Below are 144,179 nucleotides of genomic sequence, written 5' to 3'. Positions count from 1 at the left end.
GACTCTTTCCTAAAATAAAATTACAACTCAAATAAGAAATACCTAAACAATAAAATTCTAAATAAGTAACTAGAATACACATTAATTAAAAATACTCCTAACTCTATAAATTTCAAGGTGATTAGGATTTCTTCAATTTCTTACTATACATTATTCTCGCTACTTACTACTTAGGTAACAGGTTGCCTATTTATTTAGAATTAATGGTGGTGATTTTTTATTGATGCCGTAATTTTTAATTACGGCATCATAGAATGATCCTTTTTTTAATTCAAATATTTATTCACAAGCTAACTACTTATCAGCCTATGGTGTTATTTTATTTTATTTTTTTTGGGTCTAGGTTGATAATTGAGTATTATGCATTTGTTTGAGAATAAGTTTTCAATTTTTTTAAAGATAATATTTTCTATTTTTAAGTAGTGTGTATTATATACATTGAGACAAGTCTAACCAAATTTGGAACCTTCCATTTTCTCCATCAAAATTGTGACGTACATATTACCTCTAAATAGTATTGGCTTTGTATTGCACAATCTGATATAATATTTTAAAAATTGTATTTAGTGATATAAAAAGAAGGGATCAGGCTACGGTACCACAGTGGTACCGTGCCACATCCTTTGTCTTTTATGGCTCCAATATTGTAAATTTTCATGTAATCCCCTTTTACTCGTTTTTATTTAAACTTTAATTCATAAATATTAAGTTAATATCTATTACATCCACATGGACATTTTAGTTAGCACCTTATACTATTTATTATTTACAAATTCTTATTATATATTGCACTTATATCACAATACCCCCTCTGTGAACCGAAATACCCATGCCAAACCCACAAACCCGACCCGGATGCTATTTCCATTTCCGGCCACTTCACCGGCCAAGGTTGGTACCGATCGGAAGATCGTGCGATGCCGGTCATCTCCATGCCAATCTTGTCGCCGAAAAGCGTTCGGAAAGCTGCCGATTGAAGCCGTGAAAAGCCGCGGAACCGCCGCTTCAATTCGCCGTGATTTCTTCGATTTCCGGTGATGCTATCACTTGAGTTTTGCTCCCCACGATTCCCTCTGTATTTTCCGACCAATCACAACCACCGGGGGGAGCCGATTTGCCGTTGATCGGTCATTGAAGGATTCACGGCTTTGGGAGCTCGATCCGGCGCCATCACCACGCGTGAACGGTCACCACCACCACCGTTGGACTCAGCTCGGCCAAAAGTGTCTAACTCGAGTTTCCCGTCTCCGTCAGTTGAAATCCGGTCACCGTTGGTCGGCATGGGTATTTCGGTAAAGTTCACATGGATGCAGTTGAAATTAATTTAATATTTGTAAAGTAAAGTTTAAATAAAAAAGAGTGAAAGGGATTGTATGACAATTTGCCACAAAAGACAAAAGGGTGTGGCACGGTGCCACTGTGGTACTGCAGGCTGATCCAAAAAGAAGTATTTGTTCATTAAATTTTACGTAAATTGAATGACCATCGTCATAAAATTTGTCTTCAAAAGCTCAAAAAATGAAAAAATCTGCGTAGAAGAAACGATAATGTGAACGTCTAGTACCCAGCCACGTAATGGATTTCTTATCTTCATGGTAATCCAAAATCTTCCAAGTCCAGAGAGTCTGCGCACGTGCTTTATTCTTCTTCACATAGCTACTTAAGAATGATTCAATGAACACACATCATCCTCAAAAGCCAGGTGTCACATATAACCCATGACATTGCGGGTCATCCAAGTATCTCGATCGAATCTTCTAATCTTATAATTTCATGTAACCTTCCATTTTCTCCATCAAAGCCGCTACTGTTGTCTTTGAAATTTTTGTTTTTTTTCCTTTTTTCTCTTCTGTATCTACTTCCTAGAAATCACCTCGATTTTATACTAATTAAATAACACCAAAAGGTTAGTTAATCCAACTTCCCTTTCCGTACCCTTTATAAACCCTAACACCCTTAGTTAGATTTTTACAATCAAGTCTCATTTTATTTAATTCTATCATCAACTTATATTCGTTATATGTGATATGGATGTTCTGGGTGTTCAACAAATGAAGATAAGAAAGCATAATAATTATTACAAAAGATGCAAGAAGGATGTCAAAGTTGTGTACATATCAAGCCCTGTGAAGTTCAAGACTTGTGCATCAAAATTCAGAGCTCTTGTGCAAGAACTGACCGGCAAAGACTCCGACGCCGATGCCGCTGCTCACCGGTTCTCCGACACAAATGGTGCTGATGATCAAAACTCTCCCAAGGTTGTTGTTGATCAAGGTCTTGCTTGTGCAGTATCAGGAGATGATCATCAGCTGGGAGATTTGAGGAGCTCTCCCTCAATGGAGGACCAATTTGATGATTTATTTATGCCTCATAGGGAAGGCAGTTTCTTGGGGATGTTTACATCAAATCTTTTTCATCACGATTTTAATTTTCAACAAGATCTAGCACTTTAATTAAGCTTTGATTATTCAGTGTAAATCTTGAATGAGCTAGCCCTTCGGTTTTCCGAGAGTTTCTCAGTTAATTTGAATCATCGTCATGTCGTTATTATTGTAGTTAATAGAGCTTGCTATAAATATAAATATGTTCAACATCTAGTCTTTCATACACACACAGAGATATATATTTTTATATGTATTTGTATATATTAATTTTTTCTTACCATCAATTTGGGGAGTTCACCTAATCATGAATTCGGAGTTTTATTTTAAAATACTTGTATTACAAAAATTTTAAATACCATGAAATCATACGAGTTTATGTGTGAAGTCGTGTATGTTATATTGGAATGTATTCATTTTTTATGAGTATCAATCTTCTAAAGCCGGTCTGGAATTGATTTTAGAAAGTTCAAAAGTAATTTTGAAAAGTTAAAATCTAATTTTGGTGTTTGGTAAATTTTTTTAGAAATTATTTTTAACAAAATCACCCATAATATAACAGATTTAAAAAAACAGGGAATGAATAGTTTTTAAAAATTCGATTTTAAGAATCAATTTTGTACTGAATAAAATTTCATACATCCTTATATATTATAAAAATATAAAATTATCCTTATTAATTAAGAAATAAAATCATTAACTCTAAAAATATTATTATTATTATTATTACTAATTCATTGAGATAACAAAATAAAAAAATAAAATTATAATATAAATTATTTATCTAAATTATCAATTATTATATACAAACAATAAAAATATTATACATACATGTCATAAATGTGTAAATAAATTTTATTCAACATTATGCCGTATTCAGTCATTTACATTCCTATAATAATTTAACATAAGATTTACTTAATACATATAACTGCTTTTAAAACTTACAGTATTTTTAAATAATAAATTTTATCAAATGTTTAATTGATTCTCTTCATAATTGATTATTTCTACAACACAGTTAGTAGTAACTATTTTAAAAACTATAGTATTATCAACCTGCCCCTAAGTTCTCACTAGTAGTAATTATTTTAAAAACTATAGTATCATCAAATTGGCCCTCACTAGCTATTTCCATTTTCTCTAAGAATTTATGGATAATTGTTTTTTCTTTCAAGATTACACTTTTCTTTCATTTGTGTTTTGGTGTTAGATAACTTAATTACTGCAACTAAGGTAGGGTTTATTTCTTGGTGAAATCTAAATGAGCTTGAATTTTTTTGAAGTGTGAATGGGACTGAATATGAATATTTAAATGACATGTTTGTTTTTTTATTTTTTAATATATGAATATAAGCAGCATCTTATTTATTTTTATAAATAAAATAAATCTTAAAAATAGTTATTTGACATTTATATCTTTGTAAATCAAAACAAAAAAGGGATTAAGTTTTATAGTTTAGAAAATAAGTATATTTTATATGGATATTTATTTAATATAATATTTTCTTCTCATTTAGACATTATTCCATTCAAATAAAAGTCACAAAAATTTACTTTTTCTATTAAGATGCAAATGTATGAAAATATGACATAAGTTATTAAAAACAAACAAGCAAATTTTTAAAAAGATCTAATTGAGCAGAACAGACACCATGATTTGTGGTGATTGTTTCAGTATGCTAGAAATGTGGTTACAAATTCTGAACTGCCTTTATTTGTGCTGACATTGTGGGGTATTTGGGAAGCTTGAAATAGATGCTTATATGAGAGAGTTAAAATAAAGCCATTACATGTAGTTGCCCGAGTTGAAGGTATGTTTGAATCTCTTGATTCTGTGCAATCTGTTGGTGGAAGTTTTGAACAATCTAATGATGTTTTATCTACTGAGAAGTGGGAGGTGCCTCCAGTAGGTTGGTATAAACTAAATGTGAATGCAGCAGTAGATAACGAAAATGGAAAGGTGGGTTATGGTGCTGTAATTTGTAATAGTAGTGGTCAGGTTATGGCTGTGGGGGTTGATCAAGGTGTCTTTTCCGATGATGTTGATATAGTCGAGGCTGATGTTCTTCGCTTCGGCATCCGACTTGTCAGTGAGACTAGTTTGTCTCCATTGATGGTGGAGTCGGATTCATTGTGGGTTATTCAATTTATCTCAGGCAAATGTCATACAAGTACAGAGTTATTTTGGATTATTTCAGAGATTCAGATGCTAATTTCAGAGCGGGAAAATTTCCAACTCCGGCATATTCGTAGATGTTGTAACCATGTGGCTGATGTATTAGCGAAATATGCGCTTCAGTGTTCTAAAATCTTAGTATGGTTGGAGGATTATCCAAATTTTTTAAAATGTTATTTTTAAATTGATTTCTGAAATAAAATACAAGTATTTATTTAAAAAAAATCTAAAATTAATAAACTTTCAAACTTAATATGTTCCTTAACATTTAGCAGTCAGAACTTTATTATGTGGTCAGTAGTTGAACTTTTAGTTGCTTTAATAGTTTTGGTTAGTGGGCCCATTAATTACCCATAGTTAATTTTTGGTTGAAATGGTGTAAAATGGATACGGAGGAACTAATCAGGAAGTGTAGTGCCCTTACATTAGGAGAATGAGGAGAAGGGAAGTGGTCTTTTGAAGAAAAGATGATGTCAAAAAGGGAAACAATCATAGTTGGATGCTTCATGAGAAAGATGCTGATAAACCGTGTAGTGAACATAGAAGGGTTAAAATTAGCATTGAACTGACCATGAAAGACTATGCGAGAAGTGAAAATTGAAGGCTTGTTAATAATATTTTCCAGTTTAGATTTGCAGCCAAAAAAGATAAGAATAGAATCTTAGCTGGAGACCCTTGGCATTTTAACAGATCCTTCATTGTAGTTACTGAATTAGTGGGCATTGGAGATATTACTAAACAGCTCTTTACACATGTTTTTTTCTAGGTACATTTGTGAAGCATACTTATGAAAGTATGGATAAAGAGATACTTGCAGGTGAGTGCGCGGGGAAGATAGTTAGGATTAGAATACCAACGGGTATAAAAAAATCCTTGATAAAAATATTAGAGTTGGAGTAAAAAGAAGAAGGAATGGAGAAAATCCTAGTCCTGGTTCTTTATGAGAGATTACCAGATTTATGCTTCTATTGTGGATATATTAGACACTAGTACAAGGAGTGTGTTAAATACACATATTAATCTAATAAGGGAATGGTGTACGGACCATGGGTAAAAGCCACAACTAATGAGAAGATGAAACATAGTTGAGGACATCATCGATAATTTAAGGGAAAAACAAGTAAAAAAGATGCAAACTAGCTAAACAAGCAAGTTAATTAGAAAGAAAATATGCAAACCTATGCAAAGATGATGGGTTAAGAAGACAAGTCGACCTAGCTCCAATCTCAAAGGGATACGGGTGCACAATTAATGCAAGATGCTGACAGGGGGCAAATGAACAGTAATTCAGAGTAGGAGGGGATAAGTGGTGCTACAAAGATACCTAGGAAAAAGGGAGTAGAAGCAGGAAAGCAAAAAAAAAAAGAAAAAAAGAAAAAAAAGAAGGAAATTAAGAAAAGAAAATGCCCCAAAAAGAGTTAGAACATGTGGGACGAAAGAAAATGGGAGGGAAGTTGAAAAAAAAATACAAATAAACCAAATAGGTCTTAGAAGTCAAATAGAGGAAATTGTTAAAATAAATCTAGCGGATTTAAAGGCTGGAGGTGGTAATGGGCTAGGAGTCACCAAGGTTAAGCCCAAGAGGAAAACGTGAAAAATGCAAGCTAGAACAATTGCAAAAACTATAACTTGCAATAATGGGCCAATAATAAAGAAAAGACCTAAGGAAGATGTTGGTAATGCAAGCCTAGAGGCTAAAAGAAAAAGGAATTGCAGCTTGATAACTCACATAGATACCATGTCTCCAAAAGCAGAGGCCATGGTAAACTGGGAATTATGTAGTGACGATGTAGAGAGCTTTTTAAATTTTAGGGATGAACTAAACATTCCTTTAAATTAAAGAAATTCTCCAAGTGCATGAGCCTTAAATTTCATTTTCTTATGAAACAAAACTGATGGATTTGCAGATGCGATACAAAAGTAAAAAATTGAGAATATATTTTTATTTGGCAGTTGATAGGGATGGATTGAGGGCCGGGGGTTGGCAATGTTATGGAGCTCAGATGTTGTGGTAGATAGAAAGTCTTTTAGCAAACACCACATTGATGTAGTGGTTCATAAGGGCAATGGAAGCTGTTGAAGGTGTACTGGCATCTATGGGCATCTAGAAGCAGGACAAAAACAACATACGTGGACATTAATGAGGAGGTTAACTAGCTTATCATCTATGCCTTGGATTTGTTTTGGTGACTTTAATGAAATTATGCATGTAAATGAGAAAACTAAAGGTAATGATAGACGCTTATCTATGGTGAATGCTTTTAGAGAGGTTGTTAAAGATTGTGGTTTAACTGATTTGGGATGTACAGGATACCCCATTACATGGTCTAACAACAGATATGGGTCAAGTTTGATAAAAGAAAGATTAGACGTGTTCTTGTGTAATTGAGAGTGGGGGAGTGCTTTCCAGTAGTTTGCAACAGAAAATCTTCCAACATGGTCATCGAATCACAATCCAATGCTGATGGAAATTGAAGAACGAGGCAGAGGACCAAGATAAACATAACGAACATTCCCAAGAGTTCACTACAAAGATGTGTGGAGTTCGTATGACAGATGTAGGGAGATTGTTAAACATGAATGGATAGATCCAAGTATATGTGAAAATGAGAATCCAGTTCAAATGTTCTCCAAAAAAGCTAAAGCCTCACTGATTGAGTTGAAAACATGGAGTAAGAATGAGTTTGGAGGAAGAAAAGAAGAAATTAGAACAATTAGTCAATGAACTGAAATCCATTAAAGAGAGACATGAACATTGTGTCATAAGGGAGGATATTAAAAGGGTTGAAAGTCAAATTCATGAATTGCTGCTTAATAAAGAAATCTATTAGTGACAAAGATCAAAGGCAGAGTGGCTAAAAAAAGGGGATAAGAACACCAAGTTTTTCTATTCAAAAGTTTGTGCAAGAAAGAAGAGAATAAAATTGTGGGAATTGTTGATCAAACAATAAGTGGATTGAAGAAGATGATGAGGTGGGTAGAGTTTTTTGCAAGTATTTTGACAACTTATTCACCTCCACAAATCCCTCTCGAGAATATTTAGAGGCAGCCTTGCAAAATTTGTTAATAAAGGTTTCTAAAAAAACCAAAATGCTTAACTGGATCAACTAGTTACAGATGAAGAAGTTCTATCAGCTTTAGGACAAATCGGACCAAGAAAATCACCTAGCCTGAATGGATTACCAGTTGTTTTCGTTTAGAAACACTGGACAACAGTTAAACAAGGAGTCACAACAACTTGTTTGCATATTCTCAATGAAGGAGTTTATATGAACCCTATCAATCACACTTATATTGCTTTGATTCCAAAGATTACTAAGAAGTCTATGCAATGTAATTTATAGAAGTATAGCTAAAACAACAGCTAATACGCTTAAACAAGTTTTGTATCATATAATATCCCCTACTGGGAGTGCTTTTATCCTAAATAGGCTAATTACAGACAACATCATTATAGGGCATGAGTGCCTTCATAAGATTAGGCATAATACGGGTAAAAAGAATGTTAGGTGGCTTTTAAACTTTATATCAGCAAGGTGTATGGCAGAGTAGAATAGAGTTTCCTTCAAAACACCATACACAAGTTAGGCTTCTTCAAAGTGGATTAATCTAATGATGAGGGGTATTTTTATTGCATCTTTTTCAGTTTTGATTAATAGAGCAGTTAAGGGTCTTATTTTACCTCAAAAGAGCCTTAGACAAGGCTGCCCTTAATCCTTTTACCTTTTTTAATTATATGTACAGAAGCTTTTTAAATCTTTTAACTGAGGCTAAAGCAAACCAGAGCATTCATGTATTGAGATTCAATGGGAGCTGACAATCACACACCTCCTATTTGCTGATGACAACCTAATTTTCACAAAGGCTTTGACAAGAGATTGTACAAACCTGAAAGCTATTTTTGATTATTATGGTAGCACATCTAGCCAGATCTTTAATTATGAGAAGTCGTCCATGTTCTTTTTAGCCAATATGAATACTGGTCATATTTCCACCATTAAGAATATTTTCCAATTGAATGTTGTGGATCGGCATGAAAGATATCTTGGCTTGCTATCTATGGTGGGTAAGAAAAAGAGGAGTTTCTTCAATGACACAAAGTTGAAAATTCTAAGTAAGATGTCTAGCTGGCAAAGCAAATGTTTCTTAAGTAGAGGGTGAGAGATCCTTATTAAAATAGTGGCTGAGACTCTGTCTGCTTTTGTTATGAGTGTATTCAAGATTCCAATTTAATTGAGTGAAAACATTCAAAAAGCTGTTGCTAGATTTTGATGTGGTTTCAAAAGAGATCAAAAATCAATCAATTAGGCTAAGTAGGAAATGATTTTTCAAGCAAAAGGGAGATGAAGGCTAAACTTTCGAGACGTGTCCTGTTTCAACTAAGTTCTAGTGGCAAAATAAGGCTGGAGAATACTTCAATTTCTGGATTCCTTTGTGTTAAAAATTTTGAAGGCTAGGCACTTTAGAGATTTAGATTTTCTAAATGCTAAAATTGGCTACAAACTATCTTATACATAGCAAAGTATATGTGGGGAAGGCAAGTCATTCTTAAGTGAAGCATATGGAAGATCGGCAATGGAGAAACATTTAAGATATACAAGAGTAGCTAGATTAACATGCTTAAAACTTTCAGAATAATATCCTCACCAATATTGCTAGTTAATTTTATAGTAGTTTTTTTGATTGATAGGGACAACAAATAAAAAGGTGAGGAGATAAGGTTGCATTTCAAGCCAGAAAATGCAAAGATGATCCTAAAAATTCCAATTTCAAGAACCGCACGAGTTAATCAGATTATATGTCGCTATGATTAATTGGGAAACTACTTAGTAAATAGCGGTTATCAAGTAGCCTTATAGTTAAAATCTCCAGATTCCTTTTGCGGCTTATAGAACTCTCAAACATTATAAAATGTGATCCAGAAGCTTGGCTTACCAGAAAAAATGAAGATTCTTATGTGGCATTAAAGAATTTCATGGCCACAACTATTAATTTATGAAAGAAAAAAATTCTCCAAGATCCATGGTGTCAAAGATGTGGAAAACAAGAAGAATCAGTTAATCATGCCCTTTTCAGTTGCAAGAAATCAAATGGGATATGGAGGCTAACATCATTTGGCAAAGATGCTTATACCCTTGCTTCACAGGATTTGTTGAATGGATTACAACAGTTAGCAGAGAAAATAACCAAGGCTGAAATGGAGTTGGTAGTTGTATTATGTTGGATAGCTTGGTACGCAAGGAATATTCAGCTTTTTGAAAATATGAGTGAAAATTCCCAATTGTCAGTGGCTATTGCAGAAGCCATGGTGGAGTCATACAGAAGAACTAAAATGCCTCCTATGCAGTAAAGTCTAAGATAGGCAGCAGAAAATCTAGTGAAATAGAGCCCCCCCACCCGAAGGATGGACCAAAATCAATATTGATGCAACGTTGGGAGTAGAACAGGCGATTATTAGGCAGGGAATTATGATTTGAAACTCAAATGGGAATGTTGTAGTAGCTGGAATGAAGAGATCAATTTTCAGTGGTAAAGTTCCATTTACAGAGGCTAAAGTAGACCTTTGTGAAATACAAGTTGCAGAGTCCATTGGGTACAATTCAGTGATAGTGGGAACCAATTCATAAGAGGTAGCTGATTTATGCTTTAATAGAAAAGGCAATAAAAAAGAAAATTTTTGGATGATTTTTTAAATTCAATAGGTTATGAGTAGGTTGGTAAATGTAAAGATTCAGTACACAAAAAAAGTTTGTAATTCTTTAGCTCATTCAATAGTTAAATTAACTCTAAACAAATTAGAGCCTGATGTAAGACTGGGACAATATCCAACTGAGCTTATGTATTTGTTTTCTAACTTAAATGATTGAAAGACATACTTTCTCTAAATAAAATGATAAGAAACGATTGATCCTCATTAAATGATCTAAGCATTAATGGATCGGTAAGGATAAAAGCATAATTAAAACGAGGAAGAGATTGCTCAAGAATGTCCTATTACTATTATGGTAGTTTTTACTTTTTGGATTGGGGAGATGATCTTGGGATTACGAGTGTGGATTGAGAAAGGGAGCAATGTGTTTATTTAGATTGGAATGAGAGCATGAATTGTCAACTAAAATCTCAATTATGTATTTACTTTATCTTGGATTAGGAGTGAGTTGTTATAAATTATAGTTTTGCGCTTATGTAAAGAGTATGTAACTTTTAATTAGAAAATGAATAGGAAAATATATTTGTACAATAACCTATTTATTTTATTTTCAATTTTAATTATATAAAATAATAATAATAGTAATTAATATTTTTCATAATATAAATTAAAATTTTTATGAATTTTATTTTAATTATTTATGACTAAAATTATTGATAATGTTCATCTATAAGTTTTTAGATTGATTTAGGGCATTTTTTTTTAAATTAAAGGAGTGGGAGCGAGTCTTCTACGTCCCCCATGAGAGTGAGAATTCCATTCTTCACACCAAAAGTGGATAGGATCTACGGAGTGGGATCCCTTACCCTTAAATAAGCATCTAAACACAAGAGAAGGAGGACTCCATATTGGATTTTTAATCTAGCATTGTTGGATCCTTAATCCAACATTAGACTTATATGTGAATAATTATGTGTTGTAGACTGTCATATAGGGTTAAGTCCAATTAAAAGTAATCTATTAAGGTTTTTGGTAGTTTGGGCATTAATGTATCTAATAGGGTGTGAGCCTTTAATGTGTAGAGATTTACAGGGTAATTTCGATTTTTATGATGGGTTGAAATAGAAATACCTAAAGACAATAGGAAAAAATTAAGTGGTCGTGATTCCAAGGTCGTGCGTATCTTTCTATTCTTTTTGACATCCCATCATCAGAGAGAGAGTATAAAGAAAATCAATTAGGAGAACATGTAGATCTAAAAAGCCAACCACATGACTCTAGATAGCAATTAATCACTATGGATTCAAGTACACTTTTGCATATTTTGTTATTGATTCTTGATGATATAACATGGATATTTCTAGATCATAGGTGATGGTTTTCATTAAAAGATTTCTTATTTTAACAAGTGATATCAGAATATCTTCATGTTGAATAATTGAGAATTGAATTTATTTTTCGATTATTGACTAAATTTTTAGGTTTTCTTGAATATGGTATCATTAAATTTGAGAAGAATTGACACGACTCAAAAATGTTATTGCTCCCAAGTATAAGAGTGTATAGTTATAATATAACCTGGTGAGTTCAGGGTCAAACTACATGGAATTTAAAATCTAGTAGTCAATTTAAAATAAAGAAAATTAATTGCGGGAAAAGAAATTACTAGGAATCAATTTAAAAATGCACTAAGGTTACAGGATCCACTCTCAGTATTCAAACCATAATTTTAATATTTTGCCTCACTTTTACCAGTTAATTATTATATTATTTAATTCTCAATTAACTATGTGTGTGGTTAAATATGGAATCAAGTCCCTAATGTGCCACACTATATTAATGTGTCGACATTATATCAAAATACCATACAGATCCAAAAAAATTTATAAATTAACATGACATAAAAATAACTTGAAAAGAATAAAATAAACTTAAAACTCACTTGAGAAAGTAATTAACTTAATAACTTGAAATTTTGAGCTTCACCCTTCACCTCAGCTTAGTAAAATTAACCACTCATATTGAAAAAAAACAAAACACTTTTTTTATTTGACAAACTTTTAAAATATATTATAAGGAAATTGATTACACAACAAAAGAAGAAAAAGAAGGAAAAGAAACAAGTCCTCAGCTTTACTCTCTCGGTCTCTCTTCTCAGTTTAACTCTCCTTTTGGCTCTCCCCGGCTTCAGCTCATTTGCCTCCTTTTTATAGGCAACGAATGCCTTTAACTTCATTTATTTTACTATTTATTTATTATTGTTATTATTGTTATTATTTATATTATCACTTTTTAAAAGGTGTGATTTGAGCATTGTTGCTCTTTTATTCTTTATTTTTTTATTTTTTAATATTTATTTATTACATTTCCTAAATGATGCATTCTAAATTGCTCCAGTAGTCCTTCTTTATTCATGCTTTCAATTCCATTTTCATCTTTATTTCTAAAAAATATTTACAAGATGAAAATTAACATATTGCGAATTAATTTAACATAAAAATGTATTTGGGGAGTATTAAAATAATTTAGAAATAATGAGCGCATTAATTGACACAATAAGTGAAAAACTAATAATTTTATCCTTATTAAATATACACTTTTTAGTGTCAATCACACCCGCAACCAGCTTATTGCTAGGCCCTAGTAATTTAAGCGATTAAAATTTAGCGCAATTTCAAAACCGAATTGATCTTTTTTTTGAAAATTGTGTTTACTTCTTCTATCAGATTAATGACAACAATCAAATAAAAATATAAACATTATGTTCAGCCTAAAGAAATTCACACCCACATAAATCAGTTAAGTAAAATCATATAAAATGATCAATTATCTGAGCTAGGGGTGGGTAATTTCGGATTCGGATCAGATTTCGGATAATTCGGATTGAAAAATTCGGATCGGATGAAAATTTCGAATTACTTGAATTCGAATCGGATCGAATGAGTTTAGATTTTGGATTATATTTCGGATTTGGATTATATTTTGGATTCGGATTGAAATCGGATTTGGACATTTTTAACGATTCTCACAAAAAATTTATGAACTATATAATTAATGAAAACTTACTAACCATTTAAAAAAAAAAGAAAACCAAAACAAGTTGACAAATGACAATGTATTATTTCCTTGACAATATGGCATTGACATATACCAAGAAAACAAGCCGATACAAAGTTTCCATTCACAAAAATAAAAAATATAAACCATTAAAATGAAAACATTTAAATAATCAAATCTAATAATCTATAATCAACGGCCCATTTATATTCTCATATGCATTCATTTTGTGCAAACACTCCCATTTAATTTAATTAGTAATCCTCTTACAAGCTAGGTGCATAAACATTACTCCAAGTCTAAGCCTCCAAATAAGCAACACAAAATAAACATTGCTCCAACTCTCCAAAGTCCAAATGAATAACACAAAATAAACTTTGCTCCAACTCCAAGTCTCCAAGTAAACAACACAAAATAAACATTACTCCAAGTCTCCAAACAAACAACACAAAATAAACAATCAAAGCCTCCAAATAAATAAACAACACAAAATCACAAAATAAATATTATCATTATATCATCCAACAATAAAGTAAACCAAAATAAAAATTATCATCCAAAAACATTTAGTCATTTAGCTTATTTTTTTAATTTTTAGTTTACAATGCAAATCCGATCGGATGATTCGGATTGATCCGAATCCGATCCGATCCGAACCAAATCCGATCGGATGATTCGGATTGATCCGAATCCGATCCGATCCGAACCAAATCCGATCGGATCGCACAAATTTCATCCAATCGGATTTGCCTTCAAATCTGAATCCGATCCGAATTAGTTCAGATCGGATCGAATCGGATCGGATCGGATCAGATTTATCCGAATCCAATCCGATGCCCACCCCTAATCTGAGCTACATTAATCAAGCCACTTTTAAGACTGATATGTCAAACCCCAAAGTTTCACAGTCAAGAGTGACTTTCTCAAAAGAAAGTATACCTCAGAAAAACTGTCACTCTATAAAGTGGTAGATTGAGAAAATAGTAAAATAATGTTACATGCTCTCACCAAGATGAAAGAATAATGCCCACAACTTAGAAATAAAATGATCTCAAGTCCAAGGAATTACTAGCAAAATTTATTTTTATTTTTATGCATCACCACATTTTTTAGTCCATATTACCAGTTTTTACTTCTAACTATAGTTCCTAAAATCGAGAAGGACTTTCATTAGAACGTAATGTAGACTAGGGTCATCGCTAACAAAAAAAAGGTAATAGGAAAAACAAAAATATATGTTTGAAAAATATGGGACTTTTTTGGAGATTACAAGGTGCTTGAAATTTTTTTTTCGTTTCTGCTTTTTTTTAATTTATTAATTAATTTATATATACATATCCTCCTTTTGTTTTTTTTTTTCCAAAGCACCATTATTAGGGATACATAATCATCCCTATTTTCCAACATAATTGGGTTGTGAAAAACATAAAACATAAGGTGAAGCTGTATAGGTTACCAAAGAAAAAGTTTCTTTTTTAATATATAGGATCAAATGGGTTAACTATGGATACTTTATAATAGGTTGGCTAGAAAGACTCAAACGGATCAAAGATAGTATTCTGTCATATTTTAGGATTCTACATAATCTTTCATATCCACTAGTTTAATGGACTTTCAGATGCAGCTGCACAAACTTTTTTTTTTTTTTTGCTTTAAAGAAAATATAGAGATCTTGTACAATAAATTGCGAAGCTGTATAAGTAAACATGGTTACTCTCTAAGGATAATAGGCTCAAAAACTCACTTGGACTTTTCAAAACAAGTACATTCCTCTAAATGACTTAATCAATTTCACTCATCAAATTTCTCAATTTATATTTCAACATGTAATAGGAAAAACATAGTGTAACATAACTCATGGCCAAAGATATTACAAATACCAAAATTTGAAAATCATCATGTTATCTAATGTTAAAAGATCACACTGAAAAATAAAACTCTTTTTTTTTTTTAAAGAAGACACTAAAAAAATTGGGACTGATTGTAGAAACTTAAAGGAGATGATGAAGAGAAAAAGAGAGAAAAAAAAGAAATAAGAAGTTAGACTTTTGTTTTTAAGAAACAAAACATTAAAATTAAAAAGATGCATTTCTAGAGACACTACATTATATAGTCTGCCATTTTCGACTCAAATTTTTATCCAAAGTTAGTCTTTACAATAAAAATTAGTAAAAACATCAATATGACTAAGACATTCCACAATTGTCAACTATTCCCTCCCCCCAACCTGAAGGAGACATTGTCCTCAATGTCTTAGAATAAAGGAGTAGAGTTTAGAAGATATCACTTGGTCACAGTTAGAAAATATTTACAAATAGAGAGTTAAATCTAATTTACACTTTTTATGAGAGTTACTGACATTGTCATCAGTTGCCCAATCCAACACCAAAGTTATGAGATCTGGTTCTGATTTGTAAGCTTGTAAAAGATCAAGTAACTCGTTAGGAGTAGGAGCACAAATAAAGAGTTTTTTCGCTGAGGGTGGAATGAAATAATTTTTAATTGCATGATTAAGAAATGTTATTAAGCCATCATAAAAATTATTAACATTTTAACAAACTGATGAGTGTTTTATGAATATTCAAATGGGTCCAAGAAGCAAATGTAATTAGTTCCTCTAAAGTTGCAAGATCTCCTGGCAAGAAAATGAAAGTGTCAGCATGATTTAATATTTCAGATATTCTTTCTTGCATACCTGAGACAACTAACTCTTTTCCAATTGGTGGGTCTGGTAGACATCTTAAAGGTTTTATAGCTTTTGGGATAATGCCTAGCACTTGGTTTCCTCGAACGAAAGTAGCTTTAGAGACAAGCTTTGATAACCATCGGTCACCTCTTCCATGTACAAGATGTAGTTTTCTCTCTGTTATAGTAGCACAACCAAGATCTATGGCTGCCTGAACGAACTCCTTATACTTTCCATAACGAAATGCAGAAAGCACACAAATATTCTTAAGTTGTTTGCTTGAAGATCTATGGCTACCATTAGAACAATTCTAAAAAGAAACAATTTGTAAGTGCTTGAAAATGAGCTTCTATTTAAGGATCTTGGCGACAGACGCAATGATGCACATCTGTAAATGGTATAGTGTGTTTGTCAAATGACGTGTGAAGCTTTTGGCTCAATAATTCAAAGGCAAACAATGAAAAGAAAAAGCAAATAGTGATTAGATATAAAATCACACAAAAGACAAAAATATAACAATAATGCAAAAGATAAAATAAAAACATATTTACTGATAGTTGTAATTGTAGCTCACATCTTCCTATGGTTTTATGTCCAATAACGGCTTGAACGCCCTCTATGAGTCGAGGATAGGCTTTCCATCCAGTTTTCTTATAAACTGGCAAACATGATCTTTTAGAGTCAGATTCCCAAGACTAAACTGTTCACTTTCCTTTCGGAATAGCTTCCATAAATTATGAATTTCACGTTGAACATATCCGCTCGGATGCGTTTTAAGAGATCGTAAGATATCATCCAACGATTCTTTACTATATTATCCTTAACGAATTTGATTTTGTCTTCACGATTTACAGAAACCATTCCTAAAGTTTTACAATGTGGTTTGTTGCAAGCAAGTCTTACATAGTGAGTATATTAAGAGCCAAGTCGCTTAGCTTTTCTTTTTTTAGCAAACATACTTTTACCGAAACCAGACATGTAGGAAACAAATGGATCAGAAAACTCACCTGCCAGTCAGATCTTTACTTTAATTAACCAGCGAATGTCAGTAGGAATCCCATTGTTCATTAACAAATGCAGTCGTTCACAACGAACTTTGTAAATCTTCCTTAGAGCATTTTGAGGGAGAGAAAGAAAATATTGATGTAATTTTTGTTGTATTTCTTCCATGCTTGACTTCGAGGTTTTAGTTATTGTGGGAAATTGAGAATACCGACATAAAAAGTCACGAAGTACTGTTATCCACTATTTATACGGGAGAGTGAATCAAAACAAAATGAATCAAATCTGAAAAATCAAATCAAAAATGAAGAAAAACAAAAAAAAACACACATACACACACACAAGGAATCTAACTCGCCTTCGTCATTTTATTGAATTTACCTCCAATTTCAATTGCAGTTCATAAATACCATCTTCTATTTCTTTAAGTTATCTTTCTAGAACTTTAACCTAGGATACTAACTCTGGTGGTTGCAATTCATAAATAGGATGTGATTTACAAAATCGCAGCAATTTTCTCGGGTGAAATTTTACATGTAAAAGTTCTTTAAGATGTTTGATAATGATACTTCTCATGGAGGTACTCATAACAAGTATAAAAAATTGGTGAGCTAAAGCACAACTGTTAAACAACACACTTAAATAAGAGATAACGTAATGCACTTCATTCAAGACATAGGGAAAAGACAAAAAAAATCAAACAATTCAAACGATGAAGTAAAAGGAAAACAAATTCACAAAAAGTTAAAAAGAAAGGCTTAATTAAGATTTGGTGGGTCACTCAAATTGATTTCGGTGTTTGCTTCACGTGGTTGGTTTTCCAGATATGATTTCAATCTTTGACCATTAACTTTAAATGTGACACCATCCTTTAAATTCTCAATTTCTACGGCTCCTTATGGATACACATTGTTTTACAACAAATGGACCATTCCACTTTGACTTTAACTTCCCTGGAAATAAATGAAGACGAGAATTATAAAGCAACACTTTTTGACCAATTTCAAATGTTTTCCGAAAAGTTCTTTTGTCATGAAAAACTTTAGTTTTTTCCTTAATAATTATGAAATTCTCATATGCATCATTCATTAATTCCTCAAGTTCATTCAATTGCAATTTACGCACATTACTGGCATCATTAAGATTTGAATTAAAAGATTTAATGGCCCAAAATTATTTATGTTCAAGTTCAACCGATAAGTGGCAAGATTTTCCATAACAAGCTGATAGGGTGACATTTCTAAAAATGTTTTAAAAGCAGTATGATATGCCCAAAGTGCATCAGTTAGTCGAAGAGACCAATATTTACGGTTTGTATTAACTATCTTTTCTAAAATTTATTTTATCTCTTTATTTGATAATTCAACTTGACCACTTGTTTGAGGGTGATAAGGGGTAACAACTTTATGTGTAATTTCATATTTCTTCATTAAGGACTCAAATGACTTATTACAAAAATGCTTACCTCCATCACTGATAATAGTTCGAGGTAATGCAAATCTGCTCAAAAGATTTTCTTTTAAAAAGTGGATCACAATCTTGTGATCATTATGCTGACAAATAATCACCTCGATCAATTTTGAAACATAATCAATAGCAACCAAAATGTATACAAATCTAAATTATGATGGAAAAGGGCCCATAAAACCAATTCCCCAACAATTAAATATTTCAATGACAAGGATGAGGTTTAAAGGCATCATGTTTCGCTTTGAAACAGACCCTACCATTTGACAATTCTTACACACTTTGCAGAATGCATATGAATCTTTAAATAATGTAGGCCAATAAAATCCATACTATAATATTTTTGCAGCTGTCATTTTTGAAGAAAAATGGCCACCGCATGCTTCAGAATGAAAAAATGGAATGACCTTACTTGCCTCATCGTCTGGTATGCATCTTCGAAAAATTTGATCAGAGCAGTACTTAAACAGGTATGGATCATCCCAGTAAAAGTTTCTCACTTCTGTTAAGAATTTCTTTTTGTATTGGGAACTCCACTCATATGGCATTTCATCTGTTGCAAGATAATTAACAATATTAGCATACCAAGACATTTTGTTTATAGAAAACAAAAATTCATCAGGGAAAGAATCATTGATGGGTGTTGTTTCAATTGAAGACTCATTTGTAAGTCTTGAAAGATGATTTGCAACAATATTTTCGGCACCCTTTTAATCCTTGATTGTTAAGTTAAATTCTTGAAGTAGCAAAATCCATCGTATCAACCTTAGTTTGGCATTTTGTTTCGACATTAAATATCTCACAACAACATGATCAGAATAAACAATAGTAGATGAACCAATTAAATACAAACGAAATTTATTCAATGCAAATATTACAGTAAGTAGTTCTTTCTCAGTTGTAGTGTAATTTATTTGAGTACTATTCAAAGTTCTACTTGCATAATAGATGACAAAGGGTTTTCCTTCCTTTCTTTGTCCCAAAATAGTATCAACGACATAATTACTAGCATCACACATTAGCTCAAAAGATAAAGACCAATCAGGGGGTTGCGTTATCGGGGCTGATGTCAAAAGATTAGTTATTTTTTAAAAAGTTTGTTGACAATCTTTAGTCCATTCAAAATGTGTATATTTTATTAAGAGGTTACAAAGTGATCTAGATATGATAATAAAATCTTTTATAAACCTCCTCTAAAATCCTATATGTCCTAAAAAGGAACAGACTTCTCTAATTGTCTTTGGTGACAGTAATTTTGAAATGACTTCAACTTTGGCTTTGTCAACTTCAATTTCTTTTGAAGACACAACATGGCCCAAGAAAATTTCATAAGTGGTCATGAAATAACATTTTTTCCAATTTAAAACTAGTCATTTTTCTTTGCACATTCCCAAAACTCTTTCTAGATTATCAAGAAATGTATCAAAAGAATTACCAAATAAAGTTAAATCATCCATAAAAACCTCTAGACACCTTTCAACCATGTCACTATAAATACTTAACATGCATATTTGAAATGTTGCAGGAGCATTACAAAGTCCAAAAGGCATTCTCCTAAATGCAAATGTTCCAAATGGGCATGTGAATATAGTTTTTTCTTGGTCTTCTAAGGCTATAGAAATTTGATAATAGCCATAGTAGCCATCAAGAAAGTAGTAGTAAGGGTGTCCAACTACTCTTTCGAGAATTTGGTTTAGAAATGAAAGGGGGAAATGAACTTTTTTAGTGGCATCATTTAATTTTCTGTAATTAATGCACATGCGCCAACTAGATGGAACTCGTGTTGGGATTGGTTCACCTTTTTTATTTTTTTACAACGGTTATTCCAAATTTCTTTGGTACTATTTGTGTTGGACTTACCCATTTACTATCAGAGATATGATAGATAATTCATACATCTAGTAGTTTAAGGACCTTATTCTTTACCATTTCTTTCATATGAAGGTTTAGTCTTCTTTGTGATTGATGGGTTATTTTGGCATTTTCCTCTAATTGTATTCGGTATGTGCAGATTAAAGGATTAATGCCTTTTATTTCTTTTAAGGTCTAACCAAATGCAGTTTTATGCCTTTTTAGTACAGACAACAACTTACCTTCTTGATCATGCGTGAGTTGGGAAGAAATTACCACCGGATATGTCTGCTGCTCTCCAAGATAAGCATATTTTAATTCTTCCGCTAAGGGCTTTAATTCGAGCTCTGGTGCTTCCTCTTCATTTGGTTCTTCAAGTTGTACCGTATCTTCAAAGTTTGATTGGTTATCGTCACCTATAGGTACCTGTATAGAATCAAGTGTAGGGTATATGTTAGTAGTATCACAATCTAATTCCTTTCCTGATTCAAAAGAACCAGCAAAACAAATTTCCACAGAGTTTGTAAAATTCTTATCTTGAATGTGTTCCTCAATAATTGGCTCGATGAGATCAATCTCCTCATTCTCATTATCATCATTTTCTTGGTGGTTATGTTGTTTACAAATATTGAGCACATTGAGTTCCAATGTCATGTTGCCGAAAGATAAATTCATTGCTCCATTTTTGCAATTAATCAAAGCATTAGCAATAGCTAAAAATGGTTGACCCAATATAACATGAATGAGTTTGTATTGATTAGCAATTGGTTCCGTTTTCAAAATAATAAAATCCACAGGGTATATGAATTTATCAACTCGGACTAATACATTTTCAATTATTCCTTTAGGAACCTTAATCGATCTATCAGCAAGTAAAAAAGTGGTAAAAGTTAGTTTTAACTCACCGAGATTGAGTTGTTAGTACACTGAGTAAGGAAGCAAATTAATACTGGCACCAAGATCAAGTAAAACATGTCCAATTTTATGATCCCCAATAATGCAAGAAATAGTTGGACAACCAGGATCCTTGTATTTCAAAGCATTATTAGTTTAGAGAATTAAACTTACTTGTTCTGCTAGAAAACTCTCTTTTGCACCTTATGTTTCCTTTTCACCGTGCATAGATCTTTAAAAAATTTAGCATAAGAAGGCACCTGTTTAATGACATCCAGCAGAGGAATGTTGTCCTTTACTTGTATAAAAACTTCATAAATTTCTATATTGTGGTTTGATTTTTTTGGCTTGATTAGTGCTTGAGGAAATAGGGGTACAGGAGGAGAGTTAGTTATTTCTTCATGGTTTAAAAGTTTGACAAAATCTTCCTTATTCTCTGAAATTGTACCTTTATTACTTTCACGAGGGTCCAGGATATGTTTTTCGTCAACTTTACCACCACGAAGAGTTATAACCGATTTGACTTGGCTTAGATTTTGGTTTCCTGAATTTCCCATTTGAGGATGTTGTTGACTCTTGGGGTTTGGTCAGGTTGGGCATGAAACTTTCCTTTTTCATGCATAGTGAGAGCAGATGTAACTTTGAAGACAGTTTCTGTCAAATTGGTTAAGGTTTGCATCGTTGGGTTATTGATCAACTCTTGTTTTTCAATAAACGAATGCAATGTGTTTTCAAGAGTTTTTCTTGGTAGTGGGACTTATGGTGGGTAACTCTAGGGGTTTTGAAAATTTTGACGTGGAGGAATTGGTTGTGAAGGTTATGCATGATTATCATTTCTCCAATTAAAATTTGGGTGGTTTCTCCAACCAGAGTTGTAAGTTTAGGAGTATGGATTGAGACTTAGCCTTTTGAAATTGCCAATGACATTTACTTGTTCATGCAAACTTTCTCTCAGAGCTAGCAAGATTGACAGTCTTGCGTAGAATGGTCAGTAGAATCGCAAACATAACATGAAATATTTTGAACGAACTTTACATGATCATTCTTTTTCAACTCTAATGCTTCGACTTTTCTAGCTAAGGATCCAAATTTGGCTTGAATGTCATGGTCTTCCCTAAGGTTGTGCATGCCTCCACTAGATGGAGATGACTGAGGTTTACTTGATGACTGATAAGACCCAACTGTATCCCAGTGTTGTGCATTCTCTACTATATAGTCAAGATAATCAAATGCATCTTCAGGACTTTTATCCTTAAACTCACCATTACACATCATTTCAATGACTTGTCTACTTTGGGATGTTAATTCCCCGTAGAAATAAGACACTAATCTCCATCTTTTAAAACCGTGGTGTGGGCAAATATTAAGTCGTTCTTTAAATCTATTCCAATATTGGTAGATGATTTCTCCTGGTTTTTTAGTGAAGATGGTGATTTTTTTTTTGAAAGAATTTGTTCTGTGGGGTGGGAAGAATGTTTTCAAAAATTGTGCTTGCATTTTATCCCAAGTTCTGATAGATCCTGACCTAAGATTTTGTAGCCAAGCTTTAACTTTATCCTTTAGTGAGAAAGGAAAAAACTTAAGCCTGATTATATTCATGCTATAATTTTGATCAATACATGTGTTACAGACTTCCTCAATTCCCTTAAATGCAAATATGGATTTTCAAACTCAAAACCATGAAAAATAGGAAGAAGTTGAATGATACCAAGTTTGAAATTAAGACGTGATACATCAGGAGGAAAAACTATGCATGATGGTAACCCTGTTCTGGTAGGATGCATGAAGTCTCTAAGGGTCTTAGGCTATTCATGAAGATTTTGCAAGGCTTGGTTATCTTCGTGCTCTGAAAATTTTGCAGCTCCTATGTCAACCATATCTAAGGGTGGTGAAAGTGATCTCCTAATTAATCTGCCACTATTTGTACGAGACCAACGACACATGCAATGCTAATGATGTGTGCTAAACTAATGATGCATAAAACACTAAATGTAAATTATAGAAATAAAGATAAGCAGTAAATTAAATAAGCAAAAATGCGAAATAAAAATAAACAAACTGAAAATAAATAAAATAAATAAATTAGGCGGTGAAACCAGCCATAAAAACAAAGTAATTAAAGGAAACAATTAACAAAATATTAAGAGGTATTTTAGAACCAGCCATAAAATAAAGAAAATAATTTAGGCTGTATTTTAAAATCAGTCATATAATAAAACATAAAATTAAATAAATTAATGTATGAGAATAAATAAACTGAAATTAAAATGTTAGGCGGTAGAACCGACCATATAAAAATAAATTAATTAATTAACAAAATTTTAAAAACAATCAGGTGTTTGAACAAACCATTTAAAATAAATGTGAAAAGTAAATTGCAGAAATTTAAAGAAAAAATTCAGTTTGAGGATTGATTTGCAAAAATTTCGGGGCTAAAATGAAGTTTCCCATAACTTTTATGGATAATGTTAAAATTCAAAGAAATGAGGGGTGCTAATTGAAGTTTTTCAAAAAGAAAATAAAATAGAATGACGAAAAGATAGTAATGACAAAATATAATATAATATAATAAAAATAAAAATAAAGTAAAGACAAATTCACACCAAATTTAGAAAATTCTCTGGTAACGGCGCCAAAAATTTGACGCGACTCAAAAATGTTATTACTCTCAAGTATAAGAGTGTCTAGTTATAATATATTTCGGTGAGTCCGAGGTCGAACCACATGAAATTTAAAATCTAGTAGTCAATTTAAAATAAAGAAAATTAATTGCGGGAAAAGAAATTACTAGGAATCAATTTAAAAATGTGATAAGGTACAAGATCCACACTCAGTATTCAAACTATAATTTTAATACTTTCTCATTTTTATATTTTACCTCACTTTTACCAGTTAATTATTATATCATTTAATTTTCAACTATGTGTGTGGATAAATATGAAATCAATTACATAATGTGCCACGCTATATTAATGTGTCGAGATTATATCAAAATTACAGATCCAAAAAAATTTATTAATTAACATGATATAAAAATATCGAAAAAGAATAAAATAAACTTAAAACTCACTTGAAAAAGCAATTAACTTAATAACTTGAAACTTTGAGCTTCACCCTTCACCTCAACGTAGTAAAATTAGCCACTCATATTGAAAGAAAACAAAACACTCTTTTTATTTTACAAACTTTTGAAATATATTACAAGGAAATTGATTACACAACAAAAGAATAAAAAGAAAGAAAAGAAACAATTCCTCAGCTTTACTCTCTTGTTCGCTCTTCTCGGCTCAACTCTCTTCACTACTCGCTTCCCCCGCTCCCTGCATCTTCTTGCATTTTATAGGCAAGGAATGTATTATCTTTATTTATTTTATTATTATTATTATTGTTAGTATTATATATGTACATTGAAGGGTGTGATGGTCAGGTGGCCAAGATAGCCACTTGACCATCACGAGCAACAATGTTGTTCATTTTTAAAAATATTTATTTATTGCATCTCTTCAATTATGTATTCTAAATTGCTTCAGCAGTCCTTTTTTGTTCACGTTTTCAATTTCAATTTCTTATTTATTCCTGAAAAATATTTACAAAATAAAAATTAACATATTACGAATTAATTTAACATAAAAATATGTTTGGGGAGTATTAAGATAATTTAAGAATAATGAGAGTATTAATCGACACAATAAGTGAAAAACTAATAATTTCATACTTTTTAGTGTCAATTAGAACTCTAAATTTTCGATGAGGAGCGCATCTGAAAAATTGACTTAATAATAAGATTCCTTTAATCAATAAAGAGAATTGTCCCTCCAATCAAGATTGCAGCAAGAAACATATATTAGGATTTGAACATGAATAACTGATTAAATAAAAATACTTAAAAATTATTTAGTCTTTGGAAGCTCTTCAGGCACATTTATTACAAAAAGATCCAATATAGATTTATTAGAAAGAATATTGACTTCCTTTTTTAAGATAGAGTTAACAAGTGTTTTAACATTTTTAAAAGAAGACCTTGAGCTCTTGGTATATTAATTTCCTTCTTCAATAAAATTATATGTATCCGGCAACAAATTCTAAGTTAAATTTTAATAAAAAATAATCTTCATTCTAACAAATTGTATTCTTTCCATAAAAATTAAGACTCCATTATTTTGTAGGCTACCAACTCTTGGAATACTATTTGATTCTAACAAATCATACTCTTTCTATAACTCCATGATTTTGTATGCTGGAATATTACTTGAATTAATTGTCTTCTTTGTAAATTTTATTTAGTATATAATGTTAAAACTGAATTTTTGTTGGGATTCGGTTCGAACCATTAATCGATTGCTCTCATCGGATCCAGGTCAAATTCAATTTAAACAACTAAATTTATTTTTTTTTAAGGGGAGAATCGGTGATGTTTGGGGCAAAATGTATTGCCGAGATGATTTGGAAAGTGAGCTGTGGCAATTTAGGAGGTAAGCTGAAGTGATTTGGGAGGTGATTGTAGTGTTCTAAGTTTGGAATATTGTGGCGAGCTAGTGGAGTTCGCGGGTGTTAATTTAGAGAGTTTCGAGAATAGCTCTAAAAAGCTTATCCAATTAGGTCTATAGAGCTTGTAAGATAACTCATATAAACTCATAGATGAAATATGATTGGGGCATCAAAACCATCGTAATAAGTAGAAAATAAGCATAAATAAAAAAGAACTTAAAGATTTTGTGGTTCGGCGTTTTGGCCTGCATACACAAGAGTAGCTCATCTCCAATCCACTATATAAATGAAGTATTACATTATTTACTCTACAGTATCAACAAAACCTTATTCAATGTTGTTTATAATGAGTAAAAACATGAAGAAAATGTGGGTTTTATGGAGATTAGAGGGTTTTATAAGAGAAGAATAATGAAGAAACTTATTTGAAAGACAAAGTGGCTAAGATCTTCCATGGAAGTACAAAAATGGAGAGAGAAGAAGATGAGGCAACCTCTCAAGAAATTAGATCAGAAAAAATGCCCAGAGTAGGATAGAGCAAAAGGAGAGAAGGTTAGAGCTAGAGATCCCCTCAAAATTGAACATGTGAGCTTATATAAGAGTGCTCATGAGGATATTTTAGTAATCTTGGATACGTGGTGCTCAATTAATGGGTAGTCTTCTTCAGGTGAGACTATTTGAGTAATTTATCTTGTGGTCTCTTCATAATGACACAGATGAGCTTAAGAGATAAGGAAACCTCTAGCACCTTTTTGCCTCCACAACTGGGCACATGGCTACCTCTTAGCCTTGTGGTCTTGCTGCTTTTCAGATGATAGCAAAGGATAGCTAATGTAGTCCCCTCCTATATCTTTGCTCAAAGAATTTTTATTTCCATTAACTCCTTATTCTCAACCAGGAAAAAATATTTTATTCTTTCTCATTATGGCATGCACTGTATAAGTTCTGGCTCTAACTACCAAAATTTAGGTTCCAATAATCCCCCTTAATATCAGGCATTTTGCCGAAACTATCATTTTTTTGTGGAGCTTATTTCTCACTTTCCTGTGAGCTATCTTGCTGTCCTAGTCAAACAAAATGTCTTCCCTTGCTTGACTTTTTATTACCAAGTGTCACTGAGTTATTGGCGTATGTCAGCATTCAGATTTCCCCAAACAAGATACCTCATATTTCTTTGTGTTGAAAGAATTAAAGCACAAGAAACTCAAAGAGAAAATTTTGCATGGGTGACACATGCGAGTTGCTACTGAGTCACCCTTTTGATCACTCGTGAATTTTTGAGTTATTATGAAGTGTGCAACTAAACTTTCTTCTATGTCTAGTGATTTCCATTCTGAGTTGTACTCAACTCTGGTGATGATAGTTAAGCTGCACTAAGCTAGCTTTGGTGATATTGATACTTGAGCTATACTTAACTCTTGCAATTTCAATACCGGAGCTTATTTCCCAATTTCCTATAAGCTATCCTGTTGTCCTAGTCAAACAAAATGTTTTCACTTGGTTGACTTTTTCTTGCCATGAGTCACTAAGCATCCATATTTCATCCCCAAACATATAATATTAAAATAATTCGTGTTAGAAACCTATAAATTTACGATCATTAAAACCAAGCCTTTAATATATTAGCAAATTCTTTTGGCACTTTTGCTAAAGAATTTATTAATATATTTATTCATCATTTTAAGTTGATATGTTTGGTTTTGCTTGAAGTCCATGCCTATTTTACTTTTGTATGCTATTACCATGCAAAAGTGATAAGTGCATATTTTTCATATATTTTGCTATTAATTTCTCTATCTTTTTCTTGTTTTGGTCTTAAATATTCTAGTTATTTTAGTTAATTTTTAATTTAGTAAATTATATTTTATTGTGTTAATTTTTATCTTAGTTTTATTTATTTTGTTATTTTAGGTATATTCTGGAATTAAAGAGAAATTAAATCGGAGCATTCAAGAAAAAAATTTGATTGAAGATTGAGAGACATGGAACTAAAATTAATGTTGCGCATGGAGCTAAAATTAGAAAATGGAAGTCAAAAAGGAAGCCAAGCCAATTAACAAGCCAAGCCATCACATGAAAGCAAAATTGGAAAATAAAGATTGCAAACCAAAAGTGGCCACGTGAAAGGAAAGAGAATAAAGCCTTTTGGCTTTAGGAAATCATTATTGGCTTATTAATTGAAGCACGAGGTGGCGGTTTTGAGCTTGGAATTTAATTCTCTCCGGGCAAGGATTTAAAAAAAGCCACAATTGAAGCATTATAAATAGGATCAAGCGGAAGCAATAGAGAAAAAAGAGAATTCGAGTAGCAAGAGACTTTGGGAATGCAGACGCAATTCGGGCAGAGGAAAATCAGCAGCTGGAATTAAGTTAAAGCAAAGGCAGCCGCTTGAATTAATCTCCATGACTAGTTTTATCAATTCTCTTATTCCTAATTCAATTATGTTAGGCTAGATTTTTATTTGGTTGAGGATGAATTCAAAACCCTAAACATGCTATGCAATTAAATTTAAATTTTATCATTCAATTTATTTAATTGAGATTGTTTATGTTCTTCTATAATTAATGTTCATGGTTTATTCTTGTTTTTTTGAGTAGCCAATTAGATAGGACTTGAATAAATTTTATTGCTAGATTAAAATTCTTGATCCGTAATTGTCTTGATATTTTAATCATTAGTAGCAGGTTAGAATTAGTGATTTCAATTGGAAATATAACCTAGGTTAAATAATCTGAACTTGTGTGTTTATTGCCTAGATCAACCTAATATCTTTCTTTGTTTAAATGCTTCCAATATCTTAAATTTAAAGAGCTTGTTTTAAATTATTTAATGGTTAGAGATTAGGTGAAGAGCTTGTTTTGCCTAACAACACATTAAGAAAAGATTGAGACTAACAGAGCTTATTGTTGTCTACGGTTGATAGTTTCAATATAAATTGATAATAGAATTGATATATTATGTGCATGTTTGGTGGTGGCGAATGATCCTTTAACCAAAGTTTTCATCATTATTATTTCTTTCTCATTTAATTAGAGTTTTTATTAAATTCTTATTCGTAGTTTTAATTTCTTTACTTCTTACTATTTAGATAAAAATTCATAAACCCCCTTTTTATTTATAATTGGCATTTTCTTTAGTTAGATTAATTTATATTATTATTACTCTTATTATTACTACTATTATTTTATTTCAAATCTTGCTTTAGAGTTAATAATAAATATAACTAGCATACTCTCTGTGGGATCGATCCTTACTCGCTCTGTACTAATTATTTATATTAGTGGTAAGGTTTTAAATTTGGTGCACCTTAACGACACTACCAAAAAGTTATTCTCTTCATTGTATATATTCACCAACACTCTAAGGTAAAATAAAAAGAAAGGCAGAAAATTACCACAAGCCATTGTAAATGTAATGAAAATAAGTTTTTAATTTAAGGGAATTCACATAAAATAATAGCAAATAAAAAAATCCATAATTAAGACTAAAGTCAACAACGCTATAAAATCAATTGACATGCAAGTTTAAGATCAGACACTTGAATTGTTTATTAATTGGAGAGGCCAAATCGGAGTGGGAGGGCAAAACAGTGTAAGTGGAAGAATATAAGAGATCAATGACAATGGTAAGTAGTCTTATAATTAGCATAATCTTTAGGATGGAGTTATAATAAGAGTCAACTATTTTCTTTCTTTTTTTTTCCCAATATGTTTGTTACTTGGCTTTTGTTTTGAGTTGTTATGGGTGAAAGAATAACTAATATGATTTAGTTATTTATTTCACTATTTTAATTATGTCAAAATAACAAACTATTGTAAGAATTATTGAAAAGTAATACTTTACTATGTTAACCATTAAAAAATAAAAGTACACTATTAATAGTCTAGTATTTTTCAGTCAGTTATTTTAGTTTACCCATTAATTAACTTGTAATACCAATATTCCCTTATTGTATAACTTCAAAAAAATACAAAAACATAAATGAGTAATGCTAGGCATCCCAACATCTACGTCTTGATTAAAATTTTAACTGAAGTGATATTCATCTATTAGATAATAGTTAAGTAATTTTTTAAAATATGAAATTCACCATCTAATAGATGGGTGATACATAGCATTGACACTTAAATGTTGAGATTCCTAACATTGTTGAGAGAGAAACAATTGATAATATTCAAAACAACCCCAAAATTTGAAAGTTTGACAAATAAAACCTGAAAATAATTACAATATATTCCAAAGTTTTTAAATTTGACGATGAAGTCCATTGCCCATATTCCATCGCCTTGATTGACATGCTAATTTTATCTCTTTTTTTGCAGTGTTAGTAGGTGTTTTTGGTACTAAGGACTATATATTTGGAGACATGCTTAACAAACTTAACAAATTAATTGAAATAATCTTCTTAGAAGCATTTTAATAAACACCTAATGTGACATATTTTTAAAAACCTAATTTTAAGAAAAGTTCAAATTTTCGTGCCCAATACATATCATAATTTCTTATCTATAATATATATAATCCATCAAAAATCATTTAAACAATAATTAAAAAACAATTCTGATCAAATTTGTGAAGTAAATTGTGTGTGAGCAAACCAGTAACTTGAAGTGAAGCCAAGAAAAATTGATTTTCAAAACCGATATAGAAGCCGCCATTAGGAAGTCTCACCATTAAAGAAATTGGCTGGCAATGTGGACAATGCCATGATAATAGATGGGGGAGATGTGCTCAATGCAAAATAGATGCGGTTGAGGTAGATGATACTTGTGCTTGTAGATTTGATTATGGATGGTTAGGTTTAAGAATAATTTGGTCCAAAATGGGTGAGTGCAACTATTATGGAAAGAAAATTTATTATATACCTAATTTTGATAATGAATTCATGAAAGTGGCTAGATAAATAAATTTCCCAAGCTTCAGGGTACAGGGACACTAACTAGTAGCACAAAAATTTTTATTTCTGAACAACTAATGACTCTAACACTTGGCATCTGTTTTCTCAAGCCCTAACCCTTAAAGAAAGAAAAATAAAAACAAATGTAACCACACCGTCTACTAATGATTTTTTCCTAAATTTTATGCATTCCGTTTATATATATGAATCTAATATCTAATGAAGACGAGATTTTTTTTTGGTACTTATTTCAAGTTAAACAACAATACACATAACAAATACAACTGATAACAAATTTTTGTTAGCAAACAATTGAAGAGTTAAAAAAAATCATAAGTAAAGTAAAAAAGCATACAAGTGAAAGGAACAAAAATAGTGGATATAGGGGTTGATCTTTGAATAAGAAAAATGAAGATTAAAGAATGGGGCATCATTATGGCATCATGAATAGTTTTTAAAAAGGTTATTTTTGTCATTGGTGGAAATGACTAGAAATTCTTAATAGTTTTAAAAATATTAAATTTAAAGGTTACTGGAGGGATGCCTTTATATTAAGGGCAATCATCCACCGATCTCTTTTTTGTGCTTTTTCAAAAATACATATTCTTTTTGCTGAATTTACATTTTCTTACACCAATCGACTTCGGTCTGCATCCTGTTAATAGATTTCATAAAATATTTGTCAAATGAAGTTTTTTCCCAAATATAAAATTATTGTTTTGCCCTAGATAAATGCCTTTTTTAATTAATTCCAATTATTTTCCCAAGTTCTGATATGACACCATGTAAAACCTGCAAAACTTCTATTTCAATCCTTGAGCCTTGAACAACAAAAGCAAGATAACTTTTTTTTTTCGTTCTTTTTAAAAGAAATCAAGGAGATCATTAATAAAAGGATTTAAATTTAACCAAAATTTCTAATGTCCAAAAACAAAACATTAATAGATGTCCAAAAATAAAAAGAAAGGGGAACAAAAGGAGAAGCATAATCTCTACAAGAAAAACGAGATGGATAGATAGGGCAATCAATCTCCACCACAATAATGCCTATCGAAGTGACTGGCCATAAAAGTGCCAGCACCACACTCAGTATTATGGCACTCCTTTCTCAACGTCTGCACTTTCCCTAAATCATAAACCTTGTAAAACTGCAACACAGCCAACTTCACTTCTACTTCTTGCGTTTGATCTTCTTGGGCTTGGTGTATGCCTTCTTTTTTCTCTTCTTCGCCCTGCCACGAAGCTAAAGCACTAGGTGCAAAGTCCATTCTTTTTAGATGTTGTAGTCAACCAAGGTTGTAAGGTATTTAAAATTTAATTTTTCTATTTCTTTTGGGCAATGTGATTATGGTTTTCATATATGAGATTTATTTAACCTTTACATATATTGATGATTTTTTGGATTATGTTGAGAAAATTAAACGATTCTCTAAGAAACATGTTGATCTAGAAGACCAACCACAAGACTCTAAAGAGTAATTTAGTGTTGTGGATTCAGATACGCTTCCGCATAATTTGTTATTGATTCTTGGTGATACAATATAAATGTTCCTAGATTATAGGTGATGGTTTTCACCAAAAGAATTTTTTATTGGCATTGATCAAGGTCTCATTCCTGACTTTGGAAAACCCCGTATACAAGAAGTTGTTCTAGAAGAAAAAACTCTACTACCTCAAGAACCTATGCCATTAAGGAGATCCGTTAGAGAAAAAAGAAGTGTAATGCCATATGACTACATTGTATTTTTCTGAGAACATGAAATAGACATTTAAGTGATGGAAAATGATTCGATTAATTTCCGTCGAAGCCATGGAAAGTTCTAACTCTCAAAAGTGGATTAATACAAATAGATATTTAAGATTAAGAAGGATTTAAAAGGTAATGTAAAGAGGTACAAGACGCATTTTGTCGCAAAGGGCTTTACACAAAAAGAAGGTATTGATTATAAAAAGACTTTCTCAGATTTTTTTAGGATCATAATAGCATTGGTGGTGCATTTCAATCTTGAGTTACATTAGATGAACGTGAAGACATTGTTTCTCAATGTTGATATTGATAAAACGATCTACATGGTGCAGGCAAAAAACTTTGTATCACGAGACCCAAAGAATATAGTTGTAAACTTAATAAATCCATCTATTAGCTCAAGCAAGCATCTTAATAATGGTATTTTAAGCTTCATCAAGTGATCATCTCATTTGGTTTCAAGATAAATTTAGCTAATGATTGTATATATCATAAGTTCTGTGGCAGCAAGTATACGTTTTTGGTTTTATATGTCGATGACATTTTGCTTACCAGCAACGATATAGGCTTATTGCATGATAACAAGAGATTTCTAGCTAAGAATTTTAAGACGAAAGACCTTGGTACGAGCCTCTTTTGTATTAAGCATAAAGATAGACCGAGATCGCTCTTTAGGTATTCTTGAATTATTACAAAAGAATTATATCAAAACGGTTCTCATGAGATATGACATGCAAGATTGCAAACGAAGTGATACCCTTGTGGCTAAAAAAGACATGTTTAGTCTCAATTAGTGCCTGAAGAATAATTTTGAGAAAAAATAAATATAAATAAAAAAGATTCCTTATGTGTCAACAGTAGGAAGTCTTATGTATGCTCAGATTTGTACACGATTGGATATTGCGTATGCTACTAGAATGTTGGCAGATATTAAGTAATCTAGGCAAATGGGTCTTACGATACTTACAGAGAATAAAAAGACTACATGCTTATATATCGGAGGGTGGATCAGCTTGAGATCTTGTGTTTACTAACTCTGATTTTACTAAATGCAAAGATAGTATGAAATCCACTTCAAGCTACATCTATCTGTTAGCTCAGTGTGTTGTCTCTTGGAAGAGTGTTAAACAGTCTCTAATAACCTCTTCTACGATGGTAATAGAGTTCATAACATGTTATGACACATCCAATCATGGAATATGGCTACAGAATTTTGTCACGGGGCTGCATATAGTAGATGATGTTGATTGACCACTCAATTTATTTTGTGATAATTAGATAGCAGTGTTGTATTCTAATAACAATAGGAGCTCGACGAAGTCGAAGTATATAGATATCAAGTTCCTAGTTGTTAAAGAAAGAGTTCAGAGTGGACAATTGTATATAGAGCATATCGTCATAGGCTCCATGATTGCGGATTCGCTTACTGAAGGATTGTTATCCAAGATGTTTCATGAGCACATTGCTGGTATATATGTCGTGTCATTAAAGGATATTTAGTTTTAGTGAGAGTTTGTGACTTTAGATGCTCTTATGTTACAGACATTTTAAGTTATTTTAGTTTATGGATATTTCGAGATATTTTCTGCAGAAATAAAGTTTTGGTTTATTTACATTCTGATTTTTGGTAAGATTTAAGGTGAACCAGTTGGAAATAGGTATGTTAAGATCACATTACATGAAATTTCCATGCTACACATCCACATCTTAATGCATGTCATTCAGTTGTATTGGCATAGTGACCATCGATGGATCGAATTACAATAGCTGTAATGAAGGCCGCTTTGATCCTATGTTGGTATGATTTGATGGACAAGATTGATTATAGATACATTTCGGTAATGACAATAAGGTTACGCTTATATGGATATTTTTTTTGCAAAGTATAATTATAAGGTTACACTTAAAGCCTAAGTGAGAGATTGTTGGATTTTTTTTTAATCTAGCATTGTTGCATCCTTAATCTAACGCTGGGCTTGTGTGTGAATAATTATGTGTTGCAGACTGTCATATAAGGTTAAGCCCAATTAAAAGTGATCTATCAAGATTTTCTGTAATTTAAGCTTTAATGCATTTGATAGGGTGTGGGTCTTTAATATGTAAAGACTTAAAGATTAATTTTTGTTTCTATGATGGGTTGAAATAGGAATACCTAAAGGCAATAATAAAAGTTATCTATATAAGTGGTCATAGTCCGCAAGTCATACATCTATTTTTATTTTTTCTAACATCCTATCATCAGAGAGAGAGCGCAGAGAAAATTAAAGGATTCTCTAAAAAAACGTATTGATCTAAAAGGCCAACCACAAGACTCTAGAGAGTAATTTAGTGTTATAGATTCAAGTACACTTTCGTATAATTCGTTGTTGATTTTTGGTGATATAACATGAATGTTCCTGAATTATAGGTAACAATTTTACTAAAGGAATTTCTTGTTCTAACATACAAATGTTCAGTGGGTGTATGGCACGTTAATGAGGGTGCCGGTTGTTGGCTATTATAGTGTCGATTGTTGGCTACTTTTTTGCTTTACTTCACTTGTTAGTTGTTTAATTTAAGGTTTTGAGTTTTCGTTCCTTTTTTTAATTTATAAGTAAAAAAGCTAGGCTTGCATAGGCCTTTAACTAGGCCCAATCTATGCGGGTTTTTTTAATTTTTGATCCCATGTCCAAGACTTTACCGTGCGGGCTGCACTTAAAGGCTCCGAGCCTAAGCCGACTTTTATGCCAACCATATATATATTTCTATTATTTACACTTAGAATATATTTTATATTATTTAAACTTGGATATTAAACCATAGTTGATTATTATGAAATTTTTTACATTATTATTGGTACAATCAAATTTTAATTGCATAATAAATTATTTATTGTGGATTAAATAGATTTTATGTTGTTTCCAAAAAAATAGATTAATAGTGAATAAATATTTTTTTACATATTTAAATTATTTATTATATATTAAATGGATATTATGTTGTTTCTAAAAAAATTGTACTAAAATGTTTTTACAAATTATTACCCTTACATGATCACCAATTTTAATAATCAAATTAGTTCAATTGACCCAAATATAAAAATTTGAAGCAAGTTAAAATTATACGTCAAATTTTGAAATCTTTTACCTTTGTTTTTCAGAAAACAATAGGCACATCATTTTTAAAAAATAAAGAAAAAAAAGAAAAAAAATAGGCAATATAACTAATATTGCTAAAAAAAAGTGTCAAAAATAAGATCAAGGTACAATCTAGGGTTTCTTGAACTTACATATAGTTAAAAATGTCCAAATATTAGTTGAAAAATCTCACGTAAATGGGGGGGGGGGGGGGCGACATTCAAATCAATTGTTTAACATTTACTTTCTCGGACTTAAATGACCAACTGAATAAAATTGCTTAAAAAGCATATGGCTAATACACAAACTAACTCTTACTAAAGCAATACATGTTACTATCTTAAGTCTTACATGTGTCTTGATCAGAATTCATAAGCCTACTCATGCTCATGCGAACTACAAGTTATACAACTGAACATCTAATAAACAAGTGAGATTATTTTTTAATTGGTATGATCAATATTATAGCGTAGAGATCAATCTCAAAAATACATGTAAAGTGAGTATAAAGTACTATTATTTTGTTTAAGACAATTTAAATGTTTAATATTGAGATGATGTAGTTTAAAATCTACACATGGAAAAAAAATTGTAAATATGAAATAAAAATTAATAATAAATAGTAAAAATAACTTTTAAATAATAATTTTCATAAAATTAATAAAGATGTATATATTTTTATCATAAGCATAACGTCAAAACAATTTAATTTTTAAATTATAGTAATTAATATTTACTAAATAATATTATACATTTTAAGTTGTAATTATCTAACTTCAGTACTAATATCCATTATATTGTGAGCACTGAACATGTAGTAAGATTTACGACTCTTTGTAAAAAAAAAATTAAACTTATAAATTAATCAAATAATTTATTTGATGTACTATTGTAGCTCATCGCAAGAAGGGCACGATCGCCCACTCTATCACTATCAGTGCTCTTTGTTTGCTACTCTCAACAAACGGGTATGTGAATTGTGTTAAGTACCGAGTCATGAGTGCACGCAGCAGCCAAACCAAAACCGAAAGAAAAGCAAAGAAAGAAAAGACAGGCAAAACAAAAACATAACAAACAAACAAACAGGTAAAAGGCAAAGTCATCTCACTCTCTCTCTCTCTCTCTCGGCTCTCTCTCTCTCCCAAAACCCTTAAAAATATAATTAAAAACGGCGAGCTACTCTTTGAAATTCAATCTCTCATGCTCATGGATCTACCAGAGATCTTCTCCTAAATCTAATCTCCCCCGATTTGACAATCTTCTCGACGCCAAATACTGAAAATATATTAAAATAGAAAAATGAAAATGAAAGTTCCGTGCTGTTCCGTTTGCCAGACGAGGTACAACGAGAAAGAGCGCGTCCCTCTCCTTCTCCAATGCGGCCACGGATTTTGCAAAGAGTGTCTTTCTAGAATGTTCTCGGCTTCCACGGACACCACGCTCTCTTGCCCCAGATGTCGCCACGTGTCCGTGGTGGGTAATTCCGTCACCGCCCTCCGCAAGAACTTCGCTGTCCTCGCTTTAATCCTCTCGGCAAACAACACCAACCAACATCACAACAGCAACAGCAACCATTTCGACAGCGACGTCACCGACGATGATGACGACGACGAAGACGACGAGGTCGACGAGTACGAGAATATTAATAATAATAACAACAGTAATATTTATGATGAGGACGGTGATGTTGGTGGCAGATTTGGGCGTGGGACCCACGTGTCCAGTTCCGGTGTCGGTGTGTGTGGCCCGGTGATTGAAGTTGGTGTCCACCACGATGTGAAATTAGTGAAGAAATTAGGGGAAGGGAGGAGGGCGGGGGTGGAAGTGTGGGGGGCGTGGATCGGGGGAGGTCAAGGGAGGTGCAGGCACAGCGTGGCTGTTAAGAAAGTGATGATTGCTGAGGAAATGGAGCCTGATTGGTTGAGTGGTCAGCTTGATAATCTGAGGCGGGCGTCTATGTGGTGTAGAAACGTGTGTACATTTCATGGAGTTTTGCGGATGGATAGCTGTTTGGGGCTTGTTATGGATCGCTGTTATGGTTCTGTTCAGTTGGCAATGCAGCGAAATGAGGGAAGATTGACTTTGGAGCAAATCTTAAGGTTTTGTTTCACTTTCTTGATTGATTGATTTATTCTATGTGGAATATTATTATGTTGGGCTGCGTGATGATTCTTTATCAACTGATTATGTATGATAGGGTTTAGGATTAGAAACTGTATGGATTAGAGTGAAAAGGTTATTTGAATTTGTTATATGGTTGTATTATGAATGATCGTAATGGTTGCTTACTTTTTGATTTCTATAATTTAAAATTTTATTTTGGACGTTTCTTCCACCTGTGATTTCAAAATACAGTGAAAGAACCAAGTTAAGAACTCATTTGTTTCCTTAGAAGTAATCATTTGACAAGGCCACTAATGAACTTGTTAGTTGACAACATTGTTGTTCGAGTCCTTATCCTTCTGCATTAATATATGCTTTGTTACAAGAAGGATCAACCTGTTAAATATAACCATTTGGTGAGGGTACAAGTAGATCTTTGATCTTGAGTGGTTTTGGTATGGTGAATTTTGATATAATACAAATTTACCTAGGCAGGTTGTTGATGTTTCATCAAATGAGTTTGGAGCACTTGGTTTTTGGGATATTATTATGTATTATTCTCTCTTTTTTTTTAAAATTCCATCTTTAAAAATTGGTTTCCGGAAAGCTAAATATTTTTATGGTGAATGCTTTCACATCCCATTGTCATGGTGCTAGATGGAGCTAAATTGTTGGCCAAAAAGAGAGAGAGAGAGAGAGCATTTTCAGGAAAAATAATGTTACACTTCCCAAAGTAGTATCAGAACTTTTTTCACACAGGTGAGGTTGCATTCATTTATTGCATGGTGGGGAAGAGTAGTAAGTGATTTTACAAATTATGAAATTGACCATCTAATGATGAATGCCACCTTAGTGCTTGGGATGGTAATATTAGTGTGGAACTTGGGAAATGTATTATTACTCTTCTAAGAATGCTTAGTATTTTGAGATAAATTACTGAAAAGTGTTCCTTTTACCATAGTGATATCAGCAAGGGGTAATATTGGAATGAGGGGCCTCTTTGTTTTTTCAGTTTTCACATGGAAAAATGTTACGGAACAGAATTAGGACATTCTGTTATAGGAAGAGTATGTCTGTTTCAGAGTAACAAAAGCCAATCGAGGCAAGGAAATCAAATTGATCTAATACACATAATAAATCAGTTATCTTTGATCATTCAAACTTTTCTCAAACTCTTTGAAATTAATAAAAAATCTTCTAGACTCTTCTAATATTTTAAAAGCTTTTTCTTTTTTGTTTATCTTGTCCTCCTTTAATCTCCTCTTTTATAGGAGAGAGAAGGATTTCTGCTAACTAGAACTTAAAAAATTTCATGCATGTGAGAAAACAGGTGGAGTAATCAGCCATATCATTTAATACATAAGCGTAATATCTTAAGAATATTCTGTATGTTTAGAATGTGGAAAGAGATAAATTTGAATTTTTTTTTTGATAATCCATCTAATTTTAAGTTTTAAGTTTTTTTAGTGCCAAAACTAAATTTGATCTTTTATGATCTTGACTATTTTATTTTTAACTCTCATAATTGTCAATACAAGGTAATAATACATTATACTCCTTTCCTCTTTTGCATGGAAAATATTTATTTTTTGTGGAAGTAGCTATGAAATTCCTTCATTGGAATCATTGAAGATCTATTCTAGTTACATTTACCTAATCATTTTAGTGATTTTAAGCTTATAGTGGTCCATGGTTGTAGATTGTGGCTGGCTATAATTCTCCTTTCTTGCATTCATTCAGAGATTTTAAAAATATTTCATTCACTGAAGATTTTGTACTGTTGGGCGATAGATATTTCCTTGGATGTATCTTCTTTCTTTCTTTTTTCTTTCTTCTTTTACATGTCTGTATGTAGAAAAATTCGGAGTTAAGAATTAAAGCAGGCAGAGTTCCTTCTATTTTGCAGATTAAAAACTTTTCTAAACTAACTATTGTCATTGATAATTAGAAATGTGGAATTTAGTTAGCTTCTTAATGTTAACATTACCGTACTGTCATCTTACATGATGGTTTCATTATCAAATTTTGGCTGGCTTTGACTTTTGTCATGACATAGCAAGGTTTTCCACTTGCAGATATGGGGCAGACATTGCACGAGGTGTTGTTGAACTACATGCTGCAGGTGTTGTTTGTATGAACATAAAACCATCCAATCTTCTTTTAGATGCCAGTGGTCGAGCTGTGGTTTCTGATTATGGACTTGCTGCAATTTTAAAGAAACCTGCCTGCCGGAAAGCTCGCCCCGAGTGTGATTCTTCAAGAATCCATTCATGCATGGACTGTACAATGCTAAGTCCAAACTACACTGCTCCTGAGGCATGGGAGCCAGTAAAGAAGTCTTTGAATTTGTTTTGGGATGATGCAATAGGTATATCTCCAGAATCAGATGCCTGGAGTTTTGGTTGTACATTGGTGGAGATGTGCACTGGTTCCATCCCGTATGTGGAGTAACTTATCATCCGTTATAAAGTTTTTCCCTGTTCTTTTTCAACTTTTCCCTTTGTGCTATGATTTGATTGTGATACGTGTTTGCATACTTTGGTCAGGTGGGCTGGTTTAAGTGCGGAGGAGATTTATCGGGCTGTTGTAAAAAATCGAAAACTGCCACCACAATATGCAAGTATAGTAGGTGTAGGGATCCCTAGGGAATTATGGAAGATGATTGGTGAATGTCTGCAGTTCAAGGCATCAAAAAGACCAACTTTTAGTGCAATGTTAGCAACATTCCTCCGCCATTTGCAAGAGCTTCCACGCAGTCCTCCTGCAAGTCCTGATACGTAAGAACTTGAAAGTTTTAATTGCACCCATTTCTTCCATTCAATTGCAATGTTTTATTTGTTCACTATTTAGGCACTGGGTCTTTCTCTGAGTTGTGACACAACTTGGAACTCTGTGGACATGTTTCTGCTTTTATGTGCGTGTATTGTCGGTTTGAGTCTCTGAGTGAAAATCAATGTTAGTAAATCATTTGACTCCATTTTTAATTTATGGCTGATACAGTGGCTTTACCAAATTTTCCACATCAAATGAGACAGAGCCATCTCCAGCTTCTGATGTGGAGGTTTTTCAGGATAATCCCAACAATCTACATCAACTTGTCTCAGAAGGGGATGTCAGTGGAGTTAGGTTAGTCCGCTTATTGTAGACTTGCTTGTTTTCTGTGTGCAACTATAGGCTTTCCATGTTCTTTACCCTTTTTTTCTTTGATTGTGCAGAGATCTGCTTTCAAAGAATGCGTCTGGAAACTACAGCAGCTCAATTTCTTCACTTTTAAAAGCACAAAATGCTGATGGCCAAACTGCCCTTCACTTGGCTTGTAGACGTGGTAGTGCTGAACTGGTTGAGGCTATATTGGAGTACTCTCAGGAAAACGTTGATGTTTTGGACAAAGATGGGGATCCTCCACTTGTTTTTGCTTTAGCAGCTGGATCCCCAGAATGTGTTCGTGCTCTCATCAGAAGAGGTGCTAATGTCATATCTAGATTGAGAGAAGGCTTTGGTCCATCCGTTGCTCATGTCTGTGCATACCATGGCCAACCTGATTGCATGCGTGTAGGTCTTCAATTGCTTTTTTTTTTCCCCTTAATGTTAATTGTTTTTTCAAGTTTTATAGGTTTAACACATTTAATCTTCAGGAGTTGCTATTGGCTGGTGCTGATCCCAACGCAGTGGATGATGAGGGTGAATCCGTACTCCATAGAGCTGTTGCCAAGAAATATACAGATTGTGCTATTGTTATACTGGAAAATGGGGGATGTAGATCAATGGCTATTTTAAATTCAAAAGAGTTGACGTGAGTAGTTACATATATATTTCTTTTTGTTCCCACTTCAACAAGCTCATTGTCTTTATTATATATATGTGAGAAACATTTTAGATGAAAAATGGAATTCAAAGATGTCAACTAGAAGTTCAGTCATTACTTTTCATTAGGGTAGTGATGCCAGAAAGTGACAAAGCTCATAGTTTTCTTCATTTTTTCCCCTCTATTGGTGATAGAAAGTGAAAAAGCTCATAGTTTTCTTCATTTTTCTCTCAATTTTCATTTCTTATCCTCTCCTTACCTTTTGAGTGGGGGCAGGGCAGCAGGCGGTGTTGATTTGTGGTTAGGATGAAAGAAATCTGTGGGAAAAACTGGAGCCAATGTTAGAACTGGCTCGTTTCACTTGGCAACAGCTATTGCTTAATTTATGAAGAATTTCTCATTCTTATTTTCTTTGGATAGCATGGACATACATTATATAGAGGTGGATTGTGATTGTGACCTAGAAAGTAGAAATTAAATGATTCCCGACTTAGCAGAATGGACCTTTTTCTTTTTGTTAAATCACCTTCCTTGAAGTTTCAGACAACATCGGACTCACTTGAGAAAGTTCAAGGTGAAATTCATGTTAGGCAGCTTGGTATAAATAACTTGGTAAATGACAGACTTGTTTTGTTTGTCAGAAGAATGAACACTGTATTTATTCCATTGATTTGTAATTGTGGCTGGGTTTAAGCTTTTGTTTTATGGTTGGTTATAGTCTCAACATAGCAAACCTTATTTATGGGCTATTTTTGCACTGGTCTGGTGCATTCATACCATGCTGATATGTGATGTGTGCAAAAAAGCTCAGTGATGCATGTTACACCTTGTTGCCAATGAATCTTGCTGTGCTGGTATGTAAATGTTTTTGTTTTTCTCTTTGTACTCTTTTTCTTTGCTTTTTCTGGCATTGGATTCCAACCTATATTCAACTCTACTCTTCCTTAAACTGCTTATCTATATTATTATCTTTACAAGCCCTTAATCTGTACTTCCTAATATTTTTGTATGAAATCAAATATAGCCACCAGCAGAGACATTCTTGAGTATTCATCAGTTTATTAGTAGCTTAAATTTTCAGATATCTAAGATTACCAAAATCTCTCCTCGGACATCACTGTTTTTATCATGAAGATGCAAATTACAGTGCCTTATCTTGGAAGAGAAAGATGGGTTTTGTGTCCTGTTTTATTGTAGTAAACTTATTTTTGTAATGCTCAATGGAAATTTTACCTTGGATGGGAACACGGTTGTCACAACAAAAAAGTTAAATCAATCAGCAATAAATTCTTTTGATTTGAACAACTTTAGGTAACTATTTACTTGGAATGAAATTAGTACCTTTTTTCTATGCTGGCCATGGTAATCAATTCCTTGGCTGAGGTGAAGGATTCCAGCCTCTTCGGAAGAGAAAGGTGATCTATGGTTCAATGGAACTTTCTCATGGAAATTTATATGTTTTTAATGAGGGAAAAGACTTCTATTAATGATAGTATGTGGTTTATGACACATGCTAACTAATAAGTTAGAAGTTATGTCTTTAGTCTTAGCATGCATCATATTTCTCATTAGTCCTGGTTGGGGGAGATGAAATGAGAAAATGCTTGTAGTTTTAGATTTTTAAGCTTATTAAACCTTGAAAGTCTCTGTTGAGAAACTTCAATATATAAGTCTCTTGTTTCATTTGCTGAGAGGAGTTAAACCATGATAATCGGAAGATTTCACTGAAGGCAATAGGCTTTTGGTATCTGTTTAATGAACAAAACCACTAAAACTAGAGTTGGATTCTGCATAATGCCTAACTGTACCATTGGTATCTGTTTGTGGTGTGATCAGGAAGACTTTTAAAAAAAAAAAAATTTGGATTTAAAGGGAAAAGGATTTGTGAACCGTTTTGGGGATAAGTTAGTGGAAATTGGAAAGAGGAAAATTAAGTTGGAATGGAAAGGTTTTGGGATAAGTTTATAAAAGAGTGTAAATGAAAAAGGAAGAGAGTTTTGCTGCTCGGGTTCTATACGCTGAATAGCAAGAAATTAGAAAAATGAAGAGAACTTCATTGTTAAATGCACAGGCTTTTATAGACTGTATTATTTCTAGTGTTTCCATGCTGTTCCAACCTTGTCATCAAATAAAATCTAGACGCTACTCTTTTAACTTGCTATTTTTGTTGTGGTGCAATAATTTTGATTCAAATTTCTATTATGAGTAACTACAAAATGTCAAACATTTTTAAGCTTGTGTGGTACTCCTTCGTCTCTTTTTTTGTTTTTGTGTCTTTTCAACATGCATCTAAGTGCTGCATATCTGAATTTGTTGTTGCAGACCATTGCATTTATGTGTGGCAACATGGAATGTGGCAGTTGTGAAAAGGTGGGTTGAAGTTGCATCTCCAGAGGAAATTGTTAATGTGATTGACATTCCTGGCCCAGTTGGCACAGCACTCTGCATGGCGGCTGCTTTAAAGAAAGATCATGAAGTTGGTAATGCTTGAGGTCTTAAATTGGCTTGTAGATTTTAATGATGTTGTCTCTCTTCTTAAAAAAATGAAAAAGATAATTGACTTTCAGGGATTTACTGAAATAGCTCCACATGCTTTTTTTTTTTTTTAATAACTCTAGCAGATTTTGAGATGTCTTTGGTTGAAACTCAGTGATTATTTTTATTTTTATTTTAAATTTAGAAAAAAATAAAGGATGGTGCAAATAAAGTTTTTTGAGATTTGAAGATGCCCAAACTCTTACTACTTGTTTTATGGCTTGGACGATTTGTTTCTTTTGGACAGAGTTAATTAATTCATTTAAATTGGGAAGGACTTTAGGGATTATTTTTTATGTTTGAGAAGGGCGTAACTTTGATATATCTGTTAAGCTATTTACTCCTCACAAGCAAGATAGTCCCTTTTGGAGTTCTCTTAATTGCATGTTCTTGGGTGTCAGCTAACAGATTGTTCACCTTTTGTAAATCTTTCTGCTATCAATACTTTTTTTTATCAAAAAATTAAAAATAATGATTGCCTAAACTAGTTTTTTCCTTTTTGGAGTCCCCATATCAGGAACTGTAGTTTGGTCGTAGGAAGAGCAAAAATGTCCATAAGAATGTGAAACTTTTTAATTTTTGGAACTATTTAATTTAACTATGTAAATTGGAATTTTTATTATCACCCTAGAATAGATTGCTGATTATTAGTGACACATGTATACATAGAAGATTCTGTGCTCATTGTGGAATATGGAGACTCTTCCTCTTTATCTTTTGAGTGTGTGTGCATGTCTGTTTTTCCTGTTTGTGGCATGTGTTTAGGTGTGCGTGCATGCTTTTTCCCTTTAATTCAAAGTAATCTGTGAGATTTACAGGTTTTATTTCTTGCACGCAATTTTTTTACGGTTGTGTTAGTTCTATTTGTTTCTTCTGTTTAATTTGTTGATCATATATTCATATTAATTGTAGAGGGGAGAGAATTGGTGCGAATATTGCTCACTGCTGGAGCAGAACCAACTGCTCAAGATGCCCAAAATCGAACAGCTTTGCATATTGCTTCTATGGCTAATGATGTTGAGCTCGTCAAAGTAAGTTATGTGTGTCCATGCTTCTTGACAGGTGTGCTTAATATTTTCTTCTTAGATAACTGGTGCACAGTTTGCATGTGCTGTATACGTAATCACTTTAAATTTTTTTTATTCTATTATTTTTTTCTTTGTTCTGTTAATACATTTCTTATTTGCAAAAATATTGAATAGATTATTCTTGATGCGGGAGTGGATGTGAATATTCGGAATGTGCACAATACGATACCCCTTCATGTAGCACTGGCCAGAGGGGCAAAGTCGTGTGTGGGTTTGCTTTTATCTGCTGGGGCTGACTGTAATTGGCAGGTTCTATTTCCCGCCATTGCTTTTGAAATTCCTAGAATTTCTCTTGATAGGATGCACTTTTATGGTGGCACTGTACTTTATTACAAAGTTATTTGAATGCATAATCGTGCGACTTTTTATTTAATTGATCAAGAATTGTGGAGAACTAATGTTGTCTTACAAATTTGGCTTTTGCATTATCTCCCAATTTATTTAGCATTGTGTTTCTCAAGTTATCATCATATTCCGTTCATGATGCAAAAATAGCCAGTTCTAAAGCCATCTTCTTTTATTCAAATGAACCATGGAATGAAAAAAATTAATTGCCATGTTTAATGCCTGGAGTACCATTTTGCTGGGCTTGCCTCTCTGTTTGCTTTTTCTGTAAGGAGTTTTCTCCTCTGGCAATTACCTTTTTCGTCTTAACTTTTCATTTCAGGATGATGAAGGTGATAATGCTTTTCATATAGCAGCAGATGCAGCAAAAATGATTCGTGAAAATCTTGAGTGGCTCATTGTTATGCTTAGTCATCCAGATGCTGCAGTTGAAGTTAGAAACCACAGGCAAGTAGTCCTTATGAGCCAGTCTTGTTAGATTTTATTTTCTCCCAAGAGGTTCTCATTGTTGATAATTTATCTTAAACTATTGGGCTTTGGCTTTGTTTGTTCCTTCTGGAATATTTTAGTGTAAAGTCACTTGCGAAATGTTCAGAATGAGAAATTAAATTTGCTTTGTTTTTTGGGAAGTAAATTAAATTGACCTGCTTTCCAAGTCTCTGAGCTTTGCCTAGAATTTCTAGATTTTGACATTTAATTTCCATTATGTTACTTATACACACACAGAGTCACAGAGATACAGGGTTGTCTTCGAATTTGATATTCTGGGATGTTCCTCAATCATTCTAACTATTAGGCAAGATAATGATGTGAAATTTGACAAGTAATTGCTGCTTGAATTTTTCTTTGAGTTTGACAACCTTGAAGTCTGGGGATAGGGAGACTATATTCCTGGAATCTAAAGGAGTCATTTCTCGAACAGAAAGACATGAAGTCCTGTATGCTAGAATTTAGTTGATGAACTTTTCTGTGTAGAATGCCTTACGACTAAGCTCCACCCAGCCACACCTTTTTCTCGTTTGACCTGGAGCTTAAGGGCCAATCCTGTTTTGGTTGTCATTTCACCAAAAGTGTTTCCCATCACTTGCTTGAACCCACAGTTTTCAACGAAGTTTTCTGTTATGCCTGTTGTAGACTATATAACTAATGAACTTTTAATATATTAATCTTGTCTCTTACTTGTGACTGGTTTAAAATGTTGCAATGTTTATCAAGAAGTTCCAATTGCTGCATCATGTAATTTTGAGCAGTATTACATCACTGATTTGGTACTCATTTTATGAGCAACAGTGGTAAGACATTACGTGATTTTTTGGAGGGCCTTCCTCGTGAATGGATCTCTGAAGATCTAATGGAGGCACTTATGAATAGGGGTGTTCATCTTTCTCCTACCATGTGAGGACAAATATATTTCTGTGTTGAATCTGTTTACTTGAGTTATTTAAGAACAACAATTTATGACAAAAATACATTGCGATTCCTGTATTCTCTTTGTGTTCAGATTTGAGATTGGTGATTGGGTTAAGTTCAAAAGACGTGTTACAACCCCTACTTATGGGTGGCAAGGTGCAAAACATAAAAGTGTTGGCTTTGTGCAAAGTGTTCTTGATAAAGACAATCTCATTGTGTCATTTTGTTCTGGAGAGGTTCGTGTACTTGCCAGCGAGGTTTTAAAGTTAATTCCATTGGACAGGGGGCAACACGTAAAACTTAAACCAGATGTCAAAGAGCCAAGGTTTGGATCTGTGAAGTCTCCAACACAGTTATATATTAATTTTCATTACAATCTTGATTCTCTCTTTAATTATTGCTTCTCTTTTCAACTGACAAATGCCTGTTAATAGAGTAAGTTGATTACTGTTGTTGGAAGATCATTAGTGGAGACTGGATCACATTTATTGCATCTGCTTGTCTAGCTCTAACCTGTATATATGGTTTATGAACCATATTTAACTATGAATTTATTGTCATATGAAAGTTTTGATAGGTTATAGAAATCATAATTGGCGCTGAAGTCGACAATTGACTGGATATATCTTAAATTGTTCATGTGGTCCTCATTTTTACTAGTGAAGTGAGTCTTGAAAGTTGAAAGTAGCAGATATGTCAGTTTTCTATGAAAATTTAATACATAAATATAAAACAAACCCCTCCTCAGCCCTGGTTTGAGCAGTACAATTAAATGAACTGAGTATTGAAATTCAATGACTTATATCTCATTCGACTGGTTTTTGGAAAGTTCTTTGTGGTTTCTCATATTTAGCTGATCCAAATTCTCTTACCTTGTGTCTCCTATGTTTAACATGATCATTCATCAGAAAACTCAACTAATGTCGTATATGCCATCCTTATAGAAGTGGAGTCTTCAACTTTGGAGCTCTTTATCCATAACCATTTTATTGTCCACGCTAGCTTTACTGAGGCATTTACTTAATTGATTTGACAGGTGAAAAGATAGTAGCTTTCCTATCTTTTTTTAACAGTATATGTCTATTATCGTGTAAATTACATATTAGGTATCTATAGCCCTGGACCTGTTTGTATTTAGGATATTCCGCTTGTCCATTTTAATAAATCCCTTTTTTATCTAAATTTATTTGGGCTGTACTTCCACTATTTCATTATCACATTTCTTATTGTGCCCTTGTATTTTTGGTAGTTCTATGTGCATGATATTATCCTTCTTTTCTCTTTTTAAACCATTCTTCAGGGACTAGCGTTTTTTCAATTGCTTTACCTTATCATCTTTTTTTAAGTATTCTTCTTCACTACCAATTTTTGCTTGACATCATGTGAGTTGATTGTTTCTCATGTTTGGGGTGAGCCTCTCTTCTTCTTCTTCTCCTTTTTTTTTGGGGGGGGGGGGGGGGGGGGGGGGAATAAGAAAGATATATTGATTGGTGAAAGAGAAACTGTGAAGGTGACCCTGGTCTCAGCATAGGTGAACGAGAAGAGGAAGATGAGGGGAAATAAACTGCTTAGTTATAAAAAAAATTGATCGTTCACATTTATTCCCAGAAGAGAAAATTTGGTAGGTTTTGTATGTGGTTTTAACCTACAAATATGAAAAGTAAACAAGCAAAAACAGATGGAAAACTTACACGTTCTATACTCGCCTTCAGTAGGTCCAATTCCCAAACATTCAAAACAGTTTCCAAGAACAGAGCAATGATTGCCCCCTGTTAGAACTTGGTTTTAACAGAAAAAATGTGTGCTACCTGTGTGATGTATTTAGAAATGTTTGCGAGTTAGCTATTTTTGTGGCATACCACGCTAGACATAGAAAATAGAGATGTGATATGGACCTTGAGGTTTTGTGTTATTAGTTCTATGATTGTTTTGTAGTCCTGAATCCCTGTGTAAAATAATCTGAAGGAATTACTATTTTCAGCTTTTGGTGATGTGCCTTGTTTTTCTGTTTTTGGAAATTATATGTTTTCAGGTTTGGTTGGCGCGGTCAATCTCGTGACAGTATTGGAACTGTATTATGTGTTGATGATGATGGGATCCTGCGGGTTGGGTTTCCAGGAGCATCCAGAGGATGGAAGGCTGATCCTGCAGAGATGGAAAGAGTTGAAGAATTCAAAGTTGGAGACTGGGTTCGCATTCGCCCAACCCTAACAACAGCAAAGCACGGATTAGGATCTGTAACACCAGGGAGCATTGGTATAGTATATTGTATCAGACCTGACAGTAGTCTGTTATTGGAATTGAGCTATCTTCCAAATCCATGGCATTGTGAACCAGAAGAGGTGGAGCCTGTTCCCCCTTTTAGGGTACGGAATAACTTTTTTTCCTTTTGCTCCCGTGGCACTGCTGATTTATATATTTTTCATTTAAATAATTTTTTTTTCAGTTAAGAATATTAATTCCGCTGTTTTATTTTTACAGATTGGCAACCGGGTATGTGTGAAGCGATCTGTTGCAGAACCTAGATATGCTTGGGGTGGTGAGACCCATCATAGTGTTGGAAAGATCAGCGAAATAGAGAATGATGGTCTCCTAATAATTGAAATACCTAACCGACCTATACCATGGCAGGCTGATCCTTCTGACATGGAAAAGGTTGAGGATTTCAAGGTAAAATCTGACTGTTGTTTCTATGGGAAAATATTATTTGAACTGCAGCAATACAACCATTGATGCTGTTTCTTTTTTCCTGCTGTGTTACTGTAGTATGAACAATACTCATATTTCTTTTTCTTCCTGTTGTCTTGTTGCTGTTCAAACAGCAGTGCTCTTTTCTGTATCGTATGTGAGATTTGAGACATTCAAGGTGGGTTTAAGTGAATAATCTTCTGTGTAAATGTGTATTCATCCATGACAGGTTGGAGATTGGGTAAGAGTGAAAGCGTCTGTGTCGTCCCCAAAATATGGATGGGAAGATATTACCCGAAACAGCATTGGGATAATTCATAGTTTGGAGGAAGATGGGGATGTGGGCATTGCTTTCTGCTTTAGGAGCAAGCCCTTTTGTTGCTCTGTGACAGATGTGGAGAAGGTGCCTCCTTTTGAAGTGGGACAAGAGATTCATGTGATGCCATCTGTCACCCAGCCACGACTTGGATGGTCAAAGGAAACTCCTGCTACTGTAGGAAAAATTGTGAAGATTGACATGAATGGGGCTTTGAATGTAAGAATTTGTGTTATGACAACATATGTGTGTTTCAATTGTGTGATTTCTGTTGAATTATTTTCTCTGCAAATATAGGCATTCTTTTATAGCTATAGTTTTAGGTAAACCATCTGTTTCCTGTTGACTGGGAACTGTTAATTTAGAAGAATATATGTTTATAGACTTTTATCTTTTTACGAGGCTATGTGCCCATCATTGTTTGGTTAAATGCTTTAGATCAGCAGTGGTTATTTCTGTGTAGGTAAAAGTTGCTGGCAGGCATAGCTTGTGGAAAGTTTCTCCTGGAGATGCTGAACGGCTTTCAGGATTTGAAGTTGGTGATTGGGTACGTTCAAAACCAAGCATTGGTACCAGACCAAGTTATGACTGGAACACTGTTGGGAAGGAAAGTTTAGCTGTTGTTCATAGTATACAAGACAATGGTTATCTAGAGTTGGCTTGCTGTTTCCGGAAAGGGAGATGGAGTACTCATTACACAGATGTTGAAAAGATTCCCTCCTATAAAGTTGGGCAGCATGTCTGCTTCCGGAGTGGACTGGCTGAGCCAAGGTGGGGTTGGAGAGGGGCCCAGCTAGATTCACGAGGTATTATTACCAGTGTTCATGCCGATGGAGAAGTCAGGGTTGCCTTCTTTGGTTTGCCTGGGCTGTGGAAAGGAGATCCTGCCGATCTTGAAATAGGGCAGATGTTCGAAGTTGGAGAGTGGGTAAGATTGAGAGATTTTGCTAGTAACTGGAAATCTATTGGACCAGGAAGTGTCGGCGTTGTACAAGGAATTGGTTTTCAAGATGATAATTGGGATGGAAGCACTTTTGTTGCTTTTTGTTGTGAGCAAGAAAGGTGGGTAGGCCCTACTTCTCATCTTGAAAGAGTAGATCGGCTTGTGGTTGGACAGAGGGTAAGGGTTAAACTATCTGTGAAGCAGCCGAGATTCGGATGGTCAGGCCATAGCCATGCTAGTGTAGGCATTGTATCTGCAATTGATGCCGATGGGAAGCTCAGAATATATACTCCAGTAGGCTCAAAAACTTGGATGCTTGATCCATCGGAGGTGGAGGTGGTAGAGGAAGAGGAACTCCAGATTGGAGACTGGGTTAGAGTTAGAGCATCAGTTACGACCCCAACTTATCAGTGGGGAGAGGTAAGCCATTCAAGCATTGGAGTGGTACATAGGATGGAAAGTGGGGAATTATGGGTGGCATTCTGCTTTATGGAGAGGCTCTGGCTTTGCAAGGCATGGGAAATGGAAAGGGTTAGACCTTTCAAAGTGGGGGACAAAGTGAGGATAAAAGAAGGGTTGGTGACTCCTCGATGGGGATGGGGAATGGAGACTCATGCAAGCAAAGGGCAAGTGGTTGGTGTAGATGCAAACGGGAAGTTAAGAATTAAATTTCAATGGAGAGAAGGGAGACCATGGATTGGAGATCCTGCTGATATTGTGCTTGACGAGTGCTCATCTTGCAGAACAGGCACTTCGTGAATTGTGATTGCTATCAAATTTTCTTGCAGTTTGTTATAGAAGCTTCTTCTCCCAACAGATGTGGGGCTGTGAATTCCACTGCATCACGCAGTTAGATTTGGAGTTTGCTCTCCAAACAATATGCGAAGTTATCGTGGGGATGATCCAATTTATTTATTTCAATAAAATGGAAATACAGATAGATGGAAACTGAGCACATGATGGAGAAATTGGCTTGCCTTACTGTTAATTATAGGAAATACGAAAGCAGCCAGGCAAAAAAAGTAGCTGTAGGCCATTTGTATCTCATAGATGATGGTTGTAGGTTGTAAGTTTTTGAGGTATATATATGTGATCATTTATATGTATTTTGTACAAATTGAACACTAATCTTGTGAGTTTTCACTTAATGGGTTCTTTTATAGCAATGTTATCTTCCTGCTTACCCAACACTTTCTCCAATTCTTTGACTGAAAAGAAATGGTGAATATATATTGTAAACTAAACATCGCCCTCCCCCTGATGTGACCAAATTTTTGATATGTACAGCTATATGTATATGCAGCTGATTTGATCATTTGAAGTCTGGAGGCTTAATGAGTTTCTTTTTTAGATTTGGATTAAATGCTAAGCTGATTTGTATTTAGTTTTTTATAATGTTTTGTTATTTTTTATAATTTTTTTGCTATATGAATATGTATATCAATATACGATTCAAATAGTTTTGTATTTTTATCTATTAATTATAATTATATTCTTTTAAGGATTAGTTTAAAAGTTAGTTCAACACTGGGTCTGCCCCCCTTTACCCCCTCTTTTTTGGCGCCAAGACTCTGCTGTTGCGACTTTTGAGTTTTCCGAGTCATTAATCCATTTAAATTTCCTGAAAGCTTAGTGGTCATGTGGCCAGCCGCATATTCATCCACTCTGAGCATGTATGTGACTAGCTGTATATTCATCCGCTCTTGAGCATGTATATTTTTGGTGGGTGAAGTTAGCACAGCAATTGCTTATATAGACAAGTTTTATTTGGAGTGATTCTGTGGACTGGTAATGTCTTTTTTTATTTCATAGGGCAAATTCCCCGTAATGCAACTTAATTTTATTTTGATTTGAGCCTGTCTGCACATGTTACTCAGATGCTTCATGTTTTCTGATAATTATCCTAAATCAGAATGATAATTAAGACCTTTTACCATGCGTTATTTTAGTTATTTTTATAGGAGATATGATGTAGGATGGTTGTATATTACGAGTGGGGTTATCTTCTGGAGGTTATAATTTGGGTTATAAGTATTCGTTTTCAGCGTATAATATATTGTTTCAAAACTTGCGACAAGATGAATCAAACCCATAATGCTTGTGCCGTTTTACCCTGTGGTCGAGTTAAAAATTCTATTTCTTTACTGGCCATTTTTAAGTTTTTAAGATGTTTTCATATTTTTCCTATTTCTTTTAGAAATTTTATCTTTTTTATGGAATTCAAATTTGGACACCATTTGCTTTCCTTTTCTTATTTAGATTAGGAGAATTTTATTATAAAATAATATTTTAGATTTGGCGATTTTGGTAAATTCATAATATTTAGGATTATTATATAAAGAGACCAAAACCATAACTTTATCAATTCAGTATTATTCAATAAGCTTCATTACTTCGAAATTTTGTTTCAATTATCTTCAACTTTTTACGTTTAGAGTGGGTAAAACTAAATTGATTTTTTTTGTTTGATTTAACTCTTTTAGGATTCCAGCACAGTCGGTTAGTAGAAAAAAGTATTAGGATTTAATATCCCACATAAAAAAAAAAACACAATAATATAAATGAGAATATAAGCTCATTAGACCATCTCTTTACAATTCGATTTTTAAAAGGAGCTTTACCCATAAGTTCTCATCATTTGATTTCAGAGAAAAAAAAATGGATTTACAGTCATCCAGCTGGGAATGATGGGATCAATACAATAAGACGTTAGGGTCACGGATAGGACGAATCTAAGCCCATGGGCACCCTCCCAATAATTTTTAAGGGTGAGTTAAAAGAGTGGGCAAAAAAAGCTGATTAATCAAAAATCGAACCGAACTGTACGATTCGGTTCGGTTTTTATACAGTTTTTTTGCCTCCAAAAAATCGAATTAGTAATATAATAAAAATAGTAAAAAAAAACCGAAAAACCGAACTGAATGTCGTTGCTCGTCGCCGCCGCTGCAATCTCGTCGTCGCCACTGCTCGTCAGTCGCCACAAAAACCAAACGGTTCGGTTCGGTTTAAAAAACTGAAAATCAAACCATATGTAAAAAAAACCGAATGTGAAAATAAACAAGAGTCTAAATTTAAGTATCTAACACTTCTTCAGTTTTTCTGTTCTTCCAAAAACCGAACTCGTGAGTTGTGACCTTCAGGCTTCAGCCGCAGCAATCTCGTCGTCGCTGCTCGTCGCCACCGCTGCAATCTCGTCGTCGCCACTACTCGTCAGTCGTCACGGACTAACCGCTGCTCATCCTTCACGGAATCACGAATCTGATTTGCCGCTGCTGCTCGTCGCCGAGTCTCCGCCGCCGCTACCGCCTGCTGCAGCCGCTGTCATCTGCTGCTGCTGCCACTGTCACCTGCCGTGTGAAGATTGGCATTTGTTTTCTGGAAAAATGATAACTAATCATTACTGATTGTTCTGCAAAAATAGACAGTACTGGTTGTTCTGGAAATTTCATCTAAATGATAACTAATCATTGTTTTTCTTCATTAATTAAATTGCTGCAAAAATGAAAAAAACAGTTGGAACTGTGAATTGGTCTTTGCCTTTTCTGCCTTTTGTGTACTTTTCTTTTACTCTTCCCCTGCCCGCCTCTCAACTTTCGATGTGGGGTTCTAATGTTCTTACATGTAGTATGTACCACCGTCCAACATAAATTGCTGCTATGAATTTATACGCAACGGATCATCAACATAAATTTTATCCTTATGCTACACTGTGCAGAAGTTGTATCAGCATCTCCTGTAATGCACATGTGGTCGTCACCATCTTCTTATCGAGATTCATGCTCATAGATAGAATAAATGCACATAAAAAAGAAGCAGGAACGGATGTTATTGCACCACATATAGGACTTTTAATTTCAAATAACAAATGGTTCTAGTTTAATCTTATATCTTTAGAAATCATAGAGAAAAAGTAAATAAAATAATATGTAGTGTATGACAAAGTTAGCTGCTATATAAATATTTGTTACTTTTATTCAACTCTGCATCCCTTCTTATCAACCTTATGATTGATAGTAAGGTGATGAAATCAAATAACCCAATGATGATGAAAGATCCCTTCACCAGACAAATTCAATATACAAATGCAGAAACCAATTCATGGTTGATGCTCAATTGAACACCATTATTAATTTAAGGTTTTAAATTTAAAAAGCGCAAAATAGGTCAAATAGGCTCATAACCGAAATAATCGAATCGAATTATTTTGATTAATCGAGTATTTGATTTTTTTGATAATTTGATTAATCATGATTATGATTTAAAATAATCGTAATCGAACGATTATGAAAAATTTAGCAAAAAACCAAACCGAACCGAACCGAACCGCGCCCACCCCCAGGTGAGTTCCCATCCGTGTGCCCTCTCAAGTTACCCTTTTGTAAATGCAGTTGCACTGCATGTGGCTTTAGAGAAATTAATCCAAAATTTTAGTTGATCCCACACTGCACGTAGTTTTAGAGAAATAAATCCAAAATTTTAATTGATCCCATACGTATGGCTGCGCTACAACAAGTTGTATACCTTTGCTGTTTACGTAGTTCTGTTTCTGGAAGCTTTTACGTGAAAGCACATGGGGAGCTATTGCCGCATTAGCTGACCTCATTCATATTAACCGTTGTTGCCTTAGTTTTAATTTCATCATTCATGCTCTTGTGCTTCACTCTTTTGCTGATATGACCCACTTCTAATTTGGAAAGATGGGAAATTATATTGCTTCAGAGCCGTTAAATGAAACCTGAAAAATGGCACCATCCATGAATGATGGAAGAGTTCGAGTCCTCTCAATTTTTTGTTTTCCATGCCCGGCCGGTTAATATCCGGACTAAGATATATATATTATAAGTGTGTGGTACGAGGAGTTCTAAAATACTTTTGAAGTACCAGGTCAACCATAAAATAAAGAAATAATATCATGACATATGTGTGTATACTTTAAAGAACCAAGATGCAATTGGTGATTATATAAAATTTAATTACACATGTCAAACATGCGTTAATTGGTTGTATTAAAATTTCTCGTGCGGCTGATCTCTATTAGGAGCAAATTCCCTACCTATGATCCATAGTTCTCCAATCTAAATAATTATATGAATTTAGACTCTAGGCAAACTATTGTAATGACAAGTTTTATTCGTTGATCCTCTCTGGTCAAATTCAGGGAACTGCACCTATTATGGCCAATAATAAAAAACATATAATTATAGAAATATGATGTAGATTAAAAATATTGTTAACATTTTGACAGAATAGCTAGTGAAAGTACTTAAATATTTTATTTTTTAGTGGGTAAATACTTATTTAGTTTTTATATTTTGAGTTAAATGTTTTTTTAGTCTCGATATTTAAAAAAAGTTACCGTAAGACTCCTATACTATTAAATATGTTATACTTCTATCCTTACTTTTTTCTTTTTATAATAATACTCTTAATAATATTTTTGCGGATATTAGTAAAAAGAAAAAAATGATAACTTATCAAATTAGTTAATTTACTAATAAATAATTATTGATAATTAACTTTTTATAGATAAATAATTAATTAACGTTTGGAATATTTTTACAATGGTATTGTTGGAAAAAAAAAAGTAATGGTAAGAATATAACATATTTAACTGTAGGGATGTTTTGAGTTTTTTTTTTATAAATATAATGACTAAATGGATACTTAAATCAAAATATAGAGACTAAACAAACATTTACTCTTACTTAGCATTATTTAGCAAACTTAAGCAAAACCAAAACCTAGTTCTACACCACTCTTCACCAGGATCTTGCCCGAATAGCTAAACTGACCATCACACAATCAAATTAAAGTTCAGTTATACTTCAAAACTAAAAAATATGAGTTTAATTAATCTTTGATTTTTTTTTATTGTCCACTGTAATATTGCCGGATCAAAATCATTCTCTTTCTTTTTTTTTTCTTTTTTTTGAAGCATAGAAGAAATGGTAATTGAAACCCAAACGGGCCAACTTAGTTTGAAAGCATGCCCCGTTTTCTTTCCTTAAAAAAATAAAGTTAACGTTATTTGACTAAAATTGTTGCAAATATCAAATTATTTTACCTATAACTACTGATTTACCAAGCAATCCACGATAATTAGGATTCCCTAAGTTGTTGTATGACTTTTACAGCATTGTAGTGTGGTTATGAACCATAAATTTAAGTATTTTAATCTGTCATTTATTGAGGGTGCATTTGGGATTGAGGTTGGACAGTTGTAGCTTTTAAGCTACAACACTAAAGTGTTTAGTAAACACTAGCTGTTGTAGCTTGGAAGTTATGTTAACATGATTTTTTCACTTGTATAATAGAAAATCTATTATATCTTTAATAATTTTGTCAAAATTATTATTTAAAATTTATATTTACTACATATTATTAGTTTTTGTTTCATAGTCATAGTTTTTTTTCCACATCAGCTGCAACTTAAAAGTTACAGCACCTCAATCCCAAACACACCTTTAATACAGTAGATAAATAACTAAATAATTAAACTGCAATAAAATAATATTTAGGCTGCATGTAAATGAGCATTTTTTTTTTATAAAAAAAAAAACATTGTGAACGCTTTGGTCTCAAATTGCATTTTCTTTGAGATAATGGACATGTTATGATATCAGTAGCCAATAAAAAATAATTACTAGATATGCTTTTCTGGCATTTATAATTTTCAATATTTGTTGCATTATGATGAAGAACGTAATTTGAAAGAGAATGAACTGAATTCGTTGAAAATTTTGCTTAATTTGAAGAATTTTTAGTTCAAAAGAATTTAGAGAAATGTTACATAGAGTATGCAAAAGTGTTAATTCAATGAGATTAGAAAAAAAAAGTGTATCCTATCACAACTCTATTCTTTTAAAATTTAAAATAACTTTTGTGATCGGTCTATTAACCAGTTATAATATTTTTAAATGTTTAAAATTTTTAATTAATATAAATATTGTATACCATTGATTAAATCTAACTATACACATTTTTTTTGTAGTTTTTGATTTTTTAATAGCAGTTATAATTTTTAAACTATGACCTTCAATATCAAACCAACCTGAATTCTTATTTATGTGAGCGACTAGAATAACCCTAAATATTTTATTTCAACCCAAGAAATTTTACCGTTTAAACTAGTAGTTATCTATTGTAAAATTTATTATCTTAAAATCAGCATATGTATTTACTCATGCGAAAGTTCCGATATGGAACAGATGCCGTTGTTATCCATATTAATAGATTAGAGATAAATGGTAAGATTCTAGGTTTATGTCATGTGGCTTTCAAACTCCAAGGGCATTGGCATACATTTGAGTCTGGCTTGTGGACGTTTGTGGTAAAAATGCGAACGTGCATTGTGATTTAGGGGCTAATGCTGTCCCAGTCCAAGGCCCAAACATTAACAAATGACTTGGTGCTTAACCTTGTTGACAAGGCATCTTTAACAAACGGCCAGCTAGAATCAAATAAGAACCCTATCAATAGAATAGGTCAAATGCAAAAGCCAATCCTCAAAAAGTTGCAATATTACATCTAGTCTGGCTAGTGGTGATAGATCCACCCAAAGTTTTCAAAAAGCATTGGAGAAAAGCCAAAAGCAAGGCTAAAAAGGAACTACAAAAGTGTAACCAACAGGCTTTTGGGAGAGCATAAGCATAGCATAGTACAACACATTGGCTGGTGGTGTTAGAGAGAATAAAAGTAAAATATGAAAAACAAATTAAGGGGGGAGCGAGAGTGGAATTGAGATCCTCTCATGTTTAGAGTTTTTAAAGATTTTATTCTACTTCTTGCAACCACTACTTTTTTCATGAGAAATTTAGATGATGCGAAATTTTTGGTATGAGTGAATGTTTATGATATAAGAAAAAAGATGATAATTGAATGTGAATTCAGAATTTTAAGTATTCGGCTCATAATTTAATTGTCACGGTAAAAACCTAAAATATTAATTAAAACAAAAGTTTGTAGCTAATTATGTTTATACTCAAAATTTAAAATGTTGTAAATTGAACATGCTCTCACATTGATGAGACAAGCATATTAGAATAAAGATATTAAAATGATGTGGTAATATATATATATAGATATATATATTTTAAAAAAGATTTCATGGTTGTAATAAATTTCTCGCATTAAATATTATCCTTTAACTTGTAATATTATTCGAACTCAAGTAACTGTAGATGTAAAGTACATTAAGAGCGATTTGAGTTATCCACTTTAGGCGTAATGTACTTAACAACTTGAATATATCTTAGATTTGAAATCTAAAACTTTATAATTAGATTTTCTTTTCTTTTAAGTTAAATGAGTTTTAAACTTAAAACTGTCTCAATATCACTAATTAGTCAAGATGAAAAAAAAGGGTGGTGGGATTGTGAATTGGATGATGGGATGGAGTGGGTGACAGTCCCACGTGAGTGACCCACCACTTCCACTATCAACCATCAGCTATTAACACCACCACCACCACCTCCTCCTTCTATGAATAAGGGCAGTGGATTTCTTGGTTGGCTTCGTATCAACGCTAACTTCCAAAAAAACCCAACCACATCAATAAAACCAACATACCCACAACAACAAAAACAAAATAATAATAAAAGTTAAAGGAAAATAAAAAAGGATTACTATCATTAACTCATTTGACAAAGTGATAACTTTTCTTTCTTTCTTGCTTTCTGCACTACCCTTTTCACCATCTCTTTAATGCTAAGCTAGTTGTTCTCTTTCTCTCTTTCATTTAATTTTCTCTCTTTATCAACTGCAACAAACAAACAAACCCTAGCTAAGTTAAAGCTTTCACGATAGTAAAGTAGCAGTTATTTGTTTTATGATCATGAGGAGAGATGGAGAAAGAAAATAATATTAATCCCTTAGAAAACGTTAACCCATCTCTCCTCCTTGCTAATAACATCAAAGAAGAATCTCCAAGAAAGCAAGTTGGTGGTGGTGGTGGCGGCAGTAATGATAGACTGAAAAGAGATGAGTGGAGTGAAGGAGCAGTTTCATGCTTACTTGAAGCTTATGAAGCCAAATGGGTGCTTAGAAACCGAGCAAAACTCAAAGGCCATGACTGGGAAGAAGTTGCTCGTTATGTCTCAGCTCGTGCTAATAACACCAAGTCACCAAAAACTCAAACTCAGTGCAAGAACAAGATTGAGTCTATGAAGAAAAGGTATAGATCAGAGTCTGCTAATGCTGATGGATCTTCTTGGCTTCTTTATCCTCGCCTTGATCTTTTACTACGCGGAAATAACTCACAGCAGCCGCAGCAGCAACAGCAACAACAACAACAGCAGCATAGCCAGCCTCAGCCTGTCAGTTTTCATCCTCCTTTGCTGTTGATCGAGCCGTCACCGGCGGTTCCACAGCCGCCAGCTCCTCCTGGTGCTCCTCCTCCTCCACCTCCTTCACAGCCACAAAACTCACATGGCTCCAATGGGGTTGATCATATAATGGCCAAGGTCTGTCTATGCGCTAAAATATTATTATTTGATTTTATTTCTTTATTATTTGATCCTACAATATATATATGTTTTGTGGGTGGAATGAATTTTTGAAGTAACAAAGTTTTATGAAAATTCTGACGGTAAATGGTAAAATTATAGAGAGAAAAATGTTATTCTCCCTTCTTTTATAATGTTTACTTTTGGTGATTTGAATATTTCTCTAAAATTTGGATGGGTCATTTCTAGTTAAATGATTATTCCAGTAAGAAGTAAATACCACTGGGGAAAGAAGGGTAGTTTTCTTGAAAAAGATGTACACTCAACAGTCAACACCTGATGTTTTACCTTTAATTACTGCAGTGAAAATTTCATTTCACTTTTACCATGCCTTATATGATCTGTAATAGTAGAAAAAGTAATATGGAATTTATAATATTTTAATTTTTAACCCTGTTAGGAATAGCATCTAAGCAGTACAAGTTGCAATAAGGAACATATTTTAGCTTAAGTTACTCTTGCTACAAGTATAGCTAGTACATCTCAGCATCATTTTTATTGGCGGATACGAGAGCATATTATTATTATTTTTAATATTGTTAAAAAATCATTGGGATAGTAAATTTTTATTTATTTTGTAATTTTCAAATAAAAACTCGGATGATTTATTCGGAAGTATAGTAAACATTTTACTGAAGATGTGCTACTTTATCACTAAGTTATCTTTTTTTTTTATAACTATATTTTACCATCTAATATTTTGATTGACATCTTTTAACCACCAAAACTTAACATGGATAAAAATTATTGAAATCATAATGATATTTGAGGAATTTTAAGTTGATGTTATTTTCTTATTTTTCTAGTTCTTTTTTCTCTAGACATTTGATTTACAGGCCATTTTTATTTTCTTTATTTCAATTATTAGAATTTTATTATATTAAAATATTTTGATAATAGAACTCTAGATTTTTGACAAAGTGACAGTAATTGAAAAATTTTCATGCACCCATAAACAAGCTAATTTGTGATATTATTTTCACTTGTACAAATAAATTTCATTGTATAAAGCTTAATTATAATTAAACTAATTAAACATAATAATATAAGATTATATAAATTATTTTGAGGGTTTCATTATAATTGATCCTAATATGGTGAAATTTGTTTGTACAAGTGAAAATAATATCATGAATTAGTTTGTTTAATTAGGGATATTTTAATATAATAAAATGCTAATAACTGAAATAAAAGGAAAAAAAAAGGCTTCATAAATAGGATGTCTAGAGAAAAAGATGAAAATTTATAAAAGAACTAGGAAAATAACTTTAGCTTGAAATTCCTTAAATATCTTCCTAACCTCAGTAATTTTTTCATAGTGTTAGAATTTTGGAGGTGAAAAGATAACCATCAAAATATTAAGTGGCGAAATATAGTTGTCAAAAAACCTTACAAATGAATTTATATGCGAGGAAACTTCTAGTGCTTATTTGATAACATCCCTTTCAAAATTTCAAAGATATGGGAAAATATATATAGGAAAATTAACAAGTAATTGGATACAAATGTAACTCTCAAATATTAGTGTTGAACTTATTGATTAATCAGACATACCACCATAATATGAATAACGTTGTTTATATATATATTTGTGGTGGATAATTTTTAGGTGTGTATGGTGTCATTTCGTTGAGTCAAAGCAATTTACAAATTCTGATTCATTGATTATAAAACTTGATAGGAAGATGGAGTAGGAACAAAATTTTCTGATCATCCATCAGACAAGAAAGTGATGGATACAGATAGCAGTACACCAGCTCTATATAGTGACAAGGAGAAATTAAGGTCCAAAAAGTTGAAGACGAAAATGGAGAGAAAAAGGAGGGGAAAAGGGGAAGATTGGGAAATAGCTGAAAGCATTCGATGGCTAGCAGAGGTTGTGGTGAGATCAGAGCAAGCAAGAATGGACACTATGAGGGAAATTGAGAAAATGAGAACTGAAGCTGAGGCTAAAAGAGGAGAATTGGACCTGAAAAGAACTGAGATTATTGCCAATACTCAACTCGAAATTGCTAAGCTATTTGCTGCAGCTAATGCCAAAGGGGTTGATTCTTCCTTAAGAATTGGAAGAAATTAATAATTAACCCTCCATTTTATTGAAATGGTAGTGAAACACTTTGTCATATGTATCTTCCCTTAATTAATATCTTGTGTATTAACACTAATCATAAAAGGTTTTGTGGGAGAGATTTAACATAGAGTAGCTAGGCTAAGTAGGTTATTGATATTGGACTTTGATATGAGTGGGAATCAATTCCTTGTTCTTAGCAGTATTATTATTGTTAGGGATGTTATCATTTTTCCATCAAAGTTATTCTGACACATCATGTCAGTACTACGGTTGGTAAAAACATCATTTTACCACAAAACATTTAAACTGTTAGCATTTTCCTACCATTCCGTTAACTAAATAAAAATTATGCTGATATCATAAGGGCATTTTGGACATCTCACGTGAAGTCAAAACGTTGCGTTTTGCAATTGTAAAAACACAAGCAATTTGGACATGGAAGCCCTAGAAATCGAAATCAACCCCCCTCTCCCTCGTTTCTTGTTCCATCTCCGCCCTCTCTCGCTCACTGTCACTGACCCATATCTCTCTCACTCTTGCAGCAGTGTCGTCTTTTGGGGGTAATTTTATAATTAAATCGTCTTTTGTTCTTCTTCCTTTTTAAAGGGTAAAATCATCTTTTACTCTCCATGCGTAAAATTGACTTTTTATGTATTTTCCGTCAAATATTAACTGAGTTTTAACGGAATGGTGAGAAAATGCTAACAATTTAAACATTTGGTGATAAAATGATGTTTTTACTAAACCGTGGTACTGACACGATGTGTCAGAATAACTTTGGTGGGAAAATGATAATATCCCTTATTGTTATTATCATCATCATCATCATTATCATAATAATTATTGTTATTATCGTTATTATTGGACCTTGATTCTACAAGCAATTCAGTATGAACGAACAAATTTCAAACAAAAGGATCAGAACTCACTGATAGGAGTGGAGAGAAAAACAAAGCAATGCCAAGAGCTTCGTCAATCCGCTGTTAATCGATAGACGAAGCTCTCTCTTTATCATCTCGTGCCAGATGCAACAAATAATGAGTTCTTTTTCCTTCTCGCGAACCATGCGAGCACTTAGTGTCCAGAGGACTATGGATTTTCCTTTCAGGGTAAAGCGGCGTATAAAAAAGTGTTAGTTTGTCAAAAGCAAAAGTCTAGTTCCTTCGCAAACAAAGTTCAGAATCAATAAGGGTTTGTAGAATGAAGGGAGTCTACAACAGGAAACACGCACTTTTTTGTTTATAACAAGGCAGAGATAGAATGGAGTTCTTCACGAAGTTCGAGACAAAAAAAAAAAAATTCTCTATGGTCTTCTTGCTTTGAGACATTATGGTTTTGGGGTCGACCCCGGTAACAAAGAAGGAATCCATATAAATTGAATCCGAGACAATGATAAAATACTACCCCCATGATTAGACCATGTCCCTGAGATTTGATGAAAGAAAGGTGCATTAGCGGTTAATACGTTGTAATTGGATAAGTTATTAGGAATATGACGGAACCAAAGGAAAAAATCCTCTATGAAGCCTTGTAGTAAAAATAAATATAGAATAAATTGAATGCAATTACATTTTACTAAGTAATTTTTTATAAAAGCATGAGCACTGTGTAAAAGAAGAAAATAAATGAAGTATAGCCATGAAATTTTCTGGGTACTTTTTAACAGAAGAAAAAGACTCCATGAAATCTCGTAATCAATATAGGTAAAAAATAAACTAAATATAGTCATCGGATTTTAATGGTAATATTTTAAAGAAGTATTGTACTAAAAATAAATAAACTAAATATAACAATGAAGTTTTACTAGCTAATTTTTATTAGAAGAAAAAGTAGTATGAAGTCTTGTACTAGAAACAACTATAAAATAAGCTGAGCATATCATGAGATTTTATTGGGTAATTGTTTACTGATGGAAATGCACTCTATGAACTCTTATACTGAAAATAATCAGAAAGTAACTGAGCATACTCTTGGGATTTTAGTAGGTAATTTTTGAAAGAAGCAAGAGTAATTTGCAGAGCCTTTTACAAAAAATAACATAAAAATAAATTGAGCATATTCATAGGATTTTACTGGTAATATTTAACAGAAGAAAAATCCTCTATGAAGCCTTGTACTAAAAGTAACTATAAAATAAACTAAAAACAATCATAGGATTTTATTGGGTAATTTTTTTTTATAGAAGCATAAATACCATGTGAAGTCTTTTACTAAAAATAATATGAAAATAAACTAGGTAAATTTAGGGCCGAACATTCGATTCAATTCTGACCGAACGAATCAAAATATGTAATTTCAGTTCAATTAGTAAGAACCAAATTGTTCAGAAAATGTGAAATGATCAGTTTTTAGTTTGAATCAAATCGAACTGAAAACCAATCGATTTAGTGTTTAAAATTAAAAACAAGAATAATTGTCAATTTAATATACACAACAATATTTTTTATTAATACTTTTCTGTAAAACATGAATGATCAGTAATTATAATTGAATTGGACTAAAACAAATTTCAAATTTAAATGAAAAGTATAAAAATTTAGATAATATAAAAAAATATTAAATTTTATGAATTGAAGCATATAAAACCAAACTGAACTAAGCTGAACCTTAGGAACCGAATCAAATTATTTTGGTTCAGTTCATAGCTTCTTGAATGAATCGGGTTTTGTTTGGTTTAATTTTTGGGAATAATCCAACTGAGCCAATTTATGCCCACACCTGAGTATAATCATGGGATTTTACTTAATTTTTTTAACAAAACATAAAGCCTCTATGAAACCTTATACCCAATATATCAAGAAAAAGCATGGAGAATAATCATAAGGTTTTACTAGGTAATTTTTTAAAGAAGCAAAAATACTATGTAAAGCCTTGTACTAAAGTAACAAGAAACTAAATTGAGCATAGACTTGAAATTTTAATGAAAAATTTTTAACAGAAGAAAAAAAAAACCTCTATGAAGCCTTGTACTAAAATTAACCAGAAAATAAGCTAAATATAGTCATGGATTTTACTAGATGATTTTTTAAATAAAAAAATGTATTCTGTGAAGCCTTATACTAAAAATAACCACAAAAAAAAGAGTATAGTCATAAGATTTTGTTGGCTAATTTTTAGTAGAAGAACAAGCCTTTATGAAGTCCTGTACTAAAACCAACCACGAAGGCTATTAAGCATAATCATGAGATTTTACTGGGTAATTGTTTACTTAATCAAAAGTACTCTATGAAGTGAAGCTTTCTACTGAAATTGACAAGAATATAAACTAAGTAAATTCATGGCATTTTGCTGGGTAATTTTTAACACATGTGAAAACTTCTATAAAGCCTTGTGCTCAAAATGATCATAAAAGAAGAGTATAGTCAGAATTTTACTGGTAATTTTTAAAAGAAGCAAAAGTACTCTGTGAAGTCTTAAACTAAAAATATAAATGAAATAAATAGTTATGAACTTTTACCAAGTAATTTTAACCAAAAAAAAAAATTATCTTTAAAGCCTTGCACTAAAAATAACCATAAAATGAACTAAGGATAGTCATGAGAATTTACTAGATAATTTTTGGAAGAAGCAATAGTACTCTATAAAGCCTTATACTAGAAAAAAAAAACCACAACATAAATTGATTATATTCATGAAATTCTACTAGGTAATGTATATTAAAAGAAGAAATATGAAACCTTATAGTCAAAATAAGCAGAAAATAAATTGAGTACTGATTAAACTTGATTTACCCTGGTATCCAATTCGAATCATTAATTAGTTGTTCTCATTGAAATCCAGGTCAAATCCGATGAAAAAAATAAAATTTATATTTTTATAGGGAGATTAGGCTAAGTTTGGATTTAGGTTTTTTTTTTATGTTTAGGCCAGGAGGTATAGCTGAGGTGATCTAGGAGGTGAGCTACGATGATTTAGAAGGTAAGCTGAGTTGATTTTGGAAGGTGAGTTGTGGTTTTATGAGTTTGGAATATTATGGCGAGTCTGTAGAGCTCATGGGAGTGAATTTAAGGAGTTTACATAGAGAGCTTCAAGGATAACTCTAAAATAGCTTATCCGTTAACTTTGTAGAGTTTGTAGGATAACTCATGTGAACTCATGTATGAAATATGATTTGGGCATCAAAACCATCATAACAAGTAAAAAAAATAAAAATAAACAAAGTAGAACACCATGATTTTATGTGGTTCGACTCTTTGGCTTATATCCACGGGAGTAAAAATAGCCTCTCAAGAAATCAAAAATGAAAAAAAAAAGGCCAAGGATTGGATGGAGCAAAAGGAGAGAAAGTTGAAGATGGAGAGAGCCTCCTTAAAATTGAATGCGTGGAGCTTATATAAAATTGTTCTTAAGGGTATTTTGATAATTTTAGACACGTGGTTGGCCTTTTTCAAGTGAGGCTATTTGATAATTTGTCTTGTGATCCCTTAATGGTGACATCCATGAACTTGGGAGATAAGAAAACCTCCAGCCACCTTTTTGTCTCCATAGCTAGACACACGGCAGCCTCTCAGCCCTGCGGTCCTATTGCTTTTCTAATTGCATCAAAAGGACAGCTGACTTGGGCTTTTTTTATTACTTGACTAGAGAATCTTTATTCTTATTAGCTCCTCATCCTTAACCAAAAGAATATATTTTTGTTCTCTCTTATGATGGCGTGTACTGTTCATGTGCTGGCCCTGACCACCAAAATATAGCTTCTGATAATACCCTTTGATATTGTGTATTTTACTAAAACTAACCTATTTTTTAAGGAGCTTATCTCATATCTCTCTGTGAGCTATCCTGATACCAAGTCAAATAAATTGACTTCCTTTGGTTGGCTTTTCTTGCCACATGTCACTGAGTTATTAACCCACGTTAGCACCTGGATTTTCCCCCAGACGAGATCTTTTATTTTCTTCTGTTGAAAGAATTGAAGCACAAGAAATTCAAAAGAGAAAATTTGCACAAGCGACTCGTGGCAACCTCGCTATTGAATCTCTCTTTTATTTGCTAGTGAAGTTTTGAATTAAATCAGAAGTGTGCAATTGAGCTCTCTTATAGATCTTGTGATTCTAATAGTTGAGCTACACTCAACTTTAGCGATGATAACTGAGCTACACTCAACTAACGCATGCGATTAAATGCTTAAGCTATACTCAACATTGGCAATGATAGATGAGCTGCACTCAGCTAGCTTTGACGATTTCAATACTTGAGCCATACCTAGTCCTAACGATTCAATACTGAGCTATAGTTAGCTCTGGTGGCTTCAATGTTGAGCTATATTTAGCCCTTTATTATGACGATAAAACATGAGGATAACGCCTAGTGATATATACAGAATTTATGGGACAAGAGTTCTTATTCTCTTTAGTAGGAAACTTATTGAGGTACTTCATGTTAATGATTTGTTCATGCTTACAACTCTTCAATGGCAATCAATATGAGTCAGCTAAAGCAAGATTAGCCTCGATATCTAGAGCTACACTTTAAGAGTTTAAACACGGTGAGTCATAAGTGAAGATAAATTATAATCAACAAATCATAATAAAAAAGAAGTTAACTATTCATTCTCAACCACATAACAAAAAAGATTAGTCATTCATCCAATAATCTACTCTAATAAATAGACTTAAGAGCTTGGTCAATCATACCTCATAATGTATAGTAAGAGTAAATCAATCAATCACATCCGTGGAGAAATAATTAAGAAGATTAGACATGCTATCATAAGTACTTAGAATAAACAAGTAGCGCTCATTTATAAGATCTACCAAGGTAAAAATAGCTCAAATCATAATCATCACATGACTAGCACACAAAAGAGATTTTGAAATCTTTTTTGTTATTATATAGACTTCAAAAATTTTAAAAATAAATCATGTCAAGGTGATGAACAACTGAGGTTTTCATTAAACCTATCAAAAATATATATGACCAAGTATATAGTAGAAAATTCAAACATAAAAATAGAAAAAGGAAGAGTTAAGAGCATAACACTGATAGTTTCCTGAGTGTTGGAGCATTAAATAGTGTTTGACTCTACTTTGGTGCTTAGGGGAAAACCTGAGGTATCTTTAAAACTACTACACTATTTTGGAGGTTTCCCTTTAAAGATCGTCTCTCAGTGTTTTGGAGAAATCCTCAATGGCATTTTTTGGGGAACCTTTTACAAAGTTTTCTTAAGGTATCCACCTTTGCATTTTCTTAAACATTTCTTACAGGAGTCATCCATGGTCTTCTTTTGAGGATTCTTCTTTGGTGTTTTTCAGGGAGATCCTCAATAGAATTTCTTGTGGAGCTTCTTTTTTCAGTGCAAATCCTATAGTACATCTACTGCCCTTTTTTCAAATACAACCCAATCCAACTAATTATCACTATGAGAGCTTTTTGTAGCGCTTTTCACAGATGGCACCAATTGTATTAGCCGAATTTTCACTTGTATTCGATTCGAACCATTAAACGATTTTTCTCACCAAAATCTAAGTCAAATCTAATTTTTTAAAAAAAATTATATTTTTAGGGGGAGATTAGGCTAAGTTTAAGTTGGGTGTACTTAGTAATGTTTGGGGCAGGAAGTATAGTTGAGGTGATTTGCGAGGTGAGTTGTAGTTTTTTGAGTTAGAAATATTATGGCGAGCTTGCAGAGCTCATGGGATTAATTTAAAAAGTTGACATAGGGAGCTCAAGAGAGCTTTGAGGATAGCTTTAAGGAACTTATCCGTTAACTTTATAGAGCTTGTAGAATAACTCATATGAACTCATTTATCAAATAAAATTTGAGCATCAAAACCATTGTACCTGGTAAAAAATAAGCATAAACAAAAAGGGACAAAAAGATTTTTACGTGGTTTGATTGTATTGCATGATTTGCTCTACAATATCAACAAAACCTTAAATAAAGGTTGTTGGTGGATAATAATGAGGGAAATGCAGGTTTATGGAGATTAGAGAGTTTTCTAAGAAAAGAATAATGGAGGAGCTTATTTGAGAGATAAGGTGGCCAAGATCTTCCATGAAGTATAAAAATAGAGAGAGAAGATGTAACACTCCACTTTTAAAAATAATTCCTTTCAAAAAAATTAAAAGCTCGTTACTTTTAACATAAATACGAATTCTAATTTTTTTTTATATATATCAAGCAAAACTTCCTTATAAAATGTAAGAGATATGCATAGATTCCTTAGTATATATCTCAAAAACTTTATTATTACATAAAGTTAAAATATTTATTTTTAATAGAAACAAAGTTGAGCCCATCATAAAACCTAAGGTTTGTTATACCCATATACATTTCACCTTGGTTGGGACTTAGCGTCAGCTTGCCCTACTCATCGTTATCTGTAATATAAGGACTTTATGAGATAATGCTCAGTATGATAACACTTTATGCATGTATAAATTATTATACACATAGATGACCATATTAACTTTTTAAAAGAAACTTAGAAATACAAAATAACTTTATTAGGGACCTAGGTATGTAGCACTACAAGACTAACACTTTTATTCTTTAAAACAACAAGCCCTTAGGCCTAATTAGTTGGTCTTTTGGGCGTTAAGTATCGTCATCCCCAAAAAATTACCTTTTTACTAAGCTTGGAGGGCTTGCCCTCTTTGGGAACTTTACCACCTTATAGTACAACAACATATTTTTCAAAAATTCATTTTCTAAAACGTCTTCTTATAAAGTAATTCATGAAATGCATGTGTTCAATGCAACTTATATCATAACATGTGAAGTTACTAGAAGTACAACGGAATCAGCACACAACACTATTGAAGGACAACAATCTTTAATACAGCGGCAGTGCCATCCATGTAGAGATTAAATAAAATGGGATTATACTATATCGGTAGAGCCGACCATAGTATAATTAAGTAAAAATATCACAGAATAGGTGGCATAACCGACTATACAAGGAGTAAATAAGAAAATATCATAATATAGCCGACATAACCGTCCATATACAAATTTAGATTATAACCAATCACATCATAGTAGCCATCACAAGATAAAAGATTAGTTTAAGCTGAAGTTAAGTATGAAAAGAATTGTGTCTCTATATTGCAGTTGAAATGTTACTTAACTCTTAACCTTGACTTTTCTATACCTTTTTAACTTAAGGATTTCTCTACCCTTGATGTTATGACTTAGAATAGAAGAGAATTGAATTTCTATCGTTGTATCGAAAATGAAAAAGCTAGGGGGTTTTTATAGGATTTTTTAAGGCTAATGGATGACTAGAATTTTGCCACCATAACTCTTGATTAATAGTTGAGATTATCCATCCATAAATATCTTAGTAAATTCTAGAATTCCTATCTCTACAGGCATCTCTTATTGCATCATCACTATAAATATCTTAATAAATTCTAGAATTCCTAGCTCTACAGGCATCTCTTATTGCATCATCACCATAAATATCTTAGTAAATTCTATAATTCCTATCTCTACAGGCATCTCTTATTGCATCATCACTTATGTCATTGCTTATGTCATCATTACTTTTAGAATTAAATACTTATATTATTATTACTACTACTTAAGGGGCTTGTTAACTTAAAGTTAATTCTATTATGTTCAAGTGAGAAAGTTGTACTTCACAATTTCATCCTCCTTTAAGAAAATTTCGTCCTCAAAATTTACTTACTGAATAGCTCAGGATACTTATTCATCTCTTCCTCACGTTCCTATGTTGCCTCCTCCACCGAGCTATTTTGCCATAATATTTTAACTAAATGAATCTTCTTGTTACTTAACTCCTTTATCTTTCTATCATGAATTTGAATTAGACATTCTTCATAGGTTAAGTCTTCTTTTAATTGAAGAGGCTTATAATCTATTATATGAGAGGAGTCTGAAACATATTTCTTTAACATAGAGACATGAAAGACATTGTATATTCTTGATAACAATAGTGGGAGGGCAAGTCAATAGGAAACAGTACCGACACGTTCGAGTATTTTAAATGGCCCAATAAACGTTGGACTTAATTTTTCTTGTTCTTAAATCTCATCGATCATTTTACTGGGGCAATGTTTAGAAATACTTTGTCACCAACTCGAAATTCCAAAGGCCTTCACCTCTTATTCGTATAACTTTTCTGTCGACTTTGAGCTGGCTACATTCTTTGACATATTTTCTCGATCGCTTCAGATGAGACAATAATTAAGTCGGGTCTAAGATGCCTTTGCTTGTCCATCTCATACAAATGAATATGTGACCTACATTTCTACCACATAGAGCTTCGTATGGTGCCATGCCAATGGTAGCTATTGTTGTAGGCAAATTCAACCAATGGTAAAAACTTGCTCCATGATTCTTGAAATTCGATAGGAGATTCTCGCAACATATCTTTGAGCGTCTGAATCGTTCTTTCTGACTGGTCGTTTGTTTCAGGGTGAAATGCTCTATTAAAGTTTAATTTTGTCCCTATAACGCTATATAACGTTTCCCAAAATGTCGAAGTGAACCTTATATCTCGGTCAGAAATAATAGAAAATGGTACACCATGTAGTCTTATTATCTCCTTTATGTATATTTCTACAAGTTCGTCCATGGTGTACGTCATTTGAGAAGTAAGTAGACTTTGTGAGTCGATCGACAATCACCCAAATGGCATAATGCATTTTGCAGTCCTTGAAAGACCAATGATGAGGTCCATTGTGATTTCTTCCCATTTCCATTAAGGAACTTGATTGGATTCCAAAAGTCCTATTGGTTTCTGGTGCTCCGCTTGGATTTGTTGACAAGTGAGACATTTTGCCACGAACTTAACTATATCCTTCTTCATTCTAGGCTACCAACAATGCTTCTTTAGGTCCCTGTACATTTTTATTGTGTTAGGATTAAGTGAATATGAGACTGTGTGAGCTTTAAGTAAGATTTCTTTTTTTAGATCCTTATTATGTAGTACAAATATTTTGTCCTTGAATAAGATGATTCTCTTTTTTGACTTCTTGAACGACGTCTCCTTTGAGTTAACCTCTATCTTTAGAATCTTCAAGTAAGAATTACTTTCCTGTCCCTCCTTAATCTTTTCTAATAAGGTCGAGCAAAGTGTCATGTTGGCTAATTTTCTTGCTATTGGCTTGATCTCTGCCTTACATATATCATTTTGTAATGGCTTAGGTAGAATCCTTAAAGTTGATAGGCTTGGCTTTCAACTTAGTGCATTTGCTACCACGTTTGCTTTTCCAGGATGATAGTTTATTTCGCAATCGTAGTCCTTGACAAGCTCTAGCCAACGTCATTGTCGTATATTCAACTTCTTTTGTGTAAAGAAGTATTTGAGGCTCTTATAATCAGTGTAAATCTTACGATGAGCCCCCAGTAAATAATGACACCATATTTTTAATGTGTGCACCACCATTAGTGTGTGTTGGATAATTTTTCTCATACTTCTTCAATTGTCTGGAAGCGTACGCAATAACTTTTCCATTTGGTATAAAGATGCATCTTATGCCACTTTCGGAGGCATCACTATAGATGATAAATTTCTCAGAGTTTTTAGGAATGACTAAGGTTGGAGTATTAACCAATCATCGTTTTAGTTCTTTGAAACTTTTCTCGCATTTTGGCATCTACAAGAACTTGACATTCTTCTTCGTCATCTGGGTCAATGGAATCGCAATCTTAGAAAAACCTTCGACAAATCTTCGATAATATCCAACCAAACCCAAGAAGCTTTTGACTTCTCTTGTATTAGTTGACCCTGACCATTGGTTTATAGCTCCACCTTCAAGGGGTCTACTAAGATTCCATCCTTAAACACGATGTGTCCTAAGAATATAAAAATTTCAAGCCAAAATTCACATTTTTTGAATTTTGCATAAAGTTGCTTCTCCTTCAAGGTCTGAATAGTGATCCTTAAACGCTCAGCATACTTTTCCTTTGTTCATGAGCAGACCAAAATGTCATCGAAAACACCACTATGAATTTGTCTAGGTAGTCTTTAAATACCTTATTCATGAGGTCTATGAAGGTTGCTGGGGCATTTGTTAGACCAAATGGCATGATAACAAACTTATAGTGTCCATAAAGTGTTCTAAATGTTGTTTTAGGAATATATGTCTTTCTTATTCTTAACTGGTGATATCCTGATCGTAGATCAATCTTTGTAAATATTGATGCTCTATGTAGCTTATCAAACATGTCATCGATGCGCGAAAGTGGGCAATTATTCTTGATAGTTACCTTATTTAGCTCTTGATAGTCGATGCACATTCGCATTGATGCATTTTTCTTCTTTACGAACATTATTGGTGCTCCCCATGGTGAATGGCTTGGGCGTATATAGCATTTGTCTAGTAATTCCTGCAATTGATTCTTTAATTCTTTTAATTTTGATGAGGCCATCATATAGGGCGCCTTTGAAATTGGGGCAATTTTTGGTAACATATCGATTTTGAATTCAATTCCTCGATCTGGTGGCAATCCTAGGAGTTCTTTGGGAAAGACTTCAGGAAATCTGTCACATCTTCCTTTTAATAGTCTGGCTATAATAAGATCTACAACCCCTTCAAATGTGGGTGGATTTAATCTTCTAAATCCACTCCATGTGTTGTTCATTGCCTCAGCATATTCATCCCTTCTAACTTCCCTTTCCAAGAGTCGTGCCACAATATCTATGAGTCGATCAATTACAGATTGCTCCCCTGAAGTTCCTTCCGCCCTTCTGCTTCTATTACCTTTAGCGCTTGACATCTCAACAAGTTTTTTTTATCTAAATTCTGCGTGTCAGACAAATCAAATGTAAGATTTCCAATTAACCTAAATCCAAGTTTTTACTAAAAAGCCGAGCCTTGCCCTTCCCCTTGACTTGTGCATATGGAAGATCTATGGAATCATTTTAAACCTTGGGTTCAAATACCAATTTGTACCATTCCATTTTTAAAAATAATTTATTTAAAAAAATTAAAAGCTTGTTACTTTTAATATAAATACGAATTCTTAAAAAAAATTTTACATATCAAGCAAAACTTCCTTACAAAATGTAAGAGACATGCATAAATTCCTCTACAGCTAGACATGCGACAGCCTCCAGCCCTGTGGTCCTATTGCTTTGCTGGTGGTATCAAAAGGACAACGGACATGCCTTTTCTCATTACTTGGCTAGAGAATTTTCATCCTTATTGGGTCTTTTTCTTTAGTTGAAAGAAGCTATTTTTATTCTCTCTCATGATAGTGTGCCCTATTCACTAGTTGGCCCTGACCACCAAAATCTAACTTCCGATAATACCTTTTAACATTATGTATTTTACTAGGTTTGCTCTTTTCTTTAAGAATCTTATCTCTTATCTCTATATGAGCTATCCTATGCCCAATCAAATAAATTGACTTCTTTGGTTGACTTTTCGTGTCACGTGTTACTGAGTTATTGGTCCATGTTAACAGTTAGAATTCCCGCCAAACAAGTACATGTATGGAATTTTATTGGTTAATTTTTTAAAGAAGCAAAATTACTTTGCGAAGCCTTATACTGAAAATAACAAAAATAAAATGAGTAGAGTAATTTTTTGCCAAAAAAAAAATTAAAACAAATGTCTATGAAGTCTTGACCTAAAAGTAATCATAAAAGAGATTGAGTATAATCATAGGATTTTATTGGGTATTTTTTTTTATAGAAACAAAAATACTATGTGAAGCCTTGTACTAAAAATAATAAGATAATAAACCTTGTATAGTCATAGGATTATAATGAACAATCATTAACGGAAGAAAAAACTTCTATGAAACCTTGTATTCAAAATAACCAAAAATAAACTGATTACGGCCTTGTTTAAAATTATTGGATTCCTCATCAAAAACAATTATCAGCCTTGCTCCTACATCTCCAATTAAATAATAATAACAAAACTAAATAATAATAACAAAAGAACAATAAGTTACGCCTTTTAACCAAAGAGAAAATTCTTCCTGCATAGCCTTCACATCTCATTATCAATGATGTCTCTCATCATCTGTATCGGGATAAGTCCCTCTGTCCGGATTGCATCTTTGTTTGGGTCTGGACTGATAAAAAATAGCGTAGGAAGCCCTCGAACCTGGAACACAATGACTTCAAATAAGTTTCTTCATTCCAGAAAAAGCTAAAAGTCAAGTCCCATAATGAAATTATGGTTCTTAAAAGGTAAACCAATGGCTCAATTTGGCATTGCAAAACTAATACAACATGAGATAGTGAGATGATTGGCTTGCAGTAGTAGTTGTTGTGAATCAAATCGCTATGCATACGATCTCCTAAGATATATAAAAGTGGCAGAATTTGACACTTTTCCAATATGTTTTCATCCAGCAAACAACATAATATACATCCACAGTTCTCTCCAATCATCAAGCTGAACAGTTTAGTTAATGATGAAACTAGGCACCTTCTCCTTGAAAAATTAGATGCAAAATATAACATTTAATACCTGGAGAAAAAAGAGAGATGTAAGATAAGGAAATGACCTGCATGTCACGTGCAAATTCATACTCGTCATCTGTATCAACCTTCACAATCATTGCGCTGCTCTCATACTCCACAGCTAGCTGTGAGAAGAAGTAAATAAATTACTGCCATATTTGTAATGCTCAAGAACTCTGAAGAAAATTGTGGCACCCATCAGCTAGTTAGAATTATTCCCTATAGTTAAAAGCTCTCAGAACTTTTGATATTCATTCAAATCACTTTAAGACAATTCGAGCAACCAATGTGAACGGTAGATAATAGTATCCGGCAGCAGTTCAGATCAAACTCAGGACCCAGAACATGTCAGAAAATTTCTAGGATGAAGTAGTTCCAAAACTGTAGGTTGAACATGCATATTTAATTCTTCGTATGTAATAGCATCGTTTCGATAAGGTAGCAAAGAATCATCACAATCTAAACAATAAAGCTATTAGATGATATTTTCATTTTGAGATCCTCTCATACAATTCTTCTATCAAATAATGGAGCTGCATGCAACTTGCAATCCATCTGTTTTTGCATCATTACACAACATTCACACTCCATTTAGTTTAATCCCAAACCTTAAAAAGTCTTACTAAACTAGAAAGGTGAGTTCATTTCCAATGAAATCAATAAATAAATTTTCATTAGGATTAATTGAAAATTGTATGCTATAAACTTGAGTGGATTACAGTTATGAATACCTGAAGCCCGTGTTACTCTGTTACACACAGATATTGTCTGTAATGAGAAACAAAAAATAAAAAAAAGAAAAAGAAAATAACATGAACAGGTTAATTCGAGGAAACCTGAACTTTCCAATACATATTGTTGGTGCTTCAAGGGACCAACATCTCCAAATACACTATCAAGTTGCCAAATACACTACTATTATTGACATTGATGCTGGTTTAACTACTAAGCTTACAGATAAAACTTGGAACTAAAAAGTAGGAGTCACAATCCTTAACTATCACAAAAAATTAGCTAAGTAACTAACAACTAGTTTACTGCATCCAAGTACAAGTTAACCACAACTAAAAGGATAACTTACAATTAAATTAAATCAAAATAAATATATAAGATTTGGAGATCTTATCATACTCTCGGAGTTTATTCTCTTTCTATATACAAAAAATCCTCTCAAGGAAAACGGTTCCAAACATCATCCCTGAAGTTATCGATTTCACTATGTTTAAAGCCCTAGGGATCAATGCAAGTTGATCAAGAAGGCAATATCCAAAAATCAAATCCTGGGGAATACATGCATTCACACAACAGGTTTGATGAGAACTTGATTACGACGATTTCAAAGTTTCAGGCCCCAGTATGACTAAACTTTAGGGCAACATGATGGTTACAATCTGTCTCACACTAATTGGATCCGGATAGCAATTATGCTAAACTTGACTTGGACTTATGGGCTCACAACCTTAACAAAATAAATGTGGTTTAGATTTTTTTTCCTCCACTTTTTAAGTTACTTTCAGAATATATATGTCCTAGTTTTTAAAATATGGCAGGTAGATATTCAGGGATATATTGGAGATATAGATAGAAAAATTTATCTTTTTCATATATCTCAGACTAAAAAAAGACATAAATCTATGTGCTACCACTGTCCCCCACACGTGTATTTTGGATTTCTATAGGAGAGAGAACTACAAATGGAGCTGCATTGATGCTGGTTACTTCTCTGACTCGAATTAGCTTCCTCAGTGCACAAAGAAGATTTCTTCAGTACCTCTTTCCGGATCCGCATACCATATTTTCTCGATTTTCCTCTGTTAATTGAATCATGGTTCGCTAATTTCCAGACATTATTAGATTGGTTTATCTGCTAATTCAGTGTCCACTTACATTTTAAAATTAGGTTCAGATGTTCCATTTTCTCCAACTCCCTTCTAGCTCCAGATATGACGATAAAAGGAAGCCCACATAAATATATAAAACCAATTACGAAAAATATCACCACATAGCATTGACACAATCTTTGCTTCACACAGATATCCAATCAAAAGCTTAGAACATACTACAAGGCAATGTCTAAATGAGGAACTCATCTGAGAAGCATATGCATGTACTTGTCTTCAATCAGTTACTTCTCAAATGAGAAAAGTTCAACCTTTTTCCAACTAATCCTACCTCCTGCTCTCTCATCAGAAGAAGTGAACCTCATGCTATGATAGCTATTTTAACCGACAGTGTTCTGCAGCAGATTTCAGTGATCATTACGTCTTTTCCTAACACTACAATGCCAGAGAAAGAACTCGTGTTGCTACATATTTCTCTCAAGGGAACCTCATAAAGATAGCCACTTTATCAGCTAGTACGAAGGCAATTGCAATTACTCATGTTACAAACAAAATTAAATTCAGGCTTATTATTCTACTTCAGCATTAAGAAGAGCTTGACTAAATAATGCATAAGGACAACAAAAATTGAAAAAGAAACATACCAATTCAATCTCTTGGGCCATTAATATACAGGGGCCACACCAGGTTGCATAAAAATCAATAATAATGGGTACATTTCTCTCTCCTCTTACCAGCTCCTGGATTTCTTGAGCTGTCTTCTTCTTCTGTCCAGTCAAAAACATAACACTAGTCAAGCTTCCAACTTAAAGAGATACCCAAAAAATGAAAATAAGCAAATTATTAAAAAGAAAAGGACAATTGCTTTGAGCATACCACGAGATAGTCTTCTCTGACATACTTGCCTTGAGGAGGTTTACAAAGAAACTTTCTTGGGTGTGTTGAGAGGGAAAACAATCCGTCTTTGGTATTTGTTGCGGAGAAAGAGAAGAGAGAATTGTTTTGTTGATGGGTTTTTATGGAAGATGGTGAAAGATAAGCCTGTTGTTGTGAAGTAGATAATACGGAAAAGGAGGAGAAGGAATTGAATTGCAGCAGAGCCATATTCAGCAGAGAGAGATTTTGATATGAGGTTTTAGCAGGGTTTAGTTGACAGCAATTTGTAACTGCGTTGTTGGTGATAAAAATTGAGGTCAGTTTGGTCGTGAGGATTAGGAAAATTAAGCAACTGGTCAGGAGCTACAACTAAAACCTTTCCGGAATCAGAAATTGGCAATTTACCTTTCCCTTTTTACTTGGGATACAACGATTGAAGAAAGTAATTAACGGTTAAGATAAAAACTGAGGTCAATCCGTTGACTAAACAGTGTAGATCGAGAAAAATTTAATCCAACTCGACTACTCAAGAACTCAACCCATACTAATCTTAACAAAAGAGTGATGATATCTTTATCCCATATTTTTTATTAATCCACCCTATTTTTAAAAAATAATTATAAAAATTACACATTATTTTTAAAATTTTTAAATTAAGAAGAGTTTTGGAAAATTAATTAATTAACTAAATTAATGTTAATTTACTTTTTTTGTGACTTAGATTTATTTATCATATCTGATTACAAAGATTACTTTAACATATGTTTAAATTAACTATTTTACTCGTGTAAAGTAAAATTATCTAGAATTTACACTAATTTCAATATTTTTCCAATTTTTACTAAACTCATTGCTTTTAATACTATTTTATTAGTATGATTATTATTTTTAATTAAACTAACATAGTGTCTTGATAGCATAATTCTCATATAAACTATTAGGTTGCCAAATTTATGTCATTTACACGTAAGGATAGTGAAAAATAATTAGGTTTCATTTTAAAATATTAGATTATAAGTCGTAAAATTAAATACCTAAATTATTAGATATAATAACTCATGTTTTATGAGGATAATTTTGTCTTTTTATATCATAATAAGAAAATAAGAAAATAAAACTTATATTAAAATTTATGATTAAAAATGGTCAAAGAATCTAAGAAAAAAATTAATAGAAGGATTTAATTGATTAAATGTACAAAATTTTTATTAATTTATATTTTTTAAAAATATTATCAACTCATTGTAATTATTTCCTAAAAATAGGGCAGATTTCCAAAAATAGTGAGGTGGAAATATCTCAATCCTTAACAAAATTGTAATTTGGGTTGAGTAAGGATTTTCCAAGGGCCTAATGTTTTTATTTTTTTAGTATTATAAGAACTGGAAAAATAAATTGAGTATGGTCATAGAATTTGACAGGAAATTTATAAAAGTAACCATAAAAGTTTTGAATTTTTTGTTATTAGTCCCTCAAATTTTATTTTATCATGGTTAGCCAAACATTAGCATTTTGGATACAATTTTATCCTTTTAATTTCAAAACACTTCCAAACCCTAAAACCAGATTCCTCCAATTCTCAAAACTCGATCAGTAGTAACCTAGCAGAGTAGTGGTTTATAAATGCAGCATCAGCGATTACAAGTAATGACAACAAGACTCAGGATCCATATTTTGTTGTGTTGTCCAGAAACAATGAAGGAAATAAGGAGTGAAAAAATAATCTAAAATTTGTGAGTTTTCTTAATCTTGATTGATTTGGTTGATTATAGGTATTGCATTCTTGATATGGTTGTGGGTTGATTGTATGCGATTGTATTGTTAATAAGGTTGTATTAGCAAAAAAAAAGCACTTGATTTTTTTCAAAACATTAATCAAATATAAATGGCATATTAGGTGCTTGATGAAATGCCTCTTAACTTTGTTTGTGTTAATCTTTTATAGATTAAGATGTTGTGGGTTTATTTGTCTTGGTGTGAAGTAAAGCTGGCAAAACGGGTCATCGGGTCGTGTTCGTGTCGTGTCAGCTTCGTGTCGTGTTAAATTTAGGTCGACCCAAATCCGACCCATTTAATAATCGTGTCAAAATATTGAGACCCAAACCCGACACGGAAAAATAATCAGGTTACCCAATAACCCGCTTAATATCTATATATTAAACAAAAGTTACATCAAATATTTACACTTTGTCATACATATGTATGCACATACATACATACATCCATCCATACATACATACATACATAATTTATCAATATTATAAAATATACATATCTACTAAAATATTACACACACTATCGAGATTTTAATTATATATATGTAAATAATATTATATATCAATATTATAAAATATACATGTCTACCAATATTTTATACATTTACACTATTAAAGCTCTAAATGTATTTAAAATTTTATAAATAAAATATTGTGTCTATATTCATCCTTTTAAACAATAAAAAAAATCATCTCTAATATTTGAATTTTGATGACAAGAATCTGTAAATTATTTTAAAATAAAAAATATAATCGGGTCATTAATCGGGTAAATGGGTCAAGAATTTTAACCCTAACCCGACACGGAAAAAAATCGTGTTGACTCGGACTCTGTTGTGCAAATTTTAATGTACTCGCAAACGCACGAATCTATTGTAGTATAGATCAATGGTGACGAGTGTCGATCCCACGAGGAGGTGGATTTTAATTATATGTAGAATTAATTTTGTAAATGGGTGGTTGAAATTGTGGTGGAAATGATTTAAATTATCCTAAAATTGGAATTGAGATGGCGATAATAAATTCTAAAATTGGAATTGCAATGGCAAGAATAAATTGAAGAGAATTCTATTGAAATGACGTACTTGGGTATCTGGATCCGTATCAACATGCATCATGGGCTAAATAATCCGTATTAATGCCAATTAAATCATGATGGGGGAATCCACACCTCATGAACCACGCTCTAATCAATATGGTGCTAAGGGCTTATCGTGCCAAATAATAATAACCTTGTACTAGAGGGCCGGTGAAACCAAGGCGGTACTAGACAAGATTAGTATTATTTGTCGACGAGAAGTCAAAACATCCACAAAAACTAGAGGGGAAGAGAAAATAAATTTACCAAATTAAGCTCATGACACATGTTGAGACTTCACCTTCAACCCAAGCTTGAAAGAAAATTAGCCACTCATAATTGAACTAGGGGCAAAATGGAAATTTATTAAAATACGAAGAAAATACAAGATGGAGAAGGAATTACAGAAAATGGATCCCAAAAATGGATTCAGAGATATCAAATTAGGGGGGAGAGGCCCCCTTTTTATAGATACATGGAGTAAATCATGGCCATCGGATTAAAAACAGTTTGGACGCTCAGGATTGCGCCACGTCATCAGTCAACAGTCCACGGTTTGACCACGCGGATGAACAGTAACACGGTTTGATTGAAAATAATCCTGTGTGATGGATGCACCGTATGCGAGATTTTTCGTCCACTGATATGCTGCCACGTCACCATCCACAGTATATAAGAATTTTAGTCCAACAGGATCGTGACACCTCATCAGTCAATGCCACGTCATCGGTCCGTCTATATGAACAGTGTCGTGAACAGTAACGTATACAGTACCGTACACGTGAATAGTACCGTACAAGTGAACAGTGCCATTTTTCCTTTTATGCTCCTCATAAGGTTTTCGACCGTTCTGAGTTCAAAAGTGATGTCTGTTTTGCCATCTGATTTCTCGTTTATTGTGAAATGACTATGATGCCCCTAAAATACATAAAATACTTAATTAAAATAAAACACATATAATTAAATCACAAATAAAGAGTTTTTTCACATTAGCGGGAATGAAATAGTTTTTTATTGCATGGTTAAGAAATGCGATAGAGCCATCATAAAAGTTATTGACATTTAACAAACCGATGGATTTTTGGTGGATGTGCAGATGGGCCCAAGATGCTAGCGTGATAAGTGCCTCTAGTGTTGCAAGATCTCCTGGAAGGAAAATAAAAGCATCAGCATGATTAAGCATTTCAGTTATTCTTTCTTGCATACCTGAGACGACTAACTCTTCTCCAGTTGATGAGTCAGACGAACTGCCCAATGGTTTTAAGACTCTTGGGATGATGCCTAACACTTGACTTCCTCTGATAAAAGCTGCTTCTGAGACCATTTTTGATAACCTTCGATTACCTCCTCTATACACCAAGTGTAATTTTCTCGCTGCTATGCTTCGACCAAGATCTATGGCTGCCTCAACGAACTCTTTATGTTTGCCATATGTAAATCCAGAAAGCACACAAATGTTCTTGAATTGTCTATTGGGAGTAGCTGACATTGTGATACTTCTCAAAAATAATTTGTGAGTGCTTGACAAAAAAGAAATCACATTTAAGAGTCTTGGTGATAGTGGGTCATGGTTGTGTATGAGGTAATATGTCAGTGTCAAATAACGCGTAAAGCACGTGGCTCGCAAGTAAAAAAAAAAACAGTAAAAAGGAAAAAGCAAATAGTAATAAAATTATTAAAGACAATAATGCAAACAATAAGACAATAGTGAAATAAAATAACAATAAAGTAAAAAGATATTTACAGGTAGTTGCGACTGTGGCTCACATCTTCCTCTGGTTTTACGTCCAGAAACGGCTTGAACGCCCTCTATGGGTCGAGGATAGGCTTCCTATCCAGTTTTCTTATAAACTGGCAAACAGGGTCGTTTATAGTCAGATTCCTGAGACTATATCGTGCATGCTCTTTCTGGAATAATGGCCATAACTGGAGAATCGCTCCTTGCACATATCCACTGGGATGCGTTTCAAGAGACAAAAGGATATCATCCAATGACTCCTTATTCAAGCCATCCATAATGAATTGAATCTTATCTTCCCTGTTATCAGACACCATTCCTAAAGAACATCGGTTTTTATTGCAACTCATTCTGGCATTGATGCTGGTTACTTCTCTGACTCGAATTAGCTTCCTCAGTGCACAAAGAAGATTTCTTCAGTACCTCTTTCCGGATCCGCATACCATATTTTCTCGATTTTCCTCTGTTAATTGAATCATGGTTCGCTAATTTCCAGACATTATTAGATTGGTTTATCTGCTAATTCAGTGTCCACTTACATTTTAAAATTAGGTTCAGATGTTCCATTTTCTCCAACTCCCTTCTAGCTCCAGATATGACGATAAAAGGAAGCCCACATAAATATATAAAACCAATTACGAAAAATATCACCACATAGCATTGACACAATCTTTGCTTCACACAGATATCCAATCAAAAGCTTAGAACATACTACAAGGCAATGTCTAAATGAGGAACTCATCTGAGAAGCATATGCATGTACTTGTCTTCAATCAGTTACTTCTCAAATGAGAAAAGTTCAACCTTTTTCCAACTAATCCTACCTCCTGCTCTCTCATCAGAAGAAGTGAACCTCATGCTATGATAGCTATTTTAACCGACAGTGTTCTGCAGCAGATTTCAGTGATCATTACGTCTTTTCCTAACACTACAATGCCAGAGAAAGAACTCGTGTTGCTACATATTTCTCTCAAGGGAACCTCATAAAGATAGCCACTTTATCAGCTAGTACGAAGGCAATTGCAATTACTCATGTTACAAACAAAATTAAATTCAGGCTTATTATTCTACTTCAGCATTAAGAAGAGCTTGACTAAATAATGCATAAGGACAACAAAAATTGAAAAAGAAACATACCAATTCAATCTCTTGGGCCATTAATATACAGGGGCCACACCAGGTTGCATAAAAATCAATAATAATGGGTACATTTCTCTCTCCTCTTACCAGCTCCTGGATTTCTTGAGCTGTCTTCTTCTTCTGTCCAGTCAAAAACATAACACTAGTCAAGCTTCCAACTTAAAGAGATACCCAAAAAATGAAAATAAGCAAATTATTAAAAAGAAAAGGACAATTGCTTTGAGCATACCACGAGATAGTCTTCTCTGACATACTTGCCTTGAGGAGGTTTACAAAGAAACTTTCTTGGGTGTGTTGAGAGGGAAAACAATCCGTCTTTGGTATTTGTTGCGGAGAAAGAGAAGAGAGAATTGTTTTGTTGATGGGTTTTTATGGAAGATGGTGAAAGATAAGCCTGTTGTTGTGAAGTAGATAATACGGAAAAGGAGGAGAAGGAATTGAATTGCAGCAGAGCCATATTCAGCAGAGAGAGATTTTGATATGAGGTTTTAGCAGGGTTTAGTTGACAGCAATTTGTAACTGCGTTGTTGGTGATAAAAATTGAGGTCAGTTTGGTCGTGAGGATTAGGAAAATTAAGCAACTGGTCAGGAGCTACAACTAAAACCTTTCCGGAATCAGAAATTGGCAATTTACCTTTCCCTTTTTACTTGGGATACAACGATTGAAGAAAGTAATTAACGGTTAAGATAAAAACTGAGGTCAATCCGTTGACTAAACAGTGTAGATCGAGAAAAATTTAATCCAACTCGACTACTCAAGAACTCAACCCATACTAATCTTAACAAAAGAGTGATGATATCTTTATCCCATATTTTTTATTAATCCACCCTATTTTTAAAAAATAATTATAAAAATTACACATTATTTTTAAAATTTTTAAATTAAGAAGAGTTTTGGAAAATTAATTAATTAACTAAATTAATGTTAATTTACTTTTTTTGTGACTTAGATTTATTTATCATATCTGATTACAAAGATTACTTTAACATATGTTTAAATTAACTATTTTACTCGTGTAAAGTAAAATTATCTAGAATTTACACTAATTTCAATATTTTTCCAATTTTTACTAAACTCATTGCTTTTAATACTATTTTATTAGTATGATTATTATTTTTAATTAAACTAACATAGTGTCTTGATAGCATAATTCTCATATAAACTATTAGGTTGCCAAATTTATGTCATTTACACGTAAGGATAGTGAAAAATAATTAGGTTTCATTTTAAAATATTAGATTATAAGTCGTAAAATTAAATACCTAAATTATTAGATATAATAACTCATGTTTTATGAGGATAATTTTGTCTTTTTATATCATAATAAGAAAATAAGAAAATAAAACTTATATTAAAATTTATGATTAAAAATGGTCAAAGAATCTAAGAAAAAAATTAATAGAAGGATTTAATTGATTAAATGTACAAAATTTTTATTAATTTATATTTTTTAAAAATATTATCAACTCATTGTAATTATTTCCTAAAAATAGGGCAGATTTCCAAAAATAGTGAGGTGGAAATATCTCAATCCTTAACAAAATTGTAATTTGGGTTGAGTAAGGATTTTCCAAGGGCCTAATGTTTTTATTTTTTTAGTATTATAAGAACTGGAAAAATAAATTGAGTATGGTCATAGAATTTGACAGGAAATTTATAAAAGTAACCATAAAAGTTTTGAATTTTTTGTTATTAGTCCCTCAAATTTTATTTTATCATGGTTAGCCAAACATTAGCATTTTGGATACAATTTTATCCTTTTAATTTCAAAACACTTCCAAACCCTAAAACCAGATTCCTCCAATTCTCAAAACTCGATCAGTAGTAACCTAGCAGAGTAGTGGTTTATAAATGCAGCATCAGCGATTACAAGTAATGACAACAAGACTCAGGATCCATATTTTGTTGTGTTGTCCAGAAACAATGAAGGAAATAAGGAGTGAAAAAATAATCTAAAATTTGTGAGTTTTCTTAATCTTGATTGATTTGGTTGATTATAGGTATTGCATTCTTGATATGGTTGTGGGTTGATTGTATGCGATTGTATTGTTAATAAGGTTGTATTAGCAAAAAAAAAGCACTTGATTTTTTTCAAAACATTAATCAAATATAAATGGCATATTAGGTGCTTGATGAAATGCCTCTTAACTTTGTTTGTGTTAATCTTTTATAGATTAAGATGTTGTGGGTTTATTTGTCTTGGTGTGAAGTAAAGCTGGCAAAACGGGTCATCGGGTCGTGTTCGTGTCGTGTCAGCTTCGTGTCGTGTTAAATTTAGGTCGACCCAAATCCGACCCATTTAATAATCGTGTCAAAATATTGAGACCCAAACCCGACACGGAAAAATAATCAGGTTACCCAATAACCCGCTTAATATCTATATATTAAACAAAAGTTACATCAAATATTTACACTTTGTCATACATATGTATGCACATACATACATACATCCATCCATACATACATACATACATAATTTATCAATATTATAAAATATACATATCTACTAAAATATTACACACACTATCGAGATTTTAATTATATATATGTAAATAATATTATATATCAATATTATAAAATATACATGTCTACCAATATTTTATACATTTACACTATTAAAGCTCTAAATGTATTTAAAATTTTATAAATAAAATATTGTGTCTATATTCATCCTTTTAAACAATAAAAAAAATCATCTCTAATATTTGAATTTTGATGACAAGAATCTGTAAATTATTTTAAAATAAAAAATATAATCGGGTCATTAATCGGGTAAATGGGTCAAGAATTTTAACCCTAACCCGACACGGAAAAAAATCGTGTTGACTCGGACTCTGTTGTGCAAATTTTAATGTACTCGCAAACGCACGAATCTATTGTAGTATAGATCAATGGTGACGAGTGTCGATCCCACGAGGAGGTGGATTTTAATTATATGTAGAATTAATTTTGTAAATGGGTGGTTGAAATTGTGGTGGAAATGATTTAAATTATCCTAAAATTGGAATTGAGATGGCGATAATAAATTCTAAAATTGGAATTGCAATGGCAAGAATAAATTGAAGAGAATTCTATTGAAATGACGTACTTGGGTATCTGGATCCGTATCAACATGCATCATGGGCTAAATAATCCGTATTAATGCCAATTAAATCATGATGGGGGAATCCACACCTCATGAACCACGCTCTAATCAATATGGTGCTAAGGGCTTATCGTGCCAAATAATAATAACCTTGTACTAGAGGGCCGGTGAAACCAAGGCGGTACTAGACAAGATTAGTATTATTTGTCGACGAGAAGTCAAAACATCCACAAAAACTAGAGGGGAAGAGAAAATAAATTTACCAAATTAAGCTCATGACACATGTTGAGACTTCACCTTCAACCCAAGCTTGAAAGAAAATTAGCCACTCATAATTGAACTAGGGGCAAAATGGAAATTTATTAAAATACGAAGAAAATACAAGATGGAGAAGGAATTACAGAAAATGGATCCCAAAAATGGATTCAGAGATATCAAATTAGGGGGGAGAGGCCCCCTTTTTATAGATACATGGAGTAAATCATGGCCATCGGATTAAAAACAGTTTGGACGCTCAGGATTGCGCCACGTCATCAGTCAACAGTCCACGGTTTGACCACGCGGATGAACAGTAACACGGTTTGATTGAAAATAATCCTGTGTGATGGATGCACCGTATGCGAGATTTTTCGTCCACTGATATGCTGCCACGTCACCATCCACAGTATATAAGAATTTTAGTCCAACAGGATCGTGACACCTCATCAGTCAATGCCACGTCATCGGTCCGTCTATATGAACAGTGTCGTGAACAGTAACGTATACAGTACCGTACACGTGAATAGTACCGTACAAGTGAACAGTGCCATTTTTCCTTTTATGCTCCTCATAAGGTTTTCGACCGTTCTGAGTTCAAAAGTGATGTCTGTTTTGCCATCTGATTTCTCGTTTATTGTGAAATGACTATGATGCCCCTAAAATACATAAAATACTTAATTAAAATAAAACACATATAATTAAATCACAAATAAAGAGTTTTTTCACATTAGCGGGAATGAAATAGTTTTTTATTGCATGGTTAAGAAATGCGATAGAGCCATCATAAAAGTTATTGACATTTAACAAACCGATGGATTTTTGGTGGATGTGCAGATGGGCCCAAGATGCTAGCGTGATAAGTGCCTCTAGTGTTGCAAGATCTCCTGGAAGGAAAATAAAAGCATCAGCATGATTAAGCATTTCAGTTATTCTTTCTTGCATACCTGAGACGACTAACTCTTCTCCAGTTGATGAGTCAGACGAACTGCCCAATGGTTTTAAGACTCTTGGGATGATGCCTAACACTTGACTTCCTCTGATAAAAGCTGCTTCTGAGACCATTTTTGATAACCTTCGATTACCTCCTCTATACACCAAGTGTAATTTTCTCGCTGCTATGCTTCGACCAAGATCTATGGCTGCCTCAACGAACTCTTTATGTTTGCCATATGTAAATCCAGAAAGCACACAAATGTTCTTGAATTGTCTATTGGGAGTAGCTGACATTGTGATACTTCTCAAAAATAATTTGTGAGTGCTTGACAAAAAAGAAATCACATTTAAGAGTCTTGGTGATAGTGGGTCATGGTTGTGTATGAGGTAATATGTCAGTGTCAAATAACGCGTAAAGCACGTGGCTCGCAAGTAAAAAAAAAAACAGTAAAAAGGAAAAAGCAAATAGTAATAAAATTATTAAAGACAATAATGCAAACAATAAGACAATAGTGAAATAAAATAACAATAAAGTAAAAAGATATTTACAGGTAGTTGCGACTGTGGCTCACATCTTCCTCTGGTTTTACGTCCAGAAACGGCTTGAACGCCCTCTATGGGTCGAGGATAGGCTTCCTATCCAGTTTTCTTATAAACTGGCAAACAGGGTCGTTTATAGTCAGATTCCTGAGACTATATCGTGCATGCTCTTTCTGGAATAATGGCCATAACTGGAGAATCGCTCCTTGCACATATCCACTGGGATGCGTTTCAAGAGACAAAAGGATATCATCCAATGACTCCTTATTCAAGCCATCCATAATGAATTGAATCTTATCTTCCCTGTTATCAGACACCATTCCTAAAGAACATCGGTTTTTATTGCAACTCATTCTGGCACACTTATGACAAGCAACAGAAATTCTTTGAGCTCGTCGTTTTCTTGCATAATTTCCTTTACCACAACCAGGCATGTATGCAATAAATTTTGGAGGTAACTCACCTGCCGATCGTACTTTAGCCTCGATTAACCAACGGATGTCAGCAGGTATGTTATTCCTCATGAGTAATCGCATGCGTTCGGACCGAGCTTTATAGATCGTAAGGAGGGCATTCTGAGGAAGTGAAGGGAATCGCTTGTGAAGCTTCGCTAGAATCTCGTTTCTGTCCATACCTTCGCCTCAGAATATCAGTTATTATGGGAAACTGAAGTAACCGACTTGATTGTCACGGAGTACCGTTATCCGCCACTTCACCGGGGTAACAAACTAAAGCACACAAATAGAAAAACAAATAAAAACACAATTAAAATCGTCCTCTTATTGAATTTACCTCAAGCTCCAACTGGATGTCGTAAACACTTCTCTCAATGTCTCTGAGTTGGCGTTCTAAACCCTCAACATAGGCTACTAACTCTGGTGGTTGTAGAGCCCAAATGCGTTGTGTTTTACAAAATTGAATCTGCCTTTTGAGATGAGTTTTGACACGTTGAAGTGGTTTAAGAATGTTCAGGAGGAACGGTCTAAGTATAAGACTCATGATTAAAAATGATAAGAGAAAACTTAATGGTAAAATAAACACACACTTATGCAAAAACAATTTCAATTAGCAAAAGAATAATAATAAAAAGAAAGAAAGAAAAATCAAATCAACGAAAAGAAAAAAAATCAATTCAAATTTGGTGGGTCACTCAAATTTATTTCAGTGTCTTCGTCATGTGGTTGGTACTCTAGATATGGCTTTAATCTTTGACCATTAACTTTAAACGTGACACCGTTCTTTGGGTCCTTAATTTCAATTGCCCCATATGGAAAAACAGTATGAACAATAAAGGGACCAGACCAACGAGAGCGTAACTTACCTGGGAATAGGTGCAAGCGAGAATTGAATAAAAGCACTTTCTGACCTGGAGTGAACGATTTCCTCATAATTTGCTTATCATGGAAGACTTTCATTCGTTGCTTGTAAATCTTGGCATTTTCGTATGCATCATTGCGAATTTCTTCAAGTTCTGCTAGCTGTAATCTTCTTTCTGAGCTGGCTTGTTGCATGTCAAAATTGAATTTCTTGATGGCCCAATATGCACGATGCTCGAGTTCCACAAGTAGGTGGCAAGCTTTTCCATACACTAGCCTGTAGGGTGACATCCCAATTGGGGTCTTGAAAGCCGTTCTATATGCCCATAAGGCATCATCAAGTCTTAATGACCAATCTTTTCTGTCTGGCCTCACCGTCTTTTCTAATATGTGCTTTATTTCTCGATTGGAGATCTCAACTTGGCCACTGGTTTGTGGATGATACGGGGTCGCCACTTTGTGTGTGATTGAATACTTTGTCAAAAGAGCTTTAAATGCTTTGTTACAAAAGTGGGCACCACCATCACTGATTATTGCTCGAGAGAATCCAAAGCGTGAGACAATATTGCTTTTCAAAAATCCTATCACCACCTTGTGATCATTGGTTTTACATGGAATTGCTTCTACCCATTTCGATACGTAGTCAACAGCAACCAATATGTATTGATGGCCAAAAGACGGGGGAAAGGGTCCCATGAAGTCGATACCCCATACATCAAAAATCTGAACCACTAAAATTGGATTTAATGGCATCATATTCCTTCGCGTAATGCTCTCCATTCGTTGACACCTATCACACGAAGAACAAAAAGTGTAAGCATCTCGAAATATAATTGGCCAATAAAAACCACATTGTAAAACTTTAGTTGCTGTTTTCTTAGCACTGAAATGGCCTCCACAAGCTTGTTCATGGCAAAATGAAAGAATATTCTGAATTTCATTTTCTGGGACACATCGTCTAACAATTTGGTCTGCACAATACTTGAACAAATACGGGTCATCCCAAAAGAAATTCTTTATCTCTGCAAAGAATTTAGCCTTATCTTGCTTGGTCCAATGCTCTGGAAGTTGACCTGTAACAAGATAATTCACGATGTCAGCATACCACGGTAATACTTCCACATTCATCAATTGTTCATCAGGGAATGACTCATTTAATGGTAATGGCTTTGTAGTTGTGTCAAAATGGAGACGAGAGAGGTGGTCCGCCACAACATTCTCTGTGCCTTTCTTATCTTTGAATTCCAAGTCAAACTCCTGCAAAAGTAACACCCAACGAATTAGTCTGGCTTTTGCATCTTTCTTTGTGAGAAGATATTTAAAAACAGCATGATCCATGAATATAATTATTTTACAACCAATGAGATATGATCGAAATTTTTTCAATGCAAACACTACTGCTAGCATTTCTTTTTCAGTAGTTGAATAGTTCAACTGTGCATCATTCAATGTCATACTAGCATAGTAAATAACGTGGGGAATTCGATCAACTCTTTGTCCTAATACTGCTCCTACTGCATAATCAGATGCATCACACATGAGCTCAAATGGTAAGTTCCAGTTCGGGGCCTGAATGATGGGTGATGATGTCAACAACTGTTTTAATTTTTCAAACGCCACAAGACATGAATCATTAAAGACAAAAGGTGCATCCTTAGCAAGTAAATTGCATAAGGGTCTAGAAACTTTACTAAAATCTTTAATGAAACGTCTATAGAAACCAGCATGCCCAAGGAAAGATCTTACTTCTCTGACTGTTTTGGGTGGAGGAAGATTAGAAATGAGATCCACCTTGGCTTTGTCAACCTCAATACCTTTGCTCGAAATGATGTGACCGAGAACAATACCTTGTTTTACCATAAAATGACACTTCTCCCAATTTAAGACCAAGTTCTTCTCGATACATCTCTGCAGAACTAGTGTTAGATGATGTAAACATTGATCAAACGAGTCACCAAAGACAGAAAAGTCATCCATAAAGACTTCAAGGAATCGTTCAATCATATCAGAAAAAATGCTCAACATGCATCGTTGAAATGTAGCAGGTGCATTACATAATCCAAATGGCATTCTCCTATATACAAATGTGCCAAAAGAGCAAGTGAAAGTAGTTTTCTCTTAATCTTTTGGTGCTATGGGAATCTGATTGTATCCTGAGTAGCCATCTAGAAAGCAATAAAATTCATGGCCTGCTAATCTATCAAGCATTTGATCAATAAATGGTAAAGGAAAATGATTTTTACGTGTGACAGAATTCAACTTTCTATAATCAATGCATACACGCCATCCTGTAGTTACTCTAGTGGGTATCAGTTCATTATCAGCATTCGTAACTACTGTGACTCCTGACTTTTTGGGGACAACTTGTACAGGACTGACCCATGAACTATCAGAAATTGGGTAAATGATACCTGCGTCTAATAGTTTAAGGATTTCTGTTCTAACAACTTCTTTCATGTTAGGATTTAATCGACGTTGCATCTCCCTAGTAGTTTTAGCATTTTCATCAAGGTGAATGTAATGCATGCAGTCTACTGGGTTTATACTTTTTATGTCTGCTATGGTCCATCCTAATGCCCATTTGTGCTCTTTCAAAACATTTAACAACTTACCTTTTTGTTCGTCATTGAGGGATGATGAGATGATTACCGGCAGAGTGCTTTCTTCTCCCAAAAATGCATATTCCAAAGTGTTGGGCAATGGTTTGAGCTCGAGTTTCGGTGGTGATTCTGATGATGGAATGAGTTGCTTCTCTGATGGTGCTAGTTGCTCAACTCTTTACTTCCATTTATTAGTGTCCATAGATGGTGCTGAGTCAAGCAGGGCATTGACCTCATCGACCGATCTGTCAATATCAAAATCCAAACCAAAGTGAGTTAAACATGTTTGTAAAGGATCACTAAGTTTGAAACAAAAGTATCATCAACTAATGCTTCAATTAAATCCACATCAACAATTCCATCATCTGCACTGTGAGGTTGTTTGGCAATGTTGAAGATGTTCAGCTCCATAGTTATGTTGCCGAAAGACAACTGCATATTTTCAGTCCTGCATTGAATGTGAGCATCCGCAATTGCCAAGAAAGGTCGGCCTAGGATAATAGGGATGTGCTTCCTTGAATCCTGTATTGGTTGAGTGTCAATTACAATGAAATCAACAGGAAAATAAAACTTGTCTACCTGGATAAGCACGTCCTCCACAATACCACGAGGTATTTTCGTGGACCTATCTGCAAGCTGTAACACCACTAGAGTTGGGTGTAATTCTCCCAGTCTAAGTTTCACAAAAACAGAGTAAGGCAACAAATTTACACTAGCTCCTAAATCCAACAAAGCATTCTCAATTGTGTGGTTCCCTATACTATATGAGATAGTGGGGGAGCCTGGGTCTTTGCATTTTAAAGGAATTTTATGTTAGAGTATAGAACTAACGTTTTCTGTTAAAAATGCCTTCTTTTGAACATGCATATTTCTCTTTTTAGTACAAAGGTCTTTAAGAAACTTGGCATAAGATGGAACTTGTTTAATAGCATCAAGCAAAGGGATGTTAACACTTACCTGTTTGAATATTTCAAGAATCTCACCTGTGGATTTTCCCTTTTTTCCTTTAGCTAACCTCTGAGGAAATGGAACTTTGGGAATGTATTCTCGTGGATTGGTTTCTTGTTTCTCCTCCGGTGATGAGTCGTCAACATTTACAGGTACAATTTGATTTTCTTTTGTTGCCGGCATCTCTACTTTGTTGTCGACTTCTTTTCCTTTTCGCAAGGTCATGACGGCTTTGACTTCTCCATGTTGCTGTGGTGAACTGGTACTTGCTTCATGCACTCCTTTAGGGTTAGACACTGATTGACTTGGAAACTTACCTTTCTCAATGGTCATTGCCAAGGTCTGAACTGAAGAAGCAAGTTGTCCCACCATCTTCTCGAGGCTTGAAACTGATTGGGCTTGTGAGTTGAAGCCCGCTCTCAATTCATTTCATAGTCCATTAATGGTGCGGTTCTGTTGCTCAATCGTGGAGTGAGTAACATTCTTGAAATTCTGGAATGCATCCTCCCATGGTCTGGGCTGAGTGTAGTTCTGGTTCTGATTGTATGGTCTAAATGGTGGCTGAGAGGCTTGAGGAACTTGAGGAATTTGTTGCATTGGTGGAGCTGGAGCTACTGGTCCATTCTGTTGGAGTCCTTGAGACCATGAAAAATTGGGGTGGTCTCTCCATCCAGGGTTATATGTGTTGGAGTATGGGTTGTAATTAGATGATTTTCTCATTACACCTATGGCATTGGCTTGATCTGAGTATGAGTCATGGTCATGTGGCTCTGTTGATTTGGCAGTCGATAACGATGCTATTTGTCGAGCAAGACCTTCAACCATCTCCTTGACTTCTTTGATTCCCAAAGTTGACTCGCCAATTTGAACCTCATTTACTCCCTTAATTCTTCTAGTATTCCTGATTGATCGACTCCGTTGTTGGGAATTATCCGCTTGTCGCTGGAAGAATTCCCAAATCTCTGATGCACTTTTTGACCTGAGCTCTCCTCCACTTGTTGCCATTAGCCATTCTTCCACATTCGGTAGTAATCCCTCCAAAAAGTATTGACATTGGTGCCATTTCTCGTACCCATGATGTGGACACTTCAAGAGTAGCCCATTGAATCGCTCCCATGTTTCGAAAAATTGCTCGTCCTCTCTCTGGGTAAACTCTGAGATTTCCCTGCGAATAGCATTGGTTTTATGCACTGGGAAATATTTATTCAAAAATTTAGTTACCATTTGTTCCCATGATGCAATGCTATTAGCAGGCAATGTATTAAGCCATGAACGAGCTTTATCCTTTAAAGAAAATGGGAATAGTCTAAGTTTAACATCATCGTCTGAAAAATTTTCATATTTAAAAGTTTGACAAATGGCATGAAAATCATTCAGATGATTATATGGGTCCTCATTTTCTAGGCCATAAAATGTGGGGAGACAATTTAGCACACTAGGTTTTAATTCAAAGCTCCTAGCAGCTACATTTGGGTATCTTATGCATGATGTGCTCAAATTAGCTAAGGGACTAAAATAGTCCTTAAATGGCCTCTCCTGTGGTGCTTGTAAATCCATTTTATTTTTAATTTGTTTGTGTGTGCGAAGTGTTTTTTCTAATTCAAGGTCTATAGGTTCAAGATTAGGTAATAATGACCTACGACCATGCATGCAAAACAAATAAAAAAAATAAAGATGGGAACAAAAAAATAAAAATAAAGAAGAGGGAGAAATTACGATACTAACCTTATTGCGCTATTACAACCTTTCTATAAAAACACACTAAAACAAATACGTGAAATAAATTAACTAATAATAAATTAATAAGATAAAAAAAATTACAAAGAAAAATAAATTGAAAATTAAATTACATAATTTTAAAGAAGAGAGAAAATAAATAAATAAAAATTCTTAGCTCAAAATGTAAATTCACTCTTTTTTTTTCTTTCTTTTTTTTAATAAATAAAAAAAATATATTACAAGAAAACAATTAAAAGAAATTATTCACAAAAAATAATTTTACGAATTAAAATTACTTACCTCTCCGGCAACGGCGCCAAAAACTTGTTGTGCAAATTTTAATGTACTCGCAAGCGCACGAATCTATTGTAGTATAGATTAATGGTGACGAGTGTCGATCCCACGAGGAAGTGGATTTTAATTATATGTAGAATTAATTTTGTAAATGGGTGGTTGAAATTGTGGTGGAAATGATTTAAATTATCCTAAAATTGGAATTGAGATGGCGATAATAAATTCTAAAATTGAAATTGCAATGGCGAGAATAAATTGAAGAGAATTCTATTGAAATGACGTACTTGGGTATCTGGATCCGTATCAACATGCATCATGGGCTAAATAATCCGTATTAATGCCAATTAAATCATGATGGGGGAATCCACACCTCATGAACCACGCTCTAATCAATATGGTGCTAAGGGCTTATCGTGCCAAATAATAATAACCTTGTACTAGAGGGCCGGTGAAACCAAGGCGGTACTAGACAAGATTAGTATTATTTGTCGACGAGAAGTCAAAACATCCACAAAAACTAGAGGGGAAGAGAAAATAAATTTACCAAATTAAGCTCATGACACATGTTGAGACTTCACCTTCAACCCAAGCTTGAAAGAAAATTAGCCACTCATAATTGAACTAGGGGCAAAATGGAAATTTATTAAAATACGAAGAAAATACAAGATGGAGAAGGAATTACAGAAAATGGATCCCAAAAATGGATTCAGAGATATCAAATTAGGGGGGAGAGGCCCCCTTTTTATAGATACATGGAGTAAATCATGGCCATCGGATTAAAAACAGTTTGGACGCTCAGGATTGCGCCACGTCATCAGTCAACAGTCCACGGTTTGACCACGCGGATGAACAGTAACACGGTTTGATTGAAAATAATCCTGTGTGATGGATGCACCGTATGCGAGATTTTTCGTCCACTGATATGCTGCCACGTCACCATCCACAGTATATAAGAATTTTAGTCCAACAGGATCGTGACACCTCATCAGTCAATGCCACGTCATCGGTCCGTCTATGTGAACAGTGTCGTGAACAGTAACGTATACAGTACCGTACACGTGAATAGTACCGTACAAGTGAACAGTACCATTTTTCATTTTTCCTAAGGTTTTCGACCGTCCTGAGTTCAAAAGTGATGTCCGTTTTGCCATCTGATTTCTCGTTTATTGTGAAATGACTATGATGCCCCTAAAATACATAAAATACTTAATTAAAATAAAACACATGTAATTAAATCACAAGAATGTTAAATACATAAAAGTAAGGGTTGTTAGTAAGACTTGAAATGTAAAATGACGGTTTTCTCCTTTATAAATATGCATTTTCTAACACTCAACAGACCCGACCCATTTAATAATCGTGTTAAATTCGACGACCTATACCCATTTATTGGTGTCGTGTTCATGTCGGGTAATCGAGTCGTGTCAAATTTTACCAGCTCTAGTGTGAAGCTGTGTTTGGTGTGACAAGGAATTGTCGCACCAAAAGACAGTTTAGGTGTCAAACCATAACCCTGTCACACCAACTTGTTGCGACAAGGGGGCATGTCGCACAAGGCAATTTGGCATCCAAAATTTCAGCTGTCCGCCCTACCAAAATATAGCTACATATATATTTGTTTAACTTTTATTTTCAATTTAATGAATGTCTTTAATGAATAAAAAAGATTTTTCTTCAGATATAATGGCCAAGGAGCCAAGGGCAAAGCATATCTATTTGGACCAAAAGCCATGGACAATTAAGATATCTGCATCAGAGCATTTCCTTGGGCTTATTACAAATACTTCAAAATTTGCAAATGTGATGGAAGCTATCAAAAGAAAGTTGACAAAATAAAAATTAAGTTACTAAAGAAAGATATAATCACCTAGTTCGTGAAGATTGATAACTATGCATTCAATGGTGTGTTCATGCACAATGCGCTACTTAAGCAAGTGGTGGATGAAGAATGTGAAGATTAGTTGTAGTTTGAATTTAGTTGCTAATTAGCACAATTATCGATTATTGAGTGGTGTTTAATGGTGGATGAAGAATGTGAAGATCAGTTGTAGTTTCAATTTAGTGGCTAATTAGCACGATTATCGATTATTGAGTAGTGTTTAGTTACAGGACTTCACTATGATGCACATGATGTACACAAAAAAGCAAAAGTTAAGACCAATCACAGGTTATGTAAGTGGTATTTTCATTGTAATTTAAGAGGGACTCTTAAAGAATTAAACAAAAGTTTGAGGATTTGAACTTTCATAATATAGACAATAATTATGCAAGAAACATCATGTTGTATTACTTTTTAGATAGAGTATTTAATGGGAGAAAAGATTAACATATCTTGTATTCGTTATTACTACCTGAAGTTGATGATCTAAAGTAATTTAGAAGTCTTCCTTGGGATCGTTCATGATGGAAAATAGTATATAACAGTTGTGACACTGCATTCAATTAAAAATTAGAGAGTTTCATGTCTTTCGGTTTTAGGGAGTTGATGTACGGCATTTAATCATATCAAAGAAACTATAGATAAGATTATATCAGATGTTGAAGCAAGTGGAAAGAACAGAGAGAGTTTAGAAAATCTATAATGGGTTTATTGATTTTATAAGGCCAATTCATTCAAGCAATCATATAGTGATTCCCTAATGGGACGATCGTATATAATAAGCAAGTTAAATATTTTATAATTTATTTTCTTTACACTATAAATAGTGTTTGATGATGATGATGATAATAATAATAATAATTGTTGACAGACCCTTGATGATGTTGGAGATCGTCATAGTCATACCCTATTATCATTATACAATTTATATAGAGACCTTATTGAAGATAGAGTGGAAATCCTTAAGGAAGAACCTCTTGGCCTAAGCAAGTTTGTATGTCTATATAGGACATCACATACATTTCAAAGTTCATACTTGATTCCTTTTTTCAAGCATCTAAGGAATATCAAGAGTCTCTTGCTATAGAATCAACAAACATCGAGATCGACAATAAGACAAGTGCGGATATAAATCCACTAGAGGAATGGACGATCCAACACTACTTAATGAGTTCAAGCACTTGTCTACTGGTACCACCAAAGTAGATCGTGGCATCTAACAATCGAAAAATTATTTTGGAGCACTTTTGGAGAAAGAGTCAATGTGATGGCTAAGGGAAAGGCTAATTGTTGCTAATCGTTATTTAATTAGCTTTAGTTGAACTTGTATATTTTCTTATGTTATAATCTGACACGTTTCCTTGTTATCTACATCATATCCATGAATATATTCACTTGATAAGAGAGAAGAAAGGGCAGTATTTAAGGCCTTGTATTAGCATTGCACGTGTATATATGTCGTTTTTAGGTAATAAAGTACAAAACTTATAATCAACGAATTACTTTCCTATAGTACACAATAACATTTATTTTCATGTAATGAATTGATTAGATTTGCTTTAGGGCTTAATGGAATAACAGTAAATGTGACCTTAATTAATTAGATTATATCAAGCCTAATAGCTACATATATTGATGGGCAGGAGGATATGAAACTAAAATAGTCCGTCGACATTGATATGGTGTGATTACTTTACGATTCAATATAGTTCCTTTTATATTTAAGGATGTTAGACATAATATAGATGATAATTTCACTTTTTACCAGATGTTGGCTTTTGTTCCAGTTAACCTATAAGACAATCATTGGGTACTAGTTTGAGTAGACCTTCATCACGAAAAATTTTGGATCTATGACTCAATGTTGGAAGCTCACAATGTACAAATGTACAATGATCTATTCAAGCCACTTGGAGTTATCTTTTATCAATGACTAGAAGATATTAGATTATACAACATTTGAACAAACTCACAGAGTGCAGTCTTGGAAATTCGTATTAGTTAAGGGTAAAGATGACTAATGGGCCAAGTCGGTATCAAAGTGAGGCCCACAATAGGCCCGTGGGCCATGCCCTTTTTTTTTGTCTAGGCCAAACATGACACACGGCCCAAGTCCATGCGTGCCATGTCAAGCCATGCTAAAAAACAACACCACAACCTTTTTTTTTTTTCTTTAAAGAGAGTGTGATTAGCATGGCTTTTTCAAGCCCATATACTTTTTTTTTGGAACCTACGTGGCTTTAGTCAAATTTAGTAGTAAGAGAACATAATACTAACCACTAAGTTAGAGCTTACAGAATTATAATTCTTAACAACAATAATGATAATTTTTTTTAAGAGTTAACATTTAATTGTTAACTTAGAATTACATCGAGTCATAGATCATAGTCCATAATAACCTTAATGCTTAAGTTTCAAATTAGAACATAACAATTAGAATTTCATTAACACAACTATATAATCTAACTCTGCAATTACCAGTTATATTACAACTATATTTAAATCTAATTCCATAGACCATAGGAATGATTAATAAAAATTAAAACTAAAACCCTAGAATTCTAATTAAAAAATGTCAGAACTTCCAAATATCAATTATAACAAGTCATAAGTCACAACTCATGACTAAGAATACAAAAATATCGAATCTTAATCACGAGATAATGTTTACTAATCACAAGTACAGTAAACGAATAATTCTAATTTTGTCTCTATGGTGAATTAAATGAGTTGACATGTGCCGGCGTAAACCTATTGTGCCAGAAATATCTGAATTGATAACTTCTCCATGATAATAGTTGCACTCAAAGATCATCCTTTTGTAAGGACGATGAAAGCCATTATCTAGTATTTCTTCTCTTATTGTAGTAAAATGTTAAAAAAGTTCATTTAAATAATGCCTGCTTGATTGATTTAATGTTGTTGTTATTTTGTTGAGGTCCTACTGGGCTGATACCGTGTTCTCGAAGGTGTCAAGATTCATCTATGTTCGCATTGTGTTCTTGAGAATCTACAGTCATTTTGGAATGGAGGAAATGTTTGCAAAAAAAGAAAAAAAGAATAATTCTAGTATTCTACTAATATTCATGAGTCACAACTTGCAAGTGCAAGTATTGATGTGCGTATATATAGTTATTAGTTAGTAGTAAAAGGATAAAATTTGGTATGGTTATTTTAGTAGGTATGAGTTGGTAGGAAATATTTAGTGAAATATTAAAAATTGCATTGTGATCTTGTGGAGGGAAGCGAGACATTAGTAGAAAAGACTACTAAATTATTGAAAAAATAATCAAAAAATCACATGAAGTGAAGAATACAAAATAGTATTGAATTGTACAACTAATTTGATTGATGTGACCACACAAACGCAACGCTCACAGTTTTTATTTTTCAATTACTTGCATCGTCAGCAACTTTGCATAATTGCACACAATTTCCAAATTTCACAGACTAAAAAATTGAAATTGATTAGACTACAAAATTTACACAGCCATGCATCGATCAAAAAATAATTTTGTTGATTATTTGATAATAAAGAATTGTGATAAAAAAAAACCATAAAAGTTTTTTTAATTGATTTGATTACTCACCCAATGAATACAAGAATTTAAAACAAAAGTAAAAAGTAAATAAATGCAAAGACTCTATTTACAGTCTTATAAGAAGCAAGGAAGTTTTGTGCATCTGCCAAGTTATGTTCGTCAAAATTTTGACCATTGTTATATTTTCTTTTTTATTATATTTATACAACTTAATCATTTTCAATTTTTATCTTATCTTAGCTCATTAACTCTCCCAATGGACCCAATCTCCTCTGAACTCTCCTAGAATACTAAGCAACTTTTTTTTATTCAAATCTAAAAAAAAAAGTTAAATTTCATTTAATTGCTTACTTTATCACTTGGCTCATGTCTCCTTTGGTCATTCATTTTTTTTTTTTTTTTGCCTTGTACAGTCACACCACTGGCACTTTTATTTACAAAAAAAAATGTTTACATAAAATGCCTTTCATGACAATTTTGTGGTTTCATCTGAGCGATCTCCTCCTACTTCTCAAGCAAGATATAACGGTTCTACTTTTACTACTATCATCAATACCTAACGACCAAGAACATCAATTGTTTGTTCATATTTTAGTTTGGAAAAATATTTGAACAACAAGGTGAAATGGCGGATAAAGCAATCTGAACATTTCGTTAAGTTGTTTTAACTGCCAAAGTGAAAGTGGACCCAAACATCTCAAATGAAATATTAAAACTTGCCAGGCAAAACACCGTCCATAAGCACCAAAATAACCCAAATTTCACAATCTAGTTCTGGGCCTTTTGATATTATAACATCATTTAGATATTCACAATAGAACATGGAGAAAGATTGGCTAGGTATATTACTATAGTAGACCAACCTTTAACATTCGTAAAAGATGAACGATTGACAAACTTTTTGTATATTGCTGCAGTACAGTAACCTTTAAAATTTGCAAAAGATGATCAATTCATGAATTTTTTGCAAAGGTATGTTTAGTCTCAACTTAAGAAAGTGCCTATAAATACATTAGGACATGATTTGATCAAAATTTTTAATAAGATTAAAAAATTCTTGACTAATACTTTTATCAATTTTAATGATGTCATTTTAATTTCTTCTAGTTGTTGGATTGGTATTTATACAGTTGGTTATTTTTGTATGACCTCACATTCTGTTCATGAGATTAGTGAAAAATTGCTTGCATTCTTTGAATTTATCCTAATATTGGTTCTAGTAATTTACTCTGTTATAATGTCTATTTTAAGATATTATTAAACTGGTGATAAAATCTTCGGCATATCATTTGACAATGCGTCAGCCAAAACTATAAAATTGGTATGTTTTTGTGGAATATTTCTATTCTTACATCTGCATGTGGCTCAAAATTTTTTCATGTTAGATGTGTATGTCATATAACTAATTTAATTATTCAAGCTAGTATGACCCATATGAATCCTCATTTAAAAAAAAAAATTGAGTAGTCATTTTATATATTAGAGCACTTTTAAGAAATCAACAATTTTTAACTATGTTGAAAATTTTTTAATTGAAAAAAGGAGATTCAACCTTGACGTGAAAGTTTGTTGGAATTCTACATATGTGTTGTTGCTTTCTTTTCAAAAATATTTTAAAGTAATTTCTAATTTTACAATGAATGAATGAATGATGAAAATTGTCATATCACTGATTATTATTGGAATGTTGCACGTAAGTTTCTAGATTTTTTTAAGGTATTTTATGAGGCTACTCTTGCATGTCCATTATTTATGAGCCTACTTCATCTAAAGTGTTAAGTCAATTTATAATATGAGTGATTCTTTTAAAACTTTTAAAGAGAATATTATGTTTAGAAATATTTATGATGCTATAGAGGAAAACTTTCAAAAATATTGGGAAGATATCCCGCAATTACTTATATTTGCAGTAGTGTTAGATCCTTCAATCATGGAAGTTAGTGAAAACTTTTGATTGATGGTATTGCTGAAATTTGCTAACAGGACTTGATACAAATTTTAATACAATTATGTTCTATATGAATGAACTTTTTTAATTTTTATCAAAATAAAATTGGATCAAACATTACATATTCTAATGTGCAATAAGCACAAAATTCTCATAGAGTTCTAGCTTAACTTTTATTGCTCAAAGGCAAGGTATTCGTTTTATTATTGATACTAATCATAATGAATTCCAAAATATTGTGCTACCAATCTTGAAAATTTAGTATCTCTTTCACAATGGAAATTTTTTGATATTTTAGAATTTTGAATAGGTGAGACATCTTTTTTTTTTTTTTTTTTTGCCACTATACTATCCATTATGGCATGTGATCTACTAACCCCTCCGGTTTTAATTGTAAGATTAGAGTTAGCTTTTAGTGCAAGTAACAAAATTCTATATGAATATTGGTTAATTTTGTAATCAAAGACATTAGACTCTTTGATGTTTTTGAAAGATCGACAAGATGCTGAAAACCGAGTGTAACAAGATTGGCAAAATATTTGAATGAAACAAATTGAGAGTTTGGATTTTGATCAAGAGGAAGTGGATCAAGATTATGCACACTAGTGAACATTTAACCTACCTCCAATGACTAAAGACCTCTTTTCTTGTAATTTTGAGGAATAAATTTTACTAGTGGAAAGATTGTGAATTTGCAAATGAAATAGTTCAGTGAAGGCCAACCTAATTGGAATGTACTATCAATTGTAACGATGCAAATTATACTTAATTTTCTTCAAACTACGGATATCGCACTTGCACTTGAACTCTATTTGATTAAAATACAACTTCTGATTTATCATAAAACTTAGGGAAATTATTCACCGACCACCTGTTTTTTCAGACTTTTTAAAAAATACACTATTGTTTTTTTTTCTTTGTTGGAATCAACCTGAAGTTACATTTCTTTCACTTGTTCACTTACGTTTGGAGATCGTTAAGAAAACTAACGGAATATTATGTAAATAACTTTTTTACCCTCAAATGTAAAAGATAAATTATCCACCGACCACCTTTTTTTCTTATTTTAAAAAAAAACACAATTCTTAATTTTTTTTTTTTTTGCTGAACTTCACTTGAAATTATATTATTTTGCACATGTCCACCACTGTGTCGTTGTGAAATGACAATTTTACCCTTATGATGTCAGTAAAGTTCTAACGGTGTTATAACGAGGGTAGACCAACGAAAAAAATGTTAACTTCAAGTGGAGCGCTGCAAAAAAAAAAAAGAAAAATTTGTGTATTTTTGAAAAACGGTGAAAAAACAGGTGGTCAGTGGATGATTTCCCTAAAACATATTTCATTCATAAGTTTATTTTCTATGTGGAAATGGTGAAAAATATTCCGTTCACAAATGAAACATATTTCCTTTGACTAATTTACTGTTTCATAAATGAAATACTAAAGTCATAAACGTTTAGATTTGTCATTTATAAAATCATAATATTTATAATTTTATTTATCAAAATCACTATATCATTTATCCATTTAATAAATTATAAACATAAAACAATTAGATTTTATTTTTGAAATTAAGGCTTAAATTAATTTTAAAAAAACCTATGATAATAAATATATTAAAAGATTCTATTTTAAATTATTTGTAAAATCATAACATTTTATGTTTACTTTTCATTGAAAAATTTTACTTTGATATACTTTGACCCATATGTTGTTGATGGCGCATAGGCCGCATGCCAGTCCACCAATGAAACTTGCTTATTACGAGTTTTTTCATGTGACGTGCTTTAGCCACCTTTAATTGTGTCATGGTTAAGGCCCACGTGATTAAAATTCTCAACCCAACCCAACTCATGTGCGTGCTATGTTGTGTCGTCTAGCCCACCAAAAATGTACTCATGCCATTCTTTGTTGTACAGAACGTGCCATGCTCCTGCCGTGCCATATGCTACCCGACCTGTTCACAATCTCTAGTTAAGGGTGTGTCACAATAGGAACCCGCAATAGTAATTGAGAAGTGTTTATGTTGATGTTTGCTATGTATTTAATGTTCTCAACTTGATTTTAATAGTAGGTAACTAGCCATGGCAACACTTCAAGAGGAGCATTGTTGTTGACATATTTAATAGAGATATTAGATTATAAGTTGTTGTAATTATTTGAATATTGATGTAGTAAATTTATGGCATATTAGGTCATTCCAGTGTAAGTATTTTGTTCGTATCGTTCTTAATCTATTCCATGTTTAAACATAATACTATACAACATTTATATCACTAATTCATCTTATGTTGTGTTTAACTATGTAATCCATCAAAAGAAGAAAAATGAGTATTTCATAATTCTTATACACTTGTTATGAAAATAAATAAACTAAGTGTGTACCTTATTGATTTAATTATAAAATACATAAACATAGGAGTCCAAAACATTAGTAAGCCACTAATTTGAACTCAGAGCAAAGGGATTTATACATTTTTTTTATGCCTTGTTCCTTGAACTGAGAACATATCAAGTTCTTTATGATACATCCTCACCAGTAGGTGGTAAGCTGAGCTCTAAAAGATGACTAGAAGGTGATTTTTCTATTAGTAGGTTTACCTTCAATTCGAGGATGTCTTATGAAACTTCTAAGAAGCAACAACCAACCGGATTGACTGGTACTGCATATGCCTGCAATAATGATTCTTAGGAGTAAAGTGAGAATAAAGACCTATATAATCCACTCGATCATTTAGCCATGTAGTAATTGCAAGAGCACAAACAAGTTGATCAAGTTGGAATACTCTATAACTATAAATCCTGCATTGCCAGAATTAAATCTCATGTGAGGAAAACAATACTTGTATTTCTATCACTTAGGGGGTGAAAATTTTATAACAGTTATGGAAAAATAATTTGTGACTTCCCATAAGGTATTGACAATCACAATAATTTCATTTGCAAATTATCAATATAGACAAAATATAAGTCTCTCATTTGTCATTTACAATATTTATAACGTTAATCTCATTTGCTTTATAGAAAATATTATTGATCAAAGTATAAATCTTTAGATTGTTGGGAGCTATGAAGTTTTAGTTTCATATATAGATGATAATTTTGCAATAAAGTTAAGGTGTCATGCATAAAGTGAATGATTTTATCAATTATGAAAGTATAAATTCATTACATGCTATGAAAGAAATATGCAAGCATTTTCGTTAAGAAATTTTGTCAATAGTTTGAAAATTATTGTCGATATAAAGACCATTGATATTCTTCACCATAATTTTATTATTCAAGGAAAATATGAGTAGAAGCCAAAAATAAATTTATTGACATAAAGCTAAGTTATGAAAGATCATTTTAATAAGTATGAGCTAACTATTGATCATAAATAGACATAAAACTCATGTTAAAAGATCACATGAGCAAAATTTTGCTAGCTAAATTATATAATGATCATATAAACTGTATGGTTTTATTAGCTGAATTTCAGTTATCTTATTTGTGATCATAAAGAATTTTGAAAAGCCTATTGGGACTATCTAAGTTGGACCCTAAATAATTTATGAAATTTTATTCATAAGTATCTACATACTTTAGAAAGTTTCATACTGGTAATACGTGGAAGGAATTAAATCTTCTTTTTAAACATATAACATCCATGATTCATGTACTGAGACTTTCTTTTAAGTTTATAAAATTTCAATTGTATATGGATAATTACTGGTTTAATGGGCATACCTAGTTATGAATTTATTCTTCATTTAGCATGCAAACCAAGTGGGAGAATGTAAGAATGTTTATTATGTAGTCTACATGAAAAGTCACTTAATTAAATAATTAATGGATAAATTCATATTAATGACCTACTTATTTCTTTTAAGGTATAGTGGTAGAATTTATTAACCATTTTCATAATGGAAATGATAAAGTTTTTATTAATATTAATTCTCTGATGGAAGGAAGGGTAAAGTACTACGATAAAATTTTTAATTATGAATTACTACTACAAAAGGATCCCTCGCTTAACCAAATCTATGCTTGCTAAGGGTTTGTTTTCCATCATAAGAGAAAGGGTATAAAGTGTAATAGGCTAGAAGATACCTAATGTTAATTTAAGCATGTTAAAACTTGAACAACTATGATTAGAGGTACGATCATATTCATAATTTACTTATTTTATATTCTCCATATAGCTTCAATAGTGTTGTGATTCTATAAACCTCAAAGTTCTATTAATGATCTAACTTGAAATCTTGCAATCAAAGCTCATTCAACTCACTTTTAACATTAAGAAAAATAGCCGACTTTAGGTGACTGTATCTATCATACAAGTTGTTCTAAAAGATACGTTATTAAAAGATATTATGTCTCTGCTGATTGATGGAGATGATGATGATGAAGAAAGAGAATTGCTTTGGCATATTCTTAAATAGATATGTTATTGCCAAACTTGATTGGTGTTATCGAGACCGACAACACCAAGATGAATCTCTACATTAAGGATTCATGACAAGTAATATCCACTATAGATATTAAGGGCATCAAATCAAGTATTGTTAGATTAGCCATCTTTAATCTTATTCTTTAGGCCCTATTGCAATGTTGGTGAGAAAATAAACAAGAAAAATAGAATATCTAAGCTTATTTTTTGAAGTGACAGATTCAAAATAATGGCAACAAAAGAACATATTTATAATTATACTTTTATTAAATAAACAGATAAAATATTAGTGAATAAGATAATTTTTGTACCAGAGCGATCTCATCATTCTTTGCTTTTTGCTAAATGATTTTGTTTTATGAAACTGTGTGTAATATGTACAATGAAAATTTTTTGCAAGCCAAACTTATTTTTTTGATTTTTTATGAATTTGACATGAATGTTTTGTTTATATATGTGAAGGTAATTCGCAGTAAACTATACAAGAGCCACCTCTCAAAGCTGTGTGAGGGCCATCTCTCGAAGGCCAAAGTGCTATGAAATATCACATACAACACAAAATGCCACATGCAAATTGTTACATATGAAAAAGCAAATTTAAATGTTTCAGTTCATTGCCCATAGTTATTATGATTCTAATCATAATATATGATATATATGTTTTAGACCAATAATGGGTTTTTGTTCTGATCATACACACAATATTTTTATTTTTATTTTTATTTTATTTTTTGCTAGGTCACTAAGAGTATAGGTGACACTATGTGATATGAGGTAACCATATGTTTTTCTACATGTGTGTGCATGTGTGTTATAAGATTTGTTTCCTCAATTCATTATGCCTTTGACATTTTGGATCAAACAAGAATTTATGCTCTTCTATTATAATATGTTAATTCTCAAATTATCATTTCTAATATATGTTTTGATATAAACAGCCTATAATACTTTTGGTACATAATAACCATGGTGGATTAGGAATAGTTTTACTTACCGAATTCACTGTTCATCGTTCAGTTATTTATTTTGCAGATATATAGCTAGTTACAAGTTTTGCTTACATTTGAAGACTTTTGTTTAGATATTTGGAATTCAGAGATGAAATCTAGTATTGGAGTTGCTTCATGGATATTTTTGGATTGGTTTGAATAAAATTTAAGGTATTTCAGTTTAAGATTTTGTGTAAGGATATTGACTTGCAAGTAACCTCCCTTTTTATCACATGTCCAAAAATGTTAGATTTAGGGTGTTACAATTGGAATTAAAGTCAACTTGAGACGGGTAGATATGTTATGATGTGATTTCATTCCATTCTATTTCCAATTACCCTCACAAGGATCTCAAAAGGATAAGTATGTAATATCCTACATTACTAGCGACTGAATTATTGGACCAATTTATAAGTCACGAGCTCTCCTAACTAAGCAGATATGTTTTGAGTTGAAAAGTCTAGTAACAAAATCCTAATGGGTTGTATCTTGAAGCAAACAATAGAATACTTAGTTATTAGGTTCAAACTATCACAATCAATTTCTAAAAGTGAAAGTACGTTGATTAAAAAAAAGTTGAAATTTTTTTAAAAAAAAGGAATTAAATTTAAAATTTAAAAAAAGTAATTTCATATTATTGAATATGAATCATCAAAGCAAGAAGAAAAAAATGGAATGATAGTAAATAAAAAAAAAGGAAAATTTTTTTTAAAAAAACTCATTCACCCTCAACTATTGAAAGTAAATTAATTTGTTATTGAAATTAGTGGTTTTTTCTTTTTCTTAAATTGGAAAATAATAGGTTTATTTCATTTATTTATCGCACAAATTTAAAACCACTTTAATAAAAAAACAATAAAACTCACCATTTATTATAAAATTTAACAAAACTCAATAACAAAAACTCAGTATATGTAGCAAGTGGTGATGATGGATGAGTAATGATCCTAGTGGTAAACTTGGTGGTGATGAAATCATGTAATAAGGGTGATAGTGATCCTTGAGAGAAAAAGATGGGAATGACAAAAAAGCCCGATCTAATACTCGACCTAATTAGCCTAACCTGAATCGGTTAGGCTTTGGCCTAAATTTAAGGGCCAAGAGTAAGGGGTTAAGGGTCGAGCAAGGGCTCACAATCTTTGAGCCCAATATTATTTGAGCTAGGGCCTAAATATTAAAAAAAAATATATCCACATGTGACTTTGTAGCCCATGTGTAACACACACATATTTAATACCACATAAAACATTTATCTATTCTTAATTTCTCATTTGTTTCTTTTAAGCCTCAACACATTCACCTCTAAAGCATTAACATCTATGCCATTAGTAGCCACCCAAACAATAAGCGACCTCCACTACCAACAAACCACCAATGTTGTGCCATACGAGGGAAATAAAAGTTGAGCGGCCACAACGTGTTACATCTACGCAAGCCAAATTGCAATGCCAGTTCGATTAGTCACTATTATCATGTCACATTCTCTTTTGGTTCAGCCACCAACAATGAAAACGTTATCCATGAAATTCTCCTTTTGTAAGTTTATTATTTTCAAATTACTTTCTTGTGACTGCGGGGCAAAAAACCCATAGCACATGGTTCAACCTAAACAGATGCCAAATTAAATAGTTTGGGTTGGGTAAATAGTAAAATTAGGTTAGTTTTTGGATTTTATTCTATAAACCATTTTAAAAAGGTATGATTTGATTAAATTTAGAAAAACAATTCAACAATATTGTTATAGCTTTTCGTTTTGCTGTACCAATTGTCGACATCAGTAGCCTCTCTTCTCTAGCAACAGTGTCGATCATCGATAGCTGCGGCCTTTCTTCTCTCTCAACAGAGTTCTATAGCCCTAACTTGTCTCCTCTCTCAATAGCCTTTCTAGCAGTGATCTCTTGTTTTGTTTTAAATAATTTTGTTTTATATGATATTATCAAACTTTTCATCTATTGTACATTCAATCTTGAAGCAATGGAAATTTTTTATTGTAGCTAATTTCATAAACAATGTCCATCACCCATAAAGCATTTTTAATTTCTTCCTATATAAGAAAGAATTTAGTATGGACCAAACAACTTCTTTTTTTTTATTTTTTATTGATGAATATGAACTCTAGTCTTTTTCTAATCTATTAAGAAATTTTATTTTTTGGTAGCATTTAAAAGTTTTTGATTTTTTTTATGTTAGCATTTAAAAAGCATATGTAATGTGTGCATTTTGATTTTTTTTTTTATGTTAGCATTTAAAAAGCATATGTAATGTGTGCATATTAGTTATAATTACTATAAAATAAAGGAGGATGATTGAAAGTTTATTCATCAACAAGATTCAATAATTTATTCAACCTTTCAAAATTGGCTCAAAGTTATATATTTTTACAATTAATTTCAAATAAATGAGAACTCAAAATGTCATGGTACTAATTCCTTGGAAACTTTGGCAACTACTCAAAGCAAGTGGAAAAAGTTATCGGAGAATGAAAAAATTTAGGACCATTTCACCAAATATGATCTAGGTAATAGATATAAGTGTAACTATTATAGTAATGATTATGCTTGCAAAAATAAACACAGGACTAAAATTGGGACTAGTATGTTACAGTCTCATTTGTTTTTTTATCATGATCATTGGAGCACATTTGAGCATGAAAATCAAACTTCACGTGAAAAAAAATGATGAATCTAAGTCTCATGTCTTTGACAAGGAAGCATGTAGATAAGCCCTTACAAGGTTGATATTAGTGATTAAATTACCCTTTAGTTTTACAAAGAAAGAGTACGGTTGCATCAATAATACATACTCTTCTCAAACTTAAAGAGTGGTTGTGTTCAAGGAGAAAAATTCTAATCACCCATTTTCCACTAACAATGTCTAGACATCCTCCAATTTTAGCATTGCATCCAATTTTTTGGTTAGGTTAATGCCACAAACATAATTGGATTGCTTTTTGACTTGTTGTTTCCCCCACAAGTAAATGTCACATATCTTATATTCCTATCCTCCCCTTATTTACAAAATCTCCACATCACTGGAAACTCATCTTGTTAGCCATAAGCTTTATAATATTCAAAAATATCATCACGATTATTAGAATCGTCCTAACCTTAGGCTTAGCAAATTTTTCCTCCAATTCCTCATTGTTTTCTTCAAAATCAGCCTCCTTTAATTCCTCCACTTTATCAATTTCATCCGTGTGTTTCAAATTGTTCATTACTACTACAAAGTAAGATATTCAAAATACTATTAGTTAGTTATCCCAAAATCATTAAATTTAAAAGAGGTTTATCAAGTTCTCGTAAATTGCAAAAACATTTGTAAATAATTTCATAATCCTAGTTTGACTATAATAAATTTAATCATAAAATTCTAGAAAATGGTGTTGAAAGTATTGCAACTTATAGAAGCAGCAAGGGATGCGTGGCTTGGCTATGGTGGTGGCTTGGTTGGTGGCTAGTTGCTCTACTTCTACAAACGATGTATCACAGTAGAAGCTACTTATTCAAATGACACATTACAACAAATGAAAGTGCTTAAATCATGTGGCTTGGTTGGTGATTGGTTGCTCTGCTTCTAATTTTGCTATTTTGTTTTTATCTAAGTTAAATTATATGGTCCAAAAGAAGAAAGAATGACTCTATACTTGAGAAGAAAAAAGGGCAAGTAAAAAACAAAAGTTGGACATGAACTAAAAAATAAACTTAATCAAAATTGTGTCATTATTGGTAATGCACAAAGTTTGACTCAAGTTTTGACTTAGGGTAAAAATCAACACTCCAAAAAATATTTAGTCTTGTTTGGGTTGTACTAATCTTTTTTAATTTGATTTGGGCTAATCTAAAACCCAACCAATGCCCACCCTAGTTATGACTTGGTTTTATTTGTTAAATTCATTTGTAATGTTAAGACTTGAGATTAAATCAGTTACTTTAGTGTGTTATCTGCATTTTGCTATTGCTTTCATCAGCTTTAAAGTGATTTTAAATACATTTAAAAATTAGATTCAAAGACAAGACTTTTTAAGAATCAAATCTTTCATTTTAGGACTTGGGCTTGGCCAAGCCCAAGTCCGACCTAACCATTATTAAAGAAAAAAAAGATGAGAATAAAAATAAAATACATTAACTATCTTTTTTATAAAGGTTGTTTTGAAAATAAATGGTGGAAAATAAATAAATAGGTTTAAATATTATTACATGTGAACTTGACCAATGCCACTCTTAGATCTGTGCTCCATGCTCTTTTTTCGATTCTATTATGCTATGATTTTACTTTATTTAAACATCAATTATGTAAATGAAACATAAGATATCAAAATTTAACATAAAATTTGTAAATCAACATAAAATTTGTAAACTGAAGATAAAGTAAGTGTGAAATAAACAAAAATTATGTAAATAGAACATAAGTTTTGTAAACTGAAGATAAAATAAATAAATTGACATAGGAGTAGTAATTTGGTACATCAACAGTAAACAAACAAAAAATTACAAATATAATATAAAACTTATAAATCAACAATAAGTTTCAAATAAAACATAAATTAAGTAAACAAAATATAAGATTTTAAAGTGGAAGGTAAAACATTTAACTTAACATAAGAATGGTAAATTAGTATATTATTAGTAAACAAAATAAAAACTTACAAATATAACATAAAACTTGTAAATTTACAGTAAGTGCAAAATAAAACATAAATTGTACAAAGGAAAGATAATACTTGGCAAACAAAACAAAAGCTTAAAAATTATAATATAAAACTTTTAGATCAATAATAAGTGTAAAATAAAACGTCAATTAAGTAAATGAAAAATAAGACTTCTAAATGAAAGATAAAATAAGTAAATTAACATAAGAGTGGTAAATTTGACTGTTTTAGTCTGATTTTGGTTAGCCTGAAACACTATGAGAGCTTCTTTGCAGAGGGTGGCTTTCTAGTGAAGATAAAGTCTGAAATGCTCAAAAATAGGCTATTGGGGGAGGTTGCAACTGAGATGAATCCGAAATCACAAGAAATAGCCATTAGTGCTGACATTGGTCAACGACGGCACTCGAACGTTCAAATCAGTGGAAGGTTGAAGGAGGTGATAGGTTTCTAGAGAACCTTTAGAATAAGAGATTTTTTTAGTATTTTTATGAGTAGGTGAACTTACCTCCTTAGTGAGACCAACCTGACCTTTTAAAATAAAATGTTGTTGAGGGCATTTTTATGTCTTTTTTTACACGTGGCCAACCACTATTAGTGATTCCCCTCCTCGAGTAGGGTTTTAATAATAATCTAGCTCTTTTTATAGAGAACTTAAAACTTGCTTGGGCTGGATAGCTCTCCATTTAGGGACAGTCTGTGCTAACAATGTGCCCTTAACTTTAGTTGGCCTATTTTAATTTGAATGAACCAATAAGGTTAAGAGAGCCTAATTTAACTGGGGATGGTGCAGGTGGCTTGTTCGTGGTTCCCCTTTCTCAGTCCTGACCTTGGCGGCTCACAAAGAGATACTTTAGAGACAATTCAGGTGAGGGCCATAGGGATGCTACGTGGCCTAATAGTGCTGGCGTGATTGTCATTGTTCCGTGGTCCTATGTACACACATGGTGACTTAGATATTTTGTAGGAGGCAACTTTCTATCACTCTTGGGCAATTTAGACGGTTGAGGTTGATTCTTCGAGATCTTTTCATTTCATCATCCCTTCTCAACTTTCCCCTTCGTTCTTTGCAACAGTCTTGAGTCACGTTCCCCATGTGTTGTAGCCTCAATATCTTTTTTTTTTATATATAAAGGGCTCACGAAGAGCTAATGCAACACTAACCAGGAGTGTGCAATCCCATAAGCATCATTACAAAGTAAACTGAAAATAGCAGGAGGAAGAGAAAAAAGAACATGCAAGCCTATTGGGGTAGTTAAGCTATAGGAAGCAAGGAAATCTGCTACATAATTTGCCTCTCTATACACATGCTCCATTTGAACGATCTAGTCACGCGCTAGTAATTCCCGAATAGCCTTGACAATAAAAGTAAATTTTCATTTGCTGGATGTTGTGTGTTGGTTATTTTTATAATCAATTGTTACCAATGCCAATGTGCAAGTATACACAACAAGTAATAAAGTGATGAATATTTAAGATCGTCTCCACAGGGATTGATGTTACTCGAAATGCTATAGCAATCACAATAGTGCAAATCAACTTAAGGCTGAAGTTAACAATCGTAAATTGAGTTCTATTGTAATTGATGATTGTGAGAGAATAAAGTAAAATAATACCGTAATGAAATAAACTAGATTAAATGTGTCTACGATTCAATTGAGATTATGGTAGTTGAATTATCAAACTCTCCTTATGGGCTGATTGCTTTTCATCATGTTAACACCAGTTGTTACGGCAAGTGCTGCAGCACTGGGCAGAATTAATCTACATCCTCAGCTATCGCATATTGAAAGTCTCATACCCTTAAATCTATTAACAATGACTAGTTGCTAATCTACTTATGGTATGGCATTATGATCTTTAGTCTCTCCAATGTCTAGTGTGTCACAAATCTTAACTTCAAGTATAGCCCTTATGGAATTCAAGATAACTTAATCCAGGAAACTTAAATTAAGACCAAGTAATACTCTAATAATATCCACTAAGACATGCCCTTTTGCGGCTCTATCTTAACTTGAACTATTAAATAGGTGGTCAACAGAAATAACAGTTATATTAATAATAGCTACTAGAGTACAATGCTACAGCAATGACATAACAACACATAAGAACAGTCAAGAACCCATTGGATTGTTTGTCACTCAACTACAAGTAAATCTAGTTCATATTCTAAATAAGAAAAGCAAACATAAATATGTTGTTCACGGGATACATCAGAACAATCAAAGGAAGAAGATAAATATAAGTTGAGCACGGTGAAAGACAAATCCAAATAAGTCTGCTAGATTTCTCAATGTTGCCAAAACAGTAATCTTTAATTCTGATCTTCTTCTTATTTCCTCTCTAATTATTCTAATGATAATTCCCTTGCCGCCCTTCTATGTCGTGCACGCCTCCCTTTTATACTGCAAATTAGGGTAACATAAAAGTCTGTGGGCTTGCATGAGTTAAATTAGGAAACATGCAGATCGCGATTCTGCAGCTGGCCCGCGCCTGTGTTTTCTCCTGCATTGCTTCCAGATTGCTACAGCACTAGTTACTCTAACATCCGCTACAACTCTGCACTATTCCCGATTGTGCTTTACTTCTTTTGCGGCCATCTTTTTTCCTCTCTAATGATCATCTAATGTCTCACCATCCCTCATGAATTAAGACTTTCTGAAAACCTACAATTATGCACCTGTTTTTAGCACAAATTACTTTGATTCAAACAAAACTTATTAAGACTCAACTAAAATGAATGTTTATGTAAAATATAACCAAAATGTAATAAAAACACCTTATTTGTTCTCTAAGTGATCTTGATTTAAGTTTAGAATTTATGTAATAACTCTCATTTCCTAGAGTTATCATTGTGCCTGGTCCAAAATATGCACTATGCTCTTATTATCGACTCCAACGTGAAGTTATCTAAAGCCATGATCCCAAGCCATTCTCAAGCCATGCAATAGGCCCCAAAGCTCAGCCGAGAGGGCTGAACACATTCCAAGGTTAACTATGAATCCCATGAGCCAATTTCCATTGAAATCTCATATTAAACCACCAGCCCCAGTATATTCAGACCCCTTCTTGGCACCATCAGTATTTAAACTGACATACGACCAAATAAGAGCTTTCCAACGTATCAGTGTCTCTACTCGATGTTGTTTTACAAGCAAAGGTTGGTGGATACATCGTAAAATCTCATGGTTCTGAGCTTTTATGTCTGTGGCTATAAAACCATTATCCCATGAACCATGATTAAAAAGCACATCATTCCTCCAAAACCATAGTCGCCACACTGCCACTCCAAAACACACTCTCCAATACTCATGACTTGCGGCATTTGTATTCCTCCCCAAATTCATCTGAAGCCATTCGTGAAGAGAACAAAGGAAAAAACTAGGGATATGATGCGTAGCCAAGAGATGAGACCATACCCTGCTAGCTGTAACACAGTCACGAAGAGTATGAAGAATATCCTCAACCGGTCCTCCACATCTATCACAATGGATTGAAACAGCCAAATGTCTCTTATGAAGCTCTTTTTTAGTTTTCAACTGACCATACAAGAAGAGCCAAAGAAAAACTCGGATGTTGTGAGGGCCCTTCCAACTCCAAGCCAAACGCCAAAAATTATGAACTCCACCGCCAATAGAATCATCCAAAAGCTCATAAGTAGATTTTACAAAAAAACATTCCATTAGATAAAGCTCCCCAAAAGTAATTGTCAGCACCATGAGAAGCTGTAGGTGGATGAACTGAAGCAATCTTTAAAATGATATTAGTAGGCAACAGGTGGCTAAACAAAGACCAATTCTAGTTTCTTGTTACATCAACAAAGTCAACTACCTGCTTGCTAAGTAAAGTATTTGAAATTGGTTGTGTCACAAAATCAGCCAAGGGTCTCAAAGTTGTCACCCAACAATCCCACCAAAACCTAACCTTCTCCCCATCACCAATGGTCCACCAAATTCCGAATCGCATTTTCTCCCAAATATTTCCCATTACTTTCCACAAATGAGAACCATATCGAGTAGGCAAGCTTGTAGGAACCTCATCCACTTGAACCCGATATTTAGTTAACAAAACTTGGTTACTGAGCTTTGTTGGTTCAATAATCAACCTCCATGTATTTTTCATAAGAAGTGCATGGTTCATGATATCCAGCTTTTTAAAATCGAGACCCCCTTTGTATTTTGGAGTGCAAATCATATCCCAATTGACCAAACTCATTTTTTGATGATCAGCCAAACCACTCTAAATGAAACGCCTACATAACCGATCAATCTTCACTCTAATACTTTGTGGCAGGTTGGTGGTTTGCATTGTGTATACAAGAATAGCTTGTAATACTGATTGCGCCAAAGTAATGCGTCCCGCTTATGTCAGATGAGAAGCATTCCATCTAGAAAGTCGTTGATCAACCTTATCGATAATAGTCTATTAGGTTTGCTTCAACATTCAATTATGGCACAAAGAAACCCCCAAATACTTCCCCAATTTGTCAGTAACTGTGACACCCAACTCCGAGCCAATTATGGATGCCTCCATATCCAATATATTGGTAGAAAAATAAACTAAGGTTTTTAATTTATTAACCTTGGCTCCTGACCTAGCAGAAAATCATCCATAACCTCATTAATAATTATAGTTTGTTGACTTGATGCCTCTAAGAGCAACAGTAGATCATCTGCGAAGAACAAGTGGCTTAGAGGGGTTTCTATTCTCGCTAACCGAATTAGCTTCCAATGACCTTGTTGGATCGATCTAGAAATCACATGGCTAAGACATTCAATACAAAGCACAAAAATATATGGTGAAAGTGGATCACCTTGCCGGACACCCCTACCCGAACTAAATTCAAAAGTGAGTTCGCCATTCCAAAGCACATTCATCCTAGATGTAGTAATGCACGCCATAATAAGATTAATGAGCATAATCAGTAATTTCAGCTCCTGAAGAGTTTCATGAATAAAATGCCAGCTCAGCCTGTTATACGCTTTCTTTAAATCCACCTTTATTGCCATAAAACCTTTGCGCCCTTTTTTTCCGCCTCATGGAGTGGATAATCTCCTGCGCAACTATAATATTCTCGGTGATATGGCCATCCGGAACAAAACTGGTCTGATGGGGCCCAATCATATCAGGGAGTAACTCCTGCAATCTATTAGCTATAATCTTGGTAATTATTTTATAAGTCACTGTATAAAGGCTTATAGGACGGTACATCCTAAAAGAATTAGGGTGTTCCATCTTAGGAATGAGGACCAACACAGTCCTGTTAACCTCATCAAGAATGCATTGAGTTCGAAAAGCCTCATTTATCACCTTGCAAAACAACTCCTCCACAATATGCCACTGGGTTTGGTAAAAAATCGCATGTAAGCCATATACTTCTGGCGCCTTAAGTGGGCTAATTTAAAAACTGCATGCCGAATTTCCCCTTCCTCAATCTCCGTAGTTAGGGATGCCAATCTGGAATCATCAATTAGCGGGAAAGCACCACAAACCTGATATGGCTTATACATCCCTTGGTCCGATGTGTATAGATTAGAGAAAAAATTGGTAGCCTGTTTTTTAATATCGTCCATGTCATAGAGCCACCGACCATCCTCCTCCTTAATCGCATCTATCATATTACGGCGTCGTCTAATAATTATTTTTTTATGAAAATATGCAGTATTTTAATCACCAAATAAAACTCAATCCCTTCTCGACTTCTGTAGTCCTAACAGCTCCTTCTGCATCAAAACCTCCTACGGAGAGGTCGTCATTCTAAAGCTCTTTGAACTCCTCTAATCCTAGCCAGCAAAACCTTCTTCCTTCGAAAAATATTCCCAAATCTATTCTTATTCCAGTACTGCACTTGTTGGGTAAACTCTGAAACCACCTGATAGTAGGACCCTTCATTATTCCAATTAGCCTACATAAAATCTATAAACCTCAAATATGCTAGCCAAGCAGCCATGAAACGGAAAAGCTTTGAAGACTTATTGTTGCAGGGACTTTGATCAAATCGAATCAGCACAAGGCGATGATCAGACGCAACTTTTGGCAAGTGTAAAACTAAAGCATTAGGATTCTGTAAAAACCATGCCTTATTACAGACAATTCGATCAAGTGGCTTTGAAAGGGAACCACGCGACCAAGTGTATTGGGACCCTTAAACTACAAATCATGAAGCCCATTATTTTGAAACCAATTGCTGAAATTTTTACAAACACCGCTCGCCGTAGACGACCCCCCAATCTTCTCTCCTGGAAAACGAATCGAGTTAAAATCACCACCAACAATCCAAGGGTTATTGGTAGTAATAGCCAGGTGATTAAGATTATCCCAGAGCTCACGGTGGATAACAGGAACTGGACTAGCATACACTGTTGTAATCCAGGAGATTAGCACATTAGTAATCATAAGCTTAAGGTGTATAAATTGCTTATGATTAAAAACAATTTCTACATCAAATTGATCCCTCCATAGCAGCCATATTCCACCCGAAAATCCTACTGCTTCCACTCTATGAGATCGATCAAAACCACTTGTCTTAATGAAATTATTTGCTTTACACCCACTAATTCGCGATTCCATAACCACAATCATGGCCGGTTTATAGCTTTGAATAATGGTCTTAAAGGTTTGTCTAAAAGATTGGGAAGCCGCTCCCTGTACATTCCAAAACATTACCGACATCGTCATGACTAAATAAACATAGAGATATAAATGATCATTATATCGACTGCCCATGAACCTGCTTTGTACATGCCCCGGGCGTTTCCTCCACCATTGACTCTTCACCTTCAGACATTGCATCTTTAATTGCATCAGTTTCTATCAAAGCAAGTCCCCTGGTAACATTCTCAACACCCTCATCATCAGGACCATCCATAATGTCCGGGGGGTCATTTAGTTTTGGAGAATGTGGAATTTGTATTTCCTATAACTCGTCTTCAGCCAAAGTGTTGTTAACATGGTTTTTTTCCACATGTGTATTCAGCTGAGGCGAGCAAAACACAACAGTATGTTTGGTTGGGTCTAAGGTAGTTGGAATGGGAGCTATAACATGGCCAGTGGAATTTGCATGGGTAAAAAGGCAAGGGATGATGCTAGGGTTTGCATGGGTTATATTGTTTACGTCATTTTTATGGCTTATATATGGCATATGGGTGATATCAGTCATTTGGAAGGGTTTGGTTGATGTGGAGGCCTTGGGTAGGTTCTGTATAACAGCAATAACTTTTTTTCATTTATTGCCTTCAGTTAGCACTTTTTGAGGGCTTGGCGTTGGCTGGTATCTTGCCAGAGTCTTTACTAGTGGTAGCTTGGAATTTTGGATATGCATCGACCAAAACATGAAGGTCTAGGATTACACGATTAAAGGTCTCCTCCTGAATTTGGTCTAAAACTTGAAATTGTGAGACATTATCTCCTTGAAACGTTTTATTCCGATTCAGCTCCCCCACATTTTCCTTGCCACTAGTCGGTTTACAACCCCTCCTTGAAGCAACCATCCAAGGTCCAAAAGGTTCAAGGTGGGTAGCCCCCAACCTTCATCCTCCTGTAGTGCATTCACATCTCCTCGCTGTTTGTCTTTTCCCGAGCTCTCTTCTCCTCCAGGTTGCCCATCCTGTGTGGTCTCACTGCAATCCCCACTATTGTGACCATATCTGCCTCACTTAAAAAAAATGACTAGTAACCCTTCGTACTCAATCTTTTGAACCCTTCCATCCAGTTCGACTTGAGAGACTAAAGGTTTTGCAAGAGAGATCCTAACAGCAAGTCTTGCAAATTTACCTCGTGTCGACGATTCAGTATTGTCATCAAGTTTGATGACTTCCCCAACTACTTGACCAATTTTGTGAAGGGTTTTCTTATGATATAGATGAAGAGCTAGGTCAGGTAGCCGAATCCAAACATTGACATGCTCAAAATCCGTAACTGTGCTATCAAAGTCAGGCGTCCATTGCTGCACAATTAGATAATGGCCTAATATGATCCATGGACCTTTCGTCAAAGCATCCAAGGCATCCCCTGCAGCATGAAATCGTACTAGCAAATAATTATTTTCGAAGTTAATTACCGAATAACCCGTAGAAGGTTTCCACATACTAGCCAATCGAGCACAAAGAGCCTTATGTCCAATATTCCTTCCCAACAACTTTACCATGACCGAATTCTTCCATGGCTGAATTAGTTTCTCCTGTATCCTTGCCGAGAAGGTTATAGAGGGCATTACTCCATCATGATTCTCAAGCACATCACCCTCCTCAAACTCCCAGTCTGCTTCACTTCCTCCAAAACCAGCCTCCCTAAAATGTGAATCTCCAACTAGGGTTTCCTTATAAGTCACCAACGGTGGATTATCCTCATTCGTGCCTTCTTCCCTCATTCGAGCTTTTTTGTTGAATGCATCGCCTACAACGGCAGTGAAAAAACCTCGTGAAACTAGGGTTTTTGCCTCCTCCGAGGTTTTCGGAGCTTCCTGACATATCGGCCTCAATATCTTTTATTTTTATGAGTGGGTGAACATACCACCAACATGGAGTATTATTGATAAACAAAATAAAAACTTACAAATATAGTATAGAACTTGTAAATTAAGTGTAAAATAAGATATAAATTATGTAAATGAAACATAAGACTGGCAAATAAAAAGTAAAACAAGTAAATCAATATAAGAATTATTGAAAAAAATAAATACCTACAAATGTAAAATAAGAATTCATTGTAATAATTATTACCATATATATATATTTGTTGATTTTTTTTCTAAATTGAATAATAATAGCTTTGGGTTTATGTAATATAAGTGATGATATATGTGAAGTTTTATTAAGAATAAGGCTTATTCTCAAAATCAAATTTTGAAAAACTATACTTTTTTATATTTTTCAAAGCTATTTGTAAGATAAGGTGATATTGCATCATTCATGAAGTATGTATAAAATAGAAAATTGAATCCACTTTTGATGATATATCATTTATGTCCAATAACATAATAATATCTTTTTATTTCATTTTGGCTTGATCTACATCAAGAAAAATAATTTTGCATAATTAACTTGTGAAGTAATTAGTACTGTGATAGAAAATGGAAAAAAAAATTATGAATGTCCCAGAATGAATATAGAATTTATGGTCAAACTAGTTCAACAAAACTTATTCCAGTTATTTTGTTTTTAGTCGATGAGTGATTTTTTCTTTATTTAATTAAATTAATTGAATAAATTATTTCTTCATAATCAAGTGCAATAATGACCATTCTCATATTTGAAAATGCACCAATGATCATCGTCATCATTCTTTGATAGCTCGCAAATTGACTCACATTATAGTTATATAATATATATTACGTTGCATATATATAGCATTCGTTCACTGTGGTATGTCTGATTTGGTGGCCCGTATAGGTCGGCATCGGCAACAGTAAGAAAACGGTTGTCATCTTGTAGCTGGATATGCATGTCTATGTGTCAATATTTTTGTCTTAAAGAATTGATTTACTTTTTTAAGACCTCCAAAAAACTTTTTTTGGGTTCCTTTCCAATCGAATATTTAAATGCCAGAAGCAACAAAAAGATAGAGACGCGATTTGAAATGAGATTTTTTTTCCCAGGGTGGTCAACTGAATCAACATCTTTCTTACTGGAGCTTTTGTTTGCTAAATAGCACACTTGTTGTTTACTGCTTTATAGTGTTATACTTGTTTGAGGATGCTGTCATGCCCAATTTACTGCCCCCTGAATCTGAAACATCTACATATGAATCTTGAATTATGTGACATTTCTACTGTGGTTGAGTCTGCTACTTGCTTTTAGATTTCATCTAATTATTAAAATCTTCTATAGCATTTTTTATTTTTAACTTTAAAATATCTTTGGCAGTTCTGTTGATTCCCGAATGTGAAGGCTTCTTCTTAGGAGTCATCTGGCATTACTAAAATATAACAGATTATTCTGAATTTAACATTTTATTGGAAATAACAGAAACAATTTTGTACGGAATTTTGTATTGTTTGAAAATGTGATGAAACAATTGAAGGCAATTCAAAAGTCATAAATTAATTGTTATCCTCTTTAAGGGAGGCTGGGAGAATGATGAAACAGTTTAGGAGGTTGCAGTGCAAAGCTATTGAAGAAGCTGGATTTTGAGGGGAACTAACGGTGAATTTTACATTCAATCGATGCATTATTACGAGTTTTGGATATCAATTGTTTATGTGTTATGTTTTTATAAATACAGCTTCAAATAATGTCTTGGACATTCCATGAGATGTATATTAATACACATGCTATTGAGGATATTTTATTTTGTGATTCATGCATTTACCTCCTCATACATATCACTATTTCATGCAGATGCATCTTGGGTGTAATGATTTTTATTTTTGTCCAATATTTGGTATGTAAGGTGGAGCTGCTGTAAGTTGCAAATAGATGTAAATTGTTGACCTTTTATACAATTCCTATGGAAAGAGAAAGAAAATTCCAGAAAGATGGGTTACTTCCTCTGATTAATACCATATTAAAATGTATCGAACAAGATTTACATAGTGGAGTTATAATAGGAATATGTGACAAAGATGATTACATGTAGAAGGAGATATTTAGAATACTGGTAGATACTTAGAACACTGAGGAGATGCTTTCAGCTAACCTGATAAACAGACCTGGTCTTTTGCTCGGTTGGTTTGATATTTGGTGCTAGCATACTATATTTGAGGAATAACATTTAAAGTAGTGCCAGGGATCCCAATATTTGGATTTCAATTTGAGTTCCAATTGATATGACAATAATTTATAAAATGGTAGAATAGAGTAATAAGTGAATTTACATTCAACATCCAGTAGACGAGTGACGTAGCAATGGGAAAGGTTGGGATCCTTACGTTGTCGAACATTTAACAGTAAAATGATGCCAGGATAGATGGCTGACTCTGATCATATATCACTGTCGCCTAGTTTCCTGATATTTAGCCACAGAGAGCAGTGCAGATTATACATCAATCCTTGCCCGGTAACAGCAGTTTATCATTTTTTTTTTTCAATTTAGGTTTCACAAGAAACCACATTATATTAGGGGATGCTTCACACTGTTGTCTCTAAAACTTTTTCTCGTTTCAGGTTAATTATTTTCATTTTCAAGGTCAACAGTCTTGGGTCAAAATTTCTCCACAATTGAAGATGGCTTGTCAATTCCAACTTTCCAAATTTGATAGTATATTCAGTGGAATTCTTGGTGTTTATATTATTAAGATTGCATATCTCTGTTGTGCCAGCTTCTGCATCAGGTTACTGCATCAAGTTAATTGTGGAGCGAATATTGATTCTCAAACAGATGTGAGATAAATTATAAATCATCCTTGCTTTCAAACTATAGTTACAAGTGTTAAACAAACAATGTGTAAAAGCCAAAACTACCCAACAGCAGTACCAAATGAAGCCGTAATTTGCTAAAAAGATCTAATTTTAGCAGCTGACATCACTCTTAACATGTTTTAAGCATTTTATTCAATCATTTTTAGTGATTTTTGTTTGATTATGAGGACTATGGTATTTCTTTATTTTTGTTCCTGTATTCTGATATAGATAGCAACTCATGCTTACTTAGTTACTTATTTCAAGATTTTCTTGGGTATTATCAATGGTGGTTTTAGATATAGACGAATAAGGCGGTTGGCTCATACTTTGAGAATGCCTCTTTTTCTAATATTTCCTTATTTCGAATTATTTGATTTTGACCATTAATTCTCTAATTAATAAAAAAATTCTAAATTACGTATTGTAGGAAATAGGAATCTTTCTAATTGCTAATCATCCTACAATTAAGATTTTTTAATTAAAAATCTATATTTATTAACCTTAACGTTAAAAAGATATAATTAATAATATTATTTAATAGGTAATTCATTCATTATTAGTCTTTTTTAAAAAAAATATTTACCTTTTCAATTTCCTAAAAGAATTTAATTATTCAACATCTTAATTTTTAACTTTTAGTCTTTAATTTCTATTAAAAACATTATAATCTCAAAAATCAGTAGATGAAAAAATTACTTGATCTCTTCTCAACAAAGAAAATTATTATATTCATTGATTCATTTAAAAAAGGAAAAATTTATTTCTAAAATGCTATATCTATTAACTAGTCATCAATTCATTATCTCAACTTTTTCTATATTCTATCATTTTGAATATTTTATTTGAAAATAATATTTTTCTTATTTATTTGTTTGTTTATTTATAATGATTATAATGGAAGGAAAAAAATATTTTCTTGACAAATTTTTTTAGGTTTTGTTTTTGAAATTTTTTATAATTTTTTTAATTATTGTTGAAATTTAAATATTAAAGACGGAATGAATTTTGAATTTTTTTAATATTTTTTTCAGTATTGAAATTATAAAATAAAAAGAAAAGATCCCTCATAAAAGCCGACGCTGGGTATTATCACTTTAAGAATAAAACACACCAAGATGAATTTAGCCCACAAGGTTTATGTAAAGCATCAATGTTTGCTTTGTTTGTCAAGGACGAGCACAATTCAAGCCGAAACAAAGCAGTCAAATAAGAAGTTGGCTTATTATACCTGTAGCGATTGAGTGTTGTGGACATCCGTGGATGAGAGAGGCTCCGGAGGATGGCTTCTGTAAATGGCATGCAGATTATCTCTATAAGCGAAATTGATTTGCTAAAGTTCTGTTTGTAATTGAGGTGTTGTAATTTAAAAGTTACAAAGCTACTGTGCAAAACAAATTATAATTATAAAATAAAAGTCGATATTATGTAGTAATTAAAATTTTTAAATAATAATTTCAACAAAATTAGTAAAGATAAGATATTTGTTTTTATCATTCATGTATAAAATCAAATCAATTTAGCTTCCAAGCTACAAGAAACACTTTTCTAAACACAATAATTACAGCTACCCAACCTTAATCCCAAAAAAACTATAAGTGTGCATAGAATGATAGCGCATTTTATAGGTGGAGTATCCTTTGTGTTAACCGTTTTGGGAAATCTTATTTCATTGACTGGTCATAAGCAAATTACTAATCATTTTTGTTTTTAGAAATATGTATTTTTGGGTAAATCTCAAATTACTTTTCTCCGAATTGATTATCTTAAAATTACTCCCTTATTTTTGAAAACCTCATGTTATCCTCATTTTTATTCAAGAGATAAGGAAAAAATGGGGGTAAGTTAAATGAAATTATTTTCTTCTAAACAAAAATGAGAGGAAAATTTGAGGTTTTCAAAAGTAAGGAAGTGACTTAAAATAGCTAATTCACAAAAAAGATAATCCGATTAACCTTTTTTTTTTGTTTATTATTATTATTTTGAAAAGATCATCCATATGCTAAAAATTTATTTGAATGGTCATACTGACCTCTTTGTCTTTATAAATGGTCATATAAACATCTTTTTATCAACTATATCAATTATAACAACCAAAAAATTAACTTAATATAAAATGCATATATAATACTAAAATCTATAAAATAATATAAATTTTAAAAAATTATTTTAACATTATTAATCTATTAGATATGTTTTAATATTAATACAAATCTATTTTAGAAATTAATTATATTACTATTTAACATTCAAAATAACTTACAAAGTCTTTGTTATATGTTTTATTTATAATATTTCCCATATTATTTTTGTATATTATGTTTATATTAGCATAAATTTTAAAGTTAATTTTGGATTAATTGATTTAAGTATAAATAAAATATGGCATGAGGATAATAGCCTAATTTGCATGATAAATATGTGTAATTTGATCAATTATATTTATTTTAATATTTTATTTGTATTTATATGTTATTTTATTTATTATTTTTATTTTAGCATTGTATTTATATTTATTATAAAATCTTTTACCATAATCAAATGGTAAAATAGTTTTTTTTAAAAAAAAAAAGAGTCGGTATGACTATTTCTAGAATTAAGAGAATCTACGTGAACATTTAAGTCAACCTTGGAGATATGATTGGCTTTCTTCCTTATTGTTTTCATGGTCTTAGTTGCTTCTCAAGTTTTGCCCTCTTTTTTTAATTCATGGGTGCTTATACTTCACGAGAATCTGTTGGCCTTCCTTTTACATATTTTTTATTTTTTTGTTTGTGTTTTTTTTTATAATTTATTTGACTTATTTCTTTGCATTAGATTTTTTTTTAATTAGCAAATTCCAGTAAAAGGGTGAAATTAGTTAAATTAGATCATAAACACTTTAATCTTAATTATAATACTTAGAACAATTAGAACAATGCCTAACACTCAAGCTTCACTTAGGACAATGCCTAACCACATAAATAAGAAAAAATAAATTTACACCCTAAGGTCTAATTAGCTACAAGGGATGTTTTGCGAATTGGACATCACAGCTATTATGAAGAAGACCACATTTCAATTTTTTTAAATAAAAAAAATCGCTGTAATGACGGTTACAGCACAATATGGTCACTAAATCTTAATAAAAAAAACAGCGCAATATTGTCACTAGATCTTAACCCAAAAAAAAAAAACTTAAATTTACACCCAATAAGATTGTTGAATTATAAAAATTATTTGAAGAATGAATGGGAGAGAAAACAAATTGTAAACTGCCTACCAACTTTGTGCATGAATTCACCAGCATGGGGCAGAAATTTTACCCAAATTTATGAAAAGAAACTGCTGAAAACCCTGCAAAAATCCCGTGACAAAAGTAGAACCAATCAACAATACATATTCCATTTTTCTTATCGATGAATCCAAAAAAGAAAGAGACAGAAATACAGAGAACCCGTGACAAAAAGGTACAAAATAATTTTATTTGGTTCTCATTAGAGTCCCCACAATTCCTCCCATAAAAAGTTAATTAGAAATAATGACAAACAAACCTCACGCGGCTAAAATTACCCATTACAGGACCCACAAGAAAAAGGGAAAACAAGTACAAACTTATCTCACAATTCTATATCTAAGTGCAAAGCTCACGGGCGACACCGAGCCTTGAATTGGGCACATCATAGAGGATTCTGTGGTTTTGTTGCTGCATATTGGCAATGACATTAAGCACTGAGTTGACGTTGTCTGGAGCTGCAGCCATGGCCAAGCATGTGATGCTCCCTGCAGTGCTGTGGATTAGAAGGTTGTCTTGTGGTAGAGTCACGTTCATGCCTGAGAACATCAACGTGATTGTCGGTGCAACGATTGGGACCGAGTAGCACGTGTCGAATCCGCCTAGGGATGTCACTGTTAAGTTACTCCCTACGCGTCTACGGAACACGTCTCTCACTGCGGTGTAAGCTGGCGCCACCAGTCTGGTAAAAACTGTGCCTGATTACTCAAAAAAATGAAAAATTAATTAGTAGTGGAAACCTTTTTTTTTTTTTTACTAAGGTTTGAATGATAATGAGAAATTTCACTCACTATATGCTAGTTTTTACTCTCAATTATTACTTAAATTTAAATGGTCATGAGTGCAAATGTATGAGCAAATTACATTTGCACTCAAATAAGTTAGTAGGGTTGGCAACGCGATCGGATGGCCAGAATTTATCGATCATGATTCTATCCTAATTGATAATTAGAACACAATTTCATATGTCTTGATCCGATTGGGATCTCGAATCTGATCCGGATGAGCTATAGATTCTCTAAGAGACGACATGTCATACACCTACATATATATATATTAATTTTAAAACTACTTGTCACATAAATATGACCGATATGTCAGAGGTATATAATTCAACAAAATTTCATACTTAATACCATCCTAAACGGGCGGAGATCTCGAATTCGATCCAAATTCGTAGAATTCTGCCAATCTTATAAGTTGCAGCAGCGCTGGTGAAAACGAATTATTAAAATGCGTAAAGTTGATGCCTAAATGCAAAGCACTAAAATTTATGAATGTGATATTAGTTGACTCAAAAACTGTTTCATTGCCACTCGTTTGTCCCAATTAAAAGACTACAAAATTGGACCAACCAATCTCTAGACATGGAATTAAAAGTACCGCATATGGTAATACAGATCTATATATGTATATAGTCATTCTCTAGTGTGGGCGTTCGATGTATGTGTATATAGACGTGTGTGTGTGTGTGTATGTATGTATTAACAATTTTACCAGAATCAATAATAGTGCCAGCGCCGGTTGTGGGATTGAACTGTAAGGCACCAGGTGGGATATCAACAACTCTTCTGCCAACCCTAATGGCCAACAAATTAACATAGTAAAGTGATGATCTTCTTGGGTTTTTAAGCAATGGTGTATACTTAATCCGCTTGGGCTGACCAATGGGTCCTAATCTTAATGACCCAGAAAAGCTAAGTGCCTTGAAGCTGGGCAAACAGTAAGAAAAAGTGGACTGATAGAGGTTCTGTGTTTGTGCCAAAAGGGATAATGAGCCACGACCCAGGCCCAACAGGCCTTGGGGCGGCACCGAGTTGCCCGTGGCCTTTTGGATGCAGCCGAAGGTGTAACCAGGGACTATATCAGTGGCCAGGGAGATAGTGTCCTGTGAGAGGTTTGCGGCAATGGTGGAGCTGCCGTAGGTCAAATTGAATGCACACGCGCCACCCCCGCAGGTGGGATTGGGTACCTGTAATTTCACGTGCAATGTGTTAGTGTTTGAATATATATGATCTTGTGATGTGCAAAGTGTCATTCCGGAGGAAAACTGACTTTAACTTGTAGCTTCTTAACTTATGATTGCCCGTGAACCTTTCAGTCACAAGATGACATAATTGCTTTGTCCCCATAGATAAAGATATATACTTTATATCTAAACGATTAAAAAATTAAAAAATTAAAGAACTGCTTGTCGTTCAATGGAGGGACTTAGTGCTGCAATGGTCTAATAATTAACTCTAACGCCACCAGGATGTAATTATGCCAATGAATTGTATTAATTAACATCTCTAATGGATTTGTTGACATTAATTTGATAATAGTTGAGATATATCACAAGAAATAAAAATTAATTACCTGCTTGCATTGAGCAGCTTGGCAACCAAGGTTTTTGAATGTGGTGGATTGAGCAGAATTAAAAACGGTGGAAGAGCAGCCAACACAGCCAGTGCATGGAACCCAAGCAGCATCATTGCTAGTATCCATGGCCATGAGCAAGGTTTGTGCCGGTGTCCCAATTTTTGCCCTAACAATATAAGTAGGGCTTTGGGTGATCTGCCTGCCAGAGGCTATGGGCACAACAGATTTCCTGGCGACAGCAAGGCTGGACAAGAACTGCAGCCGTGCCTGATCTTTGGCCAGCATTTCGAGCACACTTTCTTCCCATGAAAGTGGCTTTGACGGCTTAAAAGGAGAGCATGGGCTGAAAACATGAAAAACTTGGAGAGTTGAGCTATGGTCTTGGGTGTCACATATAGGGTTTAGGCCTTCAGAAAGGGAGAACAAGAAAAGGAAGGCTAGAAAGAAGACTAGTTGAGGTTTCATGGCTTTGATTTTTTTTTTTTTTCTTCCTTTTGGGTTTTTGTGAGTTGAGTGATAGAGCTTGAGTGAGTGCGATTATATATATAGGAGAGCAAGTATGGGATGTATGAGGATCTAGCAGTGAGTGTGTGAGAGTCTTCGCTAACAGACTGTACTCCATTTGCATTTGCCTTTGTAGACTGGCCCCTCCCACATGATGTCAAATCTACCTAGAGATGGTATCTTTGCTACATATCTTCACTACCGAAAAATTTGATCTATCTTTATTGTGTTTTTACAAGTAATAGTTTAAGAAAGAGTAAGACCTTTTTAAGCGACTTTTTAAAATTTAAATTTTAAAAAAAAAAATTCTCTTTTTTTTTTAGATTTTTATAATTTGGTGGTAAAAAATTAAGGTCATAGCGATTTTTTTATCCGTCTAGAGCCTAAACAGAAACAAATATAGAAAATAAGAAAAATGTGTTTAATTTTTCTTCCATATCTTCATGAAATATTTTGAAAATATTGTTCTTATATATTTTTAATCCTTATATTTTGAATTAAGTATCCTTTGTTTTGAAAAGTGCCCCAAGATACCAGTATTAAGTATGTTACACTACCAAATTGACAAACAAAGATTATACTTTAATAAGATATGTATTATGGTTTATCACAAAAATAAATATTAAATACATTATATGTAGTGATAACTCTGAAAAAAAATGACTTATTTTATTTAGAAGTTTAAAGCAAGTTTTCGTGCCATGTAAAAACAAAAACACAATTAAAACAACTTTTCTTAAAAATACACATTTAAAACAACTTAATGACTAAAATGGAATCATACTAAGTTTTTAGTGAAGGGTTATTATCTTTTCACTACTTCAATAATAGTGTAAACTAACAAAACATTACATCAATTATTAAAGTGTAACAATTTACTACATTAATTAAGAAAAAAAATAACATTTTACTACTTTTTTACTAGTTCTATCAGTCAAATGTTGATGTCATGATGATGCTATAAGGGCAAATATGTCTTTGAACAAAATCTAATCCAAATTATTGATCAGCCCAAAATTTTAAAAATAAGACAAATAACCCCTAATTCCCAATTAAAGAAACTATAATACACCCAACTAACATTAATTATTAATAAGATTTAAAATTTTAAAAAAACAAAATAATAAGAATGAAAATTAGGGAAATCAAAAAAGTTAGATAACTTCATTTAACCTAAAACCAATCCAATAACTAAAATTTTTAGAAGTTATTATTTAATATCATAATCGGGGGAAAAAAAAACCTAATTTGTTTTATTGAGATTTCAAACCTACACATCAATGGTCGCACGAGGCCGAGTGAAACCATCCATGCTCTTTGCTCAATTTTGAAGATGGGGGTTTGATCGATGGAACCCTAAAACTTTTGGAATAAAAAGTAATTTTGTCAGGGTTATTCTATCAAATTATTAAATTTTTAGGGTTATTTTTTATTTTATCAAAACTATCAGCTTATTTTTATATATTTTGGGAGTTACTGATAAGGGTAATATTCGTATTTTATAAGTCAATTAATAAGTCAACTTATAATAATATAGAAAAGTAGTATACTGTTATTTTTGTCATAGTTAATGTGGCACAGGTAAGAACCCTTTAGTTATTATTTCACCATAGTTAAAATAGAGAACAGGTAATAACCCTTTAGTTAAAAAAAGAGAAAAAAAAAAACTGTTAACTTTATGCAAGTACAAATATATTTTAGGTTATTGTCATTATGTACTTGTCACTATGTACTTATGTAAGACTTGTCATGGTAGGATGACTTAGTGACGCGGAATGAGAAGTACTCGAATTCCTAGTCAACATAGAATTTATTTATTTTCGGAGTGTTTTGTTTAATTTGAGTTCGATTTTAATTATTTATTTCATATTTTAATCCTTGTACAGGTCGTATCTCTTGTTTAGGCATATGTTTTATGTCACTAGTTTTTAGTTTAACTATATTAAATCATCGTTAGTTGAGGCAATTTTGTTGTTATTCGACTGATTTTATGTAACAAACTCTATGTTTGAGTTTTTCTAGTTATTTCTCGGTATTTAACTATTTATTGAATCAGAAAGAAAATTCTAACGAGCTACATTACAACATTTTGCGAAATCAGATGAAAATATTCTCTATCTTTAATTTTATCACCCTACACAAGTTATTGCTTAATTAATAGGATTCACCTACGGTACCACAATGCTACCATATCACTGCTTTTGTCTTTTGTGCCAGCACTGCTGTAAATTTTCATAGAACCCCTTTTACTCATTTTTATTTTAACTTTGTTTCACAAATATTAAGTTAATTTCTCCCAAAGCCGTGAATCCTTCAACGGCCGACCAACGGCAAATCGGCTCCCCCAGTGGCTGTGGTTGGTCGGAAAAGATAGAGGGAATTGTGGGGAACAAAACCCAAGTGATTCCGTCACCAGAAACTGGCGAAATTGCGGCGAATTGAAGCGACGATTTCGCGTCTTTTCACGGCTTCGATCGCCTGCTTTCCGAACGGTTTCCTGCGATAAGGATGGCATGGACATGACCGGCGTCGCACGAGCTTCCTATTGGTACCAACCTTCGCCGGTATAGTGGCTGGAAAAGGAAACAGAATCCGGGTCGAGTTCGAGGGTTCAGGTCGAACATGTTCTTTTTGCGACAAGGATGGCATGAAGATGACCGGCGTCGCACGAGCTTCCGATCGGTACCAACCTTGGTCGGAGGAGTGGCCGGAAATAGAAATGGAAACGAAATCCGGGTTGGGTTCATGGATATTGTAATAAAGAGAGGGGTATTGTGATGTATGTGGAATATAGAATAAAAATATGTAAATAGTAAATAGTTTAAGGTGCTAACTAAAATGTTCATATGGATGCAGTAGAAATTAACGTAATATTTGTAAACCAAAGATTAAATAAAATTGAGTAAAAGAGGTTTTATAAAAATTTACAGCTGTGTTGGCACAAAAAATAAAAACAGTGGTACGGTACCACTGTGGTACCGTAGTTGATCGTAATTAATATGCTATCAGAGAGAAATTTTAAATTTGTAGCATTTCATTTTTATCTTTCTTCTTTCTTTTTTTTTTCTTTTTCTATGATTGCCAATGTTCTCTAATATCTCTTTTAGTTATGAATGGACTATGTCACATTATTTAATTACTAGAGATTGATGTGGACATGATGTAGACAAGCTCTAATCCGTAAGGGGGAAGAAAAATAGAAAAGACAAATTCTCTATCATAAATGATGTAGATAAGCTATGGTGATTACATACTCTAGTAGGGTGCGTTTGTTAATATAATTTTTCATTTGTATAATAGAAAATTTATTAATATCTTTAATAATTTTATTAAAATTATTATTTAAAATTTATATTTATTACATATTATTAATTTTTGTTTCATAATCACAATTTTTTTTCCACAACAACTATAACTTAAAAATTACAACACCTCAATCTCAAACACACTTTAATTCTAGTCGTAAACGATGGATATTAGGAGTTGCAAGTATCAACCCGTGCGGTGTTGTGGGTAACGCGTTAAGTATCCAACTGGAGAGTAAGCTCGCCAGAATGAAACTAAAAGGAATTGAGATTTGGACATGATATAGACAAGCTTTTTAGGAAAATAAATAGATAGATAATATACACCTGATATAGACTTACGTGCATGTAATGCCCAAGGAAAATGATCGCATATATTAAGATATACGGCTAGGTTACCTCAATTATGATTCTGGTTTCAATATCCCTTCTCTTTGTTTGCTCATTCCCTTCTCTCAGTTTGCTAATGTTGCAAATTACAGTACTAATAAGGTAAAGCACAAAGTTAATTTTTATAAAATGATAATTAGGTTAGCAATCACGGACTTGCTATGCATATGACTAGTGGCCAATAAATTAAGTTCGCTGGTGAAAAAGAAAAACTCCTTAAAGCATCTTTATAAAAATATTATTTGAGCACAAAAGGAATGTTCAATAAGCTCCTAATGATTCAACCTTTTTTTTGTTTTTTTTAGTTGATTTATAGAATCTGTTTGAAAAAATCTCCTAAATAAAAGTAAATTATACATAATTTAATAATTATCCTTCATACTTCTAAAATTATAGAAATGAAGTTCAATAATCAATACCCTTTAAATTAGGGAAAACAAGCAAAACCTCTTGATATTTGACAAAACTTATCATAACTGCCCTAATGTTTCAAATCCCCTAACAAAACATTAATGACTATAACTGTGTAGTGAGGGTATATTTGTCTTTGACATTAATGTTTTAACATTCAATTTTAGCTAATATGAGCTTGTATATGTAGTTTCTTGGGTCTTGGAAATGGCGATAAATTCTTTTACAATTAAAAGAGAGATAAAAGAAAGAAATTAATATTAATTGTCTTAATTTAAAAAGAAAATTAATAAATTAAAGGAAGATAAGAGAAATTATTTTAATCCATAAATAATAAATCTAAACTTTTTTAGAGAAGAAAAGAATAAAGAGGAACTAAGAGGAGATAACTTTGTATTTTAAAAATTTCCAAACCTTAGGAGAAAGTTTTAGGACAATTAATGATAAATGAATTATTAGAATAAAAATAATTTTTAATTTTTTTAAGTCAGTAGAGGCTTCAGCTCTTTTCTTAGCATCATTTTAAACGGCCTTGATGAGAGTGTAGGCGTCCATCTCTCTTAATGCTGAAAGCATGACATCCTATTACAATTCCGAACAGTAGTGACCATTTCATTAGTTAGCTACTCAAGATAAGGGTATGCTTTATTCTTTTAAAAAGAAAAAAAAATATATTTTAACTGTGCATCAAATCACAGTCCTCATATTGATATTGGCCATATATGTTTAATCTGATATTCACAGGGACATGGTTAAACTTTAGAGTGCAATTTTCATTTACCTTTAAATGGATCACACCACACACAGCTTGTGCTTAGGAGCATTCAACAGTAGTTTGCATTTTGTTGCCAAATCAAAACCCGTTTGATTTTACTCAAAAGCGATTATTAATTTTTCTCCTACTCAAATTAAAATATATTACATATTTTTTATTATTTTTGTAACAGTCAATAACTCTTTGATAGTATAATTTTATATATTATTTTTATTTTTAAATATTATATATATATATATTATAAATTAAAATAAAAAAATTTAAGCACTTAAAAAAATGACAAATTTTAATGATAGGTAAATTCAATAACAATTTCATATGTCTTCTACTAGGTAATGATTTTTAATTTTAAGTAACATCTTGATGATTTGATCGGGATACAGAAAGGTCACAGGAGAAAGAGAGGTAAAAAAAATGATTGTTTTATTTCATGTTTGCATAGTGTGTATTGTAAAGATGGCCAATGGGCCGGGGGGCACGTGGCACGGCACGGCACGCACGTGGGCCGTGCCGGGCCTAGAATTTTAGGCACGCGGGCCTTAAAGCACGGCACGATTAGAGATGGGCCAAAGCACGGCACGCGAAAAAGCACGTAATAAGCATGGTTCATTGGTGGCTAGAACGCGGTCCGTGAGCCATTAATAGCACGTGAGCCAAAATATATCTAAGTAAATTTTTTTAACAAAAGTAAATATAAAATGTTATGAAATTAAAGTAAAATATCTTGAAATTGAATGTTTTAATATATTTTTTAGCATAGACTTTTAAAAATTAATTTAAATCATTAAATCTTAGTTTAAATAAATATTCTAATTTTTTATGTTTATAATTTATTAAATGAATAAGTAAATATCATGATTTTAATAAATAAAATTATAAATATCATAATTTTATTTATGATATTTATTAAATGAATAATGTTATTTATGATATTTAATTTTATTTATGATATTTATTTAATTATTTATTTATGTTTATAATTTATTAAATGAATAAGTAAATAACTAAATATCATGATTTTAATAAATAAAATTATAAATATCATAAATTTATAAATTATAAATAAAAAATAAAAAATTTTACTAAATTAATAATAAAATATTTTTCATATTAATATTAAATCATAACTTGTAAGTTGTGACCTATGATTTGTTATATTAATATTTCGTAGTTATGACTTATTGTAATGATTATTCGAGGATTGTATTTTTAATTTTAATTAATTATTATTATGATCTATGAAATTAAATTTATGTATTGTTTTGTTATGAATTATGATTGATTATTGTGAAATAAAATATATAGTTGTGAAATTGTGATAAACTAATAATAAAATGTTAATTGCTCTCTTAATAAAAATTAATATGATTATGATTATGAATATTATTATTATTATTATTACTATTATTATTATTATGTTGGTGGGCTTAAAAAAGCATGTCAGGCACGTGGACTTTTTTAAGCACGCTAAAAAAAAAAGTTGGTGGGCTTTTTTTGGACATGGCCCACGGCACGGCACGAGCACGGCACGGCACGGCAGTTTGGTGGGTCGTGTTGTGCCAGCCCGCGAGCCCTTGTAGGCCGACAGTTGCCGGCACGGCCCATTGCCCATTGTTAGTGTATTGTTTCCATCTTCCCACTCAAGTTCAATCACTTATTTCCTAATATCTTGACATATTCCCTTTTTTTTGTTTTCGGTAACTTCTTTTATATTATATTATATTATATTACATTAAAATATTATTTTTATGGAAACTTATATTTAGCTACAATTTTTTAGTTACATTGCGCTGTATTAAAAAAGTGGTTAATACAATTAAAGGAGCATAAGGTAGGGTTTAGGCTGTATTACTTTAGAATATTATTCATGTTTTCAATTTATTCATTTTACTTTTATTATTCGATAATTTATAATAAATTTAAATTTATTATATTTAAATTTATAGTTAATTTAATTTAAATAATAATGTAAAATATAAAATGCTAAAATAACCTAAACATTTAATAATAAATAATAACACATGATTTTACTTTTACTTAGGGTTGGCAAATTAAGGGAAGCCCATTAAATGAGAAGGGTAATGGTTTGGCCTAAACGGGGCCCACTGCGGGCTTGGTCTGAGCTTGGACTTTTACTTATTTTTTTAAAAATTATTATAAACTTGAAATAAATTAATAATCATAAAGTTATTATAATTAATAATGAATTAAAGGAAATAAATATTGTAAAATAAAATAATAAATAAAGTAAATAAAAGTTTGGAGATTTAATCTTTTAGTATTGAATTCTCTAATTCAAGCACTCTCTTAATTAATTAACAATTAAAAGAGAATTTAGTATTATAATTAGGAATTTAAGCTTACTTTTTTATTTTTTCATTATTTTTAAATTTAAACTTATTATTCTAATTTATAAATTTATTTTTATAAAAAATAGGGAAATTTACACTCGTCCACCTGTTTGTTTTGCCTTTTTCAAAAATACACAAACACTTTTTTTTTTTCAGTGCGCCACCTGAAGTTTGCTTTTTGTTGCATTTTTCCACTTCCGTCTAATTTCCGTTAGTAGATTTAACGGAATGTTAACGAAATGACCTTTTTACCCCTCAAAATTACAATTTAACCCAAAATAAATGAAAATTGGAGATAAATTGGATGTATTTAAATTTTTTCAAAGGTGGATGCTAGAAATTGGAGGAAAATAGTGTTTGTTGCTTGCTAAATTTAGAAAATTTGTATTTATTTTTTTGAAAGAGAAAAAATAAATACAAATTTTCTAAATCTAGCAAGTAATAAACACTATTTTCCCCCAAAAAAATAAATACAAATTTTCTAAATTTAGCAAGCAACAAACATTATTTTCCTCCAATTTCTAGCATCCACCTTTGAAAAAAAATTAAATCCATCCAATTTATCTCCAATTTCTATTTATTTTGGGTTAAATTGTAATTTTGAGGGGTAAAAAGGTCATTCCGTTAAATTTGCTAACGGAAATTAGACGGAAGTGGAAGAATGCAACAAAAAGTGAACTTCAGGTGGCGCGCTGAAAAAAAAAAAAGTGTTTGTGTATTTTTGAAAAAGACAAAACAAACAGGTGGACGGTTGTAAATTTCCCTAAAAAATAGAGGACTTGGACTTAGCTCGGGTTTTTTTCCTAAGCCCTTGTCCAAGCCATCATATGCGAAGCTCGGGCCAAAACCCAGGGAATGGACCAAGCTAGCTCATACTTTTTTGCCATCCATACTTTTATTACATAGAATCATTTAAATTGTTTTACTTTAAATATTAAAAAAGCATTGAATTATTGAATTATTTATTATTTACTAAAATACTAAAATTTAAAAAAAATTAATTAAATTTTTTTGTTTGATATTAATAAATCAAAAAGTAATTAATAATTAAATCAAAATTTAAATTATATATTATTATTTATATTTTATTATATTTTTATTTTATTTATAATTATTTTGAATTATAAATTTCATTTATATAATAATAACTGATATATAATATTATATTGTTTTAATATTATAACATAATATTATGTTATAATATTAAAACAATATAATGTAATATTATAATAATAAATTATTTGATAATACTATATGTTAAATTATTTTTATGTTATAAAATTAATATATAAAAAATTATTTAATAATTAATTTCAGAATCAATAATTTAATACTAAAATATTAATAAATTTAAATAATAATAATTTAATTCTAATATTATTATAAAATAATATTTAATATAATATAGTCTATACTACATCAAACATTATATTATATCATAATTTAATGTAATACACCATAATTCAACACAAATACCAAACACAAACTTTTACTCTTTATGCTTTGGATTAATTACCGAATTAGTCTATATATTTTTTAGATTACCTAAAACATTAATGACTCCACAGCTATTAATTGGATCTAATCTTTTAATAATAATATAATATTGCATTATTTTAACATGAATTGAATTAATAAAAATTTATGACACACAATATGAGATAAGTCGAGAATAATTAAAAGTATCTTAACCTAAACAGATAAAGAACATAGAATTTATATAATATTTTTAAAAATGCATATAGTAATTTAGATTGTTTTATACTAATTATTAGTAGAGTCAATTCATTACCTGTTGTTAAGTTGATTTTAGGTCAAACTTGTATTTGTACTGAGTTGTTTTGGTTTATTGCTGACATTTAATACTTGATTACGCTAAAGCAAGATTTTTTAATTTCTCATGTTTCAATAGTTTGCAATCAAGCAGCAGATGCCTAAGCATATTATGTTTTGTAGTGTTCATATTTGTTTGTATGAATTAGAAGATAGAGTTGGGCATTGGACCATATTCGGATAGATTTGATCCGATCTGATTCGTATAAATTCGGATCAGATTCCGATTTGGCTTCAAATCTAATTGGATCGAACTGCACTGTTACTTAAAAAATAAAATAAAATATAAAAGCATAAGCTAAAAATGAAAACCTAATTCCTAACCATAAACCAGCCATAGTCATGGGCTAACACAGACATAAAAACCATAAACTTGATACACGCCATCAATCACACAAACCAAATGAACCCAGCTGCATCTTGATCGACGTCCAGCCACCATGACTTCTCCAGAGTCCCGACCCATGACGTCGAAGACAACCAAGATATATACCAAAGGATCCCAATCGGCAGCCTAATCTTGATCGACATTGACATTTAGCTAGTTAGTTGCTTGTTGCACACTATCGAGGTTTCGGACGATACAGATGGTGGAAATCCCACAGAGATAGAGCCCCTTGGGGATTTTCCTGATTTAAGGAGAGTATGAGGAAGATTTTATATCCAATTTCTTATACAGTGAATAGAGATGAATTTTTACCCAATATCTTTTTTTGGAAAGGGGACATGGATGAGCTAGAATCCCCATCCCCTCTTTAGTTCCCCATTTTTCATTTTGATTTTTATTTTTATTTTTATTTTTTGTGCAAATATTAATGAACAAATAATAAAATTTGAATTATAAAATATTAGTATAAATAACAAATATTAAAATATTAGTATAAATAACAAATATTAAAATATTTATATAAATATACTATGAAATTTTTGGGCCTAGTTAACTAATTGTAGTCCTTAATTACTATTCTATTAGATCTTATTTAAAAGGTCTTAGCCCAAAATTTTGGTTTTAAACTTTTATCTAATAAAACAAACATTAAAGCAAAAGGTAAAGCTATAACATCCAGATTTTACTAAGATATAATGTCAGACTTTACTTTTATTTAAATTTTTTTATTTTAAGAGATAAAATCAAATTCATAAACTAAAAACGTATTGATTATTTGAAGGTTTTTATGAGATTAGGGATTTTCGGGAATCCCCTTTTATTATTTGAGGAGGGGATAGAGATCCCTTTAAGCAATTCTGACAGGAACTGAGACACATGCAGGATATCAGGATAGGTATGGGAAGTCAGTCCCCTCCTCTACCCTCCTCATTGCCATCGTTACCAGACGAGTAGTTGACAGCATGATCTACTCATGATAATCTCGATGCATGAGAATTCTTAATGATTTGTGTTTGAATTTTATACTTAAAAGTGTATTTGTATTTTAATACAAATTTGATAACTTAATCCGTATTTGGTTATTTGTTCAGGGGCGGATCCAGCATGTGACCAATGGAGGCTCAAGCCCCCATTGGCCAAAAAAACAATTGTAAAAATAAAAGAGAAAAATATTTTTATTTTCTAATTATCCCTCATTAAATTTATTAAAATAGTCACTATAAATTATAAACCCCATAAAATTTAAACTTTAACTTTTAAGAATTATAAAAACCTATATTTTAATTAAAAATAATGATAGCCCTCCACCCAAAATATTTTCTATTCTCAAAAATAAGATTAATTCTTACATTTTCTATAATAATAGTAAAGAGAACGTTTTCAGTAATGAAACTCATGAATAATCATCTTTGGAATTGGATGAGATAAATGGTAGTTTGGTTGTTTATATAGAAAATAATAAATTTAATAATATTGATGACAAGTCTATTGCATAATATTTTTAAGATATGAAATTTCGTAGAGAATAATTATAAATGTATTAACAAATATTTTATATATTCAAAATTTTAATTTTTTATATTTTACTATTATCTAATTTAGCCCCGGTAAATTATTCTTCTAGATCCGCCACTGAATTTGTTTATAGTAATCCCAACACATGACAAGAAATGTGACATTCATATTTGTCTTTCACATTTGTATTAATTGATTTTGATAAATAATAACTGATTATCCTTACCAATACTAATGTATAATTGATTAACTATGATTTTGAGGTTATTAAAAAGGTGGTGAATTACAAAGTAATGGTAGATTTGGGAGAAAAATGGAAGATTTGAACTCAATCTAAGCCAATCCGAATTTGAACTTATATGAAATATTCATTTAATCTAAATATGATCTAATCTATTTTGAATCGGACCGTATCAGATCAGATTTAAAGTTCAGATTAGAAATGGATGAATTTTTTCCAATTTGAATTATCCGAATTCAACTGAATTTGATTTGAATCCAAAATTGCCCACCCCTAATAGATGATTATCCATTCCATTTAGTTTGTAATCTTTAAAACTTTATGATCCATTAGTTTCTTATCGAATACATACATACATACATACATACATGCATACATTATATATATATATATATAGGGGCCGCCTATGTTGCAACAGTTGCAACATACCACTACTTTTGTCCTTTTGTAATCTAACCATTGGATTCAAATGCAAGAATGGTAAAAATAAATGCAACGGCAGAGATGTATTTATTTAAGTTATTTTCATTACAATCCCTCTTGTTTTCTGAAACGTCAAGAAAAAATATAATAATAATAATTATTTTATTTATTGGCTTAGTTGTTAAATGATATGAATAAGGAAGAAGTAGGAAATTTTAAGAGAACTTTTATTATTGATATTAGGCAATTACAATGTATGATTCAATACTCATTTATAAGAGCCACAACCAGTTAAATATAAAATAAAGCCTATGTTTGCTTCCTAACTTCATAAAGATAAATATGTTTATTTATTCTACAAATTCATAATTATCTAATTATTACTATCATTTCTAAATCTACTTTCATTATTTATAATTATTATTAATTATATTTAATTATTAATATATAAATATAATATGATATAATAAAATAATATTATAATATAATTTATTTTTAATATTATAATTATTATAGTAAAAATAAAAATATATTTAATATTTCAATTAAGGCAAAAGTTAGCACATTGTAGTGAATTATATAATTAACCATAATCTAGCTTTCAAAACTTCCAAACATACGTAAGCAATAAATTAATGTAAACAATATTATAACAATATACAATACTATGTTCCAAACAAATTCTAATGGTGCATTTATTAAACAAGAATCGAAATGAGTTAGAATCGTAATAAAGAATTTGAATCAGAATAAATTGTTTAATTGAGTTGTAAGAATCGGAATCGGAATGAACAACATTTCCATTAATGTGTTTACTTTATTTTAGAATTGGAATAGACTATTACAAGTTATTAAAATACCTTTTGTTAATTGTGTCCCTAATATTATTTATATATATTATAATTAAAACAATAATAATAACAATAAAACTAAAAATAATAATTATGACAATAATGTTAATTAAAACAAAAAATTAATAAAATTTAACAACAATAATAATAACAACAACAAAATTAACTGGAATAATAAGATTAATAATGATAATAATTAAAATAATAAAAATTATTAATAAGCTTTGATAATAATAATATGAATAAAAATAATAACAACAATAATTAATAATAATTAAAATAATAAAGTTAATATATTTTAATAGTAACAATAATTTTAATCATAACAAGGTCAATATTAATAATAATGAATTAATTGCGGAATAATAACAATTAAAATAATAAAAGTAATAAATTTTAATAATAATAATGATAGTAATAATCATAAATAATAATAGTTAAAATAAATAAAAATAATAAAATTTAAAAGCAATAATCTTATATAATAATAATAATGATATTAATAATAATAATAACAAATTAAAATTCTTTTCAAATGTCATTTTATCCCAAAAATGGACTTATATGTAAAAATTTGTAATTTTTAGTGCTTATTGAATTTTTGAGAAAATATAAGGTAGTGTAGTGTAATTAAACACAAAAAGATAAAAAGTGTTGCATGTTGCAACTGTTGCAATATAGGCGGACCTATATATATATTGTATACCAAGCATTGCTAATTTATAAAGGTAATTTAAAGTCAACCCTAAGATGTTCTAACAATATACACCGTAGACCCACATGTTTCAACCATGTGCATCGCACACCCCATTCTGTTAATTTAGCATTACATCTAATCAGCGGCGGATGCAGTATATGACTAGTAGGGGCTGTAGCCCCCCTCGGCTAAAAAAATTCTAAGAATAAAAGAAAAAATATTTAAGATTTCTAACTAGCTCCCATTAAATCTATTAGAATTGACCCTATAAATTTATAAACTCACAAAATTTAAACGTTAACTTTTAGAATTATAAAAGCCTACACTAT

The 144,179-nt window shown here is 32.5% G+C and overlaps 7 protein-coding genes and 1 non-coding gene across 11 annotated transcripts; 4 read left to right on the top strand and 4 right to left on the bottom strand.

Moving 5' to 3' along the window:
• Nucleotides 1–36,425: 36,425 nt before the first annotated feature.
• Nucleotides 36,426–51,969, top strand: LOC102606684 (E3 ubiquitin-protein ligase KEG). 2 transcript variants are annotated; one of them, XM_006465692.4, is made up of 16 exons: nt 36,428–37,514; nt 39,594–39,956; nt 40,065–40,295; nt 40,519–40,644; nt 40,734–41,070; nt 41,154–41,311; nt 43,646–43,803; nt 44,771–44,889; nt 45,061–45,195; nt 45,614–45,738; nt 46,582–46,686; nt 46,793–47,026; nt 48,734–49,067; nt 49,183–49,371; nt 49,619–49,924; nt 50,169–51,969. In XM_006465692.4, the coding sequence occupies exons 1-16, from the start codon at nt 36,715–36,717 to the stop codon at nt 51,405–51,407; spliced, it is 4,959 nt and encodes a 1,652-aa protein (XP_006465755.2). In that variant the 5' UTR covers nt 36,428–36,714; the 3' UTR covers nt 51,408–51,969. The 2 variants fall into 2 exon arrangements, with proteins under 2 accessions (XP_052297805.1, XP_006465755.2); XM_052441845.1 differs by lacking the exon at nt 45,061–45,195 and having other exon boundaries at nt 36,426–37,514.
• Nucleotides 51,970–59,252: 7,283 nt separating this feature from the next.
• Nucleotides 59,253–62,424, top strand: LOC102631091 (trihelix transcription factor ENAP1). Its single transcript, XM_006465690.4, has 2 exons — nt 59,253–60,109; nt 61,833–62,424. Exons 1-2 carry the CDS (start codon nt 59,492–59,494, stop codon nt 62,226–62,228), a joined length of 1,014 nt encoding a protein of 337 aa, XP_006465753.2. The 5' UTR covers nt 59,253–59,491; the 3' UTR covers nt 62,229–62,424.
• A 233-nt stretch (nt 62,425–62,657) lies between these two features.
• On the top strand, nt 62,658–63,622 carry LOC112498907 (uncharacterized). Its single transcript, XM_025100771.2, is given in 2 exon segments — nt 62,658–62,782; nt 63,083–63,622. Coding segments are annotated over 2 exon segments (303 nt in total). The 3' UTR covers nt 63,261–63,622.
• Nucleotides 63,623–74,918: 11,296 nt separating this feature from the next.
• LOC102630583 (thioredoxin-like protein CITRX, chloroplastic) lies at nt 74,919–84,686 on the bottom strand. 3 transcript variants are annotated; one of them, XM_052441847.1, is made up of 4 exons: nt 84,294–84,686; nt 84,062–84,184; nt 75,661–75,741; nt 74,919–75,254 (listed from the first exon to the last, which is right to left on the bottom strand). In XM_052441847.1, the coding sequence occupies exons 1-4, from the start codon at nt 84,519–84,521 to the stop codon at nt 75,138–75,140; spliced, it is 549 nt and encodes a 182-aa protein (XP_052297807.1). In that variant the 5' UTR covers nt 84,522–84,686; the 3' UTR covers nt 74,919–75,137. The 3 variants fall into 3 exon arrangements, with proteins under 3 accessions (XP_052297807.1, XP_006465751.1, XP_052297806.1); XM_006465688.4 differs by lacking the exon at nt 84,062–84,184 and adding an exon at nt 78,102–78,224 and having other exon boundaries at nt 84,294–84,685; XM_052441846.1 differs by lacking the exons at nt 84,062–84,184; nt 84,294–84,686 and adding exons at nt 78,102–78,224; nt 78,334–78,715.
• Nucleotides 81,445–84,055, bottom strand: LOC127902539 (probable cytokinin riboside 5'-monophosphate phosphoribohydrolase LOGL2). Its single transcript, XM_052441849.1, has 2 exons — nt 82,258–84,055; nt 81,445–82,104 (listed from the first exon to the last, which is right to left on the bottom strand). The coding sequence occupies exons 1-2, from the start codon at nt 82,673–82,675 to the stop codon at nt 82,094–82,096; spliced, it is 429 nt and encodes a 142-aa protein (XP_052297809.1). The 5' UTR covers nt 82,676–84,055; the 3' UTR covers nt 81,445–82,093.
• A 2,732-nt stretch (nt 84,687–87,418) lies between the features above and the next one.
• LOC127902540 (probable cytokinin riboside 5'-monophosphate phosphoribohydrolase LOGL2) lies at nt 87,419–89,234 on the bottom strand. Its single transcript, XM_052441850.1, has 2 exons — nt 88,218–89,234; nt 87,419–88,064 (listed from the first exon to the last, which is right to left on the bottom strand). Exons 1-2 carry the CDS (start codon nt 88,633–88,635, stop codon nt 88,054–88,056), a joined length of 429 nt encoding a protein of 142 aa, XP_052297810.1. The 5' UTR covers nt 88,636–89,234; the 3' UTR covers nt 87,419–88,053.
• Nucleotides 89,235–94,814: 5,580 nt separating this feature from the next.
• On the top strand, nt 94,815–94,918 carry LOC127902880 (small nucleolar RNA R71). Its single transcript, XR_008055516.1, has one exon. It is a non-coding gene; the product is annotated as a small nucleolar RNA R71 (small nucleolar RNA).
• A 33,052-nt stretch (nt 94,919–127,970) lies between these two features.
• Nucleotides 127,971–130,763, bottom strand: LOC102630280 (aspartyl protease AED3). The gene is made up of 3 exons (XM_006465687.4): nt 130,164–130,763; nt 129,303–129,777; nt 127,971–128,503 (listed from the first exon to the last, which is right to left on the bottom strand). The coding sequence occupies exons 1-3, from the start codon at nt 130,629–130,631 to the stop codon at nt 128,145–128,147; spliced, it is 1,302 nt and encodes a 433-aa protein (XP_006465750.1). The 5' UTR covers nt 130,632–130,763; the 3' UTR covers nt 127,971–128,144.
• Between the last annotated feature and the right edge of the window lie 13,416 nt (nt 130,764–144,179).

The sequence above is a fragment of the Citrus sinensis genome, chromosome 5 (assembly GCF_022201045.2).
Source record: "Citrus sinensis cultivar Valencia sweet orange chromosome 5, DVS_A1.0, whole genome shotgun sequence".
NCBI classification, from domain to species: domain Eukaryota; kingdom Viridiplantae; phylum Streptophyta; class Magnoliopsida; order Sapindales; family Rutaceae; genus Citrus; species Citrus sinensis.
This window is presented reverse-complemented; position numbering and strand designations above follow the sequence as displayed.

Coding starts and splice junctions, on each gene's coding strand:
- LOC102631091 (XM_006465690.4), top strand. CDS start 59,492: ATGGAGAAAGAAAATAATATTAATCCCTTAGAAAACGTTAACCCATCT. Junction 60,110..61,832: donor TTGATCATATAATGGCCAAG/GTCTGTCTATGC, acceptor AAAACTTGATAG/GAAGATGGAGTAGGAACAAA.
- LOC102630280 (XM_006465687.4), bottom strand. CDS start 130,631: ATGAAACCTCAACTAGTCTTCTTTCTAGCCTTCCTTTTCTTGTTCTCC. Junction 129,778..130,163: donor AAGCTGCTCAATGCAAGCAG/GTAATTAATTTT, acceptor GTGAAATTACAG/GTACCCAATCCCACCTGCGG. Junction 128,504..129,302: donor TGGCACTATTATTGATTCTG/GTAAAATTGTTA, acceptor TTGAGTAATCAG/GCACAGTTTTTACCAGACTG.
- LOC102606684 (XM_006465692.4), top strand. CDS start 36,715: ATGAAAATGAAAGTTCCGTGCTGTTCCGTTTGCCAGACGAGGTACAAC. Junction 41,312..43,645: donor TTAAATTCAAAAGAGTTGAC/GTGAGTAGTTAC, acceptor TTGTTGTTGCAG/ACCATTGCATTTATGTGTGG. Junction 49,925..50,168: donor ACATGAATGGGGCTTTGAAT/GTAAGAATTTGT, acceptor ATTTCTGTGTAG/GTAAAAGTTGCTGGCAGGCA.
- LOC102630583 (XM_052441847.1), bottom strand. CDS start 84,521: ATGGCTCTGCTGCAATTCAATTCCTTCTCCTCCTTTTCCGTATTATCT. Junction 75,742..84,061: donor TGGCCCAAGAGATTGAATTG/GTATGTTTCTTT, acceptor TTCTTCTCACAG/CTAGCTGTGGAGTATGAGAG. Junction 75,255..75,660: donor AATTTGCACGTGACATGCAG/GTCATTTCCTTA, acceptor ATTGTGTTCCAG/GTTCGAGGGCTTCCTACGCT.
- LOC127902539 (XM_052441849.1), bottom strand. CDS start 82,675: ATGTCAGCTACTCCCAATAGACAATTCAAGAACATTTGTGTGCTTTCT.
- LOC127902540 (XM_052441850.1), bottom strand. CDS start 88,635: ATGTCAGCTACTCCCAATAGACAATTCAAGAACATTTGTGTGCTTTCT.